This window comes from Amphiura filiformis, chromosome 3, assembly GCF_039555335.1.
Source record: "Amphiura filiformis chromosome 3, Afil_fr2py, whole genome shotgun sequence".
In the NCBI taxonomy this organism is placed as follows: domain Eukaryota; kingdom Metazoa; phylum Echinodermata; class Ophiuroidea; order Amphilepidida; family Amphiuridae; genus Amphiura; species Amphiura filiformis.
Window position 1 is genome coordinate 36,456,042 of NC_092630.1, and position 116,147 is coordinate 36,572,188.

Consider the following 116,147-nt stretch of genomic DNA (forward strand, 5'->3'; position numbering starts at 1 on the left):
AGGTAGTCCTGTATAGAAACTACATTAGCTGCAAGTATTTACATGTTACTACATGTGCTTACATCTTTACAGCGACAACAGATGGGGTAGGAAGGAAGGAAGGATCGCGTAACCAGGTGGTTTTTGGGCAATAGAACACCCATTTGTGCACTATCTTTTATTATTTCAATGGATTTTGTTACAACACCACCAGATGCTCTAATTAGGTGCTGGACATACTGTAGGATTTCCGTATCCATGAAAGCGAGATGTGTTATGGATATGTTTTCGTAAATTTTGATAGGAATACCTAAAACTTTGCAGTGTGTTTAAAAAATGAATAAGAGGGGGCTTTATCGGCTTTTATATTAAATAAATTTATCTCAAGAATCACCGTTCCTGTAAAGAGGAATATTTGGTCGTCGAGAGCATAGGTATTGCTAGGATATTTAGGTGTGAAAGTTTTAAGATACCAGGATCTGATATAATTTTTCTTTTCAAGTTACAGTGACTTAGACCCCAAGAACCACTCTCCCTTTTGAAATTCAGTAACTTATTGGTAATCAATATTTTTATACGAAATTGATCCTTCCCATATTAAAAACATTATCGTTCTTAAATTTCAATTTCTATCAATTATACGGCGCGAATCTCAGCATTCCTATAATGTTGCGATTTAGTTTGCAGTGCTCGGCAGTGCTCAGCAAGTAGGAACATGAAATAACATGATGATAATTTATTCATGTTTCTAGAACACCTCTAGGTGGTATGTGCTCGCTGCTCCGTTAGGAAGCCAAAGTTCGATGACTCATTTTGGGTTGTAGCCACCATGGCTCATGAGGGGTTAGAACATTTTACTTAGCACTTACAGGCATGGCACCACTACAATCTTTACTCCTCTCTCAAAGGCTTACTGAAATTCACCAAAGATTACTTTTTTCGGTAACATTTTAGCGTGTAAGTAAAAACAGTATGAACATAGATCCAAGCTAAAAACTTGTTGTAGAGTAAATAACTTTGGTACATGTTGCCTTTTTTCGTATTCTTTTTGTACAATTTTTCAGGACAAGCACTGGCTGATCAGGCACGCGCCATATCCATTAAGCAACGCATCGCTCACGTACATAGTCGACACCTTCAGAAAGAGGTTAGTGACTCGCTCTGACCCAGTTTTTTTGTCATTAAAGGCACCCTTGGCTAGTTATGATCTCATTTACAAACTTGATAAATTATGTATCTCATTTGCTAATTGATTTGTGTACTTTTGATGTTTATACTTCATCTGTGTTAATAAAGCATCAACATATGCCAAACATTGAAATGGTTATAATCTGTAATAGTATAATACCATATAGATGCAACTTTTTCTCCTATGTTAGAGGAGCTTTGATTAATTTATACAAATCTTCATTGATTTGCCACTAATCATGACATTATTGCATTTGTGACAAGTTGGAAGTTTAGCTGATTTGAGATTAAGTTGTATGACACTATCAGTATTATGCTGTATATATAACATGATTTGATCATATCAGGCTAAAGTCGGCAATTTTGAAAATGGAGTTTTCAAGTATCATGTTATTGTCTATAAAGTCAGCATTGTAAATCCACAGTATTCTGTGTCCCCAACATGCTGGTTGTGAAGCTATAATAGTCTAAAATGCTCTTTTTCTTATGTTTTCTGTTGTGTTTTGCTCCTTATTTTTGCCAATATCTCCTATTCAACATTTCCACCTTTGACCGGCATGGATCAATTCATTATGATGCACTTGTTTAATTGAATCCATTAAAGGATTTTGCCTTAGAATATAACAGGTGTCACTTAGTCAAAGTTGCAGGGCATGTCTACACCTGGCATAGCAGAAAATACTACATTTTTGCAGTCAATTATTTTCATACTTTTTTCCTGGAGACAATATTTATGACAATATCAGTAATTTGTGGAACTTGATGATAAATATTTTAGTATTAATCAATTTTAAAGCAAATAGGGTTCATTTTGATATGCAAGTAGCATATTTCTAGTATGTTGACAAATATAAGTGCACCATATATATATTGATAACTGTAGTGTTAGGAGGTTGCAAAGTTACAAGTATTATTTTAAAATTTTAAAGTTTCTGCACATAACAATATTTTCATGCAACTTGGCCTAAATTTGAAACTTAGAAATGCCTTTAATTTGAGCAAGAGGCTTAAACGGTATTTTTGTTCCTTCCACACATACCACACATGTTTGTAAGTACCCATGATCACATAATGACACAATCAAGCGAAATGAGTAATTTGTCAACCAAAATTAATTTCCACTTTCTTATTCATTATTCCTGTCCTTAAAACCGGCTACAACATACTAAAACCCCATCAAAATTAGACTTATGATTCCTGAGATATGAATATTTTCATGTTGAGGAAACTAATCACATGCAAAGAGAATTGGAGTCTTTCTCGCAGCCATATCTCAAACTCAATTTCACAAAGTATTGACTCATTTTGCTGAACCGTATTATGTATAATTTGCAAATTTGCCGCCTTCCGCACAGCATTACCCAGTATGTGAATATTTCATGGCACAAAAATTAGTTAATAACTTTATAAACCATCTGGATTCTTGCCACTGTACGTCCTGTGACTTGTTGATTGCATGAAAAAGATGAGATAATACTACATTCATGAGTCAGACAAGCCGATCATTGGGCTTATTTTTGTTTCTAGAACAGATCTCATTACCAGAGAGAGAAGTACGGAAGTGTGCATAATGCTCGTGTGTGGGGTGGGGTGGATGTGCTTGTATGGGTGGGGTGGGTGGGGGTGTGCTTGTGTGGGTGGGTGGGGTGGGGGGGTGTAATAAGAGCAAGTTACTCATGTAACAAACCGTAAAAAGATTGTTAGTCTATATTGAAAAGTTATATAACCAAATAAATCTTAGATAAGTGATAGAAGAGATCAATTAACAGAAAAATACTATTGGTAAATTTAAGACAAGGAATGACACTGTTAAAGGTTTATGGTTAGGCTTAGCTTTTATGGTTGAGATGAAGGTTGGGGTACTCAGTACAAATGACCATGTGGGTATTTGGTATGTCAATGACCACTATTTCTAGGCCAGTTTTGGTACATATATGGTTCATTTCAAAATGTTCTCAAATTTGTCAGAAAATAGCCATTTTTTGCCTCACTGTAGCCAAAATCTTTGAAACTTACTAAAAATGTGGGGATAAATTGTGAAAACTCTGACAATTTGCTTTAAATTTGGCCGAAAATTGTGACTACTGGTATTTGATGGGTCCAAATTCCTTGAAAAACTGATATAGTAATAGGTCCACATCCAGATTCTCAGTAGACAGTAGAGCACCAAACCCAACTTTGGTTGAAGGTTTGGGTTTGGGTTTGTTATATGGAGATTTTGATGTAAAGATTAGTGTTAGGATTGGCTAGTCTCCTGTATTTTCTTAAATTGGCTCCACAAGATCTTAATTAATTCTAATTTGCATTGGATACAGGTGGAGGACTTTGCTGTCTGTGGATGATATGGTAAAGAACATAGTGACTACATTAGATGAAATCAAACTACTAGATGAAACATTTATCATATTTGCATCTGATAATGGATTCCACTTAGGTAAGAAAATAAAATGCAAATTTGCATTAATGTAGTAAGAGGATATAGGAGTATACAAGTACAAAAAAGATTTCTACAATCGGGAATTGTAATTGCATTAGCGAGGCTTCTCTGAAAGTCTGCTTGAATATATAAAATTCACAACATTAAATCAATGAGATGAGTGTTGAAATTATACAGACAACAGGTAGTCAACAAACTAATCTGAAACTTTCTACATATGTACCAGACAAATAGGAAAACTTGACATAATTTTGCAGGCGTCGTTAGGTAAGCTTAAAACTTGTGGACTTCAGGACATTACTGGTAAAAAAGTCTTCAGACCAACTGTCTCACCCTTACAATATAGTTCAGAGGGCAGAAAGCACTTCTTCAATTCTATGTTGCAATTATTTACTATTAGTTTGACTTCTTTATGATGAAGTTTGAATGTCATATTTTAAATGTTAAAACTGGTTTTAATTGTTAAAATTTAAACAGTTTCAAATGATGGTATTGATTTGAGTGACAAAAGCTTGTGTGGTACTAGTTTTGGTGGGAAAAAGAAGAAAAAGAAGGAAGCTAAAAAGTAGAAACAACGTTGACAACACAATGCTTGCAATAAATAATAATGGATTGATGGGCCTTGTGTATTACCTCCACACCCATATACAACACAATTGGGAATTTTACATGTGTGTACTGATACAAAATTTGATCAAGAGGTGCTGTTCACTCCCCTAAATTATTAGCATGTAACAATCCTTAAATCGGCAAATTGTAACCAAAAATGGGATTTTATATGGGAGGCGTGCGTATACCTCTTCCCTATGCTCATAAAAGCATAACATATGTGCAACATAGCACATGAATGTATGTATCTGCCAGTGATGTACGTCTGGGAAACCAGTAGTGACTCAAATCCTAACATTTAACCCAATAATGCCATCGATCAATATCACTGAAAAACAAGCCGTATGTGATGCATGAATCTGGGGAAAAAAATGCTACTTTGATGAAATAAGAATGTGAAGAAATAGATGTTATCATACAGTCTATGTATTGCCTACACTCTTTTACTCACTTTAAGACATGTTCAAACTTGTTCAAGCATATAAGCGCCAAAGTAAAGTTTTTGTTTGCGGTGAAAATATTTTCACGGATTATGCAGTAAATACGGTGCGTGAACATATTTCGATAATAATTAATACAATATCAATTTTGGAGCTTTTATAACCAAATTTCATATGCATTTCAAGTTGTGAATTTAGAGAGAGTCATCCAAATTGATATACGAAAAAAACCCGTAACGGAAAAATATAGTTGTTTTGCAATAAACTTGCATACGCTCTTTGATCTACAAGAGTTGAACCAAACTTAAACTTATGCAAACCAAATTTTGTTGTAACGTCAAAGAAAAACAAAACAGCCTAAACTAATTTCCCCGAGATCCAGGTGCCGTTTTAGGCTTCCGCTAACTGTTTTTATTGCGTCTTGATTCTCACAGGCCAGTTTTCGTTACCTAACGACAAGCGTCAACTGTACGATTTTGATATCCGTGTGCCATTGATGATCCGAGGTCCAGGCATACCAGCCAACTCCAAGAACACCGATCCCGTGATGAATATCGATATCATGCCTACCATCATAGCACTTGCGGGGGGAGCAGGCACCATCAAATGTAGATGGAATGTCACTGGTTCCACTCCTGGTGAGTTTATGTGCTCATAGACTGTCAAAAACATGGTCTATGAGGTGCTTAGGTTCATTAAGGGCATATACCTGAGAAGTAAAAAAGCACTGAGAAATCAGTGTGTATGTGGTTCATAAAGCATGGTATATCATGAATGACCCCTAATTTCTATCCAAGTTATTTTAGTATTATTCAGCAATTCTAAAGTTATTTGGCAATTATTTATTTAAATCAATTTTCTTAGTATTTGTAAACTGCTGCACAATAAGTGATTTAGCAGTGACCTTTAGGTGTGTTTATTATACTCTGCTAGGTTTGTTTTTCAAAGAGGAAACACATAATAACCAAAATCCATACTTAATGACAGTTTGGATGTCCAATGTCAAAGTAAATGTCACCAAATGTCAATATTTTTGCTTAAACTGAGAAAAAATATGAAAAGCTGAAATTGGGAATGTCACAAAATCTATCCTTGAGTGCATTGCTGTCATAATTGATGCCTCGGGGCACATCCATCTTGGGAGGAACAATCATCTCAACTATTTTCTCATTTCTAAATCTACAGCAAAATTGATGTAAAGTTGAGATCAAGTAACCAGCAGAAGAAGAGAAGAGAGAGAGAGAGAGTTAGAGAGAGCAAGGATGAGAGAGAAAGAGAGCAATAGAGAGAGAGACTGAGAGAGAGAGAGAGAGGGGGAGAGAGAGAGACAGAGAGAGAGTGTGTGAAAGAAGTCAAGGAGATAGGTAGAGAAAAAAGAATGATAGAAAGGAGAAAAAAAAGAGGCAGTAGGAAAGGATGAAAAAAGGGAAGTGAGCGCGAAAGTCAGCTAGAGAGAATGCCAATGACACACTGAGAGAGGGAGAGATTGAAAAACTAGTGGATGAGAAGAGATGTAGAGAGGCAGTGAGAAAGAATGTGGATTTGGAGAGGGTGGTGAGAATGGTAGCGTGTGGGGGGGGGGGCAATGGGAAATAAAAGATGGTGAGAGTGAACATCAAAGAGGGTATGTAAGGGAAAGCAAATAAGAGGGAACGCAAAAGAAGATCACAGATTGGAAAACAGGAAAGAATGACAAATCAGAAAATAGCAGATGATACAAGAGGTAGTGAGAATCAAAGAGTGGATGAGAGAGAGAGAAAGAGAGAAAGAGAAGAGGACAGAGACAAGAAGCAATGAGCTCGAGACAGAATGGAAGAGAAGCCCATGAGAGTGACCGAGTGAGAAAGAGAAAGCGAGACAGACAAACAGACACAGGAAGAGAAAGAGATAGACAGTAAGAAAGAGTAATATGAGGTGAGAGACAGAATGGAAAAGAAAGGTGGTGAATAAAGTTGATTGTATAATCTATGCCTTTCTCTGTTGTTCTCGCTCATTGTAGTTATCTCTTATTAAATTTCAGACTTACAGACTTTTAAGCTCTTAAGCTGAATTTATACTCCTTCACTGAGCGACGAGCAATTTGTATTTGATCAATGAGGTAGTGCGCTTTTCCCAACGCAACAAAATGTGTGCTACCTCATTGGCTAGAAATCAAGCGCTTGTCGCTCAGCGATGGTGTATAAATTCAGCTTGTTCAGACACACTTGCTTTTTGACCAATGAGATAGCACACTGTTTGGTATAGCTTATATTGGAAACCAATTGGTCAAAAGTTAGTTGCACCTTGCTTAGTGATTGAGTATAAATTCTGGTTGAAAGTGAAGTCAAAGAGAGATAATTTAAGATAGACCAAGCCAATGATTGACAGCAGAGAGAGAGAAAAGGAATCAATAAAATAGTGGATCAGACAAGATAAGAATTATAGTAAAACATGTTCAATTGAATAACCACAGCTACCAACAATTGTACGCGATCTGACCGTGTTGGTATTTCAAAATACAGCGTGAACGCATGACCTTGCTTCCTAAGGACAATACTAACCAATCACAAGGTGGATTCTTTTCCGCGTTGTATGCATTTCGCACATGGTGTTTATCACAGTTACGGATAATCGTCACGCTGTTGGCAGCTGTGTTCATTCAAATGAAATTGTTAGTAGAGTGAGAGAATAAGAGAGAGTATGAAAGAGAAAAAGAATGAGAGAGAAAGTGAAAGATAGGGGCAGGTAAGCGAATAAGGACTATGAAGCGATACGTTTGAAGTAAGCTTCCTTCCTTCTGAATTAGATTATACTGTTATTTATGGCAACAAGTTTAAACATGACTTTTAAGATGCATTATGCACTTTGCATAGATATTCCATATTTATATTGAGAATAATCACATTGTTTCACAAACTTAGCTGTGTTTTTAGTCTTGAATATGTTTCAGGTAAAGTGACTTGTTTTGACTTGTTTTGAATTATTGCAATGGGTAATAGGTCCTTTGATATTTAAAAATATTTCTGTGTGTATTATACAAAATTAGTGTTCTGGTGACTTCTGCAGAATTACCAAACTCTCATTTTGTAGCCCAATTAATTGGCTTTTCAGTAGTTTTGTCTACCACATAAACCAATGGTTAAGGGGAAAATTGGGTGACTTTTGGGTTGATTTGACCCACAATTTGGGATGAAATGTTTTTGGCAACCCTGATGATCTGACCTAATTTTAGTCTCTATGGTTAATTTATTTAAGTAATGAAATTCACCAGTAGCCACCAAAGCACTACTTCAGATTATGTAATCATAATTGACATACATTTGTAAATTGAACACTTTGAATATTCAAAATGTGAAATTTTGTGTTACAAAGCACGAAATAGATGAAATAGAGTGGCAACGTGATATGCTCATTGCACACGGGGACAGTACAGAGCAGATGGCTATCCTGAGTGTAAAAACACAAAGTATATGGATGTAAGAATTCTTGACTTCATTTGGGTGTTGTTCCACAAAGATGTGAATTGATCTTAAGCGTAATCAAACTTAAGATTGATTTTAAGTCTTTTTGAAATGGCCCATAATGTGTTTGTGTGGGCACTATTGATGCACATAACTTTTCTTTCTTAATCTCAGTTCAGAAATGGAATGGACATACTTTGCTGTAAAAGTGTGTGAACCCAAAATTATGTTACACAAGAGCTTAGTGAACATGTGTTTGACAAGACCATAGTGAGCATACATTGCATATGTCCAATCAGTTTCTGAACTGAGTATATATAGATTTGTAACTGACGACTTCATGCAATATGTATATATACTTAACACATGACATCATCATTAATATTCATTTTTGTCTTTACAGTCAAGTTTTGAGTCTTGAGTCTGGTTTTCAAGGTTAAACTAACTTGTTATCGGAGGAGGTTTTGTGCCGTCCATGAATTGGCATGAAGTGTCAGACTCAAGACATCACTATTTTATTCCTTATAATGAATCTTTTTTCACTAAGAAAAACAAAGGGACATCTGATTGGAGAAGATCAGCACTTATAGAACATACAGGAACGTATAGAGTGAAAGGATTCAGAGGTTGCAAAAATACCCAATTTTTAAATGTAAGATGTCAACCTGTACTAGTATTGTGGTCTGGCGCTAACCTATGGACATGTCAGATTGGACGAGCATGGTTGTATGCATGAAGTGTAATTTCATTTGTTACTTTGTTTTATTCATTCAGCACCTCAACTGACAACACCAATCCTTAGACCTTTTTTCCAAGCTTCCATCATCCACTCTCCCAATGGTCTGCCGGCAATAGTTAGGCATGTCCGCTCGCTGGCTTTGAACTTCTACAGGAATGAATGCTTGTGGTATCCTGGAATAGTGCATGATCGGATAAAGGAAAAATGGTCTATTATATTAGCATCGTAGAATTCCAACATTGTTTTTCTATTGGTCTACTCTAGTTGAAATCCATACACACTCCCTATGGAAGACTTGTCCATAATCACTGTATCCCCTACAAAGTGGATGTACATTTGAAATGGAGTCACCCATTTAGGTAACCCCATTTTGAAATTTAAGGTGAGATTAAGGTCATGTCTTCAATAGGGGATGTATGGATTTCAACTGCTGCAGTAGCTCAATTTGGGTGAATGGTCAGGTTTGACTCAGACACCCAATATAGAATCATGTTTGTTTCTTGATCCTTGAAGGAGCTCTTCAATTGTGTACTATTTCCCTTATTAACCAGTAGGTCACAATCTTGCAGTTGCTACTCAGACTGGTACATTTCAATTTCAGTTGGATAAGAGTCATGTATACTTATTATTTTGGTTTCTTTTAAGATTCCAAAGACTAATACCACCATAAAATGGAGGAACGGAGCTCTCATTGAACATGATGGAGAATATGCACCTGGTGGTTCTCTTGACTGCAAAAATACAGATTATTTATATGTAAGCTTTGTTGACGTTGGTTATGCCAGTTATCAGATGGCGTGATCAATTCAAATGACAAAATTTCACTTGTTTACAGCTCTGTTTTTTTAAACATCTGAAACTTTTTTGCAAGACTACATTAGGGTCAGTAGTTCAAAGTTTTGTGTGGGTTTAGCTTCCATTGCATGTAAAATGCACAGTACATACTATATGGGATTGTAGAATGGACAATTCCAGTTGAAATCTATAGACCTCTAATGGAAGCCATGACGTCCTTAATCTTCAACATAGGGAGTGTGAATTTCAAATGAGGTTACCTGAATGGGTGATTCCATTTAAAATCTACACCTCCTGTGTGGGAGATTAAGGTTATGTCTTCCATAGGGTTGCATGGATTTCAACTGGAATAAACCAATGTAGATTGAAATATATAGGATGCATAGTTGCATACATGCACTGGCGGGAAAACCTTCACAAAATATTGAGCTGTATGATGGGTCATAGACCAGGCAGAACCAGTCCTTTGATAGCAATATAACTTAACTGCTAACATCCAAAGTAGTTTTTGCAAGTTCAAATTGCGGTTAAAGTTTCAATGTGGATTATTTGGGTGCGAAATGGTCCTCAGCTAAGAACCAGTGCGAGGTGAGGGCATGTAGCGTACTATCAGAATATGACCTCTGCAATGGGTTATTCCAGTTGAAATCCATATACCTTCTGTGGAAGACATCCTTTACTTGGGGTGTCGATTTCAAATGGAGTCAACCATTTAGGTTACCCCATTTGAAATTCACACTCCCTGTGTGGAAGATTAAGATCATGTCATCCACAGGGGGCGTATGGATTTAATCTGGAATAGAACAATACATCATGAAAGTGATCAAGTTGTATCGCTTATGCAGAATAACTTTTGGTTTATTTGAACTAGTAAACCCATTTCGTACACCCATGACACGTACACACCTGACATGTCCATTTTGCTTGCACCTTTTTGCTGCATTTGCAATCTTTTATTCTAATAGCTATTATTGCTGTTTATATTTTTTTAATTGCACGTGTTTGTGAATTGTGTTGTATATTCTTGAAGCTTCCAAAAGGTGTTGAGTCCAAAGCACAAACCTCTTTAGGCAATACTGTGCCATGGCGGAAAGCTGCATTGATAGAACACCAGGGAGAGTACAGACGATATGGGGACTACGGCTGTACAAATGCAGACTACCTATGCGTAAGATACCTAAACCACTAGCAAATGTCAAACCAAAATAAAGAAATTTAAAAAAAAGTTGTAACAGATAATGAGAAGATCAAAACTTTTTGATAAGTATATTTTGTCATATGAGAGAGAACTTCCTTCCAATTGGAATACGTTAAAAGTCATATTAATGTTTATGCAAATGGAATAGAGATATTGAAGATTCAAGATATTTTATTAATATATTCCTCAAGACTTATTTGAGATGTAAGATATTATCTATAGTTTGATCAGCTCGTAATTTTTGGCAGAATTTTTAGGCCTGTACCGCTACGCTGAAAAGTAAACCAAAGTTAAGAGTGATATACTATACTTCATTTTGTGTGTTAAAACAAGTAGACAAAATAGGACTTCAATTAATAAATTGTGATGCTTCTGGTGAGATGCCACAAGACAGTTCTCAAAATAAAATATATTAATATTAATTTGCGATGTTATAAGGCCCGCCAATTACGAGCTGATAAAATTATAGATACCAGAATGTGAAATTAATGCTGCAATATTTAGGTCTATGTCTTAGGAGTTGTAGCCAATTAATTAATGGAAGCTATGCAAAATTTTAAAAAGTCAGTCAATTTTAAACTACTTTTGAACTGAAATTTGAACTTGATTTTGTGATATGGTAACATTTGGAAAGTTTAAATAAAATAGATAAATAACAAAACAGTTATTGATTAGTATAAAATTGAATAGAAATATTTGAAGAGTACTTAATTATTGATAGTATTAATAACTTTTGAAGTTCAAATATATTTTGAAGGTACCTCTCTCTCACTGAGTTCACAGACTCGCATGGTAAGATATGCATGGTAGTTCTGCAGCCACATACAGAGGCAGCATTGTATACTGGTTTGTCGCTGGAAACAATTTAAACATGTTGAACCCACCTTCGCTGCATGCTTCTGTAGTTCTGTATGTCAGCAATTGAAAGCAAATAATCACCTTCATATTAACTAAGTTTTATGTTGAAAGGTCAGAGTTCAGAGTGTTGTTTTCACTTCATTTTGTTTTGTCTTCAAAATATGTGTGCTATTTTCAAAATCATGGAATGATCTATAAATTGTGGAGGCATGGTCATTTTTGCACTTCAAATATATCAAGATATTATACTTAGGGAATCTATTTCATGATGTTCTCTTTTGATCGACCATTGTGAACACCTTATGAACTACTTCAAATATATGATCTGAACTTTGAAACTTTATCACCAACATAAAACTTGCTACTAACCCATTTCATAACATCCATTGGTGACGGGGTAACATTTTGGAAGTTTCAAGAATTTATGTATTTGTCTTGCTGTCGATCATCATGGCTTTATTGAAACTTGGCCAGAGTAAGACAAAGGCTGCCACTTGACAAAATTGCTTCAATAGTCTATGCCTGCCATGATTCAAAAAGTTGTAAGTCAAAGTGGTACCTGAGCTAGTGGTGTTTGTGCTCAAATATTGATATCAAAGCCCACACTCACAGGGAAAGGTATGGATGGGTTCAATGCATGAGATCCCAAGGCTGGTTGTAGTGGGTTTAATTTTTCCCCCATGTGCATGATTTTTTGTACAAAATAGCGAAAACCTTTGTTTTGGCCTATTGTTTGTTATAATTCAATAACTCCAATACATATGGAAATTTGAATGTGACCAGTGACTTCTTTGCCTCATTTCCTATAAGATCAGTGTATTACCCTGCTGAAATAAACTGAATTATTTAAGTGAAATTGCCAAAAGTGGACAAATATGGCCTGAATACTCTGACTTGCCTTAACAAAGAGTAAATATTGTGCTTGTTGATATGATATTTTTGCTTGATTGTGAGTAAAGGTTGCAATATACTTTTTTGGTTCCATTTGCTTGTTGGATAGGCGAAATTAAAAACTTACTGTCCTTGCATAAATTTTTGAAAGATATTTTGGTTTCATATTTTATAGTGATGCACCGATCCACCCTAGATCTGAATCTACTGATATCTAATATTTTGCTGGCTTAATCGGCTCATCCGATCCTGACCTTGATCTGTGATCCTACACACCTTGATAAATTAATTAGGGTGCCCTCTACAATTGGTAATTATCAACTGTGACTGATAGCAAAGCAGAGCGCAACTTTGCTGTCATAAAATTTGAAGCCTAAATCATGAAATACTGATTGTGCATGAAAATACTTAACAAGTTCATTAGAAAAACAAGTGAAGGGATTTCCCCCATTGCTGGTTCAACCCGATTCAGATGTTCCCATTGTGATCGGTGCATCAGTAATATTTTGATTACAAAAAATCCCACTTTATTGAAGATGGCTTTGCACAAAAGCCGTTTAAAAAAAAAAAATAAATAAAAAGCCCCCCCCATAATGTTCAATCTTTTAAAATGAAATTGGTTCATTTTTTTCAAACCCAATTTTATGGCATATTTATAAGTGGATTCAACCAAATTTTGAATAAATGTTTTAAACTGCCAAGATATATAGCTAGCGGAGTACCACATTATTTCAGCTTCAAATTACCAAAAACATTCATAACAGTCGAGTTGTTACTAATAGTATTCATAATTTTTGGTAAAGAATGAAATATTCAAATATGCCCGAAATCATACATATATAGGTTTTACAATCTTGGAAAATTACCATTCCATTTAGTCATTGATTTGAAAAAGAAAACCAATCCAAACAAAGAGAAACATTGCCCAATAAATGTAGGTCATTGTTTGCTGTCTAATCATAGTCCGTTCACTTCAACTTGATCCCATACAGAACTGCGCCCCTGATTGTGTATGCGAAGATGGGTTCAACAACACATACTCATGTAGGAGAGTGCTTACTAAAACAGATAATACCATGTACTGTGAATTCAGTGATGATGAGGTAAATAAAAAAATACTGATCACTAATGGCTGGTGGTATTTCAATGAATGCTCTTTGTGGACAGAATGATAACAAAACAATGTAATTTAAAAATATGTACAATAGTGTGCATAATGTTGGACATCCAACATTTGATTGTCATGCATTGGCAACAAATAACTTGACTTTCATCATTGGTTTTCAGCAAAAGACCATAATTGAAAGTCTGTTGCTTTTTTTGATCTCAGGGTTTCCCAGGCACCTGGTGAAAGAAGTTTTTTGAAAAGTTTTTCTTTAAACTGAATGATTTAAGACATACTTATTGTAATTTGTTTCATTAGTAAGAGCATATATATGAAATACCACCAGTCATGTTGTAATCAACTTGTATAACAGTCATTTATAAGACGTATGGCATATATTTGTTTGAATCCTGTGAAGTCTTGTAGGCCTTCGTGTGTATGTGAAGATGCCATTAACAACACATACTCATGTATACGTACACTATCCGAGGGACACAACTATATCTACTGTACCTTTGAAGATGATGAGGTAGATTTATGATCCTGCAATGGGCTATTCCAGGTGAAATCAATACACCCCTATGGAAGACATGAGGTTTAGATTTCAATTGGAGTCAACCATTCAGGTAACCCCATTTGAAATTCACACTCCCTCTGTGGGAGATTAAGGCCATGTCTTCCATATAAGGTGTATAGATTTCAATTGGAATAGCCTTGCATGCAAGAAAGTTGTAAATGCTTTGTTATTATACTTTGGTTCACCTCAAGTTGGGTAGTGACTTCTATGATTTTCGTGTTTGCGCCTCAAGCGTGCCAACAAAATGCTCTGTGTGGTTAACTTTACATGCACGATTCAATACTGTGACAGTGAAGTGCGTGCGTACGTCGCTACCAAACTTGAGGTGAACTAGTTTAGTAAGCACTTAGAAATGTGTGCATTCAGCCGATGGACTGTTTTGTGTGGTAAGATGGTGAATGACTTCAATGATGACAAACCAGGATTTATTGTATTAGATGCTATCATCATGCTGAACCCAAGCTGATCACAATTACTGCCATTCCAATTTCAGTGAACTTATACACCAGAGGTTCTCAACTGGTAGAGCAAGCTCCACTTGAGGGGCAGTGCTGCATTCCAAATGGCCCATGGCCAATTAATTAGAATGGCAAAGTAAAAGTCAGTTAATTTTAACCTACTTTTGCATTGAAACTTTGAATTTGTCTTTGTTTTGTGATATGACACCATTTGGAAAGTTTAAATAAATGTTTGATTTGATTTGATTTGATTTGTTCAGGTTTTGACAACCCTGGATAACCCACGAAAGCCTCGATTGAAGCTGATTTCCATAGGGGTCCATTTGAACACCGGAACGGGTTGGGAACAGTCAGGGGTTAACACCCTACTCTTTTCAAACTGGCTGCGAGATACATGTACAGGTATGGCTCTCTGTACACAGGACCGACGGCTTAACATCCCCTCCGAAGGACGGAGTACTTTCATGATTCATTTACCCAATTCTAAATGAACCATAGGAAGAGCGGAAGTCTGAATTTAATCTACAGAAGTTGCCAATAAGCAAGTTCGATAATTCAGAACAGAGTGCAAATCAGTGCATTGTGGGTAAAAGTCTGTAGGGATATCACAGCCAGGCCTCACACAGTAATTCAATGGTGACGAACTTTGCACTTTTAAAAAACCTTTTAATTTTTTTTTTTTTGCCAGTTGTTGGGTCTGATTGTCCCCATAGAACTTTTATATAACAAACAAAGATAGTTAGAACCTACCTTGGAAGTACCAAAGTTGTAAATGACAAATGAAATCACAGGAATTTCCGATCAGTCAAAGTCCATTCCCACAGCCGTCTATGGGAGGATTGTGTTATTATATCCCCAAGAATATCCAAGAAAATTACCCACAATGTACTCTGTTCTGAATTATCGAATTAGCTTATTAATTTCAGACTTTTTTTTTTCCAAGTCAATATCCCAGCAAATCGCCACCGCCGGGAATCGAACCCGGGACCTCATGCACTAAAGGCAAGTACCCTAACCATTGCGCCACGCTCTCCCTCATGTATTAATCACAGAACATTTATATAAGGGCTACAACTGATTAGTGTCTAAAAACAAGCAGTGCATGATCCACTTGTGGGGCAGTGCTACATTCCAAATAGCACACGGTGGCTAGTAGCCTAACTATTAACCCTAACCCGCCATGGGCTTTTAGCGACGGGAAGGGAAAGAAGGAAGGAATAAAGAGAGAAAAGAAAGAAGTTGTTTGCTCTGGGTGGGATTCGAACCAGAGACCCCTCGCATGCCAAGCACAGGATCGGCGACACTTTGCCACGGGTCTTGGGCTTCGCTGGCCAGCGAAACCATGCCTATATATCACTTAGGGCGATTGCGTCATCACACCACGTGAGATGGACGCACAAACAGCGCATTTATAAAGTAGTATTTTGTAGTTCTCAGGCGTGTTAGGATTAAAGGGGAGAATTCTAAACATTAAACAAATTTATATCTTGATTATTAAGAAATCATGTCCATGGAGAGCATTCTAAGTCATTTAAAAAGAGCTAAAATCTATGAGTTTCTGGGGTACTGCCCCCTGAAACCCTGCCAAGGCATTGCCCTGAATCCCACCACTCCACCAAGGGTCCTAATGCCTGTTTCATGTAAATAGTCACAACATGCATAGCACTTTGCGACTGCTGTATAAGTCGGTTGGTGGTACGTGGACCCCACCTGTTATTTAGTTGCTACACTCCGCAATGTTCTCATGGACAGAGGCACTCTAAAATTGTCTACACATCCAGTTGAGAACCTCTGTTATTCAGTTATACTTATGTATAGGTTATGTATACAAGGAATATTTGCAGATTGAAATAGGTCATATGTATGACTTTAGATTTGTTGAAGTCAATTACTAGTAGTGGTGACTCTAATTTAAACTATGGGAATACATTATAGAAATTGTCGAACCTAAAAACATTTTAAACTGATTAGCTTTCAAATTAAGTAAATTTGAAGAGTTTAGAGTTGAAGTGTTTGTGTCTTAAAGTTGCTAGCCTGTATTGACATTATGTTTGTGTCTTAAAGTTGCTAGCCTGGATAGACATAACACTTGTTGATTTGTAACTTGCATGAGAAGATTTTTTTGAGATCAATACATGCAAATGAGGATCTGATCTACAATTCATAGTGTGTATTTTGTATCTGAAATCTTTGTTTTTGTGGGCTGTTAGAAATATATGGATTTGATCATCTCAGGTACAGTGACATACTGGCAATTTAAAGTTGGGGTGTATGAGACTTTCAGTTGCTGAAGAATCCCTGAATCTATTGATTCATTGGGTCAGATTTGGTCACACATTGGTCATGTCGATATGAAATATGTTATATAACTCATTGTTGTTTTATACTTCTCTTCCTAGAACTTTCAAGAGTTTTACAATTTTACATCCGACCCTCATCAGCTGACAAACACAATCAAGAAAATGACTCCAGAGTTTTTAGCCGAACAGAATAAGGAATTAGTTAAACTGAGCCTATGTAAAGGAGCTTCATGCAGACAAGTTCATCCACCGCATGAAGAAGACAGAGATGAAAACAGTGTGATAAAGGATCAGTCAAGTAATTCAGCCAAATCTGTAAAACAAAATGGTATTTTGGAATCTAACAGTGTTGTTAGTCTTTAGTCCATCCAGAGTAGATAAAGTTTGTTCGGCTTATAAAAGGCGGAAAAAATAAGACTTCTAACACCGTGTATTGATATAGAATGGCGTGCACGCTGTTGGGCGTAGTGCTTACGCTAATTGTGCGTTGCGTAATGCGTGACTGGTGCACATTTATGTGAATTTACGCGAGCGTGAGTTGGGACTTTATTGACTCGCGCAGTAACAAAAGATGAATAATTTCCGCCTTATATAAATCAAACAAACTCAAGTTATTATGATAGATATCAGGCATTGAGCCTTAAACCTTTAGGCAAGTTGTACATCACTCTCTTGAGGGAGTTAAGGAGAACTGCCAGGAGAGTGATTTAAATGGTAATATAATTTATTTACCATTATTAGGTGAGCTATTAATTGCTCTTGCAATGCTAGTTGAAGGAGAGCGGCCCTTGGAGAGCAAGCATATGTCACTCTCCATAAAACTGAAAGCCCAAGATATATTACTGTACAGTTAGCGTAATTCTGGTTTACCCCACATTTGCAGGGTTAGTGTATAGAGTTATAGTCCGGGTAGTGCTCGGAGTATTCCAGAATTATTTATATAATTGTAATTTAAGTTGCCATGGACAAAGTTATAGTCGTTGTAATCTTTGTGCATTCTACTGTTATACTGCGAGATGGGCGTTTTGTGTAGCAGCTTATATGTGACATGATCTGGTCCATGGGGGCCAAAGGAGGCATTTTTAAAAATTGAGTTACTGTAATTATTACATTACACATACAATAGGCTACCATTTACTGAAAACACTAGCATACTTGGTTCTAAAGTTATGAAGTTTTTTTGGCGTCTATTTTCTTTCGTATTTGATTGTTTTTTACTCCATATTTTCACCTTTATCTCAGTTTCATATTTGCCGCCTTTGGCCCCCATGGACCAGATTGTGTCACATATTTTACGTAACATGTACTTCAGGAATGTGTTTTAGTGAAGGAAAATGGATGTGCAAAAAAGGTATCATGCATGTGTGACACAATATGGTCCATGGAAGCTATAGGAGGCATTGTTTGACAATTTAATAACAATATTACCTTATACAAACATTAAACTATTATATACTGAAAACACCAAAGGTCTAACATACTCGGTTTTAAAGTTTGTGATGTCTATTTATTTGCCTATGTATTTTATTGTTTTTGTACTCCATATTTTTGCCTTTATCTCAATTTCAAATTTGCTGCCTTTGGCCTCCATGGACCAGATCGTGTCACATATTAAAGTTTTGCATTGTAAATTTGATGTAGCTGAAGAGACATAAAAATTACTAGTTGTCTTTATGCTCAATATATTGACAATATAATGAATTCTATTTTTTATGATACTTGGACTGGCCAAGTATATGCATCTTAAACAATATTAAACTCATAAGTGAGGAAGTCAATATAAAAATATGCAAATCTTTATTACACTTTTTAAAATGAACAAACACTGTCTGCATGAATTAAGTCCCAACTTATGCTCTCATATATTCACAACAAGTAAGCCAGGTTAAAATAATTATGCAAAATGGTAAAGCTCACTTGATATAGGGTGTGTACCCAACTGTGTGTATGCCATTATATTAATTCACAATGTTATGAATCTTGCCTATTAAAAGTTTAATAAAGTACTGGTACATTGTACATACTCCAGAGCAGTGGTTCCTAAACTATTATAGTGGTATATACCTACAGATACCCAGGTGTGGAGCATAGGTGAGACCATAGTTTGAGTCGTACAGCTTACTAAAGTTACTATGTGGAGAGTGTAGCACAATGGTTAGGGTACTTGCCTTTTAGTGCATGAGGTTCCGGGTTCAATTCCCAGCGGTGGCGATTTGCTGGGATATTGACTTGGAAAAAAAGTCTGAAATTAATTGGCAACCTCTGTAGATTAAATTCAGACTTCTGCTCTCCCTGTGGTTCATTTAGAATTGGGTAAATGAATCATGAATGTACTCCGTCCTTCGGAGGGGACGTTAAGCCGATGGTCCCGTGTGCAGAGAGCCATACCTGTACATGTATCTCACAGCCAGTTTCGAAAAGAGTATAGGGTGTTAACCCCTGCCTGTTACCCGTCCTGGTATTCAAATGGACCCCATGGAAATAAGCTTCAAAAGAGGCTTTCTTGGGTTATCCAGGGTTGTCAAAACCTGAACAAATCAAGTCAAAAAAGTAGTTCAAACTTAACAAATGCAAATGAATCGCGCACAGTTGGCAATGTTGACTTATAAAATATGAATGATGCAAGTTGACCTAAAATTACTTCCAACCTGTATAAAAGGTGCTTACTGCTAAATCATGCATAGCATGAGAAAAAATTTAATTCAGGTACATTATGCAGCTTTAGAAAAGGTGATTTATAGTCAGGGTTGTTAAATTTTTGTTGATGTTTATATATATAATGCTAGCTTCATGATTTTCTTTCTTAAGGGTTTTGCTTGTGACCCTTAAAATGGCATATGACCCCAAAAGGGTGTGACCCACAGTTTGGGAACAGCTGATATATAGCAACATTACTACATAAACAGGAATGTGTATTTGTGTAAGTGCTCATTTATATAAATTGAAGATTGAAGATGTTGAATGCACTATTGGCCATCTGCATATCAATATGTTTAATGTGGACAGATTATTTGCATGCAGTTTGATTATCAAATTGTAACAGCCTATATGCTCCAAATTGGTTAGACTTGAAGAGTCCTGATTCTGCTATGGTTGTGCTTTGTTTGTAGAGTGGAAAATAAATTTGGTATAATTCTGGTTTACCCTGTTTACCCAGTGTGTTAGATTAGAGGTTAGGGACAGGGTTAGGGTTATAGTTAGGGCAGTGTGCTGGGTATTTCAGAATTATTCTGAAAAATTATTGTACCATGCAACATTGTTGTGCCAATTATGCCTGCTGAGTGCTATTTGCTATTGTTGTAATGCTCATACTTGAAGATGCAATAATCATTCAATTTTGGGCCTTTCATCAAAATTGCCAGAGATACACTTTTTGGTCTCTTTAACATGACAATCCAAGATGGCAGATTTTGCAAAGCTTTGGGCACAGGGCCATATGGATTATGGACTCTCCTAGTATAACCCATTTGATATGCAACCATTTGTGCATAACCATGAATAAATGAGTGCAATTAATTAAAGTGACTATAATCTGCCTTGTCTCAAGTTGAGAGTAACGCCATGTTGGATTTTGCAGTGCCAGATTCGAATTGGTGCATTTATGTGGTTGTGTTTGCCAACAAACGGACAAATCGCCCTTTTACGCCCGCAGGATCAGGTTAGCGTACAAGATTCAAATCTGCCTACGCAAAATCCAATGTGGCATTACTATCAACTTGAGAAGAGATATACTATAATGGTAAATATGTGCTTGCCACTGCTTCATAGAAGGACAGTCACTATAAATGTGTGTCAAACAAGATGTATATTTAATAAACACTTGTATCTTTCTATTGATGAATAAGTGCCTGGGTGGTGGGATGTTAGGGAAGAAAAGTGTTTTACAACAAAATATGTTACCATATTGTATATTGTTGATTGTATTATATTATAGGAGAAAAGTTTTACAAGACAATATGTGTTAATATAAATCCTTGTGCTGTATATGTGCTTTCAGCATAATTCTGGTTTACCCTGTGAACCTGATTGTTAGATTAAAGTTATTATTTGGGTTGTAGTTTCGGTAGTACCCGGGGTAATCCAGAATTATACTTGCTTCCTATTATCTTTTGCAAAATTCCTCTGCAGTTTTTATTTTGGTGCAGTTTATGGCGTAAACATGAAGTCGGGTTCAGATTGGCTAACACGCCATTAACACATTAGCACCTCATTCGCTGATCAATCCCATGACACAGGCTAGAATTTATGCGAGTGTATGAGGTGAGATAAAAACTGCGAAGGATCTTTGCAAAAGGCTGTAAGTGACTTATTTTGAGATGGCATCAAAATATAAATATTCTTCCAGATTTTCTTGTTTCAAATGAAATGAGGAGTTGTGGCAGAATTTCTTAAACTCTTTGAGGAGCTTACATTGAGGTAGAATCAAAGAATGCCAACTCTGCCATGTTTGTGTATCGCTCATGGAGGCAACTTAATATACGTCCGAATTATTTTGCTATGTGCCTGGCAAACTTTGATTCAAAGAGCATTGTTGTTTGAGTTCTGTGTGTAACATGTTGTGCTAAAATGAGCGTTGAGCATTACATGCGGAAACCATTGAAACGATCAAGCTTAAGACGCAAAATATGGTTGAATCGTACATTATTATCTGCCCTCCATGAGCAACAAACCATGCCTTGTTTACCATAGTGCTACTTATGGTGCAATATTGAGTCGGTAATCTATGGATATATTTATCTTTGGGAGCTTGTAATGTGAATATAAACTGTATTATAAACTTTATGGGGAAGAGGAATAGTACTTGATCATAATGGATCACTATGATAAAATCCTACTGTTATGTACTAAGAGTAAAATGCAAGTAGAGTGATCCTGCAGTAAGGTACTACTGAAGAGTGACAAATTATTGTGCAGCATGTCAAGAGAGTCAAAGCTATAAACTAGACTTTGTTTCACCTCAAGTTCAGTATTCAATTTTACGCACTTGTATATGCTCTGCATTAGGTTAACATTCGTCGTTGGGCAGGAAAAAATGTACGCGTCATTGACCCCTGAACATGTTTAAAGCAAAATCGTTTATGTAACCTCTTGGCAGTTTTGTGTTAAACATGTTCAAGGGCCACAAGTACGTACGGGGTTTTTCCGGTCCAATGACGATGTGCAATTTTATACTGCCACCAGCCAAATTACACACATACATCACTACCAAACTATAGGTGAAACAAAGTATAGACTTAAAATGTGACCATCCACTACAACTGAGCCCGGATGTCGCCAGTGCCACTATTGAGATATGCTCCATTGAACTTAACAATAAACAATAGGAAACAAAGGATTTTTTTTTTTTTTTTTTGATTTTTCACTACTTAAATGTCAAGTACTATAGACATGATATACATCATTTTAAAGCTAATTTCAAGCAGAATATTTTGGTTGAATATCTCAAAAATGATGATTGGTGACTTCAGGGCTCAGTTGTGCTGGATGGTCACAAATGTAGAAGCTGAGACTAGTAATTGGTTTACTAGTCTCAGGTAGAAGACTGTTTAGTTCTGGATTGTGTATTGTAAGGAAATGGGTAATTGTAAGAATAGTACAGATAAAAATATGATACTTAGTAACCTTGTCTGGTCCTATATGGTGCACATTATGTACAAGAGAAAGGAATGTATTTCAAGATCATCAAATGATCTAGAATTGAAAGTGACTGTTTGCAAACCATTGTAATCATTTTTTGTACAAATCAAATTTGTGCAGTTCTCAGTTGGATGTTTCACAAAATAAATTCTAACACCTTTGAATTTAAAGTAAATTTGGCAAGGAAAGGGAAAACTTCCTAAAAGGTCTAAAGGTTTACAGAAGAGAAGTTAACCACTTCTTATGGCCAGTACTAAATATCAATCTTACCATTAGCCAACTAATTTTGTTTGATTACATCTGTTTTCATGACTATAAATAAATAATTGTTTGCAACATTACCTTTTCAAGTAGGAAACTGCCGTTTTCAGTGCAAATTAAGTGAACAGTAGCATTATAATGAAAAAAATTTTCTCAAGAAACAACTTTCATTAATGAGTGTTGCTGTTCACATAAATATATGAATATTATATCTGTATGTGTTTTGTTGATATGAGTAATTTTGATAAAATATAAAACTATATAGACTGCAAGAAGTTCAGTTGAATGTGTATTTCAGCCGCTTGTGATCCAGGCTTGTGATGAGTACTAATTATATGGTGCAATGAGATGAATTTGTGTTTGTGCATAGAAATAGTCCTCTACATAATGGTAAGCTGCTGCGCAATAAGTGACTTAGCAGAGACCGTTAGGTGTGTTTATTATACTCTGCTATAGGCTATAGATAAATTAAGTATTTCTTGGCCAAGCTCAAACATACCTGATGCGGCCATGTAGTGTACTAAGCGTGTACGCAATGTAAAGCGTGCTTTCTTCTGTACCGCGCCATTTGCGCGGGTGTTTATCGCAGAGTCACTAGCGTTCCGAGTGTTAGAACTTGGCCAAGAATTACCTAATTTACCTGTAGGTTTGGTTTTAAAAGAGGAAACACATAATAACCAAAATCCATACTTAATGACAGTTTGGATATACAATGTAAATGTCAACAAATATCAATACTTTTGCTTCAATGGAGAAAATATATTAAAAGATGAAATTTGTAATGTCATAAAACATATCCTTTAGTGCATTGCTGTCATATTATTGATGAGAAGAGAGAGAGTTAGAGAAAGAGAAAGGAAGGGAGCAGGGAGTGAGAGAAAGTAAAAGACAGGCAAGGAGAGAGGTAGAGAGTTGAAAAAAGAAAATGAGAGACAGTAAGAAAGGGAAAAAAAGGGAAGTGAGACCAAAAGTCAGCAAGAGAGAGGATGCAACAGAAAGCCAATAACAGACTCTGAGAGAGGGAAAGCTTGAAAAACTAGTGGATGAGAAGAGATGGAGAGAGAAAAAATTTGGATGAGAGAGAGTGTGTGGTGACAATAGTAGCATGTGGGGGACAATGGGACATCAAAGAGTTAATGAGAGACAATGGGCTATTTCAAGTGAAATCCATACACCCCTATGGAAGATGTGATCTTAATCTACACGGGGGTATAGATTTCAAATGGAGTTGCCTATTCAGGTATACCCCATTTGAAATTTAATTTACACTCCCAAATGTGAAAGAGATTAAGGTCATGTCTTCCATAGGGGGCATATGGATTTCAACTGGAATATCCCAATATGACATAGTGGAAAAGAAGAAAACCAATAAGAGTGAATGACTGAGGGAGGGAGAGAGTTAGACAGACAAGACAGAGAGTATGAGAATGGGATAGACAGTAAGAAAGAGTGATATGAGGTGACAGACAGAATGGAAAAGAATGGTGGCGAGTTAAGTTGACTTTATAATCTATGTCTTTCTCAGCTGTTCTTGCTCATGAATCTGACAAAATAGGAATTATAGTCACACTTTCATTTGAATGATCACAGCTGCCGACAGCTGTACGCGATCTGACCGCGATCATATTTCAAAATACAAAGCGAACTCATGACCTTGCTACCTGAGGACAATACTAAACCAATCGAAAGGTGAGCATGCATTGCATTTTGTATGTCCAGAGTTTAGATCTCTAACTGATGACTTCATTCAATATCTGTATAAACTAATCACATGACATCATAATTAATATTCTTTTTTGCTTTTACAGTCATACACAAGTTTGAGTCTTGAGTTTGGTTCATCATTTTTAAAATGACTTGTTATCGTCAGAGGTTTTGTGCCGTCCATGAATTGGCATGAAGTGTAAGACTCAAGACATCACTATTTTATTCCTTATAATGAAACTCTTATGTCACTAAGAAAAACAAAGGGACTTCTGATTGGAGAACATCAGTGCTTGTATCACACACAGGAGAGTATAAAGTGAAAGGAATACCAAATTGTTAGATGTAAGATGTCAACCTGTAGTACTATACTAGTATGACGCTAACCTATGGACATGCATGTCAGATTGGACAAGCATGGTTGTATGCAGGAAATGAAACACTTGTATTCATTATTTTGTTTTATTCATTCAGCACAGCACCTCAACTGACAAAACCAATCCTTACATTTCTTGTTTGCAGGTTCCCATCATCCAGCCACTATCCCTGGGATCTGCTGGTATTGTAGAGTTCCAACCTTGATTTTCTATATTGGATGAATTGGGCTATTCCTATTGAAATCCATGCACCATCTATGGAAGACATGACCTTAATCTCCTACACAGGAGGTGCAGATTTCAAATGTAGTCACTCATTCACCTAACTCCTTTCAAAATTCACATGCCCTATGTCTTCCAAAGGAGGTGTATGGATTTCAATTGGAATTGCCTCTTGTCAGGTTTGACTCAGACACACCAATGTAGAAATTCTGTTGGGGTTCTCAGATCATTTTACCCTTGAAGGAGCTCTTCAATTGTCCCTACCATTTCCTTCATTAACAGTAGGTCACAATCTTATAGTTGCTACTCAGACTGGTATATTATCAGTTGGATAAGAGTAACACTCAATATAATATGTATACTTATTATTTTGGTTTCTTTTAAGATTCCAAAGACTAATACCACCATAAAATGGAGGAACGGAGCTCTCATTGAACATGATGGAGAATATGCACCTAGTGGTTATGTTGGCTGTAAACATACAGAGTTTTTAAATGTAAGCTTGTTGACGTTGGTTATGCCAGTTATCAGGTGGCATCATTTCAAATGACAAACTTTTTTTGAAACATCTGATACTTGTGTGCAAGACTATACATATTAGGGCCTGTCAGTAGTTCAAAGTTTTGTGTGAGTTTAGCTTCCAGTGTGGAAGACCTTAATCTCCCACTCAGGGAGTGTGGATTTCAAATTGGATTACCTGCCGGAATGAGTGATTTCATTTGAAATCTACACTCCCAGGGATGGGATATATCGATATATGCATGTATGGTGCATAGTTGCAATATGCACTGGCAACAAAACGTTCACAAAATTTTGAACTATATGATGGCATTTCCAGTCCTTTGTTAGCAGTATAAACCTCATCACTAACATACAAAGTTGGTTTTGCTAGTTCAAATTGAGCCTTAAAGATTCAATGTGGATTATTTTGGTGGAAAATGGTCCTCGGCAGAGAACCAGTGCAAGGTGAGAATATGACCCACTGCAGTACATCATCAAAGTGATCAAGTTGGCCTGTGCAGAATAACTTAGGGTTTATTTGAACTAGTAAACCCATTTTGTACACTCCTGACATGTCCATTTTGCTTGCACCTTTTTGTTGCGTTTGCAATCTTTCATACTAATAGCTTTTATTGCTGTTTATATTTTCTTAATTACATGTGTTTGTGAAATATGTGGTATATTCTTGAAGCTTCCAAAAGGTGTTGAGTCCAAAGCACAAACCTCTTTAGGCAATGCTGTGCCATGGCGGAAAGCTGCATTGATAGAACACCAGGGAGAGTACAGACGATATGGGGACTATGGCTGTACAAATGCAGACTACCTATGTGTAAGATACCTAAACCACTTGCAAATGTTGAAACCAAATGATTAAAAAATTTTTAAGTTGATAACAGATAACGCTAAGTTCAAAAGCTTAGCTCTGTCATGTAGCCCTGCTAAAATTTACTTTTAATAAAAAAAAAAGTTACAACTTTTTTATAATAGTATTTTTTGTCATATGAGAAAACATTTTTTTAAATTGGAATGATTAAATTTGTATTAATGATTCGGATATGCAAATGGAATCGTGAGATGATTTTTCAATTTGAATTTTACTATGAACGTTATCTTAATTTTACAATGTTACATGGAAAGAGTATCATCACAGAACAGTAATTAAAGCATGAAAGAGCTTAAAAAGGCTATAACAGATTGAACTGATTAGTATGAAGTTACAAATTTAAGAAACTTTGAATACAAATGGACATGAAATACATGATTATTTTGATATTGTTAAATATATGAGTTCAAATATATTTTGAAGGTACCTCTGTCACTGAGTTCACAGACTCGCATTGTAAGATGGTATATGCATGGTAGTTCTGCGGCTTCATATGGAGGCAGCATTGTATACTGGTTTGTCGCTGAAAACAATTTAAAGATGTTGAACCCACCTTCGCTGCATGCTTCTGTAGTTCTGTATGTCAGCAATTGAAAGCAAATAATCACCACCTTCATATTAACTAAGTTTTATGTTGAAAGGTCGGAGTTTTAGAGTGCTGTTTTCACTTTTTTGTCATCAAAATATGTGTGCCATTTTCTGAATGAGATATAAATTTAGTAGGGGTGGTCCTTTTTGCACTACAAATGTATCAAGATATACCTTTAGTTTGAGAATCTAGTTTGTTATATTCTCTTTGTTTTCAAGCATGGACCATCAAATTTTTGGAAAATTTTATGAACTACTTCAGATATATGATCTGAACTTTGAAGCTTTATCACCAACATAAAACTTGCCACTAATCCATTTCATAACATCTATTGGTGATGGGATAAAATTTTGGAAGTTTCAAGAATTTATGTATGTGTCTTGATGTGTGAAAACTTTATGAAACTTGGCAGTAGCAAGGCAAAGACTACTATTGGACATAGTGGCTTCAAGAGTCTGTGTCTGCCGTGATTCAGAAAGTCTTGGAAAAAAATTGTTGTGTTGTGTTTATTTGTTGTGCTATATATTTATTTCACAATCTAAAGATATTTTGATTTCATATTTTATAGTGATGCACCAATCCCTAGATTTGAATCTATACTGATTACATTCCTTGAGAAATTAATTGGGGTGCCCTCTATAACTGGTGATTATCAACTTTGATTCCCGGGCTTTGATTGCTGGAAAATAGTAAATTGAAAATTGGAAGGTGTTGCCCGTGCGGGGAGAACATATTTGCAAACTGATTTGACTCGAAAAGCCGGGAAATTTGACTTGGAATTTTCTAACGTGAGTAATGCTAGTAATGGCTCGTCGTGTGTGTGTACTTCCACCACTATACCACAGACATGTATTATACACCATCATGCGAATGACGATTACGTAACAATCAATAGGCCTACTGGCCTTGAAAATCGAGATCAACGCAATACTAATAGTAGGCCTACTATGGTATACTCAAGAGAAGAACTCCTTTCAATGAGAGCTAAACATTCAATATCAGACGAAGTGTTCCATAATATATCTGACTTGGGTATACGAAAACGTCCGAGAGGACGAAAGGGTGGTGTTCGAGGTAGTATACGTATCCCCGTCGTAACAAATATACGCCCGAATAGACCCAGTACGAATGAGTCAAGACCATACAGAGTTTTGACACAAGTGCCGATTACCAATATAACTACCCTGAAAAAAGGATCACAACTGCCGTCGATTTTACTAACTAATGCAACCTCACTAAAAAATAAGATGGACGAGTTCGAAACGCTAATGAAAAACACTAACACAGACATAGCTGCCGTTATGTGAAACATGGTATAATGATGAACTGCCTGATGATTGTGGAATATGCAATATATCTGGGTACCAGTGTTATCGCAATGATAGAAAACATCAGAAAGGTGGCGGGGTTACTCTGTTTGTTCGTGAACACATTAAGTCATCTATGGTGGCAGATGTTAAGGTTCCTGAAGACCTTGAAGTTCTATGGATCAAGACTTCCTGCCCATCTGCTGCTGGATCTTCTTTATACATCTGTGTTGTTTACCATCCACCTAGAGACCCGAGAGCTGACACCCTTCTTGATCACATTGTGTCAACAGTTGACAAGCTCAGAGTTGGTGACAATAAAGCTAGCTTTATTATCCTTGGTGACTTTAATGACTTTAAAGATGAAGATTTATGTAATCACTCTTCACTTCGCCAAGTTGTCACTTTTCCGACTCATGAAAACAACTGTCTTGACAAAATAATGAGTGATGTCCATGATCATTATGAGAAACCTGAAAAACATGCTCCCATTGGTAAAAGTAAGCACTGCGTTGTCGTGTGGAAGCCTAAGACCCAGATCTGTAAGCCAAAAAAAAAAAAAGTAACCACGAGGCCTTTAAAAGATTCTTGTATGCGTACGTTTGGCCAGTGGATTTGTAGTGAATCATGGGACAGTGTTTTACAGGGTTCGTCATGTGATACTATGGCTCAATCACTTGAGAATGTACTTTCAGAAAAGTATAAAGAACACTTTCCCCAGAAATCTGTGGTGCACAGATCTAATGACAAACCTTGGTTAAATGGTTCAATTCAGTAGACTCATTTTGGAACGAAATAATGCCTTCCAATCAGGTAACATGATGCTTTATAAACCTCTAAGAAACAAAGTTATTTATGAAATCAAACAAGCAAAAAAAACTACTACTATGCTAAAAATGTTGAAGTTTTGAAAAAGACACAGCCTGGGAAATGGCATAAGAATATCAGGAATATTACTGGTCACAACAACAAATCTGGTGATTTTGACTTGTCATTCTTGGGTAACACTGTTAGTGAACAAGCTAATATGCTGAATGAACACTTTTCTAATGTTTGCTGCCAATTGCCACCACTCAGATTGGAATCTCTACCTTCCTACTTAATTACCAGCCCTTGCTCCTCCAACAATCCATGTTTGGGAGGTTCAAAATCGGTTAAGCAAACTCAATGCTTCCAAGGCTGGCCATCCAGAAGATATTCCTATTAGGATCATTAAGGAATTCTCTTACGAGTTGGCTGACCCCCTAACTAAAATATTCAATGCTGGTCTCCAGGAAGGTGCATTTCCATCTGTTTGGAAAACTGCTACAATTATTTCAGTGCCTAAAGTCAAGAAACCGTTGACGGCAAATGAATTGCGCCCAATTGCCTTGACTAAAATCTTAGGGAGGGTGTTTGAGTCATTTTTGGCCGAGTGGTTAAGGGATGATTTTACTCCGGTTCTTGACAATAAGCAGTATGGCAATGTGAAGGGTACAAGTACAACTCATTATCTTGTTGACATGTTGCACAAGGTTATCTCTGGTATTGAAAAACAATCCACTTATGCTACTTTAGTGGCGATAGATTTTACAAAAGCATTCGACCGAATAAACCATAGTGTTGCTGTAAATAAAATTATCTCTTCTGGAGTGAGACCTCAATAATCCCTGCGATCAGTAGTTTTTGGCAAACCGTACACAGCGCGTTCAATACAAAGGTCAGCTTTCTAGCCTTAAAACCATCACCTGTATGCGTTCCCCAGGGAACAAAGTTAGGGCCCAGTATATTTACGGTGATGGTTAATGACGCTGTCGAAACTACTTCCGATCGATGGAAATTTGTTGATGATCTCACCTTGGCAGAGATCACTAACACTCAAGCCAAAACAAAATCAAAGCAGCAACAGCTTCAACATCATCTAGATGCTTTAGATGATTGGTGCAAGGTCAACGATATGCTGCTGAAGCCAGCCAAATGTCATGTTTTGCATGTAAATTTTTTGAAAAATCCTGTCCAACTCCCACAACTTTCTCTAGGTGGTGAGGTCCTTCAGACTGTCGATCACATGAAGTTACTTGGTCTGGAAATTCAAAATAATCTGGGTTGGGACATACAAGTTAAAAACATGATATCTCGTGCAAGTAGACGCTTATTCATGCTCTATGCTCTTCAGTAAACATTCTGCTCCAGTTGAGGATATGCTGGCCATTTTTCAGACCTATATCCAACCCATTTTGGAATATGCTTGTGCAGTTTGGCATCCAGCGCTTACTAAAAACCAAAGCCACCAGATCGAAAGGATTCAAAAACGTACTTGCAAAATCATCCTTGGCAATGACTATCAGGACTACGAGTCTGCTCTTCGTGAGCTTAACATCATCAGTCTTGCCAACCGTAGGGAAGATCTGGTCGTGAAGTTTGGCCAGCAGGTCCTCAACTCTGAAAGACACCGTCACCTACTCCCTGAGCAGATATCTATGAAGTACAATCTCCGCACGGCAGAATTTTTCCTGAACCCTTCTGTAAAACAAACAGGTTTCAGAATTCCACCATTCCGCTCATCATCAGTAAACTCAATTTGAAAAAGTAATGTAATCCTATGCTTCTGCTGGTATTTTACTCCTCAGCCTGTATCTCTGTTTTTGTTTTGTTTTTAAGTAAATTGTTGAGTGTATATATAATGTATATTTTTGATGCGTAAATTGTATTTTGTAAAGCCGGCGCTATTCAGCCTATGCTGCCTGCCGGCTATTTGTATACCGTGAATAAATAAATAAATAAATAAATAAATAAAACAAGTACAACCTTGCTGTTGTAAATTTTGCATGAAAATAATTAACCTGTTCATTAACAAGGCAAATGAAGGGATTTCCCCAATTCAGAAGCTCCCGCCTAGCAGAAATTCTATACAGCAAGAAGTGTATCAAAAGTGTATCAAAGTGTATTAAAACTGTATCAAACAGCAATTTAATACAGTTTTGATATACAAAGGGTGTATTGAAAATGTATCAACTGAAAATATAAGGTATCAAAACTGTATCAAATACCACCTAACTGTATCAAAAATGTATCAAAAGTGTATCGAATTTGAACTTAGTTAATTTTGGCCATGCTTGTGGTGTATCAAAAGTGTATCAAATTGAACTTTGCAGTTTTTCAGTGTATGTAAAGTGTATCAAAGTGAACTTTTTGGTGCTAGATGTATATCAAAAGTGTATCAAATTGGACTTAGTCAAATTCTGGCTGCATACAGTGTATCAAAAGTGTATTAAATTGGACTTTGCCTGTTTTTTAGTGTATGTAAAGTGTATCAAATTGAACTTAGTTAATTTTTGGTGGCTAGAGGTATATCAAAAGTGTATCAAATTGGACTTGGTCAAATTCTGGCTGCCTATAGTGTATCAAAAGCGTATTAAATTGGACTTAGTTTATTTTGGGTGGCTAGAGGTATATCAAAAGTGTATCAAATTGGGCTTTCATAAACTGACCTTTTGTAGTGTATCAAAACTGTATCAATAACTGATCACATGTCTAGATAATGACTCATCATTTTCAAATTTGCCCATGTGGCATGTATGCAGTTAACACCAGGATTTGCATTTGGAAATGTACTGTATTTTAGAGCAAATTATGGTGTTTTATTTATCATGATGAAGATACAAACATGCTTGTAGACTGCACATTAGGTTACAATGTAGTTGTAATCAGGGACTGTGATTAAAGAGGAAATATCTGACTTTGTTCTGATAAGGTAAGCTTACTATATATTATATATAGGGCCTCAATGTATATGTATTAAGCATGAATATAGCACATGCCTGTATAGTAGATGTTATTGGTAGCCTTTTTGTCTTTTTATTGAGGGTAACAACTTCAGTGACAAGCACTGCATTCCAAGCAGGCCCTCTGATGTATGTATGTTCCATTTTGGTTGGGTTTTGCTTTTTTTTTGCAAGACTTTCTCACACATTTATCCTATTATGCTGTAATTTTGAACGTTGATAGGGAAAGTGCATTGAGCTGCTCCGTGATGGGGGAAAGTGCTAGAGGTCAGCATTAGCAGTAGAGGGCAGTGTTGAATTTGAGCTTGATTAGACTAATTTCAAAATTTGACCTTTGACCCCTTCACTTTGGGGTCATTAATGTTTGCAAATATGTTTAGATCATGTAAGGATAATTCTTGTTGAATTTGAGCTTGATTGGACCAATTTTGAAATTTGAAAAACTGTATCAAAAGTGTATAAAAAACTGTATCAAAAGTGTATCAAAACTGTTTCAAAAGTGTATAAAAACTGTATCAAAAGTGTATCAAAAAACTATCAAAAGTGTATAAAAAAAACTATCAAAAGTGTATAAAAAACTGTATCAAAAGTGTATCAAAAACTATATCAAAAGTGTATCAAATGGCATGTATCAAAAATAGGGCGGTCCCGCTGGCCAGCATTAGAATTGGAGCGCTGATTTGATACAGTGACATATTTGATGCACTTTTGATATAATTATGTATAAAATGTGTATAAAATGAAAGGATAAGAATTTCAATGCTAATTTGATACAGTTTAAATTGGAACGCTGATTTCATACAGTGACATATTTGATACACTTTTGATATAACTATGTATGAAATGTGTATGAAATGAAAGGATCAAAATTTCAACGCTAATTTGATACAGTTTAAATTGGAACGCTGATTTGATACAGTAACATATTCGATACACTTTTGATATAAATTATGTATGAAATGTGTATGAAATGAAAGGATAAAAATTTCAACGCTAATTTGATACAGTTTAAATTGGAACCCTGATTTGATACAGTTACATATTTCATACACTTTTGATATAATTATGTATGAAATGTGTATGAAATGAAAGGATAAAAATTTGAATGCTAATTTGATACAGTTTAAATTGGAACCCTGATTTGATACAGTAACATATTCAATACACTTTTGATATAAATTATGTATGAAATATGTATGAAATGAAAGGATAAAAATTTGAACGCAAATTTGATACAGTTTAAATTGATACAGTTTAAATTGGAACCCTCATTTGATACAGTAACATATTCGATACACTTTTGATATAAATTATGTATGAAATGTGTATGAAATGAAAGGATAAAAATTTGAACATAAATTTGATACAGTTTAAATTGGAACCCTCATTTGATACAGTAACATATTCAATACACTTTTGATATAAATTATGTATGAAATGTGTATGAAATGAAAGGATAAAAATTTCAACGAAAATTTGATACAGTTTAAATTGGAACCCTCATTTGATACAGTAACATATTCGATACACTTTTGATATAAATTATGTATGAAATGTGTATGAAATGAAAGGATAAAAATTTGAATGCTAATTTGATACAGTTTAAATTGGAACCCTGATTTGATACAGTAACATATTCAATACACTTTTGATATAAATTATGTATGAAATGTGTATGAAATGAAAGGATAAAAATTTGAACATAAATTTGATACAGTTTAAATTGGAACCCTCATTTGATACAGTAACATATTCGATACACTTTTGATATAAATTATGTATGAAATGTGTATGAAATGTGTATGAAATGAAAGGATAAAAATTTCAATGCTAATTTGATACAGTTTAAATTGGAACCCTCATTTGATACAGTCACATATTCGATACACTTTTGATATAAATGATGTATGAAATGTGTATGAAATGAAAGGATAAAAATTTGAATGTTAATTTGATAGAGTTTAAATTGGAACCCTGATTTGATACAGTAACATATTCAATACACTTTTGATATAAATGATGTATGAAATGTGTATGAAATGAAAGGATAAAAATTTGAACATAAATTTGATACAGTTTAAATTGGAACCCTCATTTGATACAGTAACATATTCGATACACTTTTGATATAAATTATGTATGAAATGTGTATGAAATGAAAAGATAAAAATTTGAATGTTAATTTGATACAGTTTAAATTGGAACCCTGATTTGATACAGTAACATATTCAATACACTTTTGATATAAATTATGTATGAAATATGTATGAAATGAAAGGATACAAATTTGAATGTTAATTTGATACAGTTTAAATTGGAACGCTGATTTGATACAGTTATATATTTCATACACTTTTGATATAATTATGTATGAAATATGTATGAAATGAAAGGATACAAATTTGAATGTTAATTTGATACAGTTTAAATTGGAACGCTGATTTGATACAGTTGTATATTTCATACACTTTTGATATAATTATGTATGAAATGTGTATGAAATGAAAGGATAAAAATTTGAACGCAAATTTGATACAGTTTAAATTGGAACCCTCATTTGATACAGTAACATATTCAATACACTTTTGATATAAATTATGTATGAAATGTGTATGAAATGAAAGGATAAAAATTTCAACGAAAATTTGATACAGTTTAAATTGGAACCCTCATTTGATACAGTAACATATTCGATACACTTTTGATATAAATTATGTATGAAATGTGTATGAAATGAAAGGATAAAAATTTCAATGCTAATTTGATACAGTTTAAATTGGAACCCTCATTTGATACAGTAACATATTCGATACACTTTTGATATAAATGATGTATGAAATGTGTATGAAATGAAAGGATAAAAATTTGAACGCTAATTTGATACAGTTTAAATTGGAACCCTTATTTGATACAGTAACATATTCGATACACTTTTGATATAAATTATGTATGAAATGTGTATGAAATGAAAGGATAAAAATTTGAACGCTAATTTGATACAGTTTAAATTGGAACCCTGATTTGATACAGTTACTTATTTGATACACTTTTGATATAATTATGTATCAAATATGTATGAAATGTAAGGATACATTTCATTTGATACTTTTTTGATACATTATCTTAGCATTTGATACACTTTTGATATGTATAAAATGTGTATGCAATGTTAATTTGATACAGTTTTGATACATAAAAGTGTATGAAATGAGGGTTCCAATTCAAAGCCTTTTATTTCATACATTTTTCATACGTATCAAAAGTGTATCAAATTTCAGCCAGGGCGATCTAATCAGTGCATCATAATATTTTGGTATCTGATTACAAATTTTTTTCTGCATTGAAGATAACTTATGCATAAAAGCAGCTTCAAACAAAAAAGTAAAAATGAAACTCGTAAAGCCCCTCCCCATAATTTACAATCTTTTAAAGGAGGATTTCGTGATCCTAGCATCCTCTTTTTATGACATTTTTCAGTACATATCCACGAAAAAAGCCTATTCCCAAAATTTCAGTTGATTCCAATTTTGCGTTAGCGAGTTATGCATGATTATGTGTATTACACTGCTCCATAGACAATGCGTTGTAATTTCGTTCTGGTGCACCAGAACGAAATTCAAATTTCACGATATCTTTGCAAAATGAATTTATCTGCAAGAAATATTTTGTACATAAACATTATGTAGCCAGAGGTTTCCAGTGATATAAAAATCTCAACTTTTTTTGAGAAAAGTGGGGGATGAGGCTGTGGATCACAAAATGCCCCTTTAAAATGATTTTCAAACTTTTTTTGTTAAAACCTGATTTTTTTGAAATATTTGTAATGTCTGCACATGTCCCAATTAACCTCAATGGAATCAGCCAAATTTGTTTATAGCAAGCAATTCTGAATTTATATTACAACATTAAATCCCTCATAGAACTCCTGAAAATGGCCAAGATAGCCAGTGGAATTTCTATCATTTTACCTCATTACTTCGGTTTAAATGACCAGAAAACATTCCTCACAGTTGAATTTTTACTAATAGTATTTCTTAATTGGGTAAAGTAGAACAAAATTAGAATTTGAAGAACATTATACATGATGGCAATACAATCTTGGAAAATTACCATTCCATTAAGGGAAGGGGTATGAACGTTTGGGCAGTATTTATTGTGGGACATTAGAGCACATTCAGACATATCGAATTGCATTCTGAATACGAAGAATGTCCTTCTGATATCAAATAATTTGATTTTTCAAATTAGCAATGTAATACACATTTTATGGCAAATCATTAAAATTGATATTTTTGATATTTAACAGTACTTTCAAAGTAAACTTTATAAATCTGATGATTTATATTTGAAGTGTATGTAGGTGGGATGAAAAGCCGACGATCAATTGAAAATTTTGACCTTTTGTATTGAAGATATGGATTTTTTTCCCAAAACACCAAAAACAATTAGGCCTTTTTGGTAAAAAAATCCATATCTTCAATATGAAAGGTCAAAATTTTCAATTGATCGTCGGCTTTTCCTCCCAGCTACATACACTTTAAGAATATATCATTAGATTTATAAAATTTGCTTCGAGGACTGTTATATATCAAAAATGTGGAAAAATATCAAATTTTAATAATTTGTCATAAAATTTGTATTATATCGTAAATTTCATAAAATGAAAATTATTTGATATCAGAAAGATATTCTTCGTATTCAGAATGCAATTCGATATGTCTGATGTGCTCTCATGTCCCACAAAAAATAGTGTCGAAACACCCAAAACGCTCCTTCCAGTTCCCTTAAATCATTGATTAAAAAAAATCCAAACAAAGAGAAGCATTGTCCAATAAATGTAGTCATTGTTTGCTGTCTAATCATAGTGTGTTTACTTCAACTTGATTCCATACAGACATGCTACCCCAACTGTGTATGCGAAGATGGGTTCAACAACACATATTCATGTAGGAGAGTACTTACCAAAACAGAGAATACCATGTACTGTGAATTCAGTGATGATGAGGTAAATAAAATAATAATGATCATTAATGGTTGGTGGTATTTCAATGAATGCTCTTACAATGTCGAAAACAAAGAGGTGCAGACTCAGAGATTCTAGACTACTTGTATGTATAACAGTGTGCATAATATGGCATAAAATACTGGATTGTCATGCGTGGGCAACAAAATAAATACTTTCATCATCGGTTTTCAGCAAATGACTGAAATTGAATGTTTATTGATTTCTTTGAGAATGAGCATTGCAAAGGTTTACCAGGCACTTGGTGAAATTAACTGAAGGACCACTATTTTGGCTTCCATGAGTGACATGCAAATATGGGGAAGTCCAGACTCTCCGGTGGAAAATGGTATCTTGTGGTGATATAAAATGGAGTACCTTCCTTTAAAAAAATATTGCAACTTCAAAAAATGTCTACTTTGTGTGCATTACAAGCACTTCAAGTAAATTACACTAGAAATTTGTCTAGAAAATATTTTATTGCAATTTGTTTCATAAGGAAGAGCATATATATGAAATACCACCAGTCATGTTGTAATCAACTTGTATAACAGTCATTTATAAGACATGTGGCATATATTTGTTTGAATCTTGTGAAGTCTTGTAGGCCTTCGTGTGTATGTGAAGATGCCATCAACAACACATACTCATGTATACGTACACTATCAGAGGGACACAACTATATCTACTGTACCTTTGAAGATGATGAGGTAGATTCATGATCCTGTAATGGGCTATTCCAGGTGAAATCCATACACCCCCTATGGAATACATGACCTTAATCTCCCACACAAGGAGTGTGAATTTCAAATGGGGATACCTGAATGGGTGACTCCATTTGAAATCATCACCCCCTGTGTGGGAGATTAAGGTCATGTCTTCCATAGAGGGTGTATGGATTTCAACTAGAATAGCCCAATGTTTGCATGCAAGAAGGTTCTTGTTATACTTTGGTTCACCTCAAGTCTATGAGTCGCATGAGCATGCCGACAAAATGCTCTACACAGTTAACTGTACACGCATGATACTGCGTCAGTGAAATGAGCACCTACGTCACTATCAAACTTGAGGTGAACCAAAATTAAGTACACACTTACAACATTCTTGCATTCAACTGATGGTATGTCTTGATAGGTAAAACGGTCAATGACTTCATAGTAATGAATACAAACCAGGATTTATATTAGATGCTGAACCCAAGCTGATCACAATTACTGCAATTCCAATTTCAGTGAACTTATACACCAGAGGTTCTCAACTGGCAGAGCATGCTCCACTTGAGGGGCAGTGCTGCATTCTAAATGGCCCATGGCCAATTCATTAGAATGACTGCTACGTTAAGTAAAAGTCAGTCAATTTTAACCTACTTTTGCATTGAAACTTTGAACTTGTCTTTGTTTTGTGATATAAAATTCATTGTGAGTTAAGCTTTCTGGTTCTCAAATTTTTCAATCACAGAACAGTTTATTAAGAGCTACGCCTAATTAGTATAATGTAAAAGCTAAAAAAGGGTCAGATTTGGTCACCAGTCATGTTGATATGAATTTATTATTAACTTATTTTTGTCTTATACTTCTCTTCTCAGAACTTTCAAGAGTTTTACAATTTTACATCCGATCCTCATCAGCTGACAAACATAATCAACAAAATGACTCCAGAGTTTTTAGCCGACCAGAATAAGCAACTAGTTAAACTGAGCCTATGTAAAGGAGCGTCATGTAGACAAGTTCATCCACCGGAAGAAGAAGAGAGAGATGAAAACAATGTCATGGAGGATCATTCCAGTAATTTTGCCAAGTCTGCAAAGCAAAATGGTATTTTGGAATCTAACAGTGTTGTTAGTCTTTAGTCCATCCAGAGTAGTTAGACAGTTATTGTTAAAGATACAAGTTATACATCAATCTCTTGAGTGAGGTAAGGAGATCTGCCAGGAGAGCGATTTAAATGGTAATATATTTTATTTACCATATTACTAGGTGAGCTATAAATTACTCTTGCAATGTTATACTTTGATCAGCTTGTAATCGGCGGGAATTATTAGGCTTTTACCACTATGCCAAAAAGTAGACCAATGTTAAGAGTGGTATAATTGATCTGCCTGGTCTATACTGTGCGTGTTAAAGAAAGTAGACAAAGTATAGGACTTCAATTAATAATTTGTAATACTTCTGGCGAGATGTCACAAGACAATTCTCCAATATATTGATATTAATCCGCGATGTTACAAGACCCGCCAATTACGAGCTGATCAAACTATAGTTGAAGGAGAGCCTTGGGCCTGTATGTCACTCTCCATAAAACTAAAAGCCCAAGATATATTACTGTACAGTTTAGCGTTATTCTGGTTTACCCCACACACCCTGTGTGTAAGATTAGAGTTTGGGTCAGGGTAAAGGTTAAGGTTATAGACGGGGTAGTGCTCGGAGTATTCCAGAATTTTTTATATAATTGTAATTCAAGTTATAGTCATTGTAATCTTTCTACTTATACTGAGAAATGGGTGTTTTGTGTAGTAACTTACACCTATATGATACATAACATGTGCTGAAGGAATGTGTTCTAGTAAAGGAAATTGGATGTGCAAAAAAGGTATTATGCATATCAAAGTTCTGCTGTGTAATTATGATGTAGCTGAAGATACAAAAAAAAACCCAAAAAACTACTAGTTGTCTTTATGCTCAATATTGACAATATAGTGAATTCAATTTTTATGATACTTTAACTGGCCAAGTATATGCATAAAAACAATATTAAACTCATAAGTGAGGAAGTCAATATAAAAATATGCAAATCTTTATTACACTTTGTTCAATGAACAAACACTGACATTAGATTTTGCTAAATATAGTCTTAACTTATGCTCTCATATATTCACAACAAGTAAACCAGGATAAAAATAATTATGCAAAGTGGTAAAGCTCACTTGATATAGGTTCTGTACTCAACTGTGTGTATGCCATTATATTAATCCACAATGTTATGAAACTTGCCTATTAAAAGTTTATAATAAAGTATTGGATTATGTACATACACCGCAGAGTAGCGCTTCCCAAAAGTGCCTGCTGAGTGCTACTTGCACAAATCATTGTAATGCTAATACATGAAGAGGCAATAATCATTCAGTTCTGGTCCTTTTACCAAAAATACCAGAGGTATGCAAAATCTGCCACATTGGATTGTCATGTTAGGGGCCCACCCCTTTCATGACCATTTAATGTTGGAGATTTTGTATAACTTTGGGCACAGGGCCATATGGATTATGGACTCCCCTAGTCTCACCCTTTTGATATCCACACAGTTGTGTATAATTATGAATCAATGAGTGCAATTATTTAAAGTGACTACTGGTAAATATATGTGACACAATCTGGTCCATGGAGGCCAAAGGCGGCAAATTTCAAACAGAGATATAGGCAAAAATATGCAGTAAAAAACAATCAAATACATAAGAATATCACAAAACTTCATAACTTTAGAACCAAGTATGCCAGACCATTGGTGTTTTCAGTGTATAATAGCCTAATGTTTGCAGGTAATAATTATAGTAACTCTGTTTTCAAAAATACCTCCTTTGGCCTTCGTGGACCAGATTGTGTCACATATGTGCATGCCACTGCTTCATAGAAGGACGGTCACTATAATGTGTGTCAAACAAGAAGTATATTTGAAAACACTTGTATCTTTCTATTCATGATTAAGTGCCTGGTTATGGGATATTGGGGAAGCAAAGTGTTTTACAACGAAATATGTTACCATTATATAGATTACTGATATTTTTGTGTTTTTGTAAGTACTGGAGAAAGGTTTTACAAGACAATGTGTTAATATAAATCCTTGTGTTGCATATAGTACTTCCGGAATAGTGCTGGTTTACCTCACGCACCCTGTGTGTTAGATTAGAGTTAGGGTCAGCGTTAAGGTTATAGTTAGGGTAGTGTACAGGGTATTCCAGAATTATTCCATGCTTTCTAAGTGACTTATTGGGTAATGGCAAAAAACATGATTATTCTTCAAGACTTTCTTGTTTAAAATTAAAAAAAGAGTTGTGACAGAACTTCCGAGAGTCTTTGAGGAGCTTACAAGTTAGAATCAAAGTGAACAGACTCCGCTATATATGCCTGTCACACATGGAGGCAACTTAATGTACCTCCAGAATTATTTTGCTATGTACCTGGCAATGGTTCATACATTATCTGCCCTCCGTAAGCTACAAACCAATATTTGCAGATTTACCAATAGCGTTACTTATGGTGCAATTTTGAGTTGGTAATGTTTGGGTAGAATATCTTTGAGATCTTGTAATATGATTATAAACTGTATTATAAACTTTATTGGGAAAAAGGAATAGTACTTGTGCGATTGATCATAATGGATCACAAAGTTAAAAACTTAAAATCCTACTGTATTGTACTGAGAAGAGAAGTGCAGTGATTCTGATACTACTGAGGAATGATAAATCATTGTGCACCATTTCAAGAGTGTGAAAGCAATAAACTAGACTTTTTTCACCTCAAGTTTGGTAGTGACATCATTGTACTGGCCTTGTACATTCATGTTTATGCTGTGCAGAAATAAGTTAACACATTTGATTCTAAATGGCGACTAGCCAAATATGCACATATGTCACTCCCCAAAGTTAAGGTGAAACGAAGTATAGACTTAACATAGAAGATTACTTACTTCTTGATGTGTATTGTGAGGAGATAATTTGGTAATTGTATTAGAATTAGTACTGATAATAATATGATAACCTTGACTGGTCCTATATGGTGCACATTCTCTGCAAGAGAAAGGAATGAATTTCAAGATTGGCAAATGATTGAAAGTGATTGTTTGCAAACCATTGTAATCATTTTTGTACAAATCAAATTTGTGCAGTTCTCAGTTGGATGTTTCACAAAATAAATTCTAATACTTTTAAATTTAAAATTATTGTCCATTTTGCAAGGAAAGAGAAAACTTCCCTAAAGGTCTAAGGTCTGTATGCACAAAAGACCGGGTCTAAAGTTAGAACTGGTCTAAGTGGAATTTAGTACCAGGAGAAAGGACATTTTTCTTTACATTTTCTTAAGTTAATTTTTATTATTTTTGAACTTCACATTTATATCTTTAGAATTTGCTAGCTAATCTTGGAAGGAAATAAGAGTAAATGACCATTCCTGGTGGAACTAAATTCCACTTAGACCAGGTCTAACTTTAAACCCGGTCGAACTCTTTTGTGCATACGGACCTAAAGGTTTACAGAAGAGAAGTTAACCACTTCTTATGGCCAGTACTAAGTATCAATCTTACCATCAGCTAACTAAATTTGTTGTGTTTCAAGAAACATTTCCATGAACGAGTGTTGCTGTTCACAGAATTATATGAATTTGATATCTGTATGTGTGTTTGTTGATATGAGTAATCTTGATGAGTATAAAACTGGATAGACCACAAGCAGCTTAGCTGAATGTGTATTTCAGCAGCTTGTGATTTTTAATCTCAATGGGCTACAGCAGGCAACTAATAGGCCTGACACAAGGCCTGATGTAAGTAACCCATTTATTTTCTGATTAAACTGCATATTCAGTTGAATATTTTTCTTCATCAAGGTTACATGTGCTATTTTGTGTGCATTTTGGATGTGCTGTATAAGAATTTTGTTTGCTTGTTGGGCATATATACGAGGGGGTATCAAAAAGTTTTAGAAATCGCCCAGAAGTGAAAGAGCTATATTAATGAAATTTTGTCAGTGCAATTACTGGTCCTTATGTACACTATGGTGCAAAAATGGTCTCATAAGTATGTTTACTTTTTTTACAGGAGCTAGATGTCACTACCTGCCTAGGTAACTGCATAACCAGCAAAATGGAGAAAATTGAGGCATGCAGCATGATTAAGTTCCATTTTAAGGGTTACAGTGCCCAGAAAATCTGTGATGAAATAAAAATTCCTTTTCCAAAAAGCGACAGTGACATATCACAATCACCACCGAAGATAACTTTCATTTCATCATCAATTTTCTAGGCACTGCAACCCTTCAAAAGCAGGATCTTAATAACGCTGCTTGCCTCAATTTTCTCAATCTTGCAGTTTATGCGCAGTAACTGGGGCAGCAGGTTATTGGCATCTAGTGCCACCTGTAAAAAAAGTAAACATACTTATGAGCCCATTTTTGGACCATAATGTACATAAGGATAATGATAATGTACATAAGGACCAGTGATTGCACTGACAAAATTTCATTGATATAGCTCTTTCACTTCTGGGCGATGATTTCGAAATGGTTAGCGATCATGGCAACAAGATAAGTGGTCCTCCTTTATAAGTACATTGGAATTTCAAATGTCAAAATCTTACATTTGAGTTTGCAATGTCCAGTGGCCCAATGATTATCTGAAGGATTTGGGAAATTCTTGTCGATATTTTCGTGAAAAAAATGTGCAACCTAAATGTGTGAAATCTTTCTATTGCAATTGTGTAAATATGAAACATGAAACACTCACTGAAAAAAGCTATTTTCTTATATTCCACATGAAACTTACAGTAATGTGTCATTATGTGTGTGTAGTTTAATTTAAGTTTTGGTTATGAAATTGCACTGCTACATTTTGTTGTGGTTTACAGATACTGATGTAACTGTACGGCTTGTAATCTGTGGGAATTGTTAGGCTTTTACCGTATGGTACTGTATGGTCTATATTTTGTATGTTGACAAAGTATCAGTCTTAACTAAATAATGCCATAGAATTCCATCTAGAAGTATATGAGAGCATTTTGTTTGATGAAAGAGGTAAAAGGCAAAAACCCTCTACAAAAACATAATTTGTAGTTTGAGCAACTATATTACTGTTATTGTAAATAAGATCAATATCTATTGTAATGTTTTTGTGGAGGGTATCTGCCTTTCGTCTCTTTCATAAAAAATCAACATCTCAGCTGAGTACACATGCATTATTTTGTACAATTTCACTCCGAACAAGTGATAATAATAATAATAATAAATCAATATTTCTACAGCGCAATTTGTATTGCAGATGGCCCATTGCGCTTTACAACTAAAAAGGAAATGCACCCACGTAAAAAAGTACAATCAAGTCTGGTCACCAATTTTGTTATAAACATTGTGTATGTCAACATTGTAAGCAGTGTAAAATATGTTACTTGTTGAGAATGTGTCTATGTTGTCATTTTAAGCAGTGTAAATATCTTTTTTTTTTTCATGTACACTGATGACAGAGAAGTTGCAGTAAATTGCAAGCAGCTTCCAAAATAAACTATGCACTGGTGAATATAACTTTTCTGAATCTGCATTTTCTCATTTTTAAGTGTCATTTCATATCCGCTCATGTAGCCAGGGGATGTAGAGTTACAAAGGGCTGGTAATTTTAAAAAGTATAATTGGCACAGTAAAAATATACTTACAGGTTCATTATATGTCTTCATGGAACAATTCCAAATTAAATATTTCAGTACAATTTTTACATGATAAGGATGAAAATTTCATGTTGCACTATGCCTGCACCTAGGGAGCAAGAGGCTAGGATTAACGTGTATGTAGCTGGGAAGAAAAGCCATTCATCATTTGAAAATTTTGACCTTTCGAATGAAGATATACATTTTTGGGGAAAAATGTGTATCTCCAATACCAAAGGTCAAAATTTGCAAATGATGAACGGCTTTTCCTCCCAGCTACATACACTTTATTCAAATTCAAATTTATTTATTTCCATATACATATATAAAAATTGTACATCAAAACAAACAGCAAACAAAAAAGACAATACGGAGGAGTTGACCAGAAGGCTAATGAGGCCTGAATAAACCAACCACTTTAATTAAACATGTACCAAAAGTATTTACCCCCAGGCCCGTACGCAGGGGGGGGGGGAGGGGTGCGTCGCTCCGCTCAAATTTGCAAAAATATATAAAAAGTCCCAAAATATCACAAATTGCGAGCGTAGCGAGTGAAAAAATCAAGTTTTTATGCTTCTTTGGTCAAAAATGGTTCAAATTTTGGGAAGAGAGTCCACTTTTCACAAAATTGCCCCCCCCCCTTGGGAAAAAAGTCAACTTTTTCAAAATCAGCACCCCCCAAAAAAATCCTGCGTATGGGCCTGTTTACCCCCTTTTAATAATGGCCATTATTCCTCATGATCGTATGCCAAATTTAGGGTGATCCTTCATTTTGTGTAAGCTAATCCAAACCCTAATCCTAATCATAAGCCTAATGCTAACCCTAATCCTAGCCTTAACCCTAACCCTAATTTTGTGTAAAATTACATAGAGGAGTAACTCAAATTTGGAATATGCAGTCGAAGCAGAATTTATTTCTGGGCATTATGACACCTCATTGTGACGCAATGGTCCCAATATTGATATCGCAGCGTACATTTAGATGAAAGTACCTCAAGATTTGAAAGTTGCAGCAAAGCCATATTGCTTTGTATTCAGTGTTCATGCAATATATTTTGTCAACACTTTAAAATAATGTTCTATTATGATGTTTTACAGCGAATTTATTATCAAAAATGACTTTTTGAATGTTATTCAAATGTTTTATACTCTTTAAAAAAAACAAAAAAACCAACAGTTCAGGGGGTACTACACCCCTCTATAAATTTGTGTCTATTTTTGAATTTTTCTCAAAACTAATAACACAGTTGTAACAAAAGTTATATATATTATAGGGGCAAGGAATCCAATTACTACACTGGAATTTCAGTGACCCAAGACAGGCGGTTCGCTATTTATGATAAAAAATTAGGTACCGCTAGGGTGTACCTCATTTCCGATCATATATACTGAACCGCTTGTCTTGAGTCACTGAAATTTCAGTGTAGTAATTGGGATCCTTGCCCCAATAACCTTTGTTACCAGTGTGCTATTATTTTTTGAGAAAAATGCAAAAATAGTCACAAATTTACCACAGGGGTGTAGTACCCCTTAAACATTTTCTGGCAACCTTTTCTATACCTTTTGTGAATGTTTTGTTTTGTGTTTGTTGGGTAACCCAGATCAAATAAAGAAAAAGCACAAAGAGAAAGTTATGTTATTTTTTTAACTTGTGAAATTAATTGTCAGGCCTATTAATCCTATTCAAGGAACAAACATTAAATCCGGATAGTAAAGAAGAACCGGGAGAAGAACAATGAAAGTGACAAAATGACACAAAAACATTGTTTTGATATAAACTTGACATAAACTGGGTGCAAATAAAGAACGGTACGGTACAAATGAAGGAAAAACATAAATGATTCAATAAGGAGAAATGAAAGATTTTTTTCTGGCAACAGGAGTGTTTTGTTTGTTGGCTAGCCCACGTCGAGCAAATGAAGAAGTGCCATTCTCACAGAGAGTCCAAAGTCCAGTTCTCCCCCTCCGGTGCCCCCAGGCCTGTAACCAGGATTTATTTGGGGGGGAGGCTGATTCCCAGGGGCTGATTTTGACCTTTTTTCAAAATCATGGGCCTAGTGGACTGGGTTGGGGGGGAGGAGTTTGAAAAAGTGTGGACTTTTTTCCACCGAAATTTGGACCTTCAGACCAAAAAGGCATAAAAAACCCTATTTTTTCGATCGCTACCGTAAAATGGGTAACTTCGGTCAGTGGGGTAACTTTGGTCGGTCAAATATATTTTTCAATTGGTCATATTTTAGTACATCAATATTGTTTTTAGTCATATTTGGTGTCAATTTGTTAAGAAATATATTTGGAAGAAATAATAGTCGCTCATGTCCAATTTCCTCGAACTTTACAAAAAAATCAGGATTAGATCAGGTGTAGAAGGGAACCCTAATGTCATAAAAAAGAGTTAATTAGAAATATTTTGGTTTTGTTTGGCAGCAGTGGTTTAAAAACTCTGAAAAGTGCCCAAAGTTACCCCATTTTACGGTACGCTTGCAAATGGGACTTTTTGGGTCAAAAGGGGGGACTTTTTGGGCATTTGGGGCCGGGATTTGGGGACCCCCCAGCCCCGCGGTTACGGGCCTCTCCCCCTAGCAGCTCCTAGCTTGAGTCCCACGGCCCAGGCTCTCACTCGTAACTATCAAACTTGGCAGATAAACACCCACTGCTCCCCCCTTAAAATCCAGGTCAGTGGAATACCGCCCATCCATAAAGTGAAAATTGCAATATATCAGTCAGCTCAACACTACTTCATTAGCCTCTTTCAGCAGTTTGTGATGCTTTGCTGTGTATTGTAATATGAATATCGTTGGTAACACGGTAGATGAGATTGTCTGCCATTGGGAAACTCCATCGGTTACGTGATTTCGCCTGTCGATATTTCAAGCAAAATGTCGTTGATTCCGGCACTTGGACGTGTAACTTCAAGGTTTACAAGGGTATGAATTAAAGGCGTTACATTTAGACCTTTTGATTTTATGCGTAAATGAGCAGTGATAGCGAAATCGGGTCGCACTAGTGACAAGGTGACATAGTCATGGTGCAAAATTCGGAAGGCTTGATAAGCTTTTTCCACACAAAATATATACGCCTTTTACATGTTTTAGACAATAATCCAATTAATCCATGCATGTGTACATTGAAGGATAATGATCAGATTCTAAACACCTCTATCTACCGTGTTATAGTTTTAAATAAACGATTCCTCTTCACCAAAATTAAAAGGCAAAAAAATGCAAATTTGTTGTTGATGACAAAATTGAAATTGAAAATGTCAACAACTGGTCAATGTCAGTTTGAAATGTCATGTCCTGCACTGCGCTGCAGACCAGCTAGACTCTTCTCTACTCTAGTCCAGTCTCAGCTCACACTATTGATTCTCACTTTTTTAGTCTCCCAGTTGTTTAAGATTTTTAAAAAAGACCCAAGGGGGGAGGGGGTAACTTTTAAAGGAAGTCTCTGGCAATCACAACAACTAGACCTGCCTGCATGTCTTCGGTCCTATCCTTCAACATACTGACATTTACTGGGCCCGTTCGACATGCTGCGGTATATTTTGGTCCTTTTCGCAAAAGAAATTTGGCTTCTTCATCGGCCCATAAAATATGATATATAAAAAATATACACCGAAATCATGTCTTATATTTACCTCTAAACTACAAGCTTTCATATGCTGTTGTTAACACTTCACTGCATTCTTCATTTTCTTGTAAAAGCAATTATTTCAGGAGCACTTTTTGGTCCCGTTATATTCTAAGTAGAAGTTGTTGAGAGGAAGTGAGGTTAAAGGTCAAATTTGTCAACACGTGTCGCGTGTTTACAAACTTACACCTTGGGCTGTGTCAGAACAGCATGGACGTAGTTTTACAATAGTATATTTATGTAATAATGCTCCCAAAGTCCTATATCTACCTCCAAGCGGTGGGTGACAGTAACGAGTGTTCTGGATAAACCTTGGCTGTAAAAATTATATAAAAATTTCAAAATAAAAGGGATGTAGAGCCTCCCCTATTTCTACTTTAAAATTTTGGGCGATTTTTTTTGGCTATTGAGCCCATTTCACGGCTATACCCATGACTTGGGCTACAAAGTTTTGGCAACCCTGGTCAGAAGTGACGTCACAAAATTCACACCATGTAAACAGTGTGAAACGAAATGTGGAAAGTCCGAAAAAAACCATCAAATTACAGTATTATAAGTGAAAATATGAAGACATCCATATGCGGATAGTTCGCCGGAGTGTCTGAAGTTCACATATTGGACTACATTTGCGTAAGTTATTTATGTGATTTAGAGAAAGAATTAAAATTTTAAGTTTTCGGCAACCGGTAATCATGTGGTATTGGCCTGAATAAGCTTCTTTGCGAAAAGGATACAAATGGACCGATCTGTAACTCGGTAATCAGATAATGTCATAATGTTAAATAAAGATTACCGAGTTACAGTTACTGGAACTATCACAACAACATGCCTTTAATATGTAAGAAAAATAATTTTCCAACACAAATCACAAATATTTAAAACAAACTCATAGTGACCATAAAAACGAATTAAAACATCCGTCTCTCAACACGCGATACCATATAATACATTCAAAATTCCCAGGTGTCGAGTGCAATGACGTCCCAGTCATGCAATGTAGGCTGATGACAATTGAGCACAAGCATGACATATAACAATTACGTCATTGCACTTAGACAATTTCGGCACAGGAATTTATTGTGTGTTGAGAGCCGACTGTTTTTATTTGTTTTATGGTCAATATGAGTTTGTTTTAAATAAAACCATGTCATTCGTGCTTGATATTGAAATATAAGGCATAATGTTATGATTGCGGAGACTCCTTTAATAATTAATTATTAATTACTTAATTGTCATTTTGAAACGAGTGGTCACAGCCCAATATCAGCGGAACGTTTTGGCACTGCAGATTTAATTATATTGCAATTAGGCTATGGTTGATTTATAAATTGATAATAATGCAGGGGTGTTATTTGTTTCTTTCTTCAGCTTCATAGTCTGACATAGTTAAGATGATCAAAGTAAGAAAGTAGCAAATTAATGTAATTAAAAAGTCATTTAAGGGGTACTACACCCTGTGGTAAATTGTGACTATTTTTGCATTTTCTCAAAAATAATAACACACTGGTAACAAAAGTTATACATATTTTTTGGGCAAGGAATCCAATTACTACACTGAAATTTCAGTGACTCAAGACAAGCGGTTCCGTATATATGATAGGAAGCGAGGTACATGCTAGCGGACTGTTAGCGGTACCTTATTTCTTATCATAAATAACAAACCGCTTGTCTTGGGTCACTGAAATTCCAGTGTAGTAATTGGATTCCTTGCCCCTATAATTTACATAACTTTTGTTACCAGGGTGTTATTAGTTTTTGAGAAAAATGCAAAAATTTTCACACATTTATTGAGGGGTGTAGTACCCCCTTAACTAGATAAATTTAAATAAAAATCAAATGATTAAATATTTTGCAATTCTCAATTTTGGATGCAGGAGGGAAACAACAGTAAACTCAAAATATCTCTTGCGTTAAATTTTACTGAGTTTACTGGGGTAATGAGAAAAATACAAGGTTTTTTCCTGATATCAAAACCTCAGTTTGATGAAGAAAAATTGGGAATGAGGCTGTAGATTTATGTGCCAAACATTCTTGAAATGATGGTGCTGGTATGTGTAATAAAGTATGTCTAATTAAGATTGTTTACATTTCTTTTAGGGTGGTCGAATGAAAAGATGGAGGGCGTCGTCTTCAATAATCTACAGACAATACTCTGATATAACTGAGGAGCAAGATTTAGTAGTGATAGGATCTGGACCAGGTGGATATGTTGCTGCTATCAAAGCTGCACAGATGGGCATGAAGGTAGGTAGCTAGGCATTCTCCTATGAAAAAAAAAAAATCAGTTGCAGAAAAAAAAAATTGAAAAAAGAAAAGAAAATGGTGATGAAATCCAGTATTTATAAATGTCAGGGATCAGTGGATCTATGGGGGAATGTCCCCAGTCAGAACTTGTGCAAAAGTCTTGCCACTGGTTAAACCCAAAAATTACGAACATTTTCACTTTTTGCAGCAATTCTGCACAAAACTTGTTGACCCCCCTAAAATTCACTAATCCCCTGAAAAAATTCCTGTCGCCCCCACTGTCAGGGATCCTTAACTTGGATTGTTTCACTCCAAATAATTTAAGGAAAAGAGTTTTGTACCTTGATTAGTCAAGAAAGACTGTCCAAGGAGAGCTATCCTAAAGTCATACATTAGCTTCTGGGGCACTACCCGAGTGCCCCCTGGACTCCTTCTGGGAAGTTGCCCTTGTACTCCACCAGGGTCCCTAAGGCAGGCCCATTGACCACACAGGCTTTTAGGAAACTGCTCTCATGGATACTGGCACTTTAGCATGTACATATAAAAATGAGCTTTTAGGAATTTTGAGAACTCCTGACTTATATCCTTGTATAAGTTCATCAGGACTATAAAACAATTGGGAAATTTGGTTTTAAAAGTCCAATGTTTTCAGCAAACAAGTTTATTGGTAGGCCCCCTATTGTGATTATTTTTACTTAACTGAAAGATTTGTTTGTGGTTAGATGATGGGGTTAAGGATGTCTAGGATATGGCAAATAATGGGCTTAGAAAATTGGTTGAAAGTAAATTTAACCAATTAACAAAAAACAGTTTTGATAATTGTAAACAATGGTTTTCCCCTTGAATATTGCAGGTTGTGTGCATAGAGAAGAACCCAACCCTTGGTGGTACCTGTCTCAATGTGGGTTGCATCCCATCTAAAGCACTTCTTAACAACTCACACTATTATCATTTGGCACATTCAGATGACTTCAAGAACAGAGGAATTGACAGTAAGTATGCATCTACTGCTGGAAAAAGTCTTTATGATAGCAAAATATAGTGATTTGTGATGAAGCAGGGCATTAGCTAGGATTTGAAAGTAGGGCAGTCAACCCAGTCTGGGAATCTGGAAGAGCGCCACCAACGGCAGAAATCTGGCTATTCACCAAACTAGGAAGTAAACAAGCTTAGACAAAATGCGCCCATCGAATGTCGTACTTGCAAAAAAAGGCATCATAAAGAGCCTTTTTATAGACATTTAGAGGCTCCTAACAGTGGTTTGTAACATTCAACATGATTGTATATCGCAAAAGGCTTAATGTTTGGACGGCCTCATGGACAGCTTTAGCATTTTGTAGGCTGTCCATTCCATTAGAAAAAGTAGATGAAGGAAACAGATTTGTCACTGCAGACTGCTGTTATTGTTATTCACATGTTTATAATATAGTTGCCATGGACTCTACTCTTGCCCTGTTATGATTAAGCTGTGTTTTTATTTTTATTATAGTGAATAGCCCTTGGTGAAAGGCTTGTTACACATGTGCAGTGTCATGTCTTTTTTCCTCCATATTTTCTTTCACTGGGGGCTGTAATTTGCTCAGAAATTTGATTGGCTGTAAAATTGCTCTCTTTTATCACAATTAGTGATTGAGATTTAACAGGTTTTGTAGTAGTGAAAGAAAGTGTGAGAAAACACCTCGAATATTGAACGGAACAATAAATTGAGTGATTTATTATTGTTTTAAATTTCTAGTTGGCGATTTAAAATTGAATCTACCGAAAATGATGGAACAGAAATCAAGTGCAGTAAAAGCACTGACAGGAGGTATTGCACATCTATTCAAAAGTAATGGGGTAAGTAATGGGGGGTTTCCCCTTTTTGATTGACGTTTTAGGTGGTAGAATTACATTTTATATATTTTGAAAATGCAGCTGTGTAAATGATATTCATTACTAGGGATGTGTCATTCTTTATCTTTAGTTGATAAGAATTCTCTAATCTCATTGGTCAAACATCACATGGATACAAATCTGTGTTACCTGCGTACTCATTAATATACAAGCAGGTAATATTTTCCAAATATCAAATTTTAATAAATTGTCAAAAATTTGTGTTATATCACAAATTTCAAAAAATCTAAATTATTTGATATCAGAAGGACATTCCTCATATTCAAAATGCAAATCAATATGTCTGATGTACTCGTATGTCCCAGCAAAAATACAGTCCAAACGTTCGTACCCCATCGCTTAATAACCTGAAATATTGTGATGTTTCATGTACAGGTAATTAGGTTAGATGGACATGGTAAGATCACAGGAAGAAATGAGGTAGCAGTCTTGGAACCAGGCACACACAAAGTCAAAGAAGTAGTGAAAACCAAAAATATCATGATTGCCACAGGTTCAGAGGTCACACCATTTCCAGGAATTGAGGTATGTAGAAAACGCCATGCACGGGTGAAAGCTACGCAACTTAAATCAAGCAGTGCCGTCACTACCAAAGCGTCATGAGATATAGGAGTGTTACATGCTGACAGTATCACCTATTATGTCTGGATAATGGAAACTGAACATTATTGAATGAAGCAGATTAAGCAATATATCACTACTTCATACTATCATATTGACTGCTTAGAGTACAGAAAGGTTAACAGCTTGTGCTGATTGGTGCGCAAAAGGGTTAACAGGTGCACAAAAGGGTTAAACTGCTAAGGTTAAACAAAACTGGTTAACACTTTTGTGCTCCAGGTAGCTCATAAATAGCCTTTGTGCACCAAGCAGTTGATATATACTTCAAATTTGATGTGATCATTTGAGGGGTCAGTGGTAGGGGTGTGATTTTTGGGTAATTTTGTGCCCGGGTACCCGGCGCATTTTTCGGGCGGGTAACCGGGTACCCGAAATTGCAACAACAAAAAAAGACCTAAATGCAAGGATCATGGTTGACCTAAAAAACTCATACTCTATTAATGATATCAAAATGCATTGAATTTGAATGCATTTTGATATCATTAATAGAGTATGACATGAAAACTATGTATCAATTTTCATATGAAAATTAAAAAACAATGTGCAAAATTCACATTTTTTTGTTTGTTTTTAAGGTCAACCATAATCCTAGCATTTAGGTCTAGGTCCAGAGACACTACAAAACCGAAAAAAAAAACTTTGGAAAAAAAAAAAAAAAAAAAAAATTATATATTAAATTTTAAATTTGGGTACCGGGCAGGGAATTTCCTGCCGGGTAATAGATTATCGGGCGGGACTCAATTCCCGGGACTCACTCACACCCTTAGTCAGTGGTATTTTTTCGCTAATTTGAAGGGGTCGAAGGCTACTATATTCAATGTTGAATAAATAAGACAAACACTAACTTAAATGACTTCTCATGTTTGTTCTCTTATCAGGTCGATGAAAAAACTGTTGTCTCCTCAACTGGAGCTCTTTCACTTGAGAAAGTACCAGAACATATGGTGCTGATTGGAGCAGGTGTCATCGGCTTGGAACTGGTAAGCAATGCAATTTATTATCCAAATGCCTTCATTTTGACTTGACATTCTCACACTAGGTTTTTTTGTGTGTGGGTACTTATTATTAGTATGGAAAGTCTCTTGGAGTAAGGATACACATTTGATTTGATTAAACATACATAATTAGTGTTATGAATAATGGTATTATGCAATCAAGTTCAAAATCACAGTCATGAACATTCTGCAGTTATGGATGTTTATAAAGATATTTAAAATTAGGAATGACAATAATTCATTCAGCTAGTGATACACTGATGCTAGGTTTTGAAGATTTTTTAAACATGAGACATTAGCAAAAAATGTGAAACAATTCTGACAGTGATTTTAAAGGGAATTTCAGAAATCCATTGCAGACTAAAAACTATACAATTTCATAAAGATACTTAAAAAGGGTTGATAAATTGGGAAAATATCCTCAAAGGATTTTATTTTCAGAAGTATTGACAAAATAAGAAAGGTGTAGGGAATAATATAGTTTAGGTTTGACAGATCTCTGAATGTTCCTCTAATTTTACATGTAAAAGGGTTATATATTATTACCATAGTTCAGGTTTAAAAGTGTTATGTAAGAATTTCAGTAATATCATCAATTTTGTGTTTATACTAGGGTTCTGTATGGCAGAGACTTGGAGCTAAAGTTACAGCTGTGGAATTTTTAGGACATATTGGAGGACTTGGTATTGATATGGAAATGGCGTAAGTAGTGAAACTAAGATGAAGTTAGGAAATTATGTTCAATCATGTAATTACACATATATACTGCAAGAATGATGTCAATACATGAGTCTCGTCAATCTAGAGAAAGATGGAGGAACTTGAACACCAGCCTTAACAACTCCTATAAATCTGATGAGCTTGCTACCCTCAATAAGCAGATGGAAGACCTGAAGCTGGCCGACGAGATGGGGAATTATACCACCACCTGGAAAATTATACACTCGCTTTCTGGGAAGAACTCAAGGAAAGGGGTGAAAGTCAGAAAGAGAGATGGATCAGCTCCAACCAGTGACCATGAACTGCTTGAGGAATGGAAGGAATATTTTAGCTCACTCCTTAACAACGACAGTGGCACAGCGGCTTCAGGACTTCCTGCACCAAGCTGTTGAAGATCTTCCTATTATCACTGAGCCCCCAACTCGTGAAGAAGTAGTCAAAGCAATAGCAGCCATGAAGACCAACAAGGCAGCAGGATTGGACTGTGCTATAACTGCAGAAGCACTTCAGGGAGGAGGGATAGCATGATTGATATGATTCTCGAATTCTGGAACTATTCGCCACGCTGACACCACCACGTCCAATGGAGTTACTGAATGTAATCATTCCTCTACCAAAGAAAGGTGACCTCTCTCTCATGACAAACTACTGTGGTATTTTGCTTATGTCCATTGCCGCAAAAGTGTACAACAAGATCCTTCTGAACAGGATCCGACCCCACATTGATCCTTTACTGAGAAGCAACCAGGCTGGCTTTAGATCTGGTCGCAGCTGTGCTCAGCAAATACACATTTTGAGGAGGATCATGGAAGGCTTCAAGGAGTACCAACTTCCCTTAAGGTTGGTCTGAACCCTGGAATTATGGAAACTTTCGGACCTCATAACTGCTAAATTATTAGTCTAAAGAATATAAAAATATACATTTTTAGAATGGAAATGACTTGATAAATTCATCTGTGAGGTCCAATTTGGGCCAAATTGCTAATTTTTGGAGAAAATCCCAAAAAACAGGTTTTTTGGCCCAAATTGTTTTGTGCAACGTATCAAAAAAATTATTTGGCCAAAAAAAATTTTTAAATTATTTTTAAAAACTAGATAAAAATATCTAGGACCCGTATTTTTATTTTTTTGAATTTCTACCAACTTAAAGAAATTTGCACCAAAAATGGTCAAAAAATGCAAAATTTTCAAAAAAATGAGCATTTTGGCCCAATTGGACCTCACAGATGAATTTATCAAGTCATTTCCATTCTAAAAATGTATACTCTTATATTCTTTAGACTAATAATTTAGCAGTTATGAGGTCCGAAAGTTTCCATAACTCCAGGGTTCAGACCAACCTTAACAGTCACTTTTGTGGACTTCAAAAAAGCCTTCGACTCCATCAACAGGTCCGTCATGTTTTCAGTGCTGCGGCATTATGGAATACCAAAGGTTGTGGTCAATGCCATCCAGGTGCTCTACAAAGACTCCAATAGTGCCGTTATGGTAGATGGCAGTATCTCAGTGCCTTTCCAAGTAACAACTGGAGTGCTTCAGGGTGATGTGTTGGCACCATTCCTGTTTATTATCCTGGTAGACTACCTTCTGATGAAATCAACTTCTGGAATTGACGCTGGAATTGTTACCTACCCACGTCGGTCAAGCAGGTATCCTGCCAAGATGCTGAATGACCTGGATTTTGCTGATGATATTGCCCTGCTGGAATCTTCCATAGACCGGGCCCAGTCACAGCTTACTAGGACTGCAACTGCAGCAGCAGATTTAGGCCTTGTAATCAGCGCTCCTAAGACAGAATATATGACTGCAAACTGTAACGCCCAACCAGTACTTGAAGTCTATGGTAGTACCATCAACCATGTCACAGACTTCAGGTATTTGGGTTCCAAGATGGGCTCTAGTGTTGGAGACCTAAAAAGAAGAAAAGCACTAGCCTGGGCAGCTTTCTGGAAACTGGAGCGCTTTGGAGAAGCCCGTCCCTGCCAATCGAAACAAAAATCAAGCTGTTTCAGACAACGTGTGTTACGGTCTTTCTGTACGGGTGCGAGTCATGGGTAATTACCAAGGACATGGAAAACAAGATCAATGCATTTGCAACATCTTGCTACAGAGTCATGTTAAACATCAAGCGTGTGGATCGGATTCCAAACGAAACCATCTACAACCTGACCAACACCACTCCACTGGTTGCCAGAGTCAAGATTCATCAACTCAAATTTCTCGGCCATATACTGCGTCTTGAAGATGGCGAGCATGTGAAAGAATATGCGCTTTATATTCCACCACATGGGAAGAGGAAACCGGGACGGCCGCACACACTGTACTTACAGTATATCCAGCACCTCCTGGGAGATACTGAAGGGATGCTGCAGCCAAACAAAATTGTTTCGCTTGCCCAAGATCGCATTAGTTGGAGAAAGCTTGTAGTCGCCTGCTCCGCAGCAGCCGACTGATGATGATGACATGAGTGAAAACATGCAGTAATATCAAGGATGCATAAATTGAATGAATCTGTCTTTCAACACAAAATAATTTGTTAGCCATTTTGCTAGCGGAGTTAATGTCCAGTGTTGTTCAGTGATACACCATAGAATTCCATCTATAAGCATATATGCCTCCAAATGAGTTTTGACGAATGGCAGACACTCTCCACACTCTCTCCATATATAAAATTATGACCTGTCAGCCAGGGTGTCCCGAAACTACCAATTTGCGACTTTACGCTCATTTCGTGGGAACAGGTCATATATATGCCTCTAAATGAGGGTTTTGCTTTTGTGGACAACCTCAACAAAAACATTATTTGGAGTTTTAGCAACTATATTACTGATACAGGTGGCTGTGAAAACATGTATTATTGTAAGACCAATCAATTGTAATGTTTTTTGTGGAGAGTGTCTGCCATTCGTCAAAACTCATTTGGAGGCATATATGCTTATAGATGGAATTCTATGGTGTATCACTGAACAACACTGGTCATTAACTCCGCTAGCAAAATGGCTAACAAATTATTTTGTGTGCACAGTGGGTCATTCACAAAGGACTTACTATTGGCTTGAATAGGTATGTGTGAAATAAAGAACACCAAAGCAGTAGCCAGGGTGTCCCCAAACTACCAACTTGCGACTTTCGCTCATTTCGTGGTAGCAGGTCACATATGCTTGTACTACGGTATTCTACGTTATGACTTTTGTGTGGTTGGGAAGGGGGCAGGGGGCACATGTGTTTCAACTGTGTCTTGAACCAAATTGAGATGTTTATAATGTAAGATTAAGTGTAGAAAGAACATATGAGAAAAAAAACCAAACAAACCCATAATTTCTTGAGAAAGTGCAGCTGAAAGGTTGCATCAGTGGTCAAGATTCGCCAGCGAAGTGGTTACGTTACTCCCTGGTAACTGGATCACGCACCTTTTGGAATTGATAGTACATGCCATAGACTTTGCATTACGATCATTTCAGTTGTGGTGTAGAACTCAAAAGCGTGATCCAGTTGACATGGTGATAATCAGATTACACATAACACTTTGCTGGTGAATTAAAGAGACTTGGCTACACATGCTTAAGTTCTGCTATACATGTATTACTTATGAAACAAAAAGACTAAAATTTGTATTTATAATAATGGAAACTGTATCCTATTTGTATTCCAGCAAAACCTTCCAGCGAATCCTTACCAAGCAAGGTATCAAGTTTATGCTCAACACTAAAGTGATGTCAGCAAACAAATCTGGCTCAGATATCACAGTGTCATTAGAATCAGCCAAAGATCCTAGCAAGAAGGAAGAACTCACATGTGATACCCTATTGGTGTGCATTGGTAGGAGACCGTATACACAAAATCTTGGTTTAGAGGTATGTGTTATTTATAAATAAGTGCATAATCATTGGGACGCTTGTATAACCCCACTTAAAGACAAATCAAGCAAACAATACAAGCAAGTAATGCAAGCAAGCCTATTATCTGTCTATATTATGTTGGGAGACTGTAATGTAGAAATGCTTATGATGTTGTCCAAATCAACATTGCAGTAGGAGAGCGGGGAAGGATGTTGGCCAATTAATGCTTTGGTGTGGCAAACTTTTTTTTTTCCAGTATTGTAGTTTTTCTTTCATATTATTGAATTATTTGCAATCTTGTGTAACTACCCCAACTACATTTTCAAAGGAAATGTAAACAGCAGTTGTAATAATATCAAAGAGAAAAACCAACAGCACACGTTTAACTGTATTTTTATAACCAAAAGGAAACTTATAGTACATTTCTGCAGAATTATTCTTGTGTGTTTGGAATAATACTTAAGACAGGTTCTCCAAACTGTTAGTATGGTACCTTGCTTATATTTACTTAAACAATAAGAGTCATTTTGAGGTAATGTGGGGGAGAAGTTGAAAACCTAGACACCACAAAGATTTGAATCTCTGCTTACACAAGTTTATGCTTACTCCAAACCAAACCAAAAGTACAATGCTCATATCATGCTAAGCAGTCACAATGAGCATAGCAATTTATTTCCATGTGTACACCATTGAAATTATGCTATGCTTATTGCTACTGCTTATTTGTAAATAGCTTTTGTTTCCCTTTAATTTAATTGGTTCTTGCCGGTGTTATATTAGACAATAAAGAACATTTGGGTGCGTATTGAATCGTTTGTGTTGTGCGTAATATGGTATGCACGCAGGGCGTCGGTGTATTGCTTTATTTTGTGTCCGCGTGTGAAGGACTCCATGGTTGAACTTATTCAAAATAGCCACGCAGAGTGGACGTAAATTACATGCAAACATGATTTTACAGGTGATCTGTTTAAGAATGAGAATATAAGTATTATTTTGAGACCCAGCAATGTCTCTATCGCTTGATATAACATGGTGATAGCATTGTTTATGCTTGGAACAACTCGGTGGCCCATGAAATACCTGTGTTATATGAGGCGATAGAGACACAGCTGGGTCTCAAAATAATACTTTATTAATTCTTTTTAGTATTAATTATAAACTAAATATCATGCAGATATATGTAGTAAATATTTAATATATATTTGATTGATTTTGTTATGTTGCAGGATATTGGTATTCAGTTGGATGAGAGAGGAAGGATACCAGTCAATGAGAGGTTTGCATCAGTTGTACCAAAGTAAGTTACTATCATACATAACAGCAGTAACAACAACAACAACGTTTGAAGCAATTTGTGTTGGGTCAATATTCAACACACTTTATAACGTAATTCATTATGTTTGTAGGAACATCATTTTAATGCTTGTAGAAAACTTTTTTTACATAAAAGAAGCTACTACAGTCAGTCTAGTCTGTAGTACAAAGTACTGACGCGGACGCAAAATTGTGCCGACTTTGAAGGCACGCATACCTGCAGCAGAGACGCAGCACTGCGAGCTGTATACGCGCGCGTTGTCACTTTGTACTTCGGAGTGGACAAACTGTACAATTTAGTAGGACCATCATTCATGAAAGAAGCAACAATATACCAATTTTATCAAAAACATATTGATCTAATCAACATGCTATCTTGTGATAATTATGTCGTGTTTAAAAGGTTAAATAATGTTTAGTGAAATGGTCTAATAGGAAGCATAACAAATATAAGGTCAATTGAATAGTTTAACTTCAATACTACACTATTTTTCGCTCACCTGGAACGTCATTCACTAGCTCGACTAGCATCTTCAGCAGATGGTGATGATATCTTGTCTACAAATGGGATAATCCTCAATGATGATGTCATATGATTGACAGAATGACGTCATGGGATGTTACGATGTAGTGCTACCCCCTTGGGCACCAGCAGGTTATACCAGATAATGTTATTTAAATATAAGGTTATTTTCCTGAATGCATCCATGGTTGTACAAATGTTAGCTAACAAAATCTAAGTTACATAAATACAAACAATTACTATTTTTGTGCATTCTATTTTCTCTCTACCAGTGTATATGCCATTGGTGATTGCATCGCTGGTCCTATGTTAGCACATAAAGCTGAAGATGAAGGTATCATCTGTGTAGAAGGTATCAATGGTGGCCCAGTACACATAGATTATAACTGTGTACCATCAGTAATCTACACACATCCTGAGGTAGCATGGGTAGGAAAGACAGAAGAACAGCTCAAAGAAGAAGGAATCAAATACAAAATAGGAAAATTCCCATTTGCAGCTAACAGCAGAGCTAAAACTAATGGTAAGCACAGCATTATTGTGGTTTTTGTTTGTCAATAACATAAACAGGCATTGAAACAGAATTTTCAGTTTTAAAACTGAATTCATTTTTTTAAAGTCAAAATTTACGCAACTATTTAATTTCAGCTTGTTTTTGGCAATCTTTGCCCAATTTCACACACATTTCCAGTTTTTTTTTTCAGTTTTTTTTAAGAAAGTGCAATGCCTACATAAAGATGCCAGGAATCTATCTGTCAAGAATCATGTTATTGAGGGGCAAATATCATGTCAAATGTGTTTTCATGATTTCAAACAAATGTTTATCTACTCAATCCCTGCATTGGTTACGCTGGTATCAAAATGTACTAAATAAAATATGGCATTCACGGTGGCATCATGATTTGACTTGCCTTTCAACTGAATTAAGATTTGAATGTGTGTTAACTTCACTAATTAAATAACGAAGCTTTTTGTACTTTATTCCATTAGGCTTTAGGCTAAAAAAACATGTTATGTCTCAAGGCCCCTGTGCATATTCATTTTTCTTAGTGTGTCCATTTTAGCTGAAATGGCAAAAGAAGAAAATTTTACTTGATATGATACTCGCTAATATTCGTTAAATTTGTTTTTAAAAATCTTTAAAAATTGGGGTCTGGGGATGTATAGATTTCGACTGTAAAACCCCATTTAAGCTCAATATTAGTTAAATTAGTTTTTAAAAAATCTTTAAAAATTGGGGGTGTATGGATTTTGACTGTAAAATCCCATTTGAGCTCTTCAGTGAGGCAAATTTACAACTTAAAAATAGGAGTAACAAAATACTTTACAAAGACATGTGTTATGGAATATGGAACTTGAACATTAGTAAATTGTTTTTTTCTGACATTGTGCATTTGCTATAGAAAATATTTTTCAAATCTTAGTTTTACTTATTAGGCAAAATCTTACTTACTTGCATGATTTTATTTTTCAGCTGATACTGATGGTCTAGTGAAAATGCTTAGTGATGCTGCCACAGATAGGATATTGGGTGCACACATCGTAGGTGCTGGTGCAGGGGAACTAATTAATGAAGCAGCCCTAGCAATGGAATATGGTGCTTCATGTGAAGATGTTGCAAGAGTATGCCATGCCCATCCGGTAAGTCTATGGTGCTTAGAACTGTGCAATTACATCAAGTGGCTTCCACAGTAAATTAATCAGGGTTCGATTTTTGCCGGCAAAAACCTGTTTTTGCCGGAAAAGTGGCAAAAACCTGTTTTTGCCAGTTTTTGCCTGGTTTAAATCAGCAAAAATGACAAAAACTGGCAAAAACTCACATATAGTCAGTCAAGTATTAAAAAGTAACACAGAAAGCTCATAAACAGTAAGTTCAGTAACACACAACATTAAATGAATCATTTAACATAACATAACATAACATAACATAATTTATAATGCGCCTTTTCCTGTGGCTACAAAGCGCAACAAGCATATTAAAAAGAACAGCAAACATGATCAAATACAGAAAACAACATTATGGAAAAAGATATGTCTTGAGTATAGTTTTGAATGATTCAAGAGTAACAGCATTTCTGATATGAACCGGTAAGGTGTTCCACAAACGTGGAGCTGCCACTGAAAAAGCTCTATCACCAGCACCCTTCTTAGAACGAGGCACAAGGAAGGAAATACTATCTGCTACTATATACTATATTTAACATATTTTTGTCTCATCAAGTCCTTAAAATGAATACGTTTTAAATTTGATATGCAACATGTGCACTTGTGACTGAGCAATGAAAATCCATACATTTAGTTTCTTAAAATGTTACTTATAATTACCAAATCTTGCCATATTAAATCTAGGAAATTATTTTTGTGGCTTAAAAATTAGTTTGGAGATTAAAAAAGTGAAAAATTTATCAGTTTTCTAGTTTTTGCCATTTTTATCGGCAAAAACTGGAAAAAACCGCGGTTAAAACCGTGGTTTTTTCCACCTGCGGCAAAAACCTGCGAACCTTGCTTCCACTAGCCACAAGTTTAAAGTTGAACAAAATCTTGACTTAATGCATTATGCATGTGATCTAGGCAGATGTCACAAAGATTTCCAATACAACTTTCATTGAAAACATGTTTACATGCACATAACGTAAAAAATGCAGACAGCTTTCACAGTTGGTGGTAATATGTGACCAGATCTGGTCCAATCAGGCTAAAGTCAGCTAATAATGAAACTGAGATATAGGCAAAAAGTGAGGAGAAAAAAACAATAGAAAACACAAGAAAATGGACATTTAAAAGGTTCATAACTTTGCAACCAAGTATTCAAAAAACCTGGGGATTCAACTTCAGTAATTGTAGGTGCTGAGCAAGTTAGTAATGGTAGTAACTCAATTTTCAAAATTTCTGACTTTGGCCTGAGTGTGGATCAGATTGAATCACATAGATGATATAACGTGTGATTCCAAACTGCTAACAACCAGCAGGCTAACATGAGAGTCTGTACTTTTAAAACATGTTTGTTTGCAATCTAATATAACAACTAACACTTGTACCTTCTTTTCTGTCCTTTTTTTTTTACAGACCGTATCAGAAGCCTTTAGGAAGCCAACATGGCAGCGTACATTGGCAAGGCAATTAACTTTGGTTGAATCAAGTCAAAGTGGACTTAGTTTATATAAATTACAAGCAAAGAAAGAGATATATATTAAAACATTGTTTTCAGTGTTTCTCACTGAGGGTGTGAATGTATGTATAGTATTACATAGTAATATGGGTTGCATCTGATGCTGATTGATTGGTTTTAACACATGTTTGTATCGTAGTGCTATAGTTTGATCAGCTCGTAATGGCGAAAATTTTTACTACGCCAAAAAATAGACCCACGTTATTAGTGATATAGTTCACCTATCTGGTCTACATTTTTACATTAAAGAATGTAGACAAAGTATTGGACTTCAATTAATAATTCATGTTTCTGGTAAGATGTCACATAAGACAATCCTCGAAATATGTTGATATTAATCTGTGATGTTATAAGGCCCGCCGATTATAAGCTGATCAAACTATACATGTCCACTGTCCAGTCATTATGAAGTCCTCTAATGTTTTTCAAGCTGAAATTGTACTCTAAATAGTAGCAGTGAGGTGGTGGAGAGAGCAGCTCAATCCACTAGGGAGTCAATGGGCTGTTCCAGTTGAAATTCATATACCCCCTATGGAAGACATGACCTTTAATCTTCCACACAGGGGGTGTGAATTTTCAAATAGGGTGACTCCAATATGAGTGACTCCATTTGAATTCTATACCCCCTGTAAGGTCATGGCTTCCACAGAGGGTGTATGGATTTTAACCATAATAGCCCAATTCCATGTTGCCTGTGACTGGAGTTCAACTTCAACTTGAAACAGCTATACTTTTCATTCTTGTTACATTACCATGTTTCCTCTGTCCCAGAAGGTGTTGTGGATATTGTCAAATGCAGTATTATTATCATCTTTAACATGGACTAGGATAGTGTTCACTCTCTCAAGATTTTGGTGTGCAAAATAAAGTATGGTTTTTTCATATAAAAAATGAACCAATTTGACAAAAATTGGCAAAAATATTAATACTTTGTCATTCGATCTATTGCGCTAAATCTTAATTTCACTGCCAAAATTTTGACACACAGCATAAGAATGAATACTGGAGAAGCATCTCAATAAAGTATCAAGTTGGGTCAAGTTGAGAGCAACAGATCTAAGTACGAAAACCATGATATCTCAGTGTGACCCGCAAACCATCTTAATCATTGATGTTTATGTTTATTGTAGTATAAACTATATAAAGTTTGATGCATGTTCCACAAAAACAAACTTTAGGTATAAAAATGATTTTTTTAAAGAAAAATATATTTTATGAAATTATTTGACAGTAATTTTTGTGTTGCAATAATACAGGGTGTCCCAGAATGATTTGTACCGTGTTTGCAAAAATAACTAAAAATAGAAGACGGGCAGTGTATCTATTTTTGATACATGCATTATAATGCTGGACATGTCTCCTACTTATTCTGTGAATTTCAGCACGCTACCTTTATTTGTTTTGGCGTGGCATGCAATAATGTAAAATCAATGAAAAACTGCTTTTCATTTTCAGCGCAAACGACTCGCATACCCTTGAAAATGGCACGATCGATTAAATAAAGAACGTGGGATGTTTGGCACAGCATTTCGACGACAACTACTGTTGGGGTTGGGCCTTAAAGCTTGCCAGACAGCTGCAATCTTCGCTCTAGTTCTTACAGTCTTACGAGCACCTGAAGCTTCACTCTGCCGATTCCTGACAGTTCTGTGCTCGTCAAACTTCTTTACGTTATACACTATCGCTCCTTTGACTGGAGCGCGTGCTCGCGGAAATCGTCTAATGAATCTTCTTTGCGTCTCAACATAGCTGCCGGTTTGCCAGTAAGTTTTTGAAAGGAATCTTCGCTGCTGCACAATAAATTGAGGAGCCATCTTTTCTGTACCACAACCAGTTCGACCTCTGCAAGCATTTCAAATTACATGGACCTCACACCACAATAACTAAAACTACCGCCAAAGAGAGAATGGGATTAGGCCGCAAATCCTTAATTCCATGTAATGATTGCTTCGTAACGTCATAAATAATAGATAGATATCGGCTATTTAGTGGAAATATGAACAGGGCACAACTAAAATACCTGCATAACTTTTTCCAAATAACTTTGTGCTGACCGGTTAGTAATGTTACAGATTTTCAAAATAGGTTATGTTGTCAAAACAGAATTCACCATTTTTACGCAATCTTCTATAACTTCTACTAGAAACGTCCAATTGTTAAAATCTAAAAAATCTGAGAAAGCTAAATATATGTAAAACTTAAAATGTAAAACAATATGAACATTTAATATGCCCTTCATACCTAAAAAATTCCATCTTTCCCGGTACAGATCATTCTGGGACACCCTGTATCTAGACATTTCTGCACATGGTCTATACTCTGATCAGCTCGACAGGACTCGTAACATTGGGTATTGATATATAACGGCATACACGCAGCTGGGCGCAGCACCTACACAAACTGCGCTTTGCATATTACGTGAGTTACGCACGCTTTTGTGAATTTATGCATACGTATTGATATATAACGGCATACACGCAGCTGGGCGCAGCACCTACACAAACTGCGCTTTGCATATTACGTGAGTATTATGCATACGTAAGTTTGAACTTTATTAATTCGTGCAGTAACAAAACCGAATAATTCTCGTCTATTATGAGCTGATTATAGTATAGTGTACTTTGAGAAGTGTGGAGAATGCTGGTGTCGTGTCATGCAGTGGCATACCAGGCAACCGGACGAGTGTATGCAAAGCACACATACATTTCCAGTTTTAACACTAAAATGGGCCAAAATGAGATTAGTTTTGCTCTAAAATAAACCACAGGGATGGTGCATATCTCAAATTTGGTCAATTTTGTCCCGATGTTTGGAGTTGGAGTGAGTGCAACTCTGTTTTTTTGTGACCTAACTTCCTTCGCTTATCAGAAAAGTGATTGCCATTATCTGATCAATAAGTCGCAAGCATGCCGTAGCATCAAGTTACCAGTATATCAAAGTCAACTTTGTCGCTACATCGCTAGCCACGTCTGGACAGTGGTAGCGATTGTGCACATGCTACCACTAATGATTTTTAAATTGCACACTGCAACTGCTATTATGATTATGCTCTTAAGAAATACATTGTTATCAAATATAGCCACTATTTGGATATAAACACCTCGGGAAAAAGAAAGTCCATGATTGTTTGAGTTGTCAGGAGTTTAAACAATTAATTAAAAGCAATCAAATTAATGTGAAAATTAATGTGAAAGCTGCAGTATGATATCGTACTTGTATAAAAAGAATTCAATCATTAATTTCACAATAATTCAATTTCTTTTTGTACCTGTGTCATAATGCATCTTAACAAATTTCTCCACATGATCACATCGATAAGGCTTTTTGAAGTATGGCAGACACAAAAGGAGAGGGCTTACTTTGATTTGGGTAATCTTTTGTCAGCTGAGAAAGCATACAAAAGATTACCCAAACCAAAGTACGCCCTCTCCTTTTGTACCTGCCATACTTCAAAAATCCATATTTCATTGCTGTTAATTGTGTTAAAAATTACTATTGTGAGGCATTTATTTTGTTGCACATAATGAAGGTGACCATTGACAGCAACATCTTATGATAACAGCTAACGGCTATATTCGCTGTCGTGGTGTGACGTCAAAATGGATTGTTACCAGGTCATGCTATCTGTGTTCTGAACCAGAATCAAAATGATCACAACACAAAGTCAATGGGTTGCTTATAAACCAAGCGTAAACCACTAAGGTATGACATATTCAGTACGACAGCGAGTAGAGGACTGCAAAATTGTGTGAATGGTGACGCTTGTCAAGTGACCTTTCGGTAAATCCCATAAGCCTTTGCGGGTACACCTGAGATGTCGTCATTTAAAGTCATGCTGACTTGCATTGCGCAGTTATGATGTTAGCTAAACGATGTGTGCATCGGCGTGACATCAAATGACAAGATCTCGGGTGTACCCGCATAGGCTTATGGGATTTACCCAAAAGGTCAATGGGACATGAATTATGTCGCTTGGACGATGTTGCATCAAAGTCACATTTTATTCTGTATTGAAAAGTGTTGTCACGCAATATCACACTCCACACATTAGTGTAGTCTGTATATCTACCTCGAGTCACCGGCACTAGCTTTGAAGTTCAGCATGTGCTGCGTTGGCTTGCCATGGTTTCTTGTGTGTACATAAGCGGCACGTTGATCGCTCACATAAAAGTATGTACACGCACCAAGTAACGCCAAGCTAACGCAGGACAAGTTAAACTTCAAAGCTAGTGCCACACAGTGTCATCGCCCCGATATCTTCATGGCAGAAATTGCCATGGTAGGTTGAATCCACCGCCACGCATGGCCATTTTGTATCGACCTGTTTAATAGTTTTGAGTCGCATAATGGGCGAAGGACATCTGACTAAGGCTACTGACAATAGCCCGATTAGCGGTTACTGACCTCGCTGATGTGTGGGTCGAGCATGGACGCCATAGGTCATATTCTTTTAGACTACCGGTACCTCAACGATTGGCCTATACACTGCGCTATATAATTCGGCACATATAAATCGGAATTATTGTCAGTTTTTGACTCAAGACGCACGGTTCTTTCTCAAGACGCAAGCTAACGACTATCACATCTGGTTTCTTTATACGAAATCATTTACTGGAGATATTCATCATTTTCTACCCCGGTATCCAAAGATTTTCTTCTCATATCAAACTTGTGCATAGCAAATTCATGTGTATCGATCCCGGGTATTTATTTTAGTATCTCTGCTGACAAAGTAATTATTAGCCAGGCGATGTCAGTGTGTGCCAGTGACTCAAGGTAGATATATAGACTATAGTAGCCCCCTACATGCTCTTATGCATGAGTTATTGATGTGTAGTTTGCTGTGCAGCTTTTAGACAATGAATACACATAATTCCTGTGTTATAATTTTGATATCTGCAATTTCATATGGAAAGTATTTGTCCATTGTTAACTACCATGGTCTGTAATATAAGAATCACCATGCATCAATAAAATGACTTCCAAGAAATCAAAATGCTTACTAGTCTTTGTGATTTATTATTTGGAAAAAAGCTGCTCTTTCGGTACCAATCAAACACATTTTATCAGGATATTTATGCAGTAGTTCTCACGCTACTAGCATTGGAATAGAGAGATTGCGATTTCCAAACATAGCATCAAACGTATGTGGAATCTATTCAAAATCCCGTCACAAGAGAGTGGTTTTGAATGAATTCCACGTACGTTCGATACATATGTTTGGAAATCGCAATCTCTCTAATGGCTAATTCTGATGAGTCAAGTTTCTAAAACAGGCAGATCAGTTGGAATCAATAGAAAAAGACCATATTTATCCTTCTTTGCTTGTTATGGCCTATGGAATGATTAACCACTTGATAAATTAAAATACATATATCGTTTACTTGAAAAATATGGTTCATTCAAAAAACAATTGTGGTGCAATATGATGTCCTTTAAATGAAATCAAACACAAAATATTCTGTCAATATTCATGTGAATTCATTTATTGACTTGGACAAGTAATGTTGCACAATGATTTTGCTCATAGTAGCTTCTAATATAGAGTTATTAAATGTACACAAAATCTTGAGACCAAAGTCAGTGTTTGCTACTTAAAATCAACTCAATATAGAATACAATGAGTACTGGTCTTGTTTTTGCTTTCTCTTGTACTTAACATTGTATTTGAACTTATAATTCTCAAACAGGTTCATGAATTTCAACCTTTACAACAAACAATAATGAATTATCTACATGTACATACATGTATGTATAAAATAACATTGTATATTATTTCAGACAAGCAGTGACATTTAATTAATTGATTGTGTTTAATTATGTAAAAGACATCAGTAAGCATGTCATGTTTATAGCAAGTATACCTTATAGAGGCCTTGCATGTGACGTATCATCCCGTAAATATGGCGGACTACTCAAATGCATTTAACAAAAGCATGCTTGCAATCTACCGTGATAGTTCGTCTCACACACATAACCCTGCACTACGATCAAATAGGTTGATGACAACATTTGATTGAATGGACTGCACTCCGCCATAACTACGGTGAAGGACACCGGGTTAAATCCTTTGTTTGGAGCCAATCGATAATTTCACACAGGGCCTCTATAGGAAGAGTTTTGAGCACATAGTTCAAGACATTTCTTTTATACTAGTCTCATTTCCAGCTGGCTTGTACTCCTTGACAAAGGAGCACAAGCCAGCTGGGATCAAGACTGTATAATAAGCATAAAAAATGAGGTTTACAAAAATCAACATAAATGTATACAATGATGCTAAAGATCATAAAAGAGATTTCAGAGATTTTCTACATACACTATTTTGTCAAACTTCCCCACCAAACGATCAGCAGTCATAAATAGGCCAAATTAATTCATTATGGTACAGGGTCTTCTGGGACTATGTCACAAAGATTACGATCAATCTTACAAATGATGTAATGGGGGAGTTACAAGTATGTGTGGTAAATCAATTGTACGTTTACAAGATCGATCGTAAGGCTTTGTTGTGTGACGAGCCCTGTTGCAGCAAGTCACTGATTACCCCTTTATGTATTACATAAGGTATTGTTGTAATACAGTGTCAAATAAATAATTCCTATAAATAAATTCTATACAGTACACATTGATTTACAATCATGTATTATAATACAAGAAGATTACACTCAACGATTCTCCAATTTTGCCACATGCCTTGGCAAACTTTGATTTAAAGAGCATGCTTTTTTGCATGCTGCACCTAATGTGTTATGCCAATAAGGTGTGCTAAGAGCCGCACGTGCAAAAGATGCAAATTATCATTCCATTTGGGTTTGCTGATAAATGCCAGAGCTACACTACTTTGATTTCCTGGCATAACAATCAAAAATTAGATTTACCATAAAGCATGTTTATAGTGGGAGCGGATGTACAGTACTTTGTCATATAAATTCTGTATGGTCAAAAATTGTCCAGAAACCCCTTCACTATAAATACCAACCATATATCAATATCCTTTTCTAACAGATGGATATTGGGAAACTATAAACAGTTGAGGATAAATTTAGTACGGTATTGCAGGATTGGTACATGTGCCGTAAACGTGATTCAGTATAAACAACACCAGTTGCGGTATATAGAAACTGTCATAAATGATGTGCTCAAAACTCTTATGTATTTATTATAAATTCAAATTTGGTTTAAGACCTGAGCTTTCGGTCATAGCAGGATCTTTATCAAAGGCCGAGTGCCTTGAAGTTGACAAAAGATATGGGACACCAAGGCCAAACAGACAATGGCCTTGGTGGCATCCCTGAAATTTGAGCCCTGTTCCCAAACAGCTGTTGTTTAGTGAGGTTTTCCTGATTATTTTTGACCGCATAGAATTTCGACACCAAAGTAATGTACGCCTGCTCCTACTATAAGCACGTTTACTGACAATGATAAAGAAAATAGATTCAGTGATCAATGCCAATAAAACGAACATGAAATCATAGATGAACAAATATACCGACCATTCACCAACACGCAAAGTCCAGCATCATCTGTTAATAATGGCCAATTATTCAAACATGTGCACGAAAATGCTACACCTATTCTGCACCTGTTACAATGTATTTTTACAAAGCATAGTTTTGACATCTTTAGCTTAAATGCACATAGGCACCATAGAGCTGATAATAAACCCTAATACAGCTCCATGATGGCCACAAATGGTGTGTGTGTGTTTTGTCATGTTAGACAAAGGCGTTTGAATATTCAACCCAAATGAATATGCGATAATCTCAGCACACAAAGCATGGGGACTTTGCCTGTTGGTGAATGGTCTCTATATTTTTGTCTATGCATGAAATTATCTCCAACTAAGAAGATGGTGGGGATGATGACGCTTTTACTTATCTCTATACACATTACAAAATCCATCATTGAGTGAGAACACACTTTTTACAGTCAAAATTAATAGGTTTAATTTTCACGGGAAAATTTTCTGGACACGTGACAACCATGGGCGCAGACATTTTAGCATTATGGAATGTGACCCCGAGCACAGCGGGTTGTCTTCCAATGTATTTGAATAGGAAGAATTCCTCCTTTGAGGCAAAATAAGTTACTTGACGCAAGTTAATAATATTATGGTATGAGTATAGATATTTTTGAAATTACGTTTTTGATGTTATTGTGAAGAAATTAAGAATACATAATATTCAATAAATTTGCAATGCACAAATTTCTATCAAAATTGCGGCCAAGAATACTTTTCCAATTCAAAATTACTAAGACTTGAATAGCGAGGTCACCGCCGGGGGTCAGGGATCAGGCTCGAGGTTACACTCACATTGATACACATTGGTCATGTGTCCAGAAAATTATCCTGTGAAAATTTACCTATTAATGTTGACTGTTTTAAATCATTTAATGGAAGAGTTTTACAATGGATATGAACATTAATTTGATCAGGACTTCATGCTCATACAAAAACAACAACATGGAACAGCAGCTGCCATTACTTTTCACTACTGATTTTGCAACAGTAACTGTTAGATTTATTTGTAAGCTTGAATCAACATTTGCCATAAACTACAAATTAGATGCTAATTGTCAGAATTACATAATGAACTTTTTGATCAATCTTTCAAAAAAGTTCAAAATAATTTGATTACAATGCTATCGCAGAAAATATATAAAAATAACAGCTGAATTTGTTAATCTAAATAAGGCAATTGGTTTGGCACAAAATTAGTCTATTATATACAATATGATACAATTCAACAATTGAATTCAAATGTGTTACCTAACTTAACGATAGATGTATAATTAGAGGTTAATAACTATGCATCAATTGTTTGGGGGTATTGTGAATAATCTAATCATTTTGCCTTTGAAACCAAGGAATATCCAATTAGGGAGCATGGTAGCTGAGTGGAATGGGCTCCGACTCATATTCCTAAGGTTGTGGGTTCGAGCCCCGGCGACGTAAACATGTGCCCTTGAGTAAGGCACTTTATCTCTATTACGCCTCTCCACCCAGGTGTATAAATGGGTACCGGCATTCATAAATGCTAGGAAGGTAACAGACTCGCTTTGGAGGTGTGGCGATCACCCCACAGCAACATTTCACAGTGAAGTATGGCCTAATCGCTAACGAATGAGAGATGGGCATTCCATCCTGTACAAAATAAAATAAATACAGGTTCGACTCTTTTACCTTTTTTTTATATCCCATAAAGTTAAGATTTTTCCTTGTACTCTATATAAAAATAATTAATGCAAAGCTATCAACTGAATTCATAACTGTCACTATTCAACTCCTCATTTACATAATAGAAAAATTTTATTCTCTTGAATGTGTAAAAATAACCCTTTTTAACCAAAATATTCATTTGCTCCTTGACAAATTGAAATATCCGTACACTTTAAACAAAAGCCATATCTTAAAGACACTAAACCTAAATTACCAAATAAAGTAGTCAATAAATGGACAATTTTCTTCTGCATATTTTGATACCTTATTCGGCACAATGCAACTTTATTTTCCCAACTTATGTCACGCTGTAAAGACCTTGTTACAAAGCCGTTGGGAATAGCCCAGAAAGAAGAAATACCCCAAATATGTCACTTTTAAAATTCTCTCTTTTTCCATTCAAATGGGTATAACTTGACGGAATAAAGTTGCATTGTGCCAAATGAGCTACCAAAATATGCAGAACAAAATGATCTATCTATTGAATACTTGACTTTACGAAAACTTGGGCAAACTGGCATATAAATAAATCTCTCAATTTATTAAATGTCAGTTTGCCTGTAAAATCATTTAAATTATACTTTTTTTGGGCTTGCCTCATTTATTTCTGATCCTCTCATATATTAATTGTAATTTAGGTTTAGTGTCGTTTGTTTTAAGTATACAGATACTTTTTGTGCACAGTATCTTTAATGTGACATCATGTGATCATGATTAGATCACAATTAGGCCAAAAAAGGCAATTGAGTTATCATCATCAACTTGTCCAGTAAGCAAGCACAATATGCTCAAATCCTTGCAACCTTAGCACTTGTCTGCAAAGGTATGGCTTTTAATAAAATACCAATTTTCCAATGTATCTTATTGGTTTTCCCCCTCTAATTTTGGTGGTCTTGTTAGATCAGATAATGTCACATATAAAACACAACTTTTCTATTGATCTCAAGTAAATTCGTTGCTGTAGTACATGTTAGGATATAAATGTTGCTAGGTCAACGAGCTCACACTTGCTTTGTTACGAACCACTGATCAAAATGATCACAGCATAAAGCCTATGGCATATCATAATTCGGAACAGGTGTATGAGCACAGGCTTGAACCAATGGTTACTAAAGTGCACTACGTCAGTGAATAGGAACATACAAAGCATTTTTACAAGTCTATTTACTGAATTGGATTATTTGAGACAGCAGAAGTATCATTTTGATCATTAAATATTAATCAAGGTTTTAAGGCCAGAAGGTCCTATCTGCAATAGCTGCCCCATAGACATTTTGATAATTTCTGCATCTATATTGTACACTTGGCAGCTATTGGCAGATAGGACTTTCTTGTCGTAAACCCCTGATGTATACTTTATCTCCTACATACATAATATTTTATGCTAAAAATACATAATGCGGGTTTAGGGTGGGAATGCCCTATCTGCAGTAGCCGTCAGATACCATATTTTATAGATTGTGTACAATAATAAATGCAGACATTGTTGCAGACTATATTTTGAAGCTTTAGGACCAGAAGGTCCTATCTGCAATAGCTGCCCATAGACGTTTTGATAATTTCTGCATCATTTAGATATGTGACACCTGGCAGCTATTGCAGATAGGGCTTTCTTGCCGTAAACCCTCAATGCTTTCTATCCCGATGATAACTACCCAATAGGTTCCGTCATTTGTGTAGGGACTCTTGAGCTCAAAGATAACTCATCTCCATTAGGCCTTCCTACTGTAGGAGGAGCGGAATGGAGTTGACTCTGATCCACATCAGTGGCTGCAAATGGCTCATATTCACAGAGAGGAGCAGCAAGTTCTTGTGTTGTAAGCTTATCAGTATGCTGTGTTGGCACTGGTCGTTTACGTTCACCGTCCCAACTGTCAACACTGTTGACTGAAGCAGGTTGTTGGATGTCCTGTGTGTCCGTAGACTGTGTTGTGACTCCATCCAGATGTAATTGTTTCAATGGTGAGATAATATCTGCATCCTCAGATGGCACTGGAGATTTGCTGTTGGCAAGTGAGTGGTTGGCTTCATCAACACCATGGAAGGGTTCTTGTACCGACGTACTATCAGGTACAAAACCTGGGTTTGGTATGACATCAGTGTGCTGCATAGGAACTCTGTTGCTATTTCCAAATTCTGCAGAATGCTGTGACATGTGCATGGTATCCGGAAAATGGACGTAAGATTGCTGTTGTTGAATTGTAGATGAAGTATGTCTGGCAACATCTTCTTGATTTGTATCAGACATTCTTGCAGGTGATGGTGCGTATCTACAATCCATTGAAGGAGCTCTACTTATATCATGACCTCTATGTGTGTAATCTACTGGTGACGGTGTATTTCTAGACTCAACTGATGTAGCCCTGCTTGGATCGTAACCTCTATGTGTGTACTCGACTGGTGATGGTGTATTTCTAGACTCCACTGATATAGCCCTACTTGCATCAGGACCTCTATGTGTGTAATCTACTGGTGACGGTGTATTTCTATATTCCACTGATGCAGCCCTACTTGGATCATATCCTCTATGTGTGTAATCTACTGGTGACGGTGTATTTCTAGACTCCACTGATGTAGCCCTACTTGCATCAGGACCTCTATGTGTGTAATCCACTGGTAGTTGAGTACGATCTAGTTTTGCCATTTGTCCATCATGCATTCCTGTATACATGTCTGGGGATGGCGTGGGAGGTGCAGCAGCGAATTTGGCTGGATCAATAGATGCCATAGGGTCAAAGTGGTTGTACCGGGGTGGTCTTTCATACTGCAGTGGTTCTCTGTATTGCCCAGGAGCAGGTTGGTAGTTGGGGTACCGAAGTTGCTGTTGAGGATAATGATCACCCTGAAACCTATGCTGAGGTGGCTGATGTTGATACTGCTGCTGCTGCTGAATATACTGCTGATGATACCGCTGTTGCTGATACTGCTGCTGCTGTAGCATATACTGCTGCTGTAGATATTGTTCATGTTCATATTGATCATATGTCACAGGTGGTCTTTGGTAATCCCCATATTGAGTTCCAGATGGGTATTGTCCTTGATCATGATGTCTGTAATTCACCTGTCCTGTTGGTCTTTCATCATAGAACGAGTCATACATAGGTGGGTTTGTTGATGGCGGTGTCACAGTGGAAGGTGGTGTAGGTCTGTTCATAAAACTTGATGGCACCGTTGATGATGTACCAGTCGGGAAGGATTGCTGAGGAGTTGAACCAGGTACCTGTCCTGGTACGTTGGAATCATGTGACACAGAACGCAGATCTTGTGGCATGTGAGGTGGTGGTCTGTACTGTTGAGAACCGCCTGGGATAGGTAGTGGCATATTTGATGTTTGCAATGGCAGATTTGCCGATCCAGAAGGTTGGTCTGCAGTGCGGATTGGATTAGTGATGCCCATGTCCCGATACTTTCTATCTAGAGCTGACAAGTCTTCTGTTTTCTGTTGTGGAACACTGGGCGTAACCTTGGAATCTTGTCGGAGTACTTCATTTGAGTCATAGCAGGACTCCTCAGGCTCAAGATTTCTCTGCAGTGGTTCTGTGTTCTGTGTAGGAAGGCCTGAAAATAATTAAGAGTAACAATATTTTTCATTAGCAAAAATATATTTTAAGATGAAGAGATGTTTACAAATAATATATTTTCATCAACAAGATTCAAATGTTATAGCTGAAGGGAATTTTGTGCGACGTATTGAACAAATTCTAATTTGAATAAATTTTGAAGGTGGACCACATTGACTTTGGGCCCCCTGAAAATGGGGGAATTTGCAACAAATTTTCTTGAGAGGCTCTGTTTGAAATGTAAATGACTTGTGACCTCAATTTTTGGATATGCATTGTATTTATCCTATATAGCATCAGCAACTAAAAAAAAAAAAATCTGACAAGAAATGTGAATTTAGGGGGCTAAACTTGCCAGTTTACAAAACATTATTTTTTTGGCATATTGAATGACCCCATGACACAGACATTTGTTTTTTGGATTTTTTTTTAACTTTTTGACAAATTGGGTATGCAATTAGTAGTATACAAGGTTTCAGACCTCCCGCAAGGTACAGGCTCCCAAATGTGAAATTTATTTAAAGGGCAGCTTTTGGGTCCAAATTTAAATAGACCCTCCTACTCCAACTTTAAAAGCTGCCACAGAAAATCTGTAAGAGCTAAAGACCTGAAACTTGCAGGTTTTTATTATTTCTTTTTCTACAGGTACAACATAAAATATATAGCAAATTGAGGGGCACAGGTGGGAACAGTCCATGGTATGGTATGGATTGACCCTATAACAAATTTGAGGGGCACAGGTGGGAACAGTCCATGGTATGGTATGGATTGACCCTATAACAAATTTGAGGGGCACAGGTGGGAACAGTCCATGGTATGGTATGGATTGACCCTATAACAAATTTCCTACAAGATGGCAGCTGATACAGAGCTATAGAATATTCTTAGTCAGTGGGAGTGGTCTATTATGTAGACACATATTCTGATTGGACAATCGCATGATTTGGTGTCGTCTATCAGGCCGTATACCGACCCCACGTCATCATGAGTGTTGATAATGCGTAACACGCTCATAGAGGTGCGCGTACGTATTGCGTTGTATGCATAGACGCCGTGCAGAATACTCGCACACACTAGCAGTACATGCAACAAAAGATGTGAAGTTGTAAACAAGTTTCGTTCATTTTAGAAAAAGGGGAGTTTTTTATGACGATAACTTTATTTTTGCTTTAAAAAATAGTTTCCAGTTATTAAAATAATATTTAACTGACTAAGAATGAGAATAAACGATAGGAATTTTTATTTTGACTATCCTCTACCTATGATAAACGACAGGCAGGTCCAATATTTTTATTGTAGTGGATACCGGCTGCGCGGCATCCACTACTCAAAATATTAGACCTGCCTGTCGTCTATCACATGGTAGAGGATAGTCAAAATAAAAATTCCCATAGTTTATTCTTTAAATAATATCTTACTTCTCCTCTTCAGAGCATTTCTTTCCTCTATGCGAGCATTAATCTCTTTAAGTCTAGTCACCACCTGTAAGGATGGAAAGGTATCAGTAAGAAAAATATGACAAATTATTATTTATCTTAGGTAAGGGAACCATTGTCAGTTTAGTGTTCTACATAAATTTGTGAAACATAGTGACTGATAGATAGTGATTGACAAATCTATGGTTTGCATCCGTACAGTGTCATCGCCCCAATATCTTCATGGCAGAAATCGCCATGGTAGGTTGAATCCACCGCCACGCATGGCCATTTTGTATCGACCTGTTTATGGTACATGTACGCCATAGGTCATATGCTTTTAGACTACCTTCACGATTGGCCTATACACTGCGCTATATAATTCGGCACATATAAATCAGAATTATTTTGCCATAAACTCATCAGACTCTGATTAAATGGGGATGGAACTACTGGAGACTTTTTAATTTGGCTGTGTTTATATCATTCATATCCAGTATTAGCATTCTTTTGCACTTATTTGCTGATGCAATCACTGGGGTACTGCACAAATATGGAAGTGAAGTTGTAATTGGCAATATATCCAGAGATGTAAATGACAAAATAATTGGCATCCTGAAAATGGTCTGAAAACAAGATTTACACCTCTTTCCCATATCTATTCATTTTCTGAAACAAGATCTCATTTCCTGAAAACTTAACATCTCTGAATATCGGCATTTCATTCCTGGAACAAGCTGTTTGGCATCGGGTGAACCCGGTGTGACCTGGAACTATTCACACAATAAACAGGACAAAGGACAACGACAAAATCACAATTTATTTTACTTTTCTCGTGTGAATATTCCATTTTAGAATTGTTAAACTCATCTCATGAATGGGCCATGAATGTCTTTATATTTCCACTCTAGCAGTGTTCATATTGAGATACAATTAGATCAAAACTTATATCGAAGTATAGATATCAGATACATACCTCTTCCATTACTGGTCGTCTTTGAGGGAATTTGTGGACACATTGCAGTGCCAATTCTAGCATTTGCCAAGCAAGATCCCATGGCCAATCAGGGCATCTTTTATCACAGAGTTCATCCACTAGCTTCCTTTGAAAGCCTTGATCATTTTTCAGACTGTCCACAAGCTCTATAACTATGTGAATCTTCAATAGAAATGATCACAAAGATTAGATCAAACTTAACCAAGAAAATTTTAAAACTTTCAACGGAAACTGTGATAAGAGATGTCCTGATTGGCCATGGATAGATCAAACTTATAGATGTTAGATTTATACCTCTTGCATTACTGGTCGTTTTTGTGGGATAACCTCAACGCAATCCAGTGCTAATTCTAGCATTTGCCAAGCAAGATCCCATGGCCAATCAGGACATATATTATCACAGAGTTCGTCCACTAGCTTCCTTTCAAAGTCTTTATCATTTTTCAGACAGTCCACAAGCTCTAAAACTATGTGAGACTGAAAAAGAAATATCACAAAACTTGTATCAACAAACTTACAAATGTTAGATTTATATCTCTTGCGTTACTGGTTGTGTTTGGGGGGCTTCCTAGACACAATCCAGTGCTAATTCTAGCACCTGCAAAGCAAAATCCTATGGTCAATTAGGACATCTCTTATCACAGAGCTCGTCTCAAGTGGAGAGTAATGCCATGATTTTGCGGTGGCAGGTAAAACAAAATAATTAAATGAAGGACACACCAGCTATGGGGAGAAAATTGGGGGCATTCGGGTACTTGCCGATGATGGGCGGAGGCGAACGAAAATAATATCTGAGTCTCATCTTTAGCGTCTTAGTATCACGTGCATAACGCATCAAGATCAGCTCTTAAATGCGCCCATCATGCGATGTCATGCTTGCATGACAATGAATGCCTCGTTCACATTCTGAGGGAACCGAATACCCCCAATTTTTGCTCCATGCCTGTATCAAGATGGCGGTCGAGTCCTGGCTCTCCTTCTCTAATTCTGTGGATGTGACACACTATAGTTTCTTCTGACCATTTAATATCAGACTTCTCACAAGATCTACAATGAATTGAATCTGAAAGAGAAATCATCATCACAGAATGATATCTACCCCATACAAGGAGGATGTATTAGGCCAAATAAAAAATAAAACATGTTTCACGTCCCCTCCCGCTCCCTTTTTTGTCTTCAATTTTATTTTTATTTTTTGAAATTCAGTTATAACTTTTCAAAAAATATGTCTAGGAAGTAGAGATGCTTTTTATAGCCTTGCCAATATACAAGAAACACTTTTATAAGGTTTTGTGATAGTTAGAAGGGGCCTATCTCTCAGAACAACAAATAAAAAGAGGCCTCCTCCTTTTTCTAGGCATTATCATATACGCTAAAACAGCCCTAATTATGGGTATTTACACGATTTTGCGATAAAAAAATAAAAAGCCCCTCTTCCTCCTTTTTTTTTCAAAAACCGGATGTGAAACATGTTTTTTTTATTTTACTTGGCCTTATGGTAATTGAATGCAATAAGGAAATAACTGACTTTTATTATTTTAAAGAACTTTGTTATTGCTATGCACTTCCATCATTCTTGTATTCAACTGCACCCATATCCCTTGCATAAAGCTATGGTATAAATCTGCTATATTGGATTGCTATGCATGGGAATCAAGAAAGTGTACCTCTGGTATTAAAGAGGGGGTTAGAATTTTTCACATTGTGTTTTGTACCTCACAATGGGCCTGTACCTAAATGATTCCAAAGTTTTTAGTTAAATTGCACTTTTTTAAATATTAGAAGCAAAAGCGTGTTTACAATGGCCCATAACACAGTGTTGGTATTAACCTACATGGAGGATGGGGCTTTTTGGGGAGGATCATCAGTCCACCAGTACAGAGTCCCTGAATGCTGGCGAATACATGTAGGGGTGTGTATGTATCAGTAAAACATGACAGCATGCAGATGATAATACCTACCAGCCACTTGGTTTTTGGTTCTCTTTTTTCATCAGCAGCTTTCTCTCCTGTTAGAATCTCCATCAATACCTATGTAGTCAAATAACACATAAAACTGATGAATCCTTAAGCTCAACATAATTGTCACATTAAAAGGTCAAATTTTTCTCCAATATAAACATACATGTATGACCTGAAATGCAGGCATATTTAGGCACAATGACTTAATCGGCCTACAAAAAAAGAAGACCCGCTCTCTCACAAATTGTTCACATACATATCGAAAGTAATTGATATTCATTTTCATGTCTGGAGACATTGCATAGCTAGCTGAATCTTAATTGCCACGAGAGTTGATGCAAAAGCTAACCATGATGTTGACTGGTCATTTTGTTTGATTTAATTAAAGCACATCATTATTAATAGTGGCCGGAACATAACACATCTGGAGTTTTTATTGAAATACTAGTACTTATGATGATGTGTTGAATTTAAAATTGGTAAAGTTTTGTCCATTGGCATAATAGTTTGTCTCAGTCTATCAAAATGTAATCACAGTTTCATGATAATCACAACATAAATGCTAAGAGGCAACTGGGTTACAGCTTTTGTTTCATTCAATTAAGATGGTTTCTTTTGGGTGAAAATGGGAGCTGCTAGTGAATATTAAATGTGTGTAACCCGATTCTCTCAACCAAGGAAAATTATCCTAAAATAACTGCTGAGACTCTACTGTTACAATAATTACACTACGCGATTCTCATGAGAGTAGCAGCGCTGCTACTTTCGAGTACCTACGTCGGCCACCAGACCCTTGTGGCCCAGCAAGCCAGCTGCAACTCGCGAATACCTCGTGGCGTAGGTACTTTGAAGGTACTCCGAGTACCGACACTGGTATTCACCTACCAGGTACTCCTCAGCTGAGTACCGACGTCGGTACTCTGGCAAGAAAATGAGGAAAGCGGGTTGCTATTTCTTATTTGTTTCTGTTGCCATATTGATTTATATTGATTAATATGTTCTTGATTTATGTTTCTTATTTTGTTCTTTGGGCATTTTAAGGGGATATGATAAGTAGGCCTATTAATTAAAAATGGGTGAATAAAAAGGTAAATAAACAAATTAATAAGCAACTGAGTAAATAAATAAGCAAATAAGTAAGTAAATAATTAACTAAAGAAGTAAGTAAATAAAGAAAGAAAGAAATAGGTAAACAACTAAGTAAATAAATAAGTAATTAAATAAATAATTACCCAAATAAGTAAATAAATAAATAAGGAGATATGTAAATAAATAGGTGAATAAATTAGCAAATAACTAAGTGAGTAAGTAAATAAATAAGGAAATAAGAAAATAAGCAAGCAAATAAGAAAGTTACTAAATAACTAAAAGAGTAAGTAAACAAATAAGTATATAAACAACTAAATAAAAAAGTGACTAAATAAGTAAATAGGGAAGTAAATTTATAAATAAATTAACATCTAAATAAATAAATAAGTAAGTAGATAAATCAGTAAATAATGAGTTAATAAATAAAAACATGTCAATAAAATGCATAGTGATGCAATAATTATTTTCTAAACATTTCTGAAAAAACATAAACTTACTGAATAATTACATACTTTACAAATCAAAACAAATAAGCTGGGCAACCAGCCAAGCAATCAGCTAACTTAACTAACCAACCAAGTAAACAAATCAAACAAACCATTAGGCCTATACAAAAATCAAAACACAAGATAAGAAAATAAATAATAATCTTCAGGTTTTGGAACAAGGCAAATTTAAAGCAGAAAGATCTTCACATAACATAGGCCTAGCCGCCTAAGTTTATTTAATTATTATTAAAACATTGAAAATAACAATAAACAAATTAAAGTGTTATTCTCATGATGGAACAAAACGGAACTTAAAAGAAAAACAACGGGATTTAAACACTGTCGCCGGCGTACGGAAAAACTGCATTGTGCAACAAGCAATTGCATCCAGATCATAACTAATTGATAATTCCACTTCAACGCGTTCGTTTGCAAGCCTTGTTGAACGCGTAGTTGAACGCGCAGTCGGCCGCGTAGTTGTATCATGGGCGCGCGCGGCTTGAAGTCAATGAACTTTACGATCAATGGATTTTGGCGACAGAGTACCTCGCGGGTGAGTACCTTCACTGCTACTTCACTGCTGACACGTGGATACCCCATGGATGCGGTTACTGTGCAGGTACTTCCGCTGAAGGGCCATTGAAGTACCCCCCGACTATGGTGTGCCTATAAGTCACCTACTCGGTACATCGCAGTTGACTCTTAGGTGACGCATGGCGGAGTATCGATGTAAGTACTTTGCTACGGGGGTATCTACAGTATGGTGGCCGACGCTGGTACTTTGGTGGTGTACCAACGTCGGCCATAAAGGGATTGAGTACTCGGTAGTAGCAGCGGTAGTAGCCGCGAAGTAACATTGCAACAGAGGTACTACGTCGCCAGGAATCTTGTAGTGTATGGTTTGATCTGGTACAGTTTGGCCTGGTTGGAATGTCAGGATTTTTGGTGTCTCCTCAGAAGTTTTCCGATAGGACCTACGCAATGTACATTCCTTGATATTTGAAGGGCAAATATGATTCTATAAAGCTTAGCTTAGTGTGTACTGTTAAATGTTATTGTCAATCACTTACTCCTTTATAGTAAAATAGAGAGACAACTTACAATTCCAAAGCTGTAGACATCCACTTTGACAGACAACTTGAATGAGCTTAGGAAATCTTTTGGCAAGTATGGCATTGTACCATATAGTTTCCTTGTCTTGATGGGTGTGGTCTTGCCACTCTCATGTCCATACCTAGCTAACCCAAAATCACCTATCTTAGGCTTGAAGTATTCATCCAGCAGAATGTTGGCACTGAAATGGGAGAAAACAAATATTAGAGCCATAAGTTTTCTGTGATACAGGAAACGGATGAATTTCACAGAATCGAATGTATAAAATGGAAAACAGGATTTCATTTAGTTGAAAAAATAAAATTGAAGTAATTGAAAAAAGTGCAATAATAAAATACAAAGAAAAAATCAAAAAATGTGTGTCTGTTATAAAATAAATGTGTAAAAAGTGTGGTAAAGGTTGTAATATATCTTTAATAAACTTCTTGTAAAACGGACAAAACACAGAAAGCCACAAGAAAAAGGAAAAATCATGGAGAGTGACATATTGACAAAATGGAATTTCAAAAGTAGAACACAGAAAACTTATGGCTCTAACAAATATGTCAGTTTAATACAATGACGTCATAAGTGTATAGCAATAACAAAGCACTTGTGACCTTATTCATTCAAGTATTGAAGGGAGTTATTAGTCAGCCGGTGCATAACTACAGGATCTATTGCTCTTGTCCATGTATTTATCCACGTTTTGAACTGAGCTATAAAAAGGGGTTTCAAAGATATTACATTTTTGTTTCAACAAATATTGTTTGTAAGAAACAAAAACATTTTGGCAAGTTTGTGCATATATCGTGACATTATTTTCAAAAGGGTGGTTTTAAATGGTAAATTTAATTGTCCAAAAACGATCCATTTCACTGCTTTATACCTACAATAAAACCCACCAAGCTTGGTCCTTTGCTAAATAAAGTTATGTTTCCTCCACCCAACTGTAATTTGGTGTTTTAATTTGACACTGCTTCTGAGACATTGCAACTGAGCATAAGTCAAAATTTAATCTACAGATGTTGCCAACTGAATTCAGAATTTATTGTTCCCAGTTAATATCCCAGGACCTCGTGCACGAGACGTAAACATTTTAACCACTCAGCCATAGATGGGTACAAGTCCCTACAAGAGCATTTTGCAGCTCAATGGATGTCACTACCAATCCTGAGGTAAAACAAGTACAGTGTAATCAGGATCGTAGGAACCAATCAATGTTTAAGCCACGATTTGTGAATTCTTTTGTGAAAAATTTTCAGGCAACATATTTTGCCCATACCACTTGAATTTGCTTATGTTACCCCAAAATATATTTGTTCTTTTCCTGAAAAAATGAAATCCACATCATCTAATTGTGTTCCGTCTAGATTTTCCCATTCCCTCATGGTGCTAATATTAATTGGTCACTATGTGTTCATTGTGCCATACCTTTTGATATCTCCATGTATGAGAGGTTGCTCTCGTGCTTTATGTAGGAAAAAGAGACCTGTAGCTGCACCAAATGCTATCCTATTCCTGAGCTCCCAATCCAAAGGAGGTTTTGCCTGCAACATTATGTATTGAATGTAATTAACAAAGCAAACTAATGATTCAACATACACAAGCTTCTTTACATTTAGAAATCAATTCTATTATCAAATACATAAAAGGAACTTTAAGAGATCTGGCAAGGACCAACAAAATCTTTCTTATAATACTCTTAAACTTCTTTCTTTTCAGAGAACTTAAGATTTGTGTCTCTTGACATGCGAATACAATGTTTAGCTCAGGGGTTCTCAAAGTATCTGAAGCTCCACTTTTAGAAAATAGAATTGCTCGAGCTCCACTATTGTAGCGAGTGAGGCGTCACGGGGTGGGGTCCAGGGGCATAGCCCTGGCAGGGGTCGAGGGGGCAGAGACTGCCAATGCTCATGGGTTTTGTGCATTGTAAATGGCCTAGGACGGCTCTTGTTTTACATACATTTGTAGCATTAAAATTGCAAATTAACCCTACATATGTTGCTTTTACATGGCATATAAACAGTTATGTGAACAATTATGGTTAATGATCAATGGAAACAACAAACAAAACTGAACTTACAACCATGACCACTGGCAATTAGTCACTGAAGTTACATTTCCCTGATCATGCTATCACTGAATTAAGCTCTTTTTCGGATTATTTAATCAAATTTTTTAAAATTTAATTTTCATTTTTTAAAATTTTTCACTTGGCTTGCGTGCACACCGCTAGTTGAGAATTTGCATGAGAGCATTAAATAGCTCTTCTGGAGCCTTCAAGGAGAGCTGTTTAAGAGCATTTACAATAGAATGTAAGGAGAGAATGGTCAATTAAGGAGAGCTAAAATCATTATCCTATATCAGATTTAAGGAGAGCAGTAGAGAGCGATTGCAGTCCCTATACATATATACCGTAAAATTCCGTCTACAAGCATATATATGCCTCTAAACGAGGTTTTTTTGACACAAGAGACAAGAGGCAGACACTCTCAACAAAAAACGTTATTTGGAGTTTGAACAACTATATTACTGATAAAGGCGGCTGTACAAACATGTATATTTGTAAGACCAATCTATTGCAATGTTTTTGAGAAGGGTATTGGCCTTTCATATCTTTCGTTAAAAAAACCCCTCGTTTAGAGGCATATATGCTTCTAGACGGAATTCTACGGTATACACATGTTTTTGCCACAAGATTCAAACACAATCAATACATGGTATATGCATGTGACATACATCCAATCATAAGCCCCTACTAGTTTATCCTCCTCCAACATCATCTCCCAACATCCGTCATCCCTTTCAAACAGATTCTTACCCCACGACACTGCAAATTATCCTCAAGTGATCCATTCTGCATATACTCATACCCAAGGCACGGTTCAGGTCCATCTGTACAGTTGAAGTATAATGTCACAATGTTGGTATGTCTATACCTGAAATGTTGAAATATGAATGCAAATAAAGTAGGTTGCTATTAATTAAAGAGCCATAATGTGTGTTTTGCATAAAGAATAGATTCCTATTTAAATGTTAGTTTTTACTGATTACATTGTTCCCTTTTAATTTTGAGCCAAACCAAACAAATGTCATAAAACAGAGAAAATTGCTATTTTATTCCAGTGCCTACAATTATGTGTGTATCAGCTCGCCGATTATTATCATGAATATTGGCATAGCTTCACACAACAAGGATGAACAAACAAAATGTAAGACGAATAGCGATATGCACACAGTTTATTCATCACTAATTCAATGATTCAATACACGCGATGTGTTTCGATCGGTGAATTCTGAATAAAATCTGAGATCTTCGGTTTTAATATAAAAACTTAAATTTTACTGTAATTAAAGCACTTCATGCTTAGTCATGGCATTTTAGTACACCATTGGGCATTACAATCATGCAAAAAGTAGAAATTCAACAAAAATTGAGGGTGTCACTGTGGAGCAAATCACCCTGGCCCCCCAACTCAACACAAAAGTTGGCAACCATGAGAGTTACCAAATCTTTCAAAGGCCCCCTTTTGCAATGATTTTCATCAAATTTACCCCCTTTTCATGCAAAATCGAGGACAAAATTTGGCCAAAAACAACCCCTTTTTTGTGGTTTTCAATTACTAGAATTTCAAACACCCCTTTAATATTGACACAAAATTACCGGAGTTTCTCAAGAACCCCTTTTATCCAAATTTCTCGGACAGTGCAAATTAAATACCCCTACTTTGCTGATTTAATGGTCAAATTTCGCACAGAGAGAGTCCAAATTAAATACCCCTATTTTGCCAATTTTGCGGTCCTAATTGCTACTGGTAAAAAATTACCCCTTTTCCGCACTATTTGGTAACTCTCATGGTTGCCAATTTTGGGTTGAGTTGGGGGCCGGGCAAATCACATAGTATAGAGTCATTATAAACTGAATGTGAACACGATGGCCACTATCGACAAGACACTTGTATACTGCCATTAAAAGTTTTCATCATGAAATGAAAGGAATAACTCATAAATTCAAAATATACACCACTCTCAATTTTCACACAAAAATTTGGTTTTTTTTTTTCGGTTTTGGAGTGTCCCTGGACCTAGACCTGAATGCTATAGCTAAAATAATATTTTCTCCATCATGAGAGCTCAATAGGTACGCAATGACAATTGCGTCAGCGTACAACGCCTACCACACACGCTTTGGGTAGCGCTGCATTTCCTGTGCGTGCACAATCGATCGTGTTATCGTGCCATTCCACTTTACTTGTGACATTACGCAGTGCACGCAGTACATTCACACTCTCATGATCGAGAAACTATTATTTTAGCTATAGGATCATTCATGGTTGACCTAAAAAAGAAAAAAAAGATATTTTGTATTTAAATATGAAAATTGATAATTTGTATTTATGTCATACTCTATTAATGATTTCAAAATGCATTGAATTTGAATCCATTTTGATATCATTAATAGAGTATGACATGAAAACAAAGTATCAATTTTCATATTAAAAATACAAAATATCTTGAAACTTATTTTACAAAATCCTGTAAAAAAGTAGTTATTTTCTTGCAACAAATTTGTTATACTGTTTTAAATTTCACTATCTTCTAAAACAAAAAAACCTGTAGTTTAATAAAAAAAAACACCTTTGATTCAACAAACAAACAGGATATTTTCAGCATACTTACACGACAAGAGCAGTGATTTCCTTCATTTGGCCATTAAATCTGGCAGCATTCAAACTGGAATTGGGATCCTCATCCTATCAAAATAAACGTAATAATGTTACATTGATTTGTACATCATGCAGAACTATTTTCTGCAAAATTATTTTCCTAACTGCTAGTGCTAGAGAAAGTATGAACTTGATTATTTCACCTTCTAGAAACAAAAGAAAAGTTACATCACAAGAAACATTGGACTTTTCAGGCCTGATTGTGGTCCTAACAAAAAAATTGTTGGTTTAAGTTTTAAGCGACCGTAGTATCGCCCCTCATGGCGGGTTGCCCAGGGGCCTGCTTAAGGGCCCCGGTGGGGGTCGAGGGGGCGAAGCCCCCCAAAGCTTCTATTTTTTTTAGTAGGAAAAAATCGGAAAACCGATTTAAATCGGGGAATAATCAGGCCTGACTTTTGCACAGATTTATCCATATTTTGTCATCATGTGAAGGAAAAAAGACAGACTCTATGTGGATGGCAATCAGATGATTCTTATGTTAGCCTAAAATTCTTTTTAAGAATGCTGGATTGATACTTAGGTTTACAGATTTTATTGCACAATGATTTTGATTCATATTCATTATACTGGTTCCTGTACTGTTTTCAACTGAAATCATTCCATGAAAGAATCAATTTCTTTGTGTACATTATCTGCCAAGCAGGTAGTCAAAATCAAACAGCAAGAGTAAATTTTTACTCTAGTTGATCAAAATAGCTTGTACACAATTATAGTATGTGTGACAGTTATATTTTCATTGTGGAAGTCATGCAAATTCAAGCTCAAGGTCAACTGCAGTGAAATATTTGCCCCCGCCCCCCCACAAACCCAAGTAAGAATTGAGTCTGATGTTACCTTGTGCAATCTTTTGATGGCATATTTAGTATTCATATGCACCATGTAATACACAGTGCCAAAAGATCCAGAGCCAAGCTTGTACGAATCGCTGAAGTTCTCAGTAGCTTTCTGTATATCCTCATATTTCATGGTCATTACTGCACGCAGAACAGTTACTGCAAATGTAAAAATGGGAAAAAGTAATAATGATAATGAATAAAAACTATGTACAACATTATAAAGATGACAGAGGACCAAGCCACTAAGGCAGTTGAGATTGGATTAAGAACTTCCTTTCTCTTGACCCAAAGGCTGACAGTAAAATTGTTAACTTGATTGTTGGGAGTGGTGTTCTTTTGCTTGTTCTTTGTCTTCAAATCTGTTTCTCACTTCTCTTTCCATACAGGCTAGCATGCTTATATAGGCTTTTTAGCCTGGCTTGAGCATTTTGTTTGAGCCTGGTCCCATCAGGACCCAAACATGTCTCTACACAGAGCAACCGTTTAAACAAACATACAAACAAACAAACAAGCAAACAGGTGTTGAACTAATAAAGACCAACAGATCACTGCTCTTCCCCATCAGTTTGGTGATCTGAAGGTCTCAGTTTCAAAACTGGAGGGGGAGTGAAATTTTTCACTTGCCATCATTTATGTTTGTTGAGACTAGTATTAAAAACCATATCTCATAACTTACAAGTGTTTTATGTTAAATTTTCTATAAGGCATACCTATTTTAGAGAAAGATTTTTATTCTTAAAAATATGAATGATGGAAAATTAACTGGTGCAATTTTCCTTGACCTCAAGAAGGCTTTTGATACCATCAATCATAGTCTTCTAATTAACAAATTAAAGCAATGTGGTATTCTGGCTCATGTCTAAAATGGTTTATATCTTATCTTAGTAATAGGTCACAAGCTGTTAATATTTCTTCTACTATGTCTGACTTTAAAGATGGGTATCTTTTTTCTTGTTTGGTTTATTTCATGGGTCAGAATCTCAGCTGTAGATGATCATAAATCCCTACCCAAATAAACCAAATATCTGAGCCCTTGATTCACATGAGAAAACATCTTACATCTCTGTAGCCTTTCCTCCTCTTCTCTGGACATAGGCGTCGCCGCTGTCTGGACAGTATCAGTAGGATTGCTGTCATCACTCAGTTTCCTATCAGCAGCAAAATTTATACTAGCTTTCACTACAGGCGAGTTGATCTGCTTCTGAGTTCCACCATCCAAATTACTTATTACTTCTTCTTGATTGAATTGATGAGGGTGTTGTCTTACAACCGTATCCACCTTGTTACTGGCACTAGTCTGTGAGCTAGGCGATGCTGATCCATTCCACGATGACTGCGATACTGCCGAGACTTCGTCTTCTCTGCTGGTTGCTGGATGAGGGCGCTGATTTGTGTTTGCAGGTGGTTTCATATCTGGGATTACAGGTGCTGTAATTGTGACAAAATATGAGATTTGTAAATAAATCCTGGCAATCAGATTCACATTTATGACCTGCTCCCATGTAATGAGAGTTGCAAGTTGGGAGTTTCCAGACGTTTCAACTGTTGAGTTGATGTTCTTTGCTTGAAGACACCTGTATTGGCAGTGAGCCCTTTGTGAATGGGGACAGAATTAAATACAGAGCGCAGCATATTATGTCCCCATTCACAAAGGACATACAACTGACTATTCAGGTGTCTTCAAACACAACAATTGGAAGGTCTCTAAACCACCAATTGCGAATTTACGCTCATTTCATGGGAACAAGTCACATTACGATCTAGGCTTTGAAATAAAACTGCTATTTTATTTCACTTTACCTCATTAGTTTGGCAAAAAATGTAAAGGGAAAATATGTGATATCATACCATATTATCATTTTATCATCAGAAAAAATCTATATTTGTCAGAAATCTGATCTTATTGATTTAAAGGTTCTTGACCAGATTAACAGCCTCATCCCCCATATTTTAAAAAAATCAAAATTGAGGTTTTGGTATCTGAAGAAAGCTCATATTTTCTCATTATCCAAGTAATAATGATGAACTGAATAATGCACCCAATTTATGCAGTCATAATGAACGTAAATGGGGAAAAAGAATAAAAGTTTCCTTTCTGGAGAGGAGATTATGCTAACTGCTTTGATATCAACTTATCCAGAGGCCTGGGCCGTGGTACTTGTTTGGTTTGGGTAAGGATGTACCACCAATAATTTTAAAGTGGACCCATATTTTTACAGTGGCATAGCGTGAGTCATCCTATTGGGGGGGGCACCGACCATGATGGGGAGTGGTGGTGGGCCCAGTGTGGGCACCTAGTCTGATGGGGGAATTGTGCACATTTCAAATCACATTATTAAGTATTATTGAGTATCGATTCGCGTGTAACACCTTTATTTTGACAAACTAAAAAATATTGTCACATGTTCCTATGTAATAGCATGGTAATATTCGTATTGCGCGGACTTGGATGTCGACCTTTTCCCATGATACATCACGATTACATCGCAAACCGCTGGCGGCGCCCTTATTGTGAATAGCGAGAATTATGTTTTAGGCAGAGAGGATGAAGGGGATGAGCCTTCTAAATACAAGGACTTGCATTAATCTTTTTTTCCCTTACCTCCTGGAGGTAGATTAGACGGATGTCCTCCACCCAACTTTGCAGACATATCATTTACTTCTACTGGTTGTCTTCTTTGATGGGGTTGATAATTCAATGGTAGAGTGGTAGTATCATTATTCTCATCAGGCTGCTCACCTTGGATCTTCTTAATCTTTTCTCTATGAGCTGCATCAACTGTAACATATTGATATACACCATAACCAATATAGTTAGAATTGTAATGGTATAATTGACTTGACAGCCCAAACTGACAGATTTGTATTCAAATTATAACCCTCAAATTTATTTAACCAGCAAACTTTATAATAATAGTCAGGGGTGAATCCAGGTTTTTGAAAGGTGGGGAGGGGGCACTCAAAAACAATTTTTCAGCTCGCTTTACTAACCCAAATTTGAGATCCTCAGTCGGAAAATTTTGGCATAAAAATCATAAATTTTCCCCTTTTCAGAGGGCCCCTGGATCCGCCTCTGATTCATCATTAGTGACATTCATTTTTGGTGGGATAGTTCTTCCCCATTGTTTTTCCCTCTTCCCCATTGTTTTTCCCCTTCTAGAATAAACCTAAAAGGGAATTTTACAGGATATGTAGTTAAACATAAAAGAAGAAGGAAATTTGCAAAAACATTTTAATTATGGTGATATAAGGATCCTCATTTTTATATGTTTTTACTTCCTGAATAAATTGGGTGTGTGGGTTTAATAGTATCACAAACTTGTTCTGACCTTGAAAATTCATACACAGTTTGTTAACCCCAACAATTAAGCATAACCACTGATGCAGCAATATAACAATGGCTTAATGTGTCATTTTGTTCAGAATTTAACAAAATTTTATAGTGAACATAATTTATCAGATAACTTGACCCAATTTAAAACTAAACTGATGACCTTGTAAGTTGTGTTGAAATGTAGAAAGCTTTCAATATTATTTGCCATTCAGATTATGAAGACCTAAATCTGGGCACACAGTGTAAAGATATACCGCATCCCCTCCAAAAAAAACATGTAGTATAAATTTGTGTCCGTAAGTATATGTACTATCATATGGGGCATTGTTATACATGTTTCTGCTTCTTAATATCAAAACTGCTGGAACAATACAACTCAAAATTTTGATGTTGACCACATATTGATTTAATGGTAGGCCTCAATCTAAGATAGATAATTACAGAACATGAAAAATCGGACCACGCCTCTTTAAGTGAAAGTAAACCAAAATGAAAAATGTCCCTTTCACCACTGAATGATATGTACATTGATGCAAACATTGTGGTGCTATTAAGCCTATGTACTATACTGCTAGGTCTATATAATGCACAAGGTCAATGAAACTGAAAGTGAAAAATGAAAACAATTCCATGAAATTTGATTACTTCCTTTCTAGCTTCTTCTTTTTCATCAGTGTATTTATAATTATATACTCCCTATTCCAGATTTGGGATTAAGAAAATATTATCCTGTTTTGCCAAACGAAACATAGCTAAATCTTAATCCTTAAGTTAGTTCTAAAGGACTATTCGTACCATTTTAATAGTTTTGCAATTTGAAGGCAATGGGCCAAAAACATGCTATTTTGCATGATTTCTTGCAATTGTATCCACAAAATTCAACACTTGGCTCAGAATTTGGTTTTTTTAATTAATTTTGATAATTGGTTATAAAATATATTAGAAAATAATTATATCCCCCCAAAAAAAAAAAAAAAAGAGAATACATAACCTGAAATTAGTCTTTGTACAAGTCTTTGGGCTTGATTGTCACAGCATTAGGCCTAAAAAAAAAAATTGTTGTGTTGCCCTCAACCGCCCGGTCCTAAATCCTGAAAAATCAGGGTCGGCATTTTTTTTTGTTTTTTTTTGAATGATGATTTTTACAGATTTGTTCAAAAAATCTATGTTTTCACTTAAAATTAATATTTTATTGAAAGACTAGTCTTTAATTGATGTCTAACAGGTATCCAGAAGTCAGAATTGACAAATATCCCCGAGTTGAAGAAGCATTATTTAATATTTGAGGAGATTTTTAAGAACTGAAGGTTTGAAAGAAAAAAAAAAAAAAAAAAAAAAGAAATCCGACCGTCCGCCCCAACTTTCCCATTTTCTCACTTGAGGGCAACACAACAATATTTTTTTTTTGGCCTTATGAAAAACACCCAAAATAAGTTTTTAGCCCTAAATATTAAAATTTGACTTTTATTGCCAGTTAGAACTAATACTAAAAGGATTAGGATTTAGCTATGGTTCATTTGCCATACAGGATAATATTTTTTAAATCCCCCAAAATTAGTGCTGTATTTTTTCTGGAATAGGAAAAATATATCATATCCTGCCAAAAAGTAATCTTATGAGCGATGTATTGAACTAATAACCAGGCAAACATAAAAGAAATATTCATGTACTGCTCTTATTTCATTGCTTGTAACCAGGGGAATCCCCTTTTATATGTATGTGCGTCATCATATGGGTGTTCCCTGACAGTGTGCTACTGATTGAAAGTTTTTTGAATACCAATTATTAAGGATCTGCTTCAGAATCACAATCAAATATAAAATTCCAAATATGAATTATTTCTGTTGCATTTCTCAAATTCAAAAATCATTACTAAATGTTTTATTTTGCATATTAATCTGTTAGGGGCTGTAATTTCCTTTAAAGGAGGTCCCAAATATATCAGTTGATCAGAGTCTCTTTCTGAAGCTCATATATGATGCGATCAAGCAAAAATCAGTCCGAATTCGGAAATATTAAATTTTCAGTTTCTTATAGGATAGTAAAAACATTTACAAAGCTGAATTTTGCAGAAAACCACATTGAAATTGAACAACCATTTTCAAAAACAAATGGGAATAAAAGGAAATATTTCCTAGTTGTTTGGCTATATCTGAAAATTATATTTCTGAGTTCCGACTGATTTTGCTTGATCGCATCACATATGTTTATGCCCCCCCCCCTTTGCAAATCAACAAAATACTGGGATGCAGGTTTTAGACACAGACTAGTCTTTTTAATTCAGTCTCCATTCAGTTATATTTAGTTCAGTTAGTGTCTCCTCTCAAATTGAGAGTTAAGTCATGTTTGATTTCACAGTGGCAGATTCGAATCAGTGCGTTTACCCAGTTGTGATGGTCCCAGCATATCCACAAATCACCCATCTATACATGTGTATACGCCCGTGGGATTAGGTTAGCTCGCATTTTGAATCTGCCATTGCAAAATCCAACATAGTGTTACTCTCAACTTGAGACAAGACAGCTAGACCATAGCACCCCTAGCTCCACCATGGATGTACACCTGTTTAAGCTATCGATCCTTTCACTATTGGATAAAACAAGGCATTGCATAGCAGCTAGTGGCAGTGTCATTTGTTTTCAATTAATGGTAAAATAATTGCAATCATTGGTTTTGCAAGTCCGTGATTATTCTGATGCACCCTGTCCCTTTGCGATGACTTTGTTAAGTGCCCATGTTGAAATATGCAGTAATATTAGCTGTATGTAGAGTAGCAGTATACCAATAATTTCATCTGAAGTTAAACAAATTTAACCAAATGAGAGTGATGCAGGAATTGATGTATGAGCTGCAGAATGCCCTGTTAGCTTTAAAGGATGACTCCGGCAGTACAACATTATGCCTCATATGTTAGAAAAACAATTATTAAGCATGAATCATGTGGTTTTACAAAAAAAATGTAAAAACATGTAGATATTTATATTATGCTTTATGCCGTAAACAGCCTCAAAGCGCTTTACATTTATTCCGCCATCATTAGAATATGTCGGAACCATGTTTGCAGCCTACAATTGCCGCAGGGTTCATCAGTACAATGACTGTGACAACCCTAACAGCTTCCTATTTCACCTGGGTGGGGTGCAACACGGTGGTGGGACGGGGACTCAAACCCATGCACATCAAGCAAGCTCTCAGATTATGAGTCCAAGGCCGTAACCACTGAGCCACCGTGCCCTAAATTTATTTGAAACAAACTCATATTGACCATAACAACGAATAAAAACAGCCAGCTCTCAACAAGTGATATTCAAAATTCCAGTGCTGAAATTGTAGTGCAATGACGTCATGGTTACTTGTGCTCAATTGTTGTCAGCCTACATTGTATTACTTGGACGTTATTGCACTGGAATTGCCCAGGAATTTTGAATACCGTAAAACCCTGTCTACAAGCATATATAGCGGTTTTGATGAAAGCTCAATTAATATGAAACAAGCGTGAATATGCCAATACAATAGATTGGTCTTACAATAACATGATTGGATCTGTAATTTATTTGCTCAAACTCCATAATGGATCCTGGATTAATTGAACTTTCATCAGAAGCACCCTATATGCTTGTAGACGAGGTTTTATGGTATCGCGTGTTGTTATTATGGTCAATATGAGTTTGTTGCAAATAAAACCACGTGATTTGTGCTTGATAATTAATTTTCTATCATAAGGCATAATGTTGTAATTGCCGGAGACATCCTTTTATTTAAAATCAAAATAAGTATTAAAGCGCCTTCATATTCACAAAATATTCACAGACAGACAAACAAAATGAGAGACAAGCTTTATGGGAGTGTACAATTTATATTGATTTGTACTTGTGGGAATGGTGTAGCCTGGAGTAATAGCAGTATGTGGCATATATAGCATCTTGAGGCAACACCTCTAAATATTGTAGTGAAGCAATTCAAAGTGGATAACCCAATTAACAGTCTATTCCCCATTTTACCCCATCAAAATTGACATTTTGATATCTGATGAAATCTTATATTTTTTTCATAATGCCATTAAGATTGTAGGTCTGAGATTATGAACAAATATCTTCAGATAAGTATGTTCTGTTCTTTGTGCCATTATTATACATGTGCTTGCTTCTAATATCCAAATCACTGGAGCAATTGAACTCAAATGCCATGCTCCTTCCAATACAAGCTGCAAACATTTGCTTATTCAAATGCACTTAAACTGAGTAATGACAAATGAATGAAATAGAGCAATATGAATGAACAAGTGAATGAATGAATATTTCAATTGCTCAGTGCCAGAAGTGGGTAAGTGCAGCAATAGCTTCCCTGTGAACAGTTGGCAATTTACACACAGTATATTATACTCATCTACACATGGCAGCTATTGCACTTACCCACTTCCGGCACTGAGCAGTCGATTTATATGAATGAACAAAATAATGCATTGACATTTGGTGCTCAGCTCAACAAATTGGACAACTTGTATCACTACATGCATGCCTTGGATAGATACAGAGCTTCACAATGTACATGTACCACTAGTCCATCACCAGCATTAAGGTGCATGAAATATGGAGACAGACAAGGACAAGACAGAGAGATCTTACCAAACTCCTCTAGTAGCATCATACCCCGTGCATGTTTGATCTCATATAGTTTATCAAACAATTCTGTGATGGTATGGTTCTGTGCATCCCATGCTTGTAACATCATATCAGTAGGACTTCCATACGCTGTGTACATAGCTCTCTCAAAATCATTTAAATCATCTGCCGAAAAACCTAAATGACCGGCTAGGTCAATGAAATAACAATAACAGAGAATAAGAACTACAAAATATGTCATCTAATAATCATGGAACCCTTACCGAAATCTTTGAGTAGCATCATCCCTCTGGCATGGTTCATTTGACATAGCTTATTGTACAGTTCTGTCACCGTGTGGTTGCCAAAGTCCCAAACTTTGAGCATCTCGTCAGCTGGACTACCTCCTGGCATGTAGTATGCTTTTTCAAAACTGTAGCAGTCATCAGCAGAGAAACCTAGAAGGGCAGCTAAATATGGGAACAAAATAATTACAGTGGTAGGATTTTAAAAAAATCTGAATATAGGCATATGGTTTGGAAGATATTAATGCTCAGCATGCTAGCCATAAGCTTCAACAAGTCCAAGTTTTGAGATATTTTCTGAAAATATCAAGAGCTATCTTAAGATCCACTGAACCAATACAAGGCTTGTTTGCTGATTCCAAATATGGTCATAACAATGAACATTTCTATAATTGTTGAATTTTTAAAGATAATTTGAAACTTGTCATCTGCAGTCGACACCTGCATGAAGAGGTTAAACTAGACACTAAACCATGCACATTTACATCCCCATGCAGGTGGATCCAGGTTTCTGGAAAGGGCCGGGATTATGACAAATTTTCTGTCTTGCTTCGCTCACTCCATTTTTATGGCAAACACAATACGACTCTATTGGCCATTCTTGGGGGGGGGGGCAAGGGAGAAAGCCCCCATGGAGCCGGAAAATGTCTCCAAAATGTGTGTGGGGAGAAGAAAATCACTAAAAAACCCATTTTTTTTCTTTTAGAGGAGGAAGGTCCCTTTGGATCTGCCCTTGCCACCATGACCTACTGGGTCTCGAATGAACTTTTACTACAGGGGGCATAAAAAGCATCACTTTCTCTATACAATGACTTTGTTTTAAAAACTTTTTCCAGGCATTAATTTGTCAAACACAGTACAGTGAGCCATTTATTTTTGAAAGGAAAGGGTCAAAATTAAATGATACTATAATTTTGCTCAAAATACGATCATATTTTTTTTTCTCCAAAAAGAGTGCAATAATAATATGCCCATGCACTACAATACTGGCAGAATGCTAATGGGCCTGCAATTTATCATATAATTGACAGCAATAAAAGAACACAATATGCTTGACCCATGAAAATTCTAAAGTTGGTTATATCCGGGACAATTTACATACAGACAGTGGTGTTTTCATTCAAACGTTGCCCACATCAGTCATTCAACTGTACAAAAAGTGCAATTACACCATTCAGCAGTGCACTACTATACTAAAGTCCAAATAATTGTCAGTACCAAGTGTCGATCCAAATAAAGAAATGTGGTAATATTTTTAATTCAACTTTTATCATGGGTCAGTTGTCTGAAGGGGGAGGAGCAAATTTAAGAGAAAAAAAATTAAATTTATTTTGACCCATAATCAAGTTGAATCTTGGTGTAAAATGGACCAAAATGATGCTACCCATAGGGCCAAGCAAGCTGGTCAGTCAGGACTCTGCCCCTCCCCTTGAAGGTGGAGGCTTAATTAGAAGGCAAGGAAGGATCTTCCTCATTGCAACAGACAACAACATGCCAATGCTATAAATAGTGCCAATGCATCAAACTCCCCCTGTTCTACAGGCCCTGACTAACCCAGATTCTATGTCAAGTATTATATTTTTTTTGCTACATGAATTTTAACTTAGCCATTTTTTGGCAAAATTGAAGCCAGTGAATTTTTCCAAAATTTTTTTGCACATATTTGATAATTTTACATTTAGGGTAATTGAAAAACAAAACAATACAAATGATAGAAACAAAAATGCCTGACTGACAGTGGCAATGCCAAAAGAAATTTATTGAGGGGGGGGGGGGAGACATGGGAATAAGGGAGTGAAAATTTTTGGGAGGCAATAATCAGAATTTAGGCATCACATCGAATTTGGTCCTTTAGAACTATTGGTGCCCGGTTAGGTACCGATGACTCTTAACAATAACATCACTGCCTGGAGATAATAAATTGTATCAGGCGTAATAATTTTAAAGTTTAAACAGTTGCATAGTGTTATTGTTTTTCATTTTAAATAAAAAACAAATGCATTGTACAAATGTTTCGGGTACAGATAAGCGCTATAGGACCAAAAAAGATGTTTTGCCTTACTCTTCCTAAAAATCAGTCAAATTGGGCGATTATGGCCCAAAAATGCTGACAGACCATAGTTCCCTGCCTTCGCCACAAAGAACATTATTTTGTTTCTTAAAATCAACTTCTGTGTCAAGAAAAGTAAATGTGTCACTGGTAAAATTTCCCGATGATGTATACATCTAATAATTGCTTACCCCCAGTGGCGTAACAAGTGCCTCGGGGCTCATGGACAAGGAGCAGTGCAGGGGTCAAGAGCTAACATCACCTTTATCCCGCTTCTTTCATTTTCACTTTTGCTGGGGGTCCCTGAACCCTTGGAGCCTATATGGACTTCATCTACCCTGCCCATCCATTTGCTATGTCCTGCTAATTATAACCCCCTTGATCTGCCTGCCAAAAATGTCTTCTCCCACCCCCATTTTACCCTTCCCTCTAGGGCATTACTTATTGCAGTCTGTAAGCGGTTCTTCATTATAAAAATATTACCACCGCCAATTTTAACTTGGTGATTTTTCAATCTCATCTGCACTATTCAAACAGCTCTTACTTCGTGATTGAGATCAGTTTGTCCGATCATAGACTGGAAAAAGAAATGTCATGAACATCCGTATGCCATACAGTGTAATGAGTATCGTGCATGTTAATTTAATGAAAAACATTGAGGGGTTCCTCCTCAGCAAATGTTACATAAAGCGGGAGGGGGGGGGTCAGCTGCAAAATCGAGATTTTTGCCATTGCCATTGGATTAACACATAATCATGATATCTTCACAAACAATTCTTAGGCAAAATTATGCTATTCTAAAACCGTTGGAGTATGACAAAGTGCCCCATGTTTTTGCTAACCATCTATTTTGAACCTGTCAGCCTTGTAGTTTCGTCAGCCTACATGTATATGTCACATGTCCTATACCGCCTGAATATCAGGCCTTGCCGTCTAGAAATTAAATGGCGAGTGGTCACTTGCTCGTTAGCTGATGCTAGATGAGTGGTTCGAATCACTCTCTAGTAGTACATGTATGTAGTTGTCAAATCACACTCTAGGTCTGAAAGATCATTCATACAGTACCAATATGATATATATACTTACGGAATGTTGATTAGGCCTATACCCTCTCTTTTGTTAAGGAATTAAGGCTAATTTATAACAACATATCGAATGAAAATACATTGAAAGTGTTGGACCTTAAATGTAATTTGGGTGATCATGGTGATTCACAGCGAGCGATATTTAGTGTCTATGGCGAGGGGAAAATCGCTTAATAGAAATTGAGTTTGGGCGAGCGGTGGCGAGTGAGAGCAATCGCTGGCCTTAAAACGGCAACGCCTGAATATAATAATTATTGCTTTAATAGAATCCTTTAGACCACCCTCCTATAAATTTGATATTTGGGATCACAGCCAGAATATAGTGGCTACATGCATACTGCAGCATGCAGTGCATATCCTGGATAAGTCAACCACTTTGTACATGAACAATTGAAATACATTGTAACAACAACAATAACAACAACAACAAGTCAACAACATGTGCTCATTGTCGAAACAAACTCCTACCCAATGTCTTCCAAGCAAAACGTCTATCCAGAATTAGGCATAGCTCCTGATGTATTCTTATTGGTATCTGCTTACTATACCTCGACATCTTTTAATATGGCTGATATCTTTTGCTGACAACTAATGCTAAGTTGCTAACTCATCAGGCAAAGTTAACCTGCTAAATGTTTCACTGTCTTTCAAATGAAGAATATGTGCTATTAAATCTTATGTTCAAAGGAAAGATGTAAAGAGCACCATAAATCCAAATTCAATCACCCGAAACAGGATTCACAAGAATAAAACCTTATATGATCACCTCAATACATTGCTTAATATCAGGATAAACTGTAATGACTCACAGGGGAAACTCAGGGCAGATCTTGGCTCAAGTGCCAAGCTTTAAACTATCACCCAGACTAGCATGTAACTGAATGAAGGAAATCCCCAATTTGATTTCCAAGAATAGATACACGATAAGAAGAAAACGGAACCCAGTCTGAGTCTAGCTGTTCAGTATACCTCTAGACTTGCTGCTGATGTGTCACTAATAACAGGTTATTATGAACCTTAACAAATTGATGTGATGGTTAGTAAATATTATCAGCAATTTGTTATCTTGCCCGGAATTGAAACATATGACATGGTACAATGAAAAAGCACAATGACAATGCATGTAAAATGAATATGTGAATGCGAGACGTCTCACCCCGAAACCTATTCGCCCAAAAAAAGTTCACCCAATACACATTACATACCACGACCAGTTCGCTAATACACGTACATACCACGACCAGTTCGCCCCAATTGACTCACCGTGTATAACGGTGCCATAGCGTGCATAGTACTAATAGTGTTAAACATGATGTAAATTACTTATAAATCGCCAGTATAGCTATGTAATAATTTATATAATATATGGCAAAACAAAACATTATATAAAAGAAAATAAAAACAACAAAAAACTCTTACTCTTGCGAGTTTTGTGTATTTTTATTTTACCGACTCAGACTCAGTTAAAATAAGTTTGATGTTCAAAACTTTCAAAACTTGCAGTCCTATAAACATATTAAATCAGAGAAGATCTTCTTTGACATAATGAAACTATTAAAAGGACTGGAAAAAAATATATTTGGCAATTTTGTGCACAACTAGCAAAACAAACGCCAGCAGCAGCTTGAGATGTTTTGTGGGTTCCGTGCTGTGCACTGACTTTTGCCGCTTTTGCACCGCGTGTAAGCGGCGGATATTTGCTGCCACTTCCACGAAAACGCCGGGTGTGATATGTGTTCAATCCTGGTTCAATCAGTGGTACCATGACCAAAGCACGCAAAAGTGCCAGAACACACCGACGGCGTGCCTTGCTTGACAAGTCCCGGGCCCGCATGACCGTGTGCCTTACACACTGATGTACGATCGATTGCTTGACAAGTAGGCCTAGTATGCTCTCAATTTGATTAAGACCGGAGGTAGTGCCAAGAAGAAAAAAATGCAATAATTTGTTTGCAAAACTAGTTAAAGTCCAGTATTAATACGATTTCTGTCAAATTTTAATTTGGTTATTCTTTGCCAAATATTATTATAGTAACAACTGTCAGGAAAGTTTTCTGGTCATTCTAAACTGTGATGTTCTAAAATAATCAAAGATATAACAATTTTTAAATATTAGTCTCAGATAATTATATATTCATCCTCATATAGCTTGATATGCGCGTTACAACTCTCTACAATAACTTATTAGATATATATCTTTAATTGAAATGCTATTATTTTAATTATATAATCATAATTTTATAATGTTTCAGATATATTGTACATTGTAATTGACAGTTATCATGATTCATTGTGTTCTTAATTTCTGCAACTTGCCTGTCAATCACGGACTAATTATGATTGATTTAAACACCACGGCACATCTTACATTGTACGATGTGTCCTAATCCTCTCAATATGCCAACAATTTTAAAGGCGATGATGTTAATACAAATGTCGGCCTATATTTATTGATTTATATCATACGCTAATACATAAGCTGGCATAATTATTCCCGGAATATCAAGATTATATCGTTATGAATACGGCAGAATGGCGAATACGCAAAATTGCTGTTCTGAGTAAACGCCACGGCGTTTGAAAATCTTGGTACCATGCTCGACCAATGGGCGCATCCAGATATTTTTGGCCCACCCCCTAAAGAAGACATGGGAAAATCTTAATCTTTTTTAAGATCTGACCGCGTAAACAATGAGGTCAGATCATATAGCCAGCAGTAGTGCATAGAGTATCATGCCTACGGATTTCATCACAGTCTTACCTTAGCACGCTGGTAAGCAGCGTTTGAGATGGTGTTAATCGATAGTCGATAACCGATAATCAATGATCAATCAGCTATGAATATTTAATTGGATTCTAAAAATAATGATCACGGACTCTCATGTTCAAATGCGTGTGTGTGGGTTTGGGGGTGTATACCCCTCGCATGTTGATGCTCGCAATTGCTGAGAACGAAAGTATTTACCCTAAAGAAGACATGGGAAAACGCAAACTTATTGGGAATCCCATGTCTTCTTTAGGGTAGGTGCCGTTAATTTCTGGAATAGCCCAATGGGCTCAATCGATCCAATTTTATATCACAATTTTGCCCCCGAAATACCCATAACCGCAAATAATTAATTCCTCTAATTTAATTTTCTAGATTTTCTGAAAGTAAGACGAACTCAGTTTCACCCCATTCAAACTTGCTTAAAATTAAAATCAATGTAATTTGTCAGTCGAGTATACCTGTCTTAATTGTTCATCGAGTGATTACGGTATTTATTTTATTGAATTCATACTAAAATATGCAACGAAGGCACCAATTCAAACATCTATTTATTTTTGGTAACAAAGGACCACTTCAGTATAACTTCCAAATCTGGGTGCTTGATGTGTGAAAATATTGGATCCAAAACATAATAATGATAAAATTGGATGCTTTACATAAAATATTTATTGCTCTCGCTATACCAATATTTTAATACTTATTTCACTTTATATCACACAATTTGTCCCCGAAATATCCATGACCGCAAATAATTGATTCCTCTAATCTAATTTTCTAGATTAATTTTCTGAAAGTAAGACAAACTCAGTTTCATCCCATTCAAACTGTTAATCAAATAATGTAATTTGTCAGTCGAGTATACCCGTAATAACTGTTCATCGAGTGGTTACTTATTGTATTGAATTCATACTAAAATATGAGAAAACACATGACACAGACAACGAAGGTACCATACCTTGCGCCAATTCACCAATTCAAACATCTATTTATTTTTGGTAACAAAGGACTTCGTATAGGCCTAACTTCCAAATCTGGGTGTTTGATATACCTAGATTTGGAAGACGGATGTGCACATTACTTATTACGGTATTTAAATTTGATTATTTAAATTTGATTTAAGGTCCCCTCCGGTTGTTACTGATAATAGTCATTATCAATGGATTTTAAAAGCTCTTTGACTGTGTCCAATCAGGGATTTCCCTTTTAACAAAGGAGCACCGGCGCATTGCAGCGCACTGCTGCACAGTAGCATAATCTATCGGCATGATGAAATAACTTTCAAAAAAAAAAATTATAAGTAACGCTAAGCTAATGCAGAACATGCTGAACTTCAAAGCTAGTGCCGGTGACTCGACGAGCATAAGTGTCCAAGTGACCCTTTTACAAGAGTCCAGCTCTGTCCCTGAGATGACACTTAAATTGGTTAAAGCAGACTCTTTAATTTGAGTATAACTGACACCTTATTGGAGTCTACCTTCTTGACTCCGACTAGAGTCAAACATGCTAGACTCTCTTGAGTGTCATCTCAGGGACAAACGTTCGACCCCCACGGAAATTTGAAAATGCCACAAAATAGTAAAAATTGTGTAAACTGTCTAACTGTTGTGTTGATTTGCAAAATAAAACAAAGAAACGTGATTATTTGGCAGTAATCAACCATTAAACAACCCATTTTAGCATTAATTCTAGGCCTACTACAGTAAAGGGTAATACAAAATACACTTATAAAACATGTTTGTTTTCAATTTTCAGTGCAGTGCTTTATAATGATTGGAAAACGGAAAATCACGGAAATCGTCCAATTTGTAACACTTAATTTTAATTTCGTAACACGGAGAAATCGTGGCTTTAGCCTATATTATGTTGTAAAAGAATTAAATGGGAAATATTTTCCATTTCAATTATAGCGGAAAGAAAACACAAATTCGGATTTATGCGGCATAAAAGTAACATTTTCCAATTCAGCGCTCAATTCTTTTATTCTGTTCAATTATCCATTATCATGAGTAGGCCTAATGTTGGAAACTCCATTCTTCCATACCAGAAGTTCAGCTTTTTCCTCTGGTCTTAAATTAAAATAAATATCTTGTTGTTTTCTTTGGTTTTAGATTTCAATAACATTTATATATGCATAGTGTCAAAGTGATTTTCCATTTCTGCGCCAAATTTCAAGTTTGAGTATATGGGTGACCGATCATGACGATGTGCGTTGTGCCATTGTGTGTGTGTGTGGGGTGGAGGGGGGGGGGGGGTATACCGGGTGTGGTTGTATAGAGAATAACTAACCAAGCAAAGAAACAAAATTATTTGGGAAAGATTTTCCATTTCAATTATTGGAGAAAGAAAACTCAAATTCAGATTCATGTGCGCAAAGTGTCATTTTCCATTTCCGCTCAATTCTTCTAGTATGTGTGTTTATACTGCTGAATGAAGGTGAGCTTCAGTATGTGGGGTGTGTGTGTGGCGGGCGGGTGTGGAGGGGTGTTATTGTTAAACGTTTATAGGCCTAGGGCGTCAAAAATCACACTCCTACATTAAAAGTAGGCCTATACAGTACCATGCATGATGATATAATAATGTATGTATCGTTCAAACGCATGTTGCATGCACTGCAAGACACCAAAAATCTTTTGGCTGCCTGCAGATCTGAACATATAGGACTTTTCCCACAAAATTGTCTTGGGAGCAAACATTTGCCTTTTGCGTGAAAAAAAGAAGGACGGGTCTTTGGATGTGGGTAAAGGAGCCCACCCAGCAAACACAAAAACGTTTTAAAAACGTTTTAAATAAGTTATATTTTGGCTTTTGGTTTAAGTAAAAACGTTTTAATAACATTAAAATGTCGGGTTATATAAAGGTCATGATAACATTTTAAAACGTTTTGTATGAAAACACACTACAACAATATTTTTAAATGTTTTCAAAAAATGTTACTGTAAACTATTTTTGTAAACATTTTTGCCAAATATTGTGTCAATGCTTAAATAACATCATGTCAAAATGTTTGAACCCAGCAAACACAGAAATGTTCTTGAAATGTTTTGTTCAAAACCTTTTAATAACATTTAAATGTCGGGTTATATAAAGGTCATGAAAACGTTTTTAAAGCGTTATTGAAAATATTTTGGGCAAACATTTTTCGCAAAAAATATTTTTTCAACTAAAATAACATTCTGTTTAGAATGTTTTGTATTAAGTTTTCAAGAATGTTTTTGGAATGTTATTAAAACGTTTTTATACCCTTTATATAACCCGACATTTAAACGCGTTTTCTGTAAAACATTTTTGTTTGCTGAGCAGTAGATTATCAAAAATGTTTTTTACGGTTATGATAACGTTTTATACTCTTAATATACCCTTTATATAACCCGACATTTAAACGTTTTCTGACAACCTTTTATAACCTTTTGCGAATGATGTCAAAAATGTTTTGTGTTAGCTGGGAGTGCGTTACTAATAATATTTTGCCCCGGTATTTTGCCAAAGGATAACCAAATTAAAATTTGACCGAAATCAGTATTAATAGGCCTACTGGGCTTTAATCAGTTTTGCAAACAAAATCCCAACTTTTTCTTCTTCGCATGCCTCCCGATATAGGCCTAAGTCACAATTTCAAAACACGGCCCGTAATTCTTGGGGTCGTAAAAACATACTCGATAAAATAGGTAAGTAAAAAAAACCCATATGGATGGAAAAGTACATGATCAAAAATAAAATGTTTTCATAACATAAACATAGTCAGCTCAACTGAATCTCGGGGCTGAATCACATGGGTTTCTAAACAAATTCATAGCATTACACGTTTATATATAGCACCAGCCAAATTGTTACAAATACTCAACATTTATTTAAAAACAGCACTGCATACTGTCTACCGAAAATACAAATTGTATTAGTTACGAACAATGGATTGTAAAAACATGACAAATTCATTAAATACATAAATACATTTTAATGGCATAAAATTCATAGAACACCGTCAAATTTGTTTACAAAGCTTAAAGATATAGGCCTATACAGTAAATAAACAAATTAAACAACACAATGTAAAGTGATTCAATAATATAATAATAATTAAGATATGATTAATATATACTTATAGTACTATTAATAATAATGATAGTTATTTTTATTGTTATCATAAGAAGAAAATAATAATAATACTATAATTTTTACTATAATACCGTATTAATTATTATTTCCCGGTTTATGAATAGGTCGTATTGATTATTCCATAAATACATGAATATAAATGCAAACAATTGGAAGTTGTATTGATTGGCCATATGACCGCATGCACTGCATTCACGGCACTTTACAGTTTACACAGTGAGTCAATTGGGGCGAACTGGTCGCGGTATGTACGTGTATTGGGGCGAACTGGTCGCGGTATGTACGTGTATTGGGGCGAAGTCGTAGTGGTATGTACGTGTATTGGGGCGAACTGGTAGTGGTATGTACTGGTGTGGGGCGAAACGTCCTGACACCTGTAAAATATACTTTATTTAGACACCAAATATGTTAGCGACATCGGCCACAATTCTTACCCAGCTGTTTCCAATTTGCGCCTGGTCCTGGAACGTCGAGAATTTTGCATAATTGCTGTCGATTCAGAAGCGGAATATCCCTGACATAAGTCATTCTTTTTGCACGATTTTGAGATCTTGCAATCGCAGCCATGATGATGACCAGTCATGCAGTGCTGCGTTACTGGTTGCTCTGCTTCGCATTTGCGGAAGTGATTTTCGGTTCACAGTGCAAATGCGTGCCACATCAAGGTGACCACACGTTACATTACACAGTGAGTGTGAGGGGGAGCGATTGCTTGTTTACTGTGGCCGAGATGGTTTGAGCGTCATCAATTTATTCGGTTTTATATTGGGGAAATCCCCACAACATCAATGACATCATTATTCATATCATCTTCATCATCTCAAATCAAATCATGTAAATTGATGTCTAAAATAGAGTTGTGGATTTGTGGTTGCCTAAAAATAAAATGAATAATGAAATAATATTAATGCATGCCTCCTATAAAAGTATCAATCAATGCATCAAACAATAATCAACAACCATATCAATCAGGGGCTGTGCAATAAAGTATGAGCCCTGGGGAGGGTAAAATTGGGGGGGCAAGAAATTGACGAGCCGAAGGGGGGGGCAAGTGATTTTTGGCACACATTCATGGGGCGCCTTTTTAATAAAACGCTCTAAAAGGCTTAGGAAAACAGTACGGAAACGCTTACATATGCATTTTCCAGCTCACTGCGCTTTCGCAACATAGGCCTACATCTAGACCATTTAAGGTTTGCAAATTGGCATCCCAAAAATTTGGCATGTTCAAGGGGGGGGGGGGGCAAAGAATTTTTGGAGGGCCGAGAGGGGGGACAAGCGATTTTTGGCGAGCCGCTTGGAAATTTTACCCCACCCCAATCAATCTATCTATCTATCAATCAATCAAAATAGGGCCTATCAATCAACATTATCACTATTAGGCCTACTATTAGTGCCCCTCATATAGGCCTCACTTCACCCCCTTTTTTACATAATTTGGCAAACCTTTTAATATAATATCTATTAATAGCATCATCTATTTGGACAATATATTGTCCAAATAGGTGATGAGCACATACCATTTTCTACACACAGGCAAATCCAGGATTTGAAAGTAAAATGATCAAATTTAGGAGAGGCGAGTGAAGGGTAGGGCTAAAATCAAATTTTTGCATGATCTTGGTTGTGATTTCTTGCCGCGGTAGCCCTTCAACGCTACTCTTTATCTGTCCCCCCATTCACTTTACTCAAAATTTCTTGCCCACTATTCCACTATAACTGCAGGGGTACAACAGAACTGCCCCCTCTGGGTTGATGCATGTATTACACAAAATTAGGGTTGGGGTGTAGGTTTAGGGTTATGATTATGTATATAGATGTAGTGTATTACCTTACATGAAATAATTATGAAAGATCACCCCCCCCCCCCTCTGACTTCGAAAAAAGAAAAATCATACCTTTCTCCTTTTTTGGTGCAGTTCAGGAGGGCTATATTCACCCCTTTATCCCCAGGTCCCTATAATTTGTTCTGCTTATAATTGGTGATGACTCTTAGATAATATCTTGGATTGAGTATAGAATGCTTATAATTCACATGCACCCAGTTGGGCACAGCACCTACCAGAGGGGCTGTGCAATAATTATGAGCCCTGGTGGAAGGGTAACATTGAGTCAAAAGTGGTGGGGGGGGGGGGGCAAGTAATTATTGGCCAACTAAGAGGGAGGGCAAGCAATTTTTGGCACACATTCATGGGGGCGCCTTTGAAATAAAACTCTGAAAAAGGCTTAGGAAAACAGTATGGCCTGCTCGCTTCTCTCGCAACATATACCTAGACCATTTAAGGGGTACTACACCCCTCGATAAATTTGTGTCTATTTTTTGCATTTTCTCAAAAACTAATAACACAGTGGTAACAAAAGTTATGTATATTATAGGGGCAAGAATCCAATTACTACACGAATATCAGTGACCCAAGACAAGGGTTTGTTATTTATGATCAGAAATAAGGTACCGCTAGGATGTACCTCGTTTCCTATCATATAATACTGAACGGCTTGTCTTGCATCACTGAAATTTCAGTGTAGTAATTGGATTCCTTGCCCCAATAATATACATAACTTTTGTTACCAGTGTGTAATTATTTTGTGAGAAAAATGCAAAAATAGTCACAAATTTACCACATGGGTGTAGTACCCCCTTAATGGAGGGGGGGGGGCAAATATTTTTTGGCTGGTTGAGAGGGGAGCAAACAAATTTTGACAGGACAAGAGGGGGGGGGGGGCATGCAATTTTGGGCGGGCAGTTTGAACATTTTACCTCTCCCCATAATTATTGCACAGCCCTTGACTGGTGTATGCTTCTGTAAATTTCTGCAAAATAAAGCTGGGAGTTGAATGATTGATGTGGAATTATCAAAATGAATAATTTCTACCAATTATAAGCAATGAACCGTGTGTATACACGTATCTCTGAGCCAAAAGTGTCAATTTATTTTTGGTGGGTTCCTAAAAATTGCCACAAGAAATGCTTCCTTCATTCACAAGTGGAATGGGTACTGATGGACAGGTAGCTGGAAAGTCATACACAAAAAGACTGCATGAGTTGGCCAGGTGTGTATTCAGGCGTTTTGTTGGGGTGCAGATTTTAAAAATGTGGATTTCATTCTATCTAGGAGGCAGGAGAGGGCAATTTTGTGAAACGTGAACCTTCTTCCCAATATTTGGACCTTTTATGAACAAAAAGCATGAAACACCTGTTTTGATTTTTTTGCTTGATACACACACAAATTGTGATTTTTAGGGCCTGTTTTTATACTGTTGCAAATAGAGGGAGGGTGCAGCCGTACCCCCGCACCCCCCCCCCCCCCACACACACACACACTCCCCTTGCGTATGGGTTTGGTTGGATGGAGTGAAGCAGGGGAGAGGGAGATGAAAAAATACATAACATGACAGCAGTATTCAAGAAAAAGTAACAGAACACATGTAAATGTTTATGTACCTTATTAGCTTTTATTTCTCTAGTTGGGCAACTGTTATGTTACAAATGGACATGTAATTCACAATTATATTAGTATGAGTTTAAGACCCAGTTTTTCAGCAATGTGCATATTCAGCTTTACATGATACATGAGAAATGGCAAATTCATTTCATGTTTCTTTGTCTTTTTTAAAAAAACAAGAATATTTAGGAACATATCACCAATACTATACCCAAACTTATTTCAATCTTCCATTCCTGCAATACACACACAATTCGAAACCCAACATTTACTACATAATAAGTCAGTCATTGCATTGCACTTTGAGCTGGGCAAATTGTCACAGTTGATTATTTTTTGGAAGAATGTGTTCATGCATGAAATAATTGTGCTTTTCTGACAAAAGAAAATTCTAAATTTCATTACATTATCGGAAGTCTATTCAATTTTGACTTTCAAAAATTGCCACAATGTTGGGCACCAGTTCCATGGTTTTAAATGGGTCACTGTAACCCATTTTTTGCTCAACCAAATAAATATTACTAGGTGAAAATGTTAAAACATATCATAGGTGCTATGAGGTAAAAACAATAGTTAAGTTAACTAAATACATAAAAGAGAGTTTCCAAACACTCACTTGTAAGCAGTGGAGTACCTTGAATTTTTGTTGGGGGGGGGGGAGCCTCAACTTAGTTCTCAAACCGACAAGCAAAAAAAAACCCAAACAACTTAGTTTTAGATGCACAACAACTATACAACTGCAAGGGGTAGGAGCTCCAATTGGCAACATTTTATTTGGGGAGGGGGGTTGGGAGTGGTCCGTCATTTGGTAATTGGTTATGACCTCACATGACTAACAGTACACATTTTCATGAGTGAACACATTCTTTTACTACATAATACATAAACTTAAAAGGGGTACTTTGTGATCCACAGCCTCATACCATCTGTAACCTAGGATTGCAACATGTTTGTGTTCATAATCTTGTTTGACATCGTCCAATAGGTATTTTTGGGCTGTTGACCTGAGACGTCCAAAATTAAAACACAGTGGCCTATGGAGCACTGTAACACATGCAATTATATGCAATGTTCGTATCAACTAAAAAATTTACATGGATATCTTCTGAACCATATCATAAAAAGAGGCATGTTAGAATCACAAAATACCCTTTAAATAAAATGTGATTAAAATTAATTTTGGAATGTACATAGCACACACTTGGACATAACAATAAATAAATACAATATACAAAATATAACATTATTTGCAAGATACCTGTTTTTGGAATTCAAGGTGTTAAGCATGTCATGATTTAGACTATCTCTTTATATGATTATTTATACATTGATCAAAATATAAATCTATGGCAATCTTTCTACATGCTACTTTTAAAATATCTACTTTTCATAACAAAGTAATATTATTGGTAATAATATATAATACATATTTGTGAACAACTTGGCACTGAATTACATAATAGTGGTATAATCTGTCAGAATGATATTCAATAGGTAAACTTTTACTTAAATATATGTGATGTGCCATATCAAAAAGAGACACTTTTGGGCAGATTATCAATTTTCAGGTTGTTCCATATCTTAAATATAGAGATATTTTGCTCCACAACGCCGTTTTCCCCAATGTAATAGGACATTCCTAACCGAAGATATTGAGTTCGCAAGTTATGGTATTATAAAATTGGAAATTGAGAAATTAGCCTTTGAAAATATTATTGATTATGTTGAGAGTAGGAATTGCTTTTAAAAATTTCTGAAAAAATGCAAGATACAAACCCAAATGTGCTGGTACCTTCAATGAAGTGCAATGATCACAAACATCTATTCGATAGTGTTATCTTTACATTTTCTGCATTTAGGTAGAGTGTGTGTGTGTTACATGTATAGCCCGAGAAACTGATGAAAATTAATGACCTACAGTGCACTGTGTGAGAGAATAGGCTGGTAATATTATGTTGCTTTCCCTCATTGCCCCAGGTTGCCACTACAGGCTTTGCCACTACGGGCTTTGCCACTCTGTTCTCCCGTGAACAAGCTTGTACAGAGAGGGCAGAGTGTCTATACCAAATTATCTATTTATGTACGTCCCTGAAACCACATAATTTTCAACATTTTCACCATAAGACCCCTATATTTTACAGGGCTTCCATCTGAGAGACCTTTATTTCAAAGAAAATTATCCACTGTTATTTCCTACAATGTTACTTAAAAGTAACAAGAAAATATATCCAATTTGCTAAAAATTTACAAACAGCTAATACATATACATTAGGTCCATATATACATATAGGTAACAAAATATAATATTTGCATAAAATACAATAAATTGCCATAACATTATTATTGGAATTAAGGGCCATATATACTTCAAATATTCGACATAGAATATTCGTTCAACTAGTATTCATTATTCAATCTATTTCAATTCATCAAGTGTGAGGCTTGTGGATCAACGTCTAGATGTTTTGCACATGCATAGCGCACTTTAAATCATTGCGCTTTTTTTTTTCTTCTTTTTTTATCCTCTAAAAAATGTGTGTTGACAAAAAATCAATGTCTGGTGAAAATATATTATTGATTTTATGTCATCAAACATTTGTTAGAAGTTAAACATGACTGGAAATAGAATGTGAATAGATTAAATAACAAGGAAATGTTGCATCAAATATTCTATGTCCAATAAAAAGTATGTAGTGGGCCTTAGGAGGCAACATGGATTGTGATATAGTTTTTTGTTATGGAGTATTTTGCTGGTAAATCTTGTTTAAGGGGTCAAATTGTCACACATGTGTACACTATCATACCAGATCATATTTAAGTGCCCCCTGACAATACATCAACTGTCAGTCTGTAGCCCTTGTGGATTTGGACAAGCACATAACCTGATGCCAGACAGAAGTCCTAGACCAAGCTTCTCACCTTCTGCCTGGTTAGTATTTGTGTGATATGGAAACAAAGTGTTTTTGGCCATTTGCCTATTAGAAAATATGAAATAGTGTACATAGTGACTATATCAGTGAAACAATATTTACACTCTGATAATATTTTGCAACTCCTTTTTTCCAAGAAGCAAATTCACAATTCATTTCAACATTTGATTAAAAGTCAATAGACTGTATTCATTTTGTATGTTAGAAATTCCCAGTTTGACTTCGCAATCTAATAGTATTTTTGAATGTGTGTAAATAATGTTATCTAACTGATGATTTATCACTTTATTTACACGCATAAAAATTGATTGAGTTAGGCCAATACTTGATATTGACTTCCATGGGATGAGGTCACTTCCGATTATTCACAAAATGAAATTTCACTACCGTAAAAAATTGATAGTTCGCATATGTGTTTACTAGCGAGCGCTTTTGAAAACATGAAATTGTACCAAAGTCTGACGCTTTACAAACTGAGCTAATGGGGTTGAGACACAGATTTGCAGGTTTCCTTTTCCTATATGACTATGTGTTTCGAAAATTTGCTCAAAACCCTTACACTTTTGTGGATGGGATACTTCATGTTTGCATGTTTTAAAAGCTTTTAAAAGCACTTGATAGTAAGTGCATATGCTAACTATCGAGTCTTTACGGTATTGCACTATCTGGGGTGTTGAAGAACATCTTTTAAAAGTGTTCAGAACATGCATTTAGTTATCTTAAAATATGTAGCTTACATGTTATGTAATTGTTTTAAGCAAGATATAGAAGTTCAGACAAATATCAATAACACCCCATAAGCAAGATAAAAAGCATGACCATTATTAAAATATCATCCACTTTTCTATATAATACAATATAAATTTCTGTATTTAGCAAGCAACGTATGTGGTTTATAAGGCGTGTCAGCGAAAATCTTTAAAAGTGTGCAGCAGCCTGTGTGGGCTGCATTGTGTACTATATATCCCCACATTTTATTTAAATTCTATTACATGTAAAATTATCAACAGTTATAAAAGTTACTCTCTTGAAACATTGTTCAACTTATTTAGTCAGAAGCCCAATGGATTGGGCCGGCATGTTTAATTATTTTATTGCCCTATATCTTGACTCATATGGGGAATAAATATAAAGCAAATGCCATGGACCTATTTATGGTTTGAAAACCATCATTATGAAATGTACAAATATATCACCTGTATAAAACTGTATTCAGATAACACAATGACTTTGCTGCACTAAAACATATGTATATAAGTATAAAGGCAGGTTTTACTTTTGGAAGTTAAAATATCTCTGGAAATATCATTTAGATCAAATATATATGTACATATACAAAAGGTACTGTTTTCATATTTGAGACTCTTGATTTGACCTTTGGTATATTGCATTGAAAATAGTAGTAGTAAAGTATAATTTTTTGTCAGCTTGTTTGCACACAATTGCAATAATAGGAAAAGGTTTCTAGACTTTGGTTGAACTGCAATTCGGTAGTGACAGGTGCATATTTAGCTGGTTGCATATCGATTTGACAAGGGCACTGCATGAGACTAGGGCACTTAATGTGGTGCAACAATGGCGCATGCATGCAACAAGGGCACTTGCGGTGCAACTGCAAAAATACATTTTAGTCACTGCCACACTTGAGGTGAGCCAAAGCATAGGATCTGTGTCATAAACTGTGTGGTTCAGATAGTAAGAGTAAAAAGGGCCATATTCCCATGAGCCCATGATTGCCAAAAGTAAAGATTTCAATTGGTGCACTGTCAGGCATGTATAAAACTGTCAACAGTTAATTCTGGTGTAAAAGTGATACACTTTTACTCCCCCCCCCAATGTATAATGAATATCAGTTGCAAAAGCCTATCAAGCAATTGAAGTGACATTCATCTATCTGTTCACCTAAAGATGCACATACATGAAGATTTTACGTTTGGAAATATCAACCTTGGCCACAATCTATGAGTAAATATGCCCAGGGTTGTGTTCCTCCTTCAACTCAAGACACATTTAACCACTACACAGTCTTCCATTTTGTTGACACATTTCCTATTCAATATGAATGTTAAGAGTTATGCAATAATTTTGACAACTGGCTAAAGATTTTATCATATTTGTAGTTATAGCAACTTTGAAACCAATATATAACTGTGACCAGAGATCATCAGCCAGCTCAATTGTTGCCAGTAATCGTGATCATTTGAGTTCATCTGCTTACAATTAGTCCCAGGTATTACTGATTGATGACTAAATAATTGTTGGTATGGGCACAACCATAATATGTGACATGATCTGATCCTGCTAGACCATTATGAATTCAACTCCTCATCATCTTACGTGAAAACTAAGCATTCATATTGTGGATATGTCTTTAAAAATGTTACCCTCGATACTGGCTATATCTGGATTAAATTTTCCTTCGCTTACCTTATTTTCACATACCAGGGTAGAAGGGCAAGGGTTATTACACATGGCTTGGTTGGAGCTCCCCTTGCTGAGAGTGATATGTGCATACCGTGGAAAC

The 116,147-nt window shown here is 36.0% G+C and overlaps 4 protein-coding genes across 6 annotated transcripts in view; 3 read left to right on the forward strand and 1 right to left on the reverse strand.

Moving 5' to 3' along the window:
* The window catches only part of LOC140148438 (N-acetylglucosamine-6-sulfatase-like), a 53,507-nt gene extending 29,799 nt beyond the window's left edge, over nucleotides 1–23,708 (forward strand). The window contains 7 exon segments of the mRNA XM_072170376.1: nucleotides 1,044–1,126; nucleotides 3,483–3,601; nucleotides 5,088–5,239; nucleotides 5,241–5,291; nucleotides 9,478–9,588; nucleotides 13,567–13,677; nucleotides 17,114–23,708. Coding sequence (XP_072026477.1) covers nucleotides 1,044–1,126; nucleotides 3,483–3,601; nucleotides 5,088–5,239; nucleotides 5,241–5,291; nucleotides 9,478–9,588; nucleotides 13,567–13,677; nucleotides 17,114–17,377 — 891 coding nt within the window. The 3' untranslated portion in view covers nucleotides 17,378–23,708.
* An 852-nt stretch (nucleotides 23,709–24,560) lies between these two features.
* LOC140147228 (uncharacterized) lies at nucleotides 24,561–44,588 on the forward strand. Its single transcript, XM_072169008.1, has 6 exons — nucleotides 24,561–24,601; nucleotides 25,091–25,175; nucleotides 25,601–25,711; nucleotides 26,408–26,545; nucleotides 37,861–37,971; nucleotides 38,847–44,588. Exons 1-6 carry the CDS (start codon nucleotides 24,561–24,563, stop codon nucleotides 39,108–39,110), a joined length of 750 nt encoding a protein of 249 aa, XP_072025109.1. The 3' UTR covers nucleotides 39,111–44,588.
* A 2,866-nt stretch (nucleotides 44,589–47,454) lies between these two features.
* Nucleotides 47,455–65,308, forward strand: LOC140148441 (dihydrolipoyl dehydrogenase, mitochondrial-like). The gene is given in 13 exon segments (XM_072170385.1): nucleotides 47,455–47,583; nucleotides 50,384–50,530; nucleotides 51,384–51,522; nucleotides 52,266–52,366; nucleotides 52,799–52,948; nucleotides 53,923–54,024; nucleotides 54,653–54,741; nucleotides 58,412–58,613; nucleotides 59,825–59,895; nucleotides 60,708–60,958; nucleotides 61,910–62,076; nucleotides 63,502–63,517; nucleotides 63,520–65,308. Coding segments are annotated over 13 exon segments (1,533 nt in total). The 5' UTR covers nucleotides 47,455–47,535; the 3' UTR covers nucleotides 63,570–65,308.
* Nucleotides 65,309–69,049: 3,741 nt separating this feature from the next.
* Nucleotides 69,050–107,852, reverse strand: LOC140148442 (uncharacterized). 3 transcript variants are annotated; one of them, XM_072170389.1, is made up of 13 exons: nucleotides 107,685–107,852; nucleotides 96,952–97,137; nucleotides 91,595–91,771; nucleotides 90,052–90,420; nucleotides 88,991–89,148; nucleotides 88,110–88,183; nucleotides 86,251–86,368; nucleotides 84,861–84,976; nucleotides 83,436–83,628; nucleotides 80,758–80,826; nucleotides 79,091–79,273; nucleotides 77,803–77,866; nucleotides 69,050–76,382 (listed from the first exon to the last, which is right to left on the reverse strand). In XM_072170389.1, exons 1-13 carry the CDS (start codon nucleotides 107,815–107,817, stop codon nucleotides 74,476–74,478), a joined length of 3,747 nt encoding a protein of 1,248 aa, XP_072026490.1. In that variant the 5' UTR covers nucleotides 107,818–107,852; the 3' UTR covers nucleotides 69,050–74,475. The 3 variants fall into 3 exon arrangements, with proteins under 3 accessions (XP_072026490.1, XP_072026487.1, XP_072026489.1); XM_072170386.1 differs by lacking the exon at nucleotides 79,091–79,273 and adding an exon at nucleotides 78,776–78,958 and having other exon boundaries at nucleotides 69,052–76,382; XM_072170388.1 differs by lacking the exons at nucleotides 79,091–79,273; nucleotides 96,952–97,137 and adding exons at nucleotides 78,776–78,958; nucleotides 97,212–97,397 and having other exon boundaries at nucleotides 69,052–76,382.
* Between the last annotated feature and the right edge of the window lie 8,295 nt (nucleotides 107,853–116,147).

Coding starts and splice junctions, on each gene's coding strand:
- LOC140147228 (XM_072169008.1), top strand. CDS start 24,561: ATGACCTTGCTACCTGAGGACAATACTAAACCAATCGAAAG. Junction 25,176..25,600: donor ACTATCCCTGGGATCTGCTG/GTATTGTAGAGT, acceptor GTTTCTTTTAAG/ATTCCAAAGACTAATACCAC. Junction 37,972..38,846: donor GTACCTTTGAAGATGATGAG/GTAGATTCATGA, acceptor TTCTCTTCTCAG/AACTTTCAAGAGTTTTACAA.
- LOC140148442 (XM_072170389.1), bottom strand. CDS start 107,817: ATGGCTGCGATTGCAAGATCTCAAAATCGTGCAAAAAGAATGACTTAT. Junction 88,184..88,990: donor CCATCAAAAGATTGCACAAG/GTAACATCAGAC, acceptor TTATTTTGATAG/GATGAGGATCCCAATTCCAG. Junction 79,274..80,757: donor AACCAAAAACCAAGTGGCTG/GTAGGTATTATC, acceptor TTTCTTTTTCAG/TCTCACATAGTTTTAGAGCT.